This window comes from Bicyclus anynana, chromosome Z (genome assembly GCF_947172395.1).
Source record: "Bicyclus anynana chromosome Z, ilBicAnyn1.1, whole genome shotgun sequence".
Classification (NCBI taxonomy): Eukaryota; Metazoa; Arthropoda; class Insecta; order Lepidoptera; family Nymphalidae; genus Bicyclus; species Bicyclus anynana.
In genome coordinates this window covers 8,572,971-8,717,149 of record NC_069110.1, presented here as the reverse complement: position 1 = coordinate 8,717,149, position 144,179 = coordinate 8,572,971, and the positions used below count along the sequence as shown (strand labels likewise).

Here is a 144,179-nt window from a genome sequence, read left to right as displayed (position 1 = left end):
GTAGTTACGAGTTTATAATAGAATCCTGTAATATTAATGTTGGTATAAAGTCCATGTTAATAATTATATTTCTCAATCTCTGAAAACAAAAGTCTTCGAAGTGCATAGTGCCAATGATGACCTATGGTTCCGAGACTTGGTCAGAGACAAAGTCAGAGCTACTCGTATGCTCGAAGTATCTCTGTGTGGACGAAAAGCATCATTTTCAACAAAAACTCTCAGGTGATTTGTTTTTTTCCGATACAATTATCGTTTAATACAAAATTACACAGCTTGACAAAATGTAAACCTCAATCATCCAGATGAATCTTTTTATCCATTGGCCCTTAAGACATGGGCTTACCTACTCGTATTATTATTCTTATTGGTGAAAACCGCATAATTCATTTTCAACGACGTAGCGGTGGACAGATTATAATGTAACTAACAAGCGGACTTTTTCCTACCTCTTTAGGGTTCCGAATTCGTGTAAGTACGAAATTTTCCTTGAAAGGAGAGCCTTAAGACCTCCTTAATCCGGCCCTGTTGCGAAATCCGTTCTTAACGGACGTCTACTATCTATAAACTACTCCCTGACATTCGCTTTTGGATATTTCGTGATTATTGAACTTTCGCTTTTCAATCTGTAGTTCATTGATAAGAAGGAATTATATTTAAGAACACTTCAGTACCTTTAGCTTTCATCAACTCTTCATGGGTCCCTTGTTCTACTATCGCACCTTGGTCCATACAGACTATGCGATCAGCGTTTACTATAGTGGATAACCTAATAAAAGATATATTAAATTAAAATTAACATTATTTAATTCCTAACAATATTAAATTGACGGTATAATTAATTATACAAAATGGAAATAAACTATTGCATATTTCCATTTCGTATTATTGTAAAAAATTGTTAACATTCATTGTCTGAATAGCCCAGTGGACATGACCTCTGCCCTCGATTCCGGAGGGTGTGAGTTCGAATCCGGTCCGGGGCTTGCACCTCCAACTTTTCAGTTATGTGCATTTTAAGAAATATCACGTGTCTCAAACGGTGAAAGAAAAACATCGTGAGGAAACCTGCATACCAGATAATTTTCTTAATTCTTTGCGTGTGTGAAGTCTGCCAATCCAGATTGGGCCAGCGTGGTGGACTATTGGCCTAACCCTTCACATTCTGAGAGGAGACTCGAGCTCAGCAGTAAGCCGAACATGAGTTGATAACGAACGGACTTATAATGCATTGAATCCTCATGAAAATTTGAATTCTTATACTACCTTCTGGAATACGAGATGGGAGCTTAATCTAATGTTAAAACTAACCTGTGAGAAACCATTAAGGTCGTGCGTCCCACACTCGCTCTGTCTAAAGCAGCTTGCACTTGGCGCTCTGAGTGTGGGTCAAGAGCCGAGGTTGCCTCGTCTAACAAGAGAACTGCTGGTTCCCGTAGCAAGGAACGTGCAATAGCTATGCGCTGTTTTTGACCACCAGATAACGATGCTCCTCGCTCCCCTATCATTGTATCGTAGCCCTGTAATTGTTACATTGTATACAGTCAATTTGATAGCCCAATAGATATGACCTCTGCCTTCATTTGATAAGGTAACCTCGAACTTCATTTGCAAAAAATTATTAAAAAATATTGAATACTAACATTACGTAAATGCGTGATAAAATCATGTGCGTATGCCATATCGGCGACCCTTTGCACGTCCTCTCGGGTAGCTTCAGGGCTTCCAATAGCAATATTCTCGTGAATGGTTCCACGGAATAGCACTGGTTCTTGACCTACCACACCTAAAACAATATCACAATGCAAATAACATTTTTTTTACAATTTCATTATTTATCAAAGATAAATGAGAGTAGGCATAACTGAGATTTGGTAGCTGACTAAGGGCCTCATAAGAAGATTGAATGTCACTCAGTGGGCGATGAACTGAGCTATTTTGAGCGTTTCTCTGCGTGATCGAATCAGAAATCAGGAGATCCGCAAAATAACCAATATCACTGAGCTACAGTTAGTGATTTTGATTCTTCAGGTCTAGGCCCATGCCTGGGTACATAGTTCGAAGAGTCAATGGACGTTCGGGTCCCAAAGTGCTAGAGTGGCAATCCGCACTAGAGGTCCATCAAGTGCGGGACATCAAGCACATCAAGGGACATCAAACATCTGATGAGGACATCAAGCGGGTTGCAGAGAGCCGCTGGATGCTTGCGGTTCGAGACGTGGTGTTTGGAAGGCCAGCAGTAGACGTCTATCAGCAGTTAATGATGATGATGAAATGTGACAAGCAGGACTTACCTAAGGAAGATCTGAGCCAGCCCAAATTCAAATTCTTTACATTTCTACCATCCAACTTGACACTACCAGATAGAGGGTCATATAACCTTTGCAGTAACTGTAGTATAGTAGACTTGCCGCAACCGGACGCTCCTACTAGTGCGACACATTCTCCAGATTTGATGTGTATTGAAAATCCTTGCAACACCTGTAATAGTTCAATTTTTTTGTTGAGCTTATAATAATAATGAAGAACATTTGACTACCTCTTTTTTATACTTAACAAGTTAACCCTTGACTACAATCTCAACTGATGGATGGTAAGTGATGATGCAATCTAAGATGTAAATGTCCTAACTTGTTAGAAGGAGGATGAGAATCCACACTCCTTTAGGTTTCTACAGGACGTCGTACCGGAACGTCAAATCACTTCGCGGTATTTCTTTGTCGGTAGGGTGGTAACTAGCCACGGTGGAAGCCTCCCACCAACCAGACCTGGATCAATTAAGAAAACCTCAAACGACCCAGCCCAAAACCCAGGACCTCCGTCTTGTAAATCTATCGCGCACACCACTGCGCCACGGAGGCCGTTTCTGGTACAGTTAGAAGTGTTTGTGGTCACAGCACAGAGGTTTTGCTTCCCTTGTTCATTCGTTCGTCCTTGCTTCGTCTTGGTTCTTTTTCCAGCTCAGGCCAGTTTAAGATTTTATAATTTTCTAAATTGGCTCAGGTTTGATCTGGTGGTAGGTATCGCCTGTGACTTGTACGACCAAATAATAATATATGTATTATAATCATTTAATAATTATCTCGGAGACACGGTGACAACTATGACAACTTTATGTAATCGGGTATTTTTACGCGTAGGATCAGCCTGACTGTCTAACGCGGAAATATAGCCTGTAATCTTGCCTACATTTCACGTGAGTCTTATGCTTAGTATTGTATTTTTTGTGTTCTAGTCAATAATCAGCAACTTTTTTTAGAGAAAATTCATTATTACCTTCACATTAGGTCGCGAGGGATAACTGAAGTGAACGTCTTCTAATGCGATGTCCCCTAAGACTCTTCTTGGTGATACTCCAGTACGATTGAGCGAGTCGATAGTAGGCTCTCTGTCGAGCAGTTTGAATATACTCGCGGCAGCACCACGAGCCGTAGCAAATACTTCTGCGTGGGGCACGCAGAAAGTGATCGACTGGGTTGCCATATAAACGCTGAAAAGGATCTGAAAGAAATTTTATTAGTTTACCTAAAGTCCATAGAGTATTAAGTTTAAATTAAAATTAAGTTGTGGATTTGAAACATGCGGTCCTGGGGTCGAGTCAGGTCAGCCTTTGAAATATTGAGCTTTTCTTTCTTTCAAGAAATTCAATTTTTTATAATTTCAACGGTGTTACACTACAGTGCCTTAGATAATAATCAATTGATAGTGATCGTCACAGAGTCAAACATGATCTTCTAACCCCATCATTGCATTGAAGCTACGCTGTGGCTCCAAATCTCTCTTTTATAGAGCCTAGGCTTATTAAGCTGTTTTAAGAGGCTCGTAATGATGAGACAACATTGAAAAAATACTAACACTGAATAAAATTCCAACAAGGTATTTCTTTTCATCCGTAGGCTTATCCATATCGAGAAGGACAAGTCTCGTGCCGTATGTGAGACCAATTGCGTTGAGGGAATACGTCAACACCCAATTGAAACCAGTCCCTATACCGGTGTAGAGCCCGCGTTTCTTGCCGTAACGTTCTGCTGGCTCCAGAAGACGCCGATATCTATTCAGAAACAGAAATAGTTAATCATATCCTTTTTTAATAATTACATCGACAAGTAGTTTTTGTAGTTCCAAACTTCCGGCGAAAAATTGACAGTTGACTGTACTTATAGGATATATAATATACTAGCAGACGTCACGCGGTTTCACCCGCGTAGTTCCCGTTCCCATAGGAATAAGGAGATAAAATATATCCTTTAACACCCAGGGATAGTGTACCTGCCCAACAGTGAAATAATTCATCAAATCGGCTTATTTGTTTTGAAGCCTATTCAATGCAAACAAACAATCAAATCTTTGCTCTTTACCATAGATATCGTAGAGTGTGCTCAGGAGCTACGTCGTATTTGACGTCGTACCTACTTCCCTTTTTCTACCAAGGAAAGAAAACTACCGTGTGAGTATGCATTTTTTTATTGTCCGTACAAGACGCTTTGTGTATTTCCTCATGCGCACAGCTAGTTTCTGTGTTTCCTAATTCATATAACAAGGGTATCTATACTAATATATAAAGCTGAAGAGTTTGTTTGTTTGTTTGATTGAACGCGCTAATCTCAGGAACTACTGGTCCGATTTGAAAAATTCCTTCAGTGTTAGATAGCCCATTTACCGAGGAAGGTTAAAGGCTATATATTATCCTGTATTCCTACGGGAACGGGAACCACGCGGGTGAAACTGCGCGGCGTCAGCTAGTCATTAAATAAAAATAAATAGACATGTTCTAGGCAAGTGTGTCCTATCTTAGACCATATCCACACTTACCAACAAGTGAGATCACGGTTTAACGAGCCTATCTAGATTTCCTTGTTCATTGATTCGCTGATTGATAATAATTACATCACTCACTATCTTGCTAAAGTCGCTGTGCATGACGACAGTAAACGAGACTTATTTATAAGTATGTTTTTTTTTATTTGATTAACCCATAATCGGCTCACTGCTGAGCTTCAGTCTCCTCTCAGAATGAGAGGGGTTAGGCCAATAGTCTACCATGCTGGCCCAATGCAGATTGGCAGACTTCACACACGCAGAGAATTACGAAAATTTGTGGTATGCCGGTTTCCTCACGATGTTTTTCTTCACCCTTAGAGACACGTGATATTTAATTTCTTAAAATGCACACAACTGAAAAGTTGGAGGTGCATGCCCCGGACCGGATTCGAACCCACACCCTCCGGAACCGGAGGCAGAGATCGTATCCACTGGCTATCACGGCTACTACTGGGCTATCACGGCTACTTACGATCGAGCGAATACGAATCCAGCGGTGCACCTATGTGGTTTTGGATCATGCGGTGTTCGAATCCTGGGTTATGCTATATGAGAAACTGAAGTTTTCTTTCTTATAAGATATTTTCAGTTAATTTCCCTGAGGTGGGAAGCTGATGGTGTTACACCCTCGGAGAGCACGTTAAATCGTCGGCCCCGGTCACTATCATTAACATCTGATAGTGGTTGTTAATGAATCTAATATTATCACCCTAAAACCGTCAACCCACATTGGAGCAGCGTGATGGGTCTAAGCTCTATATCCCCTCTTCTATAAAGGGGGCCGTTGAAATATTGAAGAATTTGATAAAGTTTTTAGTAAAAATTACCAATATGAGTTCTGTCATGTCAACTAAAGCTCTACTACTACTTAGATGTACTTAAACGCCAAATCAAGTTGACTACATGTAGGGTAGTGGGGTTTCAGGTAGGTGTAGGGTTGGGTAGAGGTAGCTTGGGTAGGGTAGGGTAGGGTAGGTGTAGGGTGGGAGTAGAATAGAAAGCAGATTTATTTAAGTAATAAAAGATAAAATTCACCTGTCGACTTCTTTACTTTCGCCTCCAAAAGCAACTACAGTCTTTATTGATTTGAGAACTTCTTCTGCTTGCTTACCAGCTTGACTGTAAGACTCAAGCTCGCGTATAGATGACCTGGTTTGATACTGTAAAAGTAAATAGGTATACTATTATATAAAATATTATATTATACTAAATATAAATATTTTATTATAAATACTATATTATAATTTTAGCTGGTGGGAGGCTTCGGCCGTGGTTAGTTAGCACCCTACAGACAAAGACATACCTCCAAGCGATTTAGTGTCCCGGTACGATATCGTGTATAAAAACCGAAAGGGGTGTGAATTTTCATCCTCCTAACAAATTAGTCCGCTTCCATCTTAGATTGCATTATCACTTACCAGCAGGTGAAATTGTAAACAAGGGCTAAATTGTAAAGAATAGAAAAAAATATGTAGGTACTGTAAAAGTAAATAGGTATACTATGTTGTTTGGTCTAATAAGTAGACTCGATGTTTTCTTTGCTTCAATGTCATATTAATGTTGTGAATTGCGAGTAATCAAAATATATTAAAACTGTTCATGTATGAATAGAATGAGCACTTGCCATAGCCAGACAAATCTCTTTTTAACCGACTTCAAAAAAGGAGGAGGTTTTCAATTCATCTGTATGTTTTAAAAGGGCTCAATGTTTGTCAGCCATGCTCCTAGCTTAGTAAGGAAGCTACGAGTAGTTTTGAAGTTTGTGCCGTGGTGCATTTAACAGGTAAGAGATTTCGAATGTCTAGATTCTCAATTGTAAAACGTTTTTGGCATTCTCTACAGGATATCATCAGAAAATATCATGTCTCAATATAGACTCTTAGCTTCATGAGAACCTTTCGCCAGGCTTTTTCCTGTTTTGGTAAGTACCGTAGGCTCCTTAAAGGGACGTCAGCGGCCTCACTGGGGGGTTGGGGCGAGCGCAGATGCATGGTCTGATGGGGTCTAAAGGCAGAAAAAGAATGGATTGACAGGACGACTCTCTAAGGGCGCTCGCTCTACTCTTCTCACGATATTCTTAATGTTTGATCTAAAACGGTGTTTTTCGGAGGGTAGCCACGAAGCTCAATGAAAGGCGATTGACTAGGACTTGACGGTTCATATTATTCAAGTAAACATAATAGGCTTTATACTCGGACAATAAAGGGGTTGGACCCTTGAAAACTTCCAAAACTACATAGGTCCAAACTCCGTAATAGCTACCGTATTTACTTACAGTAGGAGTATAAGCTTCATGTCTGACACCGAAGAACGGGTGGAAAAAGGCGTTGTTGACTGTCTGACAAGTTTTTTGATAACACTCTCATGATATGCGAGTGACAGGGGGAAAGACTGCGCAGGTGTGAAATCGTGCGTGTGGGGAAGTGACGAGCGCGTCAGGATGTGAAAGTGCCTGTTTTTGCGATCGTTTCGCATCCCAAATAGGACGCAGAATATGGCTCCGAGTGACAGTGTTTTAGTAGGTATTCTGATCAGCCAGCGAGTTTTATTTTTTTTTTTTTTTCCTTTTCAAGTTAGTCCTTGACTACTATCTCACCTGATGGTAAGTGATGATGCGATCGAAGATGTAAGCAGGCTAACTTGTTAGGAGGACGATGACAATCCACACGCCTTTCGGTTTCTACACGACATCGTACCGGAACGCTAAATCGCTTGGTGGTACATCTTTGCTGGTAGGGTGGTAACTAGCCACGGCTGATGCCTCCCACCAGCCAGACCTGGACCAATTAAGAAAACCTCAATCGGCTCAGTCGGGGATCGAACCCAGGACCTCCAGCTTGTAAATCCACCGCGCCACAGAAGCCGTCAAAAAACAGTTCAAACATAAAAGCATTTCCCAGCGAATAAAAACGGAGCGCTTCTAAAAACTTGAAGAATGAAGAATGTCTGGCTACCGTAGGCTCCTAGTCCAGATTCTGTAGTGCGTGTCGTTCGCTTATTGAAATATACTCGTAATTGTGTTTCAGATTTTTTTGTAAATCGTTTTACGTGTATGTCTGCAGTAACGCTTCTAAACGAATGGACCAATTACGATGCATTTTTTTTATTTAAAAGCTAACGTGATCGAAATGGTTATTAACTATATAATATTATTATTATATTAAATATATATTTGTCTGATAAGCTAATCTATAGATATCAAATTAAGAATTTTTGACAAAAAAGTTCGTTATTCCATCTTAATGCGTTGCAAAATCGTAAAGGTATTACATAATTACCTTGTTGATTATTAAACAAACATAATGAATGATGTTATGTTTGTTAATAAAATCGCTAAAATCAAAATAACTGAAATACGTCTTTGAAATCGGTTCCATTTTTATGTTACAAAAATTATTTTATTAACCCTTCGTGTGTTAGGTCGGGTATAAATCTTCATACTCGTAACATATTATAGAAGATACTATAAAATGAATGACGCACTGAAAAATAGTACCACTTAACTAAGCTAAACAGTAAGAGATAATACAATAGGGCTTACCTTAGACAAAATAACGGACGCTGTAATGGAGAAGGGTACCACTGTGACGCAGGCAAGAGTGAGCTCCCATCCCATGGGGAACGCTTGGCATAAACATATGATCGCCGTGCCAATGAGGTTCGCCACTACGCTCAACTTTTCACCCATACCCTCTTTCAGCTTCACCATATTACTGTGTAATATACATAATAATGTGAATAGACAGTACAAAACAAACAAAATAGGGTTATTCTCAAGTGTATTTTATAAAACGAACGAATAATACGAATGAGTGACAAGAAATTTTAAAAACCAAACTTTATGTACTGTTTCATACTCAACTTTATGCAATAAACATCAAATAAAAAATAAAATAGTTATGCCAGGTATCTGAATTTTGAATTCGAAATCTTGCATAATGTCAGCCACTGATGATCAAGTAGTTTCACATGCCTGCAGCGCTAACGGCTTGAAAGCCATTAAAACTGATGTATGTTGGTCGCGATATGCATGACATCATGCCGATCGCAACCAATACTTATCAGTCAAATATAAAGTCAAATATATGGATATGCATTAAATACGTTTACGATGTAATAACTGGGCTTGGCTAAGCTACTCTGAAGCTATAAACTCTTGGGCTAACTTACTCGGTCATTTTGGTGGCCAAATTGAATTCTGAATCTGTGTCGAACCATGACATATCTTGCCGTAGAACCGCTTCGAGGAATATTATTCGGATTCTGGTGATCTAGAAATGACAAGGCAGTAAATTAGTAGTATTTGACTCATCTCAAATTTAATATAAACTAAAATACTAATAATTTTGAATGAATTTTCATTATGACGCGAGGCAGCCTAAAAAATCTTAATTCAAATTCTTGACCAAGATTTCCTATGTACATCCTAAGAAATGTGAAATCCTGAATTCAGTTATTTTAACTAATAACTCGGTTCTCCGTTGAGATACTAAAAATTTCACTCTATAGTTTTGTTATAATACTGAAGTAATATTTTAGAACTTCTATCGATAACATAATATTTTTAGTTGTAACGTCAATCCGAGGGACAATATGAGACAAGGTCGTCAATTAAGACAATTGCTTTTGTTTATACATTAATGTATAGCAATCTAAAGCTATTGCCGGATGTAATATTTGTAAATAAATGTAACACAAATATACAAACTATATATATATGTTTAATACCAATTGTCACTGCTATAGCTCTTAACATCTTATCTAAATATGATTTTTTGCTAATGTGGGCAATTATCATAAGCAAGTACAAGGTAAATACGGTCTAACAAGTCTACAATACTAGTTTCAATAGAAAAAATAACTCTGTATCATTTAATGACACAGACTTATGCTAAAATAGCGATTTTAGATAATTATTTAATTAACAATTAATTATTTATTGATCTTCAAAAATAGCTATTAAAATTTTGTTAAACATTAGCTTCATTTCAATAAAAACTCAAATATGTGTAGGAATTTAAGTAACTACTAATACACCTGCTTCGTTGTATCATTGGTCCAAGTAGTTAATATATGTGGATGCGGCTTTTTTTGCTAAAAATTTACCTAGCAAATTGGGAGCAAATAGCAAATAGCTGAGAGTTGGCTGAGAGTTAAGAATTTGCCGACATTACACGATTTGCTTCGGAGATCACGCTAATTCGTCGGTCCCAGTCATTGTTATTAACATTAGATATTTTTTTCATCATCATTAACATCCACTGGACATAGGCCTCTTGCATGGACTTCCAAACACAACGGTCTCGAGCCGCCTGCATCCAGCGGCTCCCTGTGACCTGATTGAAATGCTTAAACTCAGCTTAAAATCAGATAGTGATAGTTGAATAGTATCATCATATTATTATCATCAAACCCGTCAACCTGTATTGGAACAGTGTGGTGGGTCTAAGCTAATTATCCCTTCTACTATAAGGAGGGAGGCCTGACCCTGAAGTGAGTCGATACAATATGATGAGCTTGAGCTACTTATCTAACTTATCTAGGGTTGCCAACATTTCTTGAGAAAAATATAGTACTTTTAAGATTTAGCCATAAAAATATATAGCAGTAACAGAGCGATAAAACACGTTTGTTTTTCTAAAAATTAAATTTATTTACAGTATTTTTCAAGAATTTTTGTCTTAAGTAAATAAGAGATATTACATGCTTTTTCACATTTTTAAAGCAAATTTTTTAAATCGTTAATTTTAAGACCGGAATGCGATGTAATAGACAAGTTCAGATTAGATGATAATGTGCATAAAATTTAATGTTCATGTAATTAGTTGTTGAAAATGTAGGTACATTTTCAACAACTATTTTTGCATACCATATATTTCTTCAACAATAGTACGCAGACCCAAAATATAGTACAATAGGTTGCCAATTGTACTATGGTATATAGATATCATAGTACAGTTGGCAACCCTAAACATATCAAAAATTAAAGGCTAAAAATAGATTTCCAAAGTATTACCTGTCTTAATGCGCTCCAGCTGATGAGACCTACAGAAATCATGCATAGTACTAGAGACACAGCGATGCTGATGAACATTCCTATCGCCATGGAAGTTGCATCTTCCACCAGTGCCGCCATGTTTTCTTCATTTGAAGCGTTGCATCTGATGCGAGAAGTATGAATCAATACATCAATATGAATAAATTGAAGTGTCTGTCTGTCTGTCAAAATAACTGTGATATATCAAGTGCTCATTATTTACACGATACCAAAACACAATTCTTAAATTTTTTGTCTGTCTTTTTTTCAGATTGTCTGGGCTAATTTTTGAAATAGTTGTACGGATTGTATTGTAACTTTCAATGGAAGATAATGGAGGTTATTGAGCAATTCCGCATAATCGAATCGAAATCGCTTCAGCGAGCTTCTCTTAAAAGCCAAAATTCATATTTTGCAAAAAATATATATACCTAAGAGTACCAAGGAAGATCGACCTTCTCCCATTTGCCAGATGAACATGGATCATATCTATTAGGTTATACACCCTTATTACGGGAACGATAATTGTGACTAGGTTTAATTTTTAGAAAAAGCATTATAAGTTTGTGGTATTGTAGAGCGTAATCTCTGGAACTACTTAACCGATTTTGAAAATACTACTAAAAACCTACATTATTTGTGAGTGTCTTATGCTATATTTTATCCCTCTATACCCATGAGAGGGGACCTACACGAGTGAAGCAGTGAGGTGTCTGCTAGTTAAGGCGGCCAACTTGCTGAAAATTTAATGCCTGACTTTTTGTGAATAGATATGGTTGGGTGGGTTGGGGTGGAAAAATTTATTCGGTAATCAAAACAATCGCGCGCTTCTCCCGCTCTTACGCCTCATGTACTCTGTAGAGAGAAAGAGAGAACGAAATTACGCGCAATACGCTTGCCGCGCGCAACGCCTATATAGATGCAGCGCTATTGTTCGTGCGCATGTGGGTGTGTGTAGTGTGGTAGAAAATGCGGGACATGCGGGACGCATCTAACTTTTTACGGGACTATTTTAATAATTATTTCAAAGCGGTATTACATTTAACATTACGGGACGGTCCCGCAGAATACGGGACGGTTGGCCGCCTTACTGCTAGTTAGTTATATAGTCAGTTGTCCACATGTTTCTGCCTTCGTAATATCTACTTACAGCCGACGTCCACCTCCGAACAATGAGGTAAGGGGGAGTCTACTAGAGCATTGTTCCTGCTGAGCTGTTCTCTCCACAAATGCGGTGCTCAACTCTCCAAACTGCACCAGGTTGTAGCACACGCCGCCACCGCTCAGCAATCCAGCTATGATCCCGACGATCGTGGCCAGTACTTCCACACATTTCGCGTAACGGAACTATAATACAAATGAAAACCTTCGTTGACACGTTTATTGCCAAGCCAAAATCTAGGAATTACGTAAATGGCCGATGCTCTATAGCTCGTACAAGATTGTCAGGGACCACCACGCGATATCGCGTTAACGGCCACAGTTAAAATCCGCTTCACGCGACGTCGCGTGGTGTGGAATGTGTTAATAAAATATAAAGGATGAAAATTAACAAGCATGTCAAAATTTTAAAGTTTTTAAAGGTAACTTAAAAATAAAAGAATTATTAAAAAAATACACGTGACTGGTGGTCGTGAGTAAATTTTTAGTCCAGCTACACAAATCAAAAAATCAAATAACTATTCTACTAGGACCGACCGGGAATGATTATGATTGTAAGGATTGTGTCTATTGATGTGCGCCGTGCAATGATTGTTAATATTACTGTTTCACAGTAAATTAACGTAGAAAATTAAAAAAAAATCTCAGGTATACACGTTTCCTCACGTTATTTTTCCTTCACAGTTTGAGGCACGTTGTGTTTATATGCACAAGTCTCAAAAGTTGGAGGTGCATGCCCCGTACAGTTCGAACCTATGCCCTCCGAATTGAAGGCAGAGGTCATATAAACTGGACTAACACGGCCCTGCACATCAAGTAAATTAATACCTGTTTAGTCTTCAATAACCGAATCCAAAGGAATTGACTGTATCAAATTTAAGGTGAATTAGAAATAGAAATACCTACTTACTCCTACATATTTTCTGATAACAATCTATAGTAGTGTAATGAATACAATAGCAGAGTTTACATTGTATTAATTGAAATCTATATTATTTATTAACTACAATAAAGAACTGCCTGCCTAAGCCTATAAGCCTGTGATAGCCAGTCCTAGCTTATTTTATAAAGACTTTAAGTTTATTTCTACCAATAGGCAAGTAGGTAGGTAGGTAGTAGGGATCTTCGAACTATGTGCCCCGCCCATTGCCACTTCAGCTTTGCGACTCGTTGAGATATGTCGGTGACTTTGATTCTTCTGCGGATCTCCTCATTTCTGATTCGAACACGCAGAGACACTCCGAGCATAGCTCGTTCCTAGGATTTCTTAGAAATATTAATTAATTTTTTTTTTAATTTTTAAACGTCAAAAACACTTTCGTCCGTTTTGTGACGTCACGATGTTACCTAAAGGACTAAACGTCAAACGCATTATATAAAATAAAACGTGATAAAATCTTTAAAAGTATCAACTAGCGTATTGTAGAATTTCGATCGACGTGGCTAAAGAAGATGAAGAAGCTGATTTTAATGATCCTCTTCCTGAAGTGTCTTCTCATTAAGTGTTATAAAAAGTAGTTATTAAAATTAAAGTAATATTGATTAACAGTTATGATTAAAAGTCTCGAAACAATAATGCAGACAATGACTTACGATTTGGAAATATGAAACTCTGGGTTCCTCTATTTCTTCCGATTTTTTCCTGGAACAAATTACAAGTAAGCATTAATACGTATATTGAACTTTAAACAATTTATTGATGATACGATGATACTTTTACCTTACTCATATTTCATCAATAAGCAATTTTATTTATGTACTAGTATAACCTAAATAAGTTATTGAGGCGTGAGCCCAGTGGATATAACCTCTGCCTTCGATTCGGAGGGCGTAAGTTTGAATCTGGTCCGAAAGCATGTACCTTCAACTTTTCAATTATGTGCATTTTAAGATATTAAATATCACGTGTCTCAAACGGTGAAGGAATACCTGAGAATTTTCTTAATTCTCTAAGTCTGCTAATCCGCATTGGGCCAGCGTGGCGGACTATTAGCCTAACCCCTCACATTCTGAGAGAAGACTCGTGCTCGGTGAGCCGAAAATGGGTTGCTAATGATGATAATGATGATGAACTACCTAAGAATTAGCGCACATTAAGAAATTGTGTTGACAATAGAAATTCAATACATACAAAAAAAGTGAAGTGGCTGTCTATCTGTGATTTAAATTGACTTTTTTTCAAGTACTTAGGTATAGTTATTTACACAATACTGAACACACACGAACACACGGCTAATTTCTAGACCGGCTGAATCGAGTTTAATAGGATTTTCAAAGAAAGACAGAGGAGGTTATTGAGCAACATATTTACTACCTTTTAACCCGGAAATGTCTATGGTTCCAGTAAAAAACTGAGTTTTATGCGCTCACAATCGCGAACCTCCGCTAGTAGTAGATATATAACTATGATTTATTTTCGTAAGCACTTCACTGTCGGGCTTACTTTATACTATCAGTTACGGAAACTATAAGTACTCTTAGTATATTGATATATCTTTAAGAAATCATAACTATTTCGATAAGGAGCTATTTATTGTGCAACCATTTATTTTTCACATCATTCACTCATACTCTCTCATTCTCTAGTACAAAATTTCCACCATTCTCATAATACTCTCGAAATAATAATTTTCTTATATTTGCTAAAGATTGTGCAAGAAAATATCATCGTAATAGTCCATTATGCTCAATAGGGATTTATTCGAGCATCGCGAGGATCTATTTGATTTAACAGATTAGATGATAGGAAGAATAAATGTATCGCTATATATCGCTATTAGAATGTTGAGATTATTGAAATAAATTAGGAATGTGTTTAGACTTCTAAAAATTACAGATAGAACGTTTCGTCACAGAATTAACTATGATTTAGAAAATATAGTTAAATAAAAGACAAAAGTAGCTAGGACCAAAAGTGTTGGTAAAAAGCAGACCACAGGTAAAACGATTAAAAGGAAGAACTAAGAAAATATAGCTAGGATGTTTTCCAGAAGACTTGCAGATAATGGTGAAATAATCTGTGTGAAAAAAAAAGATGAAGTAATGAAATGAATGGAGCAAAGTGGTTGAGGAGGCCAAATTCCTCTTAGGGTTGTAGAGCCGAAAGACTAGACACTCGTAAGTCTTGCACTTTCAATTGTAGGGAGCGTCTTCAGTTATTTGCTATTTATAATACTTTGTTGCTCATATAAATTTTAGGGATAAAATATTCGAAGAATTTCAAATATATTAAGAACACCATAATATCATATTAAGAAGAAGTATCCATGAAAGAATATTAGAAACAGACGCGAATGACGTTATCCCATCATAATTGTTTTATTTATTTTCTCATTATTAAAATAAAAGGTCTTTATCAAGTTAAACCACACTGTAACCAAAAAAAAAACAATCCCCGCGTAATCCCCGTTCCCGTTAAAATACGGGAATAAAAGACACTCACAAATAACGCATAAATTTCTTTTGGTAAATGAATTTTCAAAATCGGCTTAGTAGATTCAGAGATTACCCGTACAATATCACAAATTTTACCTATTTATAATATTAGTATATTATAGTATACCTACCTAACATTTCCCTGTAAGGGATGAATACATGATGTTTGGTAATAATTTAAAATACATTTCGCATTTAAACATGTTCGTCTCAATACGATTCGCTTTAAAAAATCCGTCTTTAAATAGAATATAAAATTCGCATAGCAAACACATTATAGACAGTATTAAGAAATACATATAAATATATTGAACCCCCGAATACTGAAAAACAATTTGTAATTACAGGGTAACTTAATCGTACTTTCATCGTGTGTTTTGTTTTTTATGGACTATTATCAGTGGATGTGGAATGAAATAAATGAACTTAAATCGAACAATTAATTGATTTTCAGTATTCGGTAATATTTTTTTTTTTTATAATAAAATTAGTGATGTGAAACTTACTGCGACTTCTTCTTTTTTTGCACCATTTTAATTAAAATCTATAAACCATTCAGCGTTGTTCGCTTGGTGCGTTGCGACTTGCGGTTTGTGGAAGCTCAAGTTCTGAATGAGCCAACAAGACCCGGCCGCGTACTAGTACGTACGCGTGCCTACAGCGGTTTGTTTACAATTAAACATGTATATCACAATCCCCACGTAATATACCCTTGTACAGGTACACGCGATTCATCTGTGATACAAATATGTTATACTCATAGAGATAACGCATACGAGTATCTACATATTATAATTGCCAGTCTCGCTATGTTCGCTGTTGTTAGAGTAAATATTACTCAATAAATAGCAAGTTATTCCTAATTTAATTTAATTTTCAACCGACGAAATACATATATATATATATTTATAACTTTTTTGCACCGCTAATGGGATTACTTGAAAAATAAATGCCATCAAAAACATCACTTGTAGAACATAGCAATTCGAAAATTGTGAGATCCATGTAATACCAAGTCGATTACTTTATTCAGTCCGTAGTTAAGTGACCTTCTGTCATTTTAATTTCAGTTACAGTTCTTAAAGTACTCGTTCAAAATCATTGAAATTTAAAATTTAGCCTGCTTTCGTATTCAAAATTCAGGTATCTGGTTTCATCCACAACGAAATTATAGGGGGTTGAAAATGGCTTAAATTGCTTCGAGAAAAGTATAGTACGGCCGTGAAGCTTTATTTTGCTTTACTTTGTGCGGTTAGATACTTATTTTCGAATCCTTACCAACATATGACGCTAAATCTTAGGATTTACCAGTAGGTATATAGGCTATTTCTAATTATTTCGCTTCGCGAAGGATTGAAACGAGTTCAAGAAACTGACTGCCAACCTACGCTAGTTGGAGAGGCACCTTAAGAAGAAGAAGAATATAGGCTATTATATATTTCAAAATCATAGGTATATATTTTTATTGTTAGTTTCAGAATCGATAAGTATCTGTCGAGTCTTGAAGAAATATATAATCTTAAGTTTTTGTCTTGTATCTGTATATTTCGGGTAATCTCTGACGGGAAATTCACTATGTTATAAGGAGTGACATGGGCTATATTTTATCTTCGTATTCCCACGTGAACGGGAACTAGGCGGGTGAAGTCACGGGCGTCGGCAAGTCCTACTAATATATTATAAAGGCGAAATTTTGTGTGTAAGTGTGTAGGTTGTTGTTGTTGTTCATCTTTTACGCTGCGGCTACTGAAGCGATTTGGCTGAAATTTAAAATGGAAATAGATTTTACTCTGGATTAACACATAGGCTACTTTTCATCCCGGAAAAATCCACCGTTCCCGCGGGATTTGTGAAAACTGACGACGCCACGAAACCACGCGGACGAAGTCGCGAGCATCCGCTGGTTTATGTATAAAGTTGGATACGAGTACGTCACAAAATAATACCAATTGACAATACTCGACGGACTACAAACTCATAATTGTTATTGCTTTTGATCATTATTTGCAATAAAGATGTTGTTGTTATATAATGGAACCGACATAATGTTTTACTTTTTATGATAGTACTAGCAGACGCCCGCGACTTCGTCCGCATGAAATTCGATGTAAACTTTCAACTACCCCTACCCAACTCTACCCCTACTCTATCCCTACCCTATCCCTACCCTACCCCAACCTTTTTCTGAATTTTCTTTGCTATAAACCTGACGGAGCCCGAGACCTTTCCAACGAATGCAAAACCGTGGAAATCGGTTCGAGCATTCTGGATTTATAGCGTCAGGAAGGAAAACCCGACTTATTTTTATATAATAGAGAAGACTACAGACAGACATCTCACTAGTGGCGAAAATCTCATTATCGTCATGATTATCATCGGAGTCTGGTCTCTTCTTGCACTGTAGTGGGCCTTCACTTTGCTGCTCCGATACGGGTTGATGGGCTTAACTTAATAGATAATGTGATAGTGACCGGGACTGAAGACTTACGAGTTCAGTACACGGAATGATCAGAGGCAGAGGATTTTTGCTGAAATAAAGAAAATATCAGTTCTTCATTACCAGGACTCAAACTCAGGACCTCGTGAATTAAAAGTTAACCACTGGACCAACGACTTTCACCATCATCACTATTAACAGCCGATGGACCTCAACTGCTGGACATAGGCCTTTTGCATAACTGCCGAACATCACACTCCCTGCAACCCGCTCGATGTACTTGGCCCACTAAGTGAGGGGTCGACCAAAACCGCTCTTTCCGGTGCGGGGGCGCCATTCCAGCACCTTGGGACCCCAACGTCCATTGGCTCTTCGAACTATGTGGCCTGCTCACTTCAGCTTCGCGACTCGCTGAGCTATGTTAGTGACTCTGATTCGTCTGCGGATCTCCTCATTTCTAAACCGTTCACGCAGAGAAACTCCAAGCATAACTCGCTCCATCGCCCGATATGTGACTTGTGTGCATGGTTTTAAAGTTTATCCCGTCCCAGGAACGCTGTGATCAAGAGTCACAGTAAGTCATCAGTCACATACTGTGACTGTAGATCACGGCGTTCCTGGGACGGGTTATGAAATAGGTACATATTCAGGTTTTCTTCCAAGAACTTAGCCTAGACTTAGTCAGTTCAACCACCGTGTCTCATAGAGCACGTTAAGCTGACGTCAACAATATTATCATCAATAAACGCATATCGTTATCGGTAGGTATATTATGTCATCATAGCCAACTTGAAAAATAAGATCAAAGTCGCAGGCAAATATTAGAGTAGGTACATATTGGGTACACATAACAATGAAAAATGTCCATGTGTCATTTTGTGGAAGGTAAGTAAAAAACGCGTATACAGTGGGATTCGAATATTGCTGCTCTGACTATTGCGGCCAAAGTTCTTTGACCTATCGATACCTAATAATTTCGCAACGTTACACAAATTTATTTCCCTTGTAGGTAACTTCAAAATCACTATATCATCACTAACATTATTACGTAGCATTTCGTAACTGGAATATCGTCGTAAGCAATCCTAACACATTGTTTGTAAGACATGTTTATACGATATAGCCGACGCTACGTGGTTTCACGCGCGTAGTTCCCGTTCCCTTGAGAATACTATAGCCTATGACTCTCAAAAATAACGTGGCGTTTTAATGACAAAAGAATTTTCACAATCGGTTCTGTAGATCCAGATATTTCCTACAAACTTTATCTCTATAAAATTAGCTCGCTTTAATGTAGGTTTTTTTCAATCGTTCTTCTAAAAGTAATACGTCCACTCTTCACATTTTTTGTATCCATTTTTTACAATGTGTTGCATTTTAATCGTGTTTAGTTTAGATATCTAACAAACAAAAAACTTCTGTCGTCAGCCTATGTATTTGCTCATTAATTCATTATCAGTCGTTAAATACATAGGAATATACCATCATCTATTGTTATGTATCTCTAAGCCCCTAATCGCATGAGAGGTTTTTTAACTTTCGTTAGAAAAGCGTTCCAAAACAGTGTTGCATTTTCAATTTTGGGCGTTGGAAAAAGACCTTCATTAAATTTTATACTTTATTTGAACCCTTTTTTAACGTCTGATAAAAAAAACTCTCGTTCAAATGATGGCTTAGGGATTACGCAGCATTTTCCACGAAAACTTTTAGGCGGTTTGACTTTCTCCGATACTTATAACGATTACGAGTATTATGATATTTCAACCGATTTAAACAAAATTTCAACAATAAAGTCCAAGTCAAAGTCAAAATTCATTTGTTTCAATTAGGTTTGATTTACACGCAATGTATACTTAACTCAAACTTGAATCACTCACTGTACATATTGGTGAAAACCACATGAAAATCTGATCAGTAGTATTTTAGTTTATCAAGAACGCGGCGCCGGATTTTAATTTATAACATATATAGATGTATTACTTACACAAAATAATGTCTTGTCATTATGAAACATCTTTTAATTATTCGTTTCCTTATCACAAAACAAACACTAAGATCTGAATTATCTTTGAACGTTAGATAATCCTTTTACTCTTGTGTTGTTAATATATATCAACGTAATGAAGTTTTGAGATTTTGCAATTCAGAGTGACACAAATTTATCAGCAGGCCTATTTTGGTCTTTATTGACCTTAGAAAGGTGTTCAAAAAGTAATGAGAATGATTTATATACTTCTTGATAAGAAATAATATAAATACATAGTTCAGATATCTATACTAATATTAAAAAGCTGAAGAGTTTGTTTGTTTGTTTGGTTGAACGCACTAATCTCAGAAACTACTGGTTTGATTTAAAATTTCTTTCAGTGTTAGATAGACCATTTATTGATTAAAGGCTATATATTATCCCCGTATTCCTACGGGAACGGGAGGTACGCGGGTGAAACCGCGCGGCGTCAGCTAGTCTGTTATAATTGTAATAATAATAAAGCACAAAAGTTTCGATACTCTTTTGTTTTTTTCTGAATTTCGTCATTTGTTTGCTTCGAAAATGGAGAAAATTGAAGTTTACGCGGTATTTCACCTGTGCATGAAATATTTCAGTACGGAGCAGATAAATCAAGACTTGCGGGAAACATGAGGTGATAATGTTCCTCCATATTCTACAATTTCACGTTGATGTGCTGAGTTTAAGTGAGGAAGAACTTCCACCAATGACGGTCTTCGCTCGGGGCGCCCTACGACAGCAGTGACAACAAAATAGTAGTTAAAAAAAATATTTTATTCGATCGTCGTGTTACTGTTCGTCTTATAGATATATAGATAGATAGCGGATGCAATGCGGATTGGCAGACTTCACATACACAGAGAATTAAAAAAAAATTCTGGTATGCAGGTTTCCTCACGATGTTTTTCCTCCACTGTTTGAGACATGTGATATTTAATTTCTTAAAATGCACACAACTAAAAAGTTGGAGGTGCATGTCCCCGGGTCGGATTTGAATCCACATCCCCCGGAATCGGAAGCAGAGGTCATATCCACTGGGCTATCACAGCTCTCTACTACTACACTACTTATACATATATACCTATTTAAAGAAGTAGGTATGTATAAACAATTTGTTATCAATTGACTTGCGACAGCCTTAACACTTGTCCCATTTAACTAGCACGGAAGAGAACAGTGCATTGTTGATTTAAATAGTTTTACAAATTGATTGATATTTTGCGAATGCCATATAGACATAGACATACCTCTTTTTTATTAGACGCTTCACTTATAACTATGTATGTAAGAAAATCTTGGAATCTTAATTTGACCCACTTTCGGTCTTCGATTAGGATGAAATTTTGCACACGCTCTGAGTTCTGATGATAATACATGACTAGCTAAGAAACATTACAAATCCAATAGGGCGGCCTCTCCAATCATTCGTAACTATACAGGTAAGCAAATCTTAGAATCTTAATTTGACCCACTTCCCGCTCTTCGATTAAGATTTGAAGAAATTTTGCACACGCTCTGCGCTCTGATGATAATACATGAGTAGCTAAGAAACGTCATTATTTATTATAGATAATAAAATCTATTTCACCTGATGGTAATTGATGATGCAATCTAAGATGGATGCGGGCTAACTTGTTATCAGTAAGATGAAAATCCACACCCCTTTCGGTTTCAACACGACATCGTACCGGAATGCTTAATTGCTTGGCGGTATGTCTTTGCCGGTAGTGTGGTGGCTAACCACAGTCGAATCCTTCCACCAATTAAGAAAACCTCAATCAAAATTGGTACTACGAGAAGGAAGCATGGGCTCACAAACTATTATAAACTCAGAGGCACAATTATCTGCACTCTTAAAGATGACGTATATTAAAGTGGGCGGATAATTGTGCATCTGAGTATATTAACATTCTTAAAATGAGCTCTGGCTAGCGCAGGTTTTGGTCTAATAGGTAGGTTGGGTTTATAAAGATATTGTCACGCAAAGGCGTCCCAAGAACGTTATTATACTTTTAGTGGTAGAGGAGCGCACGATGCTAAATGGAAATCTATTCAAGCGTCGCGATTCAACCCATTAGATTTGGTTGTTGAATGATAATGATTTGTGTTTCTTCTATAAGAGGTGAAAGCGTTTTCAAGATGAATAATATAAGTAACTCCGATCGCCTCGGACGAACCGTATGCAAATCTGTTAATTTTTTTTTAATGTTACTTGAACAAACAAACAGACAAAAATTTTTAGGACAGTTGTTTTGAAGTCTGTGTTATATAGCATGTACGTATCGAGATAAGCGAAGCGTATCAACCTAATTCGGACGAATGCTAGCCAATAAACTATTTTTACTATGTATAAATATTAACGTATGCACGTCGCTTAAAATTTTGGTATTCCTAATATTCAAAACAGGTCAAACCCTGCTTATGTTTACGTCAGATTGCGGTGCACTGTCCAGAGGTCATAATTATCGTGAAGAACAAAAGTCCTTGAACACAGTTTAATGCAGACAATAGTATCAATGAGCTCTTGTTTATTTTTTAACAAGCGATCCGCGTCCCGTATTAGTGATTGAAATTGTGTGAAATACTAAAATGTTTTTGCTATAAGATCTACTGCCCTATCATATATCTCGGTGTACCATTCAAATAATAAGTCACTACATAAGTATTCGTCGTATTTTTATTTTTTGTGATCATATAGCATACTCATTTCAACGAAATGACCTCAAGTGGCAGTGATTTTTGGTTTATAGGATCATAAGACATGACTATTTCAACGAAATTACGTTAATAACGGTTTTTTGTTCAGATAACGTCACTACTTGCTACTATTACTACTATACCAATGTCGTATACTATAATTAAATTATTTCGTTGAAAACACAATATTGGATGATTGCAAAAACGAAAATACGGTGAAAAACCACGCAGTAACTCATTAAATATACCTTGCTGACCTGAATCAACTAATTTAACAAAAATATAAATCATAGAAATTTTGCTATAAATTTTATTAAGAAAGTATTATCTACATAACTTAACTTACAACTAAACTAAATTTATAATATAAGAGTAACAATAATCGTTCAGTTTGCATACAAAACATTTCCTTGTTAAAATACTACATCTACGTAATTTTATCTTTACGACATAACTCTCTACGGAATTATCTAAAATCCATCTATAAATGATCGCATTTGCTATTCGTATTATCTGCGTTGTATCGTTTACAACTGAATGCTCATTATGAAGTGTACAATATACAGGGTGTTCCTGTCCCGTCGTATATTTAACAAAAATCAAATCCTTAAACTATCAATTACGGCAACTACAGCGTTAAAAAAACTGATTAAAAATGAAAAAAAATTAATATCCGAAAAAAAAGTATAACTTGGTCACCCTACCAATATTTTCAAAATTAACCTAATTTGTTTTAAATGGTAGTTTATCTCCCACTTGTGTTTTATCCGTTAATTACGGAGCAACCTGTATAAAAGTAACTGATAGATTAACACCGTAGCTTATTTACTGATTTGATTTACTGGATCCAGAAAAGTAAGATTTTAACAAAGGTTCTCCTTATAATCCGAATATAAGACGACATTCACTTACCTGTCTTCCGGATGAAAAGGTTTATATAAAAATCTTTTTTTTTACAAAAACAATTAATATATTGCGAATGAATTGCCTAAAACAATTCAGTCCAGGATATGAAATGGTATCCGGAATCCTCTAATTTTTCGCAGAGAACCCTATACCATTTTTTTTGGTAATTAATTTGTTTTTGAAAAGTTGAAAAGTCATATATAATAATATTATCATTATGCATTACAAAAAGAAAGTTAAAATTGCAAGAGGAGAGGAAGGTCAAAGAAGATATAGTTGGAGGGTGTTTATGCTGAATAGATTGCATTAAGCGGACTCCACATAAGTAGGATAAGGACAAGTCAATGGTGATGAGGATTAGTATAGATTAGTAAAGTTGAGTCAGTATTAGGCTGAAAGATATTCGTAGTAATAAATTTTAATAACTTTGAAAATATAGTTTGTTATAGTGAGTGAGTTGCGCAATTACTCTTTTATAATAAAGTTTATTTTTAAAAATAGTTTTATTTTGGAATTAACTATAAAACATTTAACTTCTTGAATAGTTTAATAAATGTTGGGTTGAGTAAATCGATCGAAGAACTAGTACCTATTTCTTTTAGAAATGCAATAAGTGTTATTATTGTAGCAAGATACCTATTTTATATTATATATAGGTATATATAGATGGAGATTAGCACACTGTACTCGTATATAGTTATAAAATTACAAGACTTTTCATTGTGCACAGTCACAGTTCCACAGATTAATAGATACTACAGTTCTTTGTAAAGGACACTTAGTTTTTTAAATGAAACGGAACTTTTATTAAGTACCTCAGACCAATTACCTAGGGAAACGTCCCACTAGAAGTTACCCCTCAGTCAAAGATCGAGAATCTAATATATCTATAAAAACTGTTTCTATTGTTGTAATCGTTTTTGTCGTGTAAAGATCTCCATAAAATGCCAGTTTGTGTAGTGAAATGTCATACAAAGCGGTTAACAACTTGACGAAATTATTAATATAGATGTAAAAAAAAAAGAATTTACGAGTAAATTGTTGTGATATTGCATAATTTTAATAGCTTAGGTCGAGTTTTCTTTGCATGCTGAATATGTATTTTGCAATGCTATCGACATGCAAAATATTATGTAAATCATTTTAATCCATCTTATCGTTCAAGTGCTTGCATGAAGAGAGAATTATTATGTTTTTGTATCAGTGGATAGGTATCTATGACGAATGTAGCGTGTTAGAAATACCTACGTAGTATCAGTAACTATATAGTAGCTTACTGTATAGTTCGGCTAGTTTACTAAATAAATAAAAACAATTTGACTTCAATTTATGTCAGACTAGCGTACCCGGCCAAGCTTCGCTTTAACTTATGTGCGCTTCTTCCCTACTCTACACTACTCTACCCCTACCCTACCCTACCCTAACCCTAACATACCCTATCCTACCCCTACCCTACCCCTAGTATACTCCAACTCTACTCCATAAGCATCAGGTGAGATTGTAATCGAGGGTTAACTTGTGTAGAATAATAAAAAGAAAGTCTTACCTTCATAATCTTTAAGAAGGAAGGAAAATAGTATGATAGTGATAAGAATCAAGACTAGATGTTTCCGTATGTTGTGAGTAGTATGTTCGTACGTCAGAACTATAACAGCGGCGCTTTATTTATCGCCTTAATTGACGATAGATTGGTAGGCACTTGTGTAAATCAAACACCTTTGGTCAGAGAGCCTGTGGTACCCACATTTGTCATTTTACAAAAACTTGAAACTTGTCACTCCATACATCATATTCATAAATACATCAATCTGTACAAATATTATAAGTATCTTTGTTTGTTTGAACCTGCTAATTTCGGGAGTTACTGGTCCGATTTGAAAATATATTTCAGTGTTAGATAGGCTTATCGAGAAAGGCTATAAGCTATATTTTATCCCCGTATTCCTACGGGAACGGGAACCACGCGGGTGAAACCGCGCGGCGTCTGCTAGTACAATATGATCGTCAATACATATAAAATTAAAGTTTCTGTCTATGATTTCCAGTTAATTATAAGTTTTATAAGTTGTAGTCATTTATACGATACCAACACGTAGTCAAGTTTTTTTAAAATTCATGTCTGTCTGTCTGTCGGTTTGTCCGGGCTAATTGCTGAAGCGGTTGAACGGATTTTAATGACACATATGTTTTCTGTGCCGACACTCTTTTCTCCGAAAAATACATGGTTCCCGCGGGATTTGTGAAAAACTGAGTTTTGAGCCCGCGACGATAGTGATAAAATGTGGCATGTCTGGCCACTGTAGGCTCTCGATTTAATATCTATTTTAATCAAATGAAAATATATAATAATGCATTGTTTTTGTTTTATCAGTTATAATGAGATTACGTGTAGCTTTGTCTGCGTATTATTTCTGTATTCCACTTAAGAGTTTGAGTGCTTTTTAATGAGCTCCAACAAGCGAATTCACTAACTTTGTCGTATATATTAGTTGACATAGGTATATGAAACTGAGATTCTATGTAAGAAAATCTCATCCGGTGCCCACTGACGATCCTTCTTGAATGTCATAGAGTAGGTAGATGGCTTTTCTCAGTTGATGTGATGTTTATTCTAATAGTTTGTTAATAAAGACTAAATTAGTGAATAGGCCCGTTGCTTACTAATAAATTCTCCATAGCATAAATATAGCGCCTGTCTCTCATCACCATTGTCAGCCTACATTAACGGCCAGGCATCGCTATTTCGTGTTAGCCCAGTGGATATGACCTCTGCTTTCGAATCGGATGGCATAGGTTTCAATCCGGCCCGGTTCATGCACCCCAACTTTTCAGTTATCTGAATTTTAAGAAATTAAACGTCACGTGCCTCAAACGGTGAAGGAAAAACATCGTGAGGAAACCTGCAAACCTGAGAATTTTATCAAATCTCTATGTGTGTGAAGACTGCCAATGGTCAGCGAGGCCCAACCCCTCTCAATCTGAGAGGAGACGCGTGGTCAGCAGTGAGCTGAATACGGGTTGTTAATGATGATGATGATCTCTCTTTATAGTAAAGAGGATATGGAACTTAGATCCACTATATCAGTCCAACGCAGGACGGCGAGCTTAGGATGTTAATGTTAAACTCAAGGACCTGCAAGGGCAGGTTTGTCTTCTTATAGAAAAGAGTATTTGGAGCCCACCACGCTCCGACAATGAAGGCTGGCGGGCTCAGAGATAATAGATAAATCTAGAACTATCAGAAGTTAATTACATCGACATATGATTTCACAGTGGCTATGTTAGTTCTACGCCTCGCCTAAATAGAGGAGCAATGTTGCTGCAGATGAAATTTAGTATAAGAATATTACTAGGCTCAATGGTGCGATCGGTTGGTTGTCCGATTGAAGTGATATGCGTATATAGCGGGGAGGGGGCGGCGGGGGCTGTATAAATATATACGCTGTATATTTATTAATTATAAATATATATGCTAAAATCCGCTATCTTAGTACCTACCCATAACACAGGCTTACTTTGGAGCTAAGTAGGGATGTCTGTATTTTAGTAAGTATATTTATTCATTAAAAAAAAAAGAAAATACAGTCGGATACAGAAGGCAGTGATTCTTGAGACAGCGAGTATTGTGAGGAGGTTTCTCACTCTGGAGTCCTGACCGGTTGCTTAGGCACTCAAATAGTCCGCAAAGGGAGGACTGATTTTTTTAGTGTCAGTAGTAAGTATATATTACACCTATTGTTATCAGATTCATCAAAGTTTGGAAGATGGCTTGGAAGAAAAACGTCCCACCACCATGTTGCCTCGCTCGTTAATGCTTTTGCCTGCCTCGCCATGAATATTATAATGAATTAATCAATATTTTGTTCCAGGGTCCAAGTAACTGCAGTCAAACTTTAACAAGTTGTTATGGGGACAAGCTAGAAGGCTTTCACATAGAAAATAAAAAGAGGAAAGCGGTGCATGTTTGAAATACTGATCGCGCGATTAATTAATTGCTTGTTATAAATTTACTGTATCGGCATTTTCACGATAATTCTCGTCTGGTAAAGACATTAGTGGATATAATAATGATTTCAAACAAAGTTTGAATTATCAAAAGAACGAAAAAAGTTAAAGTAAAGTTACTCGAATTTCGTGCGTACGGAATCACTGATAATAAGAACAGAAAACGCTAAAAGCTAACGCTTTTGTCTACGGAATCCTAAAAATGTTATAGTTGGAGTGCAACAAATGTAATAGCAGTATCAATAAACCTAGATTATAAGTAACTCGTCTTATTAGTAGGGGAGCCCGCTAAAATAAATTTGGAGTTACTAAAGCGTCGTGGGGATTGATTAGATTTGGTAGGTTAAAAGCACAAACGGTTATAGTTGTATATACTTCTTCGATTTTAGCGGTGGGAAAAAATTACAGACTTTAAAGTCAATTCTCATAATTTCGCCTTACAGAAATCGTCACAAAATATTAGCGGTTATACTTTAAAATAATAAAAAAATAACCGCGCAGAAATATGAGGGTTTTATATTATAATTTTGAACTCTCCCATTTCTTTACGTTACGCTCAAATAGTTTTATTTTGGAAATTCACACCACTCAGCTATTAATTAACCTACTGAATCATGCCCATATCATCTACCCAACCTGACTTACTGGCTTAATTTCTAAAGTTAGTTATTTTTCGTTACCTAAAAAGTACCCACCAATAATATGGGCTAATACTTGGTAGAGGTACTCAACAACGTGCAAGGTATAGTCCTATATGTTTATCTGCCGCGCTCGAGTAACTGCAAAAATCCCCTCTTCGGCTCCTCTACTATTTGTAGAGAGTGTGTGTAGGGCATTATGGGCGGTGAAAAACGGCCGGTCCGTTCGGTGCGACGAGAGGCGAATAGTGAAAGCAGAAATGAGGAGACATACAGATATTATACGAGTGTAGGTAAATCCATTATGCAGGTACTTAACAAACGGGTCCGTTCTGATAAGAAACTCACCGTTCTTATAACTGATAGAGAATGCGAGTCTAGTTCTTGTAGTTTCACTCGTGTGTGCAATTAGTGTATTTTCATTTATGTTAATACTAGCTGTGCACCGCGGTGATACCGCGAAAATAAGTACAAGTATGTATGTATTTTTCGCTAGTAAAATATAATAGTAATATCACAAATCCCTTGAGAATCATGATTTTTTCCGGGATCAAAAGTAGCCTAAGATTTGTTAATCCAGGCTATAATCTACCTCCATTTAAGCTAATTCGGTTTAGTAATCGCGGTGTGAAAGAGTAACAAACATTCATACATATGCAATAATTGTTTAGTATGTGGAAAAGAGTTGTTTCCTGCTTCCGATTCCGGAGGGCGTGGGTTCGAATCCGGTCCGGGGCAAGCACCTCCAACTTTTCAGTTGTGTGCATTTTAAGATATTAGATATCACAAGTCTCAAACGGTGAAGGAAAACATCGTGAGGAACCATACCAAAGAATATTTTTAATTCTTTGCGTGTGTGAAGTCTGCCAATCCACATGGGGCCAGCGTGGTGGACTATTGGATAAACCTCTCTCATTTTGAGAGGAGACCCGAGCTCAGCAGTGAGCCGAATATGGGTTCCAAACGATATGGAAAATTAGAGGACATGCATCATTTATTAATGGAATGTGTACAATGTAGTGATTTGAGACAAGAAACTTTAGCTATATCAAAATTTTAATTTTCTTGATGTTGGGTTCATAAATAGCATTTTAGATAAACCGAATTTTGGTTTAGCTAAAATGCTATTTAAGTTATACATAAGTTGTATTAAAGCCCCAGACTGCCATGAATTTAACTACTCCACTAATCTTTAATATGCACGCACAACTATAATTCCCTATCAAGATATATCCAGAGATTTTTCACAGATGACATATGTAACGGGAGGAAGAATAACCCTTGAGATAAGATGACTGCCAATGACAATCGACAGTGGCGGATTTACAAACTTGCCGCCAGTAGGCTGTTAAATTTTTGCCTCCTACTGACCTCGGAAATTCATCCATATTTTATATACATATAGAGGGATGAGAGTATTCAGGTTACAACAGTTTAGTACAGCTGATGATAAAGTGTCTCGCTAATTTTAGTATTTTTCTAGAATATTAATTAAATTTTCAATACTCAGTTTTTCTATGTATCTATATTTATAGGTGGTTTTCTTAATTTCTGTTAGACATGAAGTTTCTGTTAAAAATGGTTAGGGCCAAATTTGCCGCCCCAGGCTCCAGCCTATTCAGCCTACTGGTAAAACCGGTACTGGCAATCGATTTAAATTCCTTAAGGTTGTCCTTAACCCATATTGCTTGCTCCAAACATAATTTTAAATACAGGCGTCCCAAAACGTCCTTTACGATCCAGACGATGACATGACATGACAATGCTTCCCGGGCAACACAATCACAAGCTACACAGCGTCTTCACCGGCGAAGACGAGGTCCTCGATGTCTAACGTCACCCGGACGTGGGTTTTCTAACTCACGATCTTGGGGGCGTCCGAACTGATTCACTCAGGTCACGGTTACCCCCTCCTGAATGGCCCTCTAAGCCGAGGACCGAATCTCATAGGAGACGCCCTTAGGGAGTCGTTTCGTCCTCTATCTTTATTTCAGCCTTCGGGTCTCATCAGGCGATGCTTCTGCGCTCGCCAAAACCCCCCGCTGTCGCCATAGTGGTCCTAAATGGAGCCATCAGCACTTACACAACACGAAAAAAAAAACTCAAGAGTTGAGCCTTGAGGATACTATACATTTGAATAACATGTACTATGTGTTAGTATAGGAAGTTCACTTTGCTTCTGTTATTACACCTTGGTAGAGTTTAAGCAGCTAATTAATTACTAAAGATAAAGTTACTTAAGTTAAAAATAATGCTCTAAACAATGAATTTTATTGCAGCACATAGTGTAGATGCGGTAGGTACGGTACATAGGCCTCCCATGTTTGTTTTAAATATACAATAGGAAGTGTAAAATTATTGGTACAATAACAAAACTAAATAATAAAAAAATTAATTTATACAATAAGAAGTTAAAATTACAATAAGTCTTTGAAATGAATACATTGAACTCTAAATAAACGGGAATAGACAGTTTTTTTTAAATAAAAAAAAAGAAACTGTTTATTTTTACCAAGTTCCAGGCTTGAAATAGTTTGACGGCATTGGGATACCGCTGCCATTTTAGTTTATGTTTCATTATTGATTATTAGCCGTGACAGCCCAGTGGATATGACCTCTGCCTCCGATTCCGGAGGGTGTGGGCTCGAATCCGGCCCGGCGCATGTACCTCCAACTTTTCAGTTGTGTGCATTTTAAGAAATTAAATATCACGTGTCTCAAACGGTGAAGGAAAAAGATCGAGAGGAAACCTGCATACCTGACAATTTTCATATTTCTCAGCGTGTGCGAAGTCTGCCAATCCGCATTGGGCCAGACTATTGGCCTAACCTCTCTCACTCTGAGAGGAGACTCGAGCACAGCAGTGAGCCGAGGGTTGATAATGTTGTTGTTGTTGTTCATTGTTGAGCTGAGTCCAAAGTCATCAGTCAGTCAGGATGCGAGGTTAAGACTGTAGGAAACAGTACTTAAGCAGAATCAGACCAGAGTAATTTAAACAATATTGTACAATGAAGTCGCTAAGTGCCAATGCGCGTGATTTAGCAGGTATAGTCTTCTGTTTATAAAGACATCTGCTATTAATTTTATCCCTTTTGCCAAAGGTCTTCGTGGCAACTATCTTTTCACGGATTGAGACAGTTTAAGAGTGTTCAGCGATTGCTCATCTTCAAATACCCAATCGGATTTAGATTTTACATCTTCATCAGGCTAGTCACCTTGTCTGGTTGGTCAAATAATCTTCAAAGTAGAAATGCAGGCAGTGTTTTTGCCACCTTTGCACGTGGGCATGGTTTGTGTAGCTATACCTAAGCTTTAGTTTTATAATATTACTAGCGGACGCCCGCGACTTCGTCCGCGTCTACCCCTACCCTGCCCCTACCTTACCTTACCCTACCCCTACCCTACCCCTATCATACCCCTACCCTACCCTTACCCTACCCTACCCCTACCCTACGTTGTAATTTTTCCTGAATTTTCTTTGCTATAAACCTCACGGAGCCCGAGACCTTTTCAACAAATGCAAAATCATGGAATGGATGGTCGTGCGTTATATATTATATATTCTGGAGTTATAGCGTCAGGAAGAAAAACCCGACTTTTATTTTATTGTTATTTTTTTTTTTTATAAAAAGTATCCTATGTCCTTCTCCTGGCTTAAAACTTTTCTTTGCCAATTTTCAGCTAAATCGGTTCAGCCGTTCTTGAGTTATATAAGTGGAATAACTAACACGACTTTCTTTTATATATATATATATATATATATATATATATATATATATATAGATTTTATATTGAGAAAGGTCACAATGGTAACTAAAGCTAACTTATCCTAATAACCAAACAAATAATGCCCATGTAGAATGGTGGCAAGAAAACTGGCCGTATTTCCGCGTTGGACGGCCAGGTTGATCTTTTGCGCACAAAATGGGCCAGCCTTTCATTAACTTTTTCATTTCAGTGTCTTATTGTATTCCTTCTCAATTAAAGTTAATTATAATTGTATTTTTGTATTCTTATTGCCAGAAGTTAATTATATCTAAATTAAATACCAGATCTCAATGCAGTTACTGAAACTTCTCTGCGCACAATAAATTGATACCGTATATTAGTGGCAATCTGCAATACGTACTCACCCGAGCAAGCGGCTTGTAGGTACAAGCACGAGTAAGGTGGCAGCGTAGGCCGGCGAGGCGGCGAGCCCTCGTTATCAGTCGCACAAGAGCCTAATCACTTTCATTGCAACCCCGCGAAGCAGGTCGCTGGCTATCACGCACGCGGCGGCGGGCCGGCGCGACACGGCACGCAGTCCGTCCCGCGCAGTGGGTGCGCGCAGGCGTGCGCCGACACCGCGCACCTTCGCCGTGACACCCGCGCCGTGAAGACACCCGGCCGCAGCCGGGAATGGAGGCCTGCTGCGCGATCACACCTGCCGAGGACCTCGTGGGTGACCAGGTACGACCACCAGCCGAACAGGAGTGCACTCCCAAAAATACAAGCCCAACAAAAGTGTGCCCGTGTTTTCTATAGTGACTAGTTCGTTTGGTGCGTTTTGTATTTTGCGTATAAAATTGTTAATTCCAAACACGTGAAACCGAATAGTGCCAAGAATATTAGTGCTAAGTTTATCACTGCTGTCCCGTTTAAATTGCTCGCCAATAAACATAGCTATTTCAAAAATTACACTGACTTAAAAGCACAATAAGGCGTATAAATCAAAATACGTTTAATTAAAGAAAACTTTTGTAACAAATTTTAAATACTCGCAAAAAATATTCAACAGTTTGCATAATTAATATTGTATATCGGAAGTGCAACGTAATTGCTTTGTAGTGTTCAAAGCCCAACGCTGAAAGTGATTTTCCGGCGGCGTTAGTTTTTTTCGCAGTAACTGATAAGAAGTAAGGCACGTTATAGTAACAACAGGCACGTTATAATTATGGTTAATACCAATATTTTTAGAAAATAATATAACCAAATAAGAAAATGATGGATTATATAAATCGGTAAACGATTTACAGGTGAATGTTGTATAATTTCCGCACTTAGCGGTTGCACATTATTTTCAGAAAAATAATAATGTAAGTTTTTATTAAATGTAGTTCTATAATTTAAAATTTATAAATTAAGGTTTTTAAATAAAAGTTTTTACAAGTTATCAATATATAAACATACACTAAAATAATTTTTTCCCGGTTTTCTCGCGAGTAATCTAATTGGGTTATAAAATTTTAACATAAAAGATAAAAAACTTTTGCTTGTTACGATTTAAGCTTTAGTATCAATGACTATACAAACTAATTATAAATTGAATGAAATACATTATTAAATTATTGAAAAAGATTACCCCGAGAACTATGTTCATAGAAAAGACATCAACGCCTGCCGTCGTTAAACAAACTAAAAGAGAAAGGGCGTTTCTGCCTTTGGTGCTGCATAATTTTACAATCGACACTAAGTATATAAATAATATGACAAACATTGACGATTACAACCTTATCAGTTACAAACAATTTTATTAATTACACACATAAATACATTTGTGGACTTAATATACTTAAAATGAAGTTTTTTGAATAGAAAGTTCACCGTAGTATAGCCAAGAGGTGATATTTCCTTTTCGATAATAATTACTAAATTGTTACAAGATAACTTAAATCTTCTTATTGCTTTATTATATAATTATTAACATTTCAAACATTAATAACTATTTATTACTGAAGAATAAACTATTATAAATTTTAACGGTTATAAGTCACGAAACGCTGAAAATTATAATAACAAATTGAATATTTATTAAAAATATATATATTTATAATTGATTTCAAACTTATAACATTTTCATTTATCTGAAATCTCTAATACAACATTATTTATTACTGCAATCACGATGTTTCACTACAACACGTCTGTAACTTTTTCTTTTATTCAGTCCAAAAATATTTGCAGTTTTCAAAACAATTTAAATATACAACAAACAAACAATAAATCTATTTCTGTATAACATACCCTACAACTAGACATGACTATTTCTAGCCCATTTTTGCTAATAACATGTAAGGAAGGTATAATGTACATAATTTTATAGAAAAATTAGAAAAATCTGACTTCACTAAAACATACTCAATCACAAAAAGTACTTGCTGGTATATATATCATCTACCTAAATACGAAAAACAAACTAATTTATACTTATAATATTTGTAATATTAATAAAAATATTTTTTCTGTGGGTTTTTAGTGACCGAATTTTTAAAATATCTTTTAGTATAATAATTTAATTTTTTAAGTTTATCTCTAATTATAATAATTCTTGAGTTATAAATGTAGTAACTTACCCAACATTGTTCTACTCATACCTACAAATATACATATATGTAGAAGTAGAATACCAATCGAGAGACGTATGCCCAAAATTCTCGTTTTGGGAATATAAATAATAAAACTACAGTTAGACGCGGCTCAAGATAATCGTTTGTTTTCTACAATATACATCCGAGGCTTTCCTATTCTTCAAATTAGCATATTGGCTGAGAGATTCCGAATGTATTACATGTCAGATAACCGGTGATGTGCTATGACTATGAGGTAGTGTCAAGTGTATTCGAATAAGTTTATGACATTTTTGATTGTTATCGTTGAAATTTCAAACATTTTCATCGGATTGATTAACGGACGTCCCACGGTTTTACCTACATATTTCCCGTTTCTGTAGAAATATTTGGTTAACATATAGCTTATTACTAGCTAATAATTTGGCGTTTACTTTTAATATCGGTTAAGCGGCTTAGCTGTAAAAGCGTAACAAACAAATGAACTAATTTTCCAATTATAATTCTAAATATTAATAATAATACTCGTATTACCCAATGAGTTAGAAATATAAAAGATCTATGTGTTTATGATGCAATTATTATTTGGTTTACAGGCTTTGTATACACTATTTGAATTTCTTTTTCTGCAATATTGCTGCATATTGAATGAATATCATAAATTGTGTTAGCATTTTTATTTCGTTGACAATTAGTATAAATACAAAATTATAAATTATTAAATGAAAATAATATAAACTTTTATGGGCATATTTTCATTATTATTTACTTGAAAAGTTAGCTTTAGAACTACGTATTTTCTTACAAAATAAATGAGAAATTATTTCTAAACTCTGTAATAATTTAGTTCAAAGTTATAGCAATGTTAATTTTTATTTTATCACATTGTGTTTTTTATAAATATGTATATGTATAGCATGATTACATAAAAAATTGATCGAAAAAGATAAGAGATTGTTGTTAGCTATGGACCTATTTCACGCAACAATATAATCTAGTAAGGCGTACAACATTTCTAAAGTTGAAACTCAAGTCGATGGAATTTCTATTCTGAAATATTTGACCTTTTATATTGGATATAATAATGTTATCTTGTAGTTACTTTTATTGTACATTTGCAAAACTTAATCTACGAACAATAATTATTACATACTTTAAAAGGACAAAGAGCTTAATATTTAGCAATCATCAAATTTTTAATAAGCAAATTTATTTTAATGGATACTGTTGTATGTATCATGTTAGAATAATCTCAACTCTCTTTTAAAATAATCTCAAATTATAACTTTTTACAAACGCTCAACAATCCGTTTCTTACGAATAAAGAATGTTTCAAAAACTTTATCCCACGCAAAAATTCGATTTTGAAAATTGCGTATATAACAAGTTTTATATTGCATATCCATACGCATAAAAATATTCTTTTTAGATTTTTACTTAGATCTTAGCATCTTGACATGGTAGGTAGAAAAACGAAGCTTCCTCCGTTTGTACTATCAAATCTTAAAAACTACGCAACAGATTTTAATGTTGTTTTCAGCAATAGATAGAGTGATTCAAGGGTTGTACGTATAGTTTAACATTGTTTTCCACGCGTATGTAAGTCGCGGGCTAGTTGCTAGTATTCACTATATTTTAACGAACTACTGCAGAGCTCAGACCTCCTCAGATAAGTGCGAGCTTAAAGCTTAGATCCATGATGTTGCTGCTCTAAATCACTAGTTTACATGTTTCATCCCGACACCGAATTTAAGGTGATCACTGGGTAGTAATGAACAAAAAAGCGAAAAATAACATCGTGTGTGCTGCCTTCTAATCGCTTTCAAGGCGGTGCCAACACAGTGATGCATTAACTCAGACAGTTCTTACCCATGGTTCTTTCAGAAACGGCTATAATTAATACGCCACTGTCTTGGCACCGCCTTCAATGTGATCAGAAGGTGGCTCATACGATGTTATTCTTCGCTTTTTAGTTTGTTTTTGTGATTTAAAAGTCCGTTGATATTTTTTGTTAAAAATATTATAAGTTTACGTTTTTAAATATAAGTTTGCCGTCGACTGCAAACTAACCTGATGTTAAGTAACGACGCATTCTAAGATAGGAGTGAGCTTAAGAAAAGATACAACTTTATTGTACTTTACTGACGGTTGCAACACGGCACCATACCGGAAGTATGTTGTCAGACGATGTCAACCTGACCAGACCTAAGCCAAATTAGAAAATTTAAAATCTTAAATTGACCCGAACTGGGAATCAAACCCTGGTCCTTCTGAAAACCAAATATGATGAAAAACGTCCTTCGCTGGTGAAACAATTTATATATAATCGGTTCAGTGTTTTAGCCGTGAAAGCGTAACAAACTCACTTGCGCTATTATATTGTTAAGATACTTTGAGTTCTGTCTCTCTTCAAAGTCGCATTCTTCATTGCTTAATGTGGTGTCCGCACTGCAGTCCCTTCGATGCGTTGTTTACAATTCCCATCCACGCAGTCTGTTCCTCAGCTTTTCACTTGGCTGCTGTTACAGGGAGCACAGTGACTTAACTTGGTCAGACCAACGGGTATATGATCGGCTGCGTGGTCGTTTCCCCTCAATTTTGCCCACCACTATTAGTTTATCCAGGTTAACGGAAAGGCGACGGGCTTTGTGACAGGGGCGTAGCTACCACCGTATCAGCCGTATCAATGATTACAGGGGCCCCTTACGTGTGAAAGAAAAAATTTGTAGAATGTAGGTAATCTACAATCTCTTTTTTCCCTGGTTAAACGTGCGCCCAAAATTTGGAAACATCCAACGTAGGTTAAGTTACTAACATACGAGTATTTCTCATAAGAAAGCATTTTTGTTTCTTTTTCGAGATATCTTTACCCTTCATTTGGGCCCCCAACTAATTATGATCCAGGGCCCCTCCAGGGCACGCTACGCCACTGCTATGTGACCAAAGTAACTCAAATCCCTCTGGTAACATACAGTTGAAAGTCTAGTAAAAATGCGAAGCTGTTGAGTAATGTAATACATCAAATTTCAGATAGTCCCGGGAGGCGGTCGCTGGGGTACTCCACACGCCGTCAGCCTCCTCGACTCCTGGTTTCAGATGCAGGTTAGTAGCTGCAAATGCTTGTCTTTATTCTTTACAAGTTAGTTCTTGACTACAAGCTCATCTGATGTTAAATGATGATGCATTCTAAAATGGACGCTGGCTTACCTGTACTACTAGCCACGGTCGAAGCATCCCACCAGCCAGACCTGGACCAATTAAGAGAACCTCAATCGGCCCAACCGGGGATCGAACCCAGGATCTCCGTCTTGTGAATCCACCACGCAAACCACTGCATCACGGAGGCCGTCAAAAAAAGTGTTTATATTTATTTATATGTTTCAAAGTTTAAACTAAAACACAAAAAACCAATACACTAACAGGGCTAGTTACCACCCTACCGACAAAGATGTACCGCCAAGTGATTTAGCGTTCCGGTACGATATCGTGTAGAAACCAAAAGGAGTGTGGATTTCATTCGCCTCCTAACAAGTTAGCCCGCTTCCATCTTAGATTGAATCGTCACTTACCATCAGGTGAGATTGTAGTCAAGGTCTAACATGTAGAAAAAAAAGGAAAAAAATTAAAGATGTCACTAAAATCATACACTGTAAAATGATAATAAGAATTAGCTTATTTTTAAAGCCTTTCTATGGCGTGTACGTAAAAGAGTTGAGCTCATAAATCCATAAGCTTTAAAAATATTCAATACCCGACGTGGTTTAGACGTACAGAATGAAAATATCTTCATACATGAGCTTTGAGCCACGTGTATTGGAAAATTTGAGTCTTGTCACAGAGGTATAAAGACCAAAAGTCATGTAAAGCAATGTTTGTTCTTATTTGTATGCTGCAGGCAATAATGACATTGTCACGTATAAGTGACATGCCTACATTCTTAATATGTGGTGCGAGTATATTCACATCTGATATAACGTAAATACTTAATAACCTGTTTTAATATATATTGTTTAAAGTTTGGCTACTTAAAAAATCGTTGATAAGTTTTTAAATGGAAGTTAGGAGTGAAAATACGCAGCTTTTAAAAGGAACTACACTAAACTTTGATAAACTCGTACACACAGTACACACTCACATATAGAGGGCCTAGTGGCAGTTTGATACTGTTACTATTGCGTTAACGTAAACGCGAATTTCTAAGGAATTGAAACAGCGCCATCTCGTGGCACTACTGCATGCTGTTTCAATTCCATATAAATTCGCGTTTATGTCAACGCGATAGTAACAGTATGAAAATATTGAAAATTTCCACTAGGCACACAGTTTCTTCCTAGAGACTTAACGTCAGGGTCCGATAAAAATCGATTTCCGGAAAAACGGGGTGGAATAAATACTTCGCTACTTACTTAGTACTTATTAAAAGAAAGTTTAAAATGTACGGTGTTTTTTTTTACAAAAAGCAGGTATTCAATCACATTTTTCTTTCTTACCATTAAAACAATGGTCACGTTTAATAAAACTTAGAATCAGAATCATTTATTTGCAAGAAACATTACATTTAGTTGTACAAAGATGTTCTTATGTATTAGATAACAATGTTTCACCAACTAATACGAATATTTGTATACCTATTAGTTGGTGAAATATTGTTTAATTAATATCGATTCTCGCAGACGAAGGCACAGCCAGGGGCGTAGCTACCGCCGTATCAGCTGTATCAATTATACGGGGCCCCCGGACTACAGGGGGCCCTTACGTATGTGTGCAGGTAATACACAATCTAAGTAAGATTGTTTATCAGGTGCTTCCCGGAAAAAAATATAAAAACTGTAGTTTTCACTTCTACACACACACTACTAATTAGTCTGGTCTTATAGCAAAAAGCTTCGACCAACACCTTAAGAAGCTTTCACTTAACTGTTGGATCAAGAGTCGGATACACAAGGCAGTGTTTCTTGAGACGGCATATATTGTGATGAGGTTCCTCACTCTGGAGCCCTGACCACCGGTAGCTTGGGCACTCAAACTTCCCGGAGCGGGAAGGTTGATTTTTGTTTTTTACTTTATTTTTATATCAACTTTGTTAAAAAATAAAAAAATGACTAATAAATAAATGAAGGATAATAAAAAAGTAATAAAACCCGTTTTTTGTGAGAATTCTTTTCCTTTCATTTGGGCCCCCCAACTAATTTTGATACAGGGCCCCTCCAAGGCGCGCTACGCCACTGGTCACAGCCGACCGCTAGTTATACTAAACGTTTGTTTGTTGGAACAATTTACACGGTACATAACGTGCGCGGTGACCAATGTCAAAGTGCATGCACCGTGACGTGCATGGGAATTGATATTGATGGGGTAAGATGTATTTACAAAATTATATCATTATTGGGAAGTCAATTTCGATAAACGTTTCTTATAAAGCTGAATATGTTTAAGTTCACGGACCACTTTTGAAGAAAATGCATCTGAGGTCAATGCCTAACAATGTTTCTTTTGACACACACTTTTTCTTGAAGCGTATCATCGTATATTCGCACTTAATCGGAAGGTCCTAAATGGAGAAATACAAAAATGATATAAAATATCTTTATTTACAAAAATGATTACAAATTTTAACCCATACTTATATTTTAGGGTCAAAAAGTACCCTATGTTTTGCTCCAAGGTATCCATATACCAAAATTCATCTTAATCGGTTCAGCCGTTAAGCTATACAAAGGTAACAGACAGAAAAATAGACTGACAGTCAGACAGACTTACTTTTGCTTTTAGAATATTAGTACAGATATATGAGGATTAAATGTTTTTTTTTTATATTCAATGAAAAGGTATACGAGTATCTCTTGACTACAATCTCGTCTGATGTTAAATGATAATGAAGTCTAAGAAAAGGTGTCATACTTAAATTTCTTACTCCCTGATAATATAGCTTTTCATTGGTGTAAGACTTTTTCAAACCGGTCCAGTAGTATTTGAGTATTCGTTACACACAAAATACAAATCTTTATAAATATATGAGGATTAAATGTTTTTTTTTTATATTCAATGAAAAGGTATACGAGTATCTCTTGACTACAATCTCAACTGATGATAAGTGATAAAGAAGTCTAAGAAAAGGTGTCTTACTTATGTCTTACTGCCTGATAATATAATATTAATTAATATAATATATATAAATATATGAGGTTTAAATGTTTTTTAGTTTATTAGTGTATATAAATAAGTGCGAATACAATGCAATATACTCATATGGTAAATTACAGATATACTTTGTTTTTGCAATCAAACAAAAACTGCACTAAACCGCCTGTTAGAAACGATTGATTTCCAGTACGTGTAAATTCCGATGGACTGTTTGATAAAGCAAGAAGACCTTGTACGTAATGCGTTAGTGAATGCTTTCTGTTATCAACACACACGCAAGGGGTGCGTACACGCATGAGCGAATGCTCGATCAAGCATTTTTTATAAATCCGTTTCCCACTTTATAATTATGTACAATTATTGCCGATTAGTATTATTTATTTAGTTACTAATATGTAGTTATCAGTTATCTACAAGTAAATTTATTGTTTATTACGTTTAATTAATTGTGTTACCGCTTTATGAAATGAATTTGAATGTAGAGTTTTGTTTTTTATATTGGCACAAAGTTTAATTTTCTCATTAACACTTTACATATTTCCAATGTAACCACATTGGAAATCTCTAAAGTGAAGTCTGTATGGAGAATTCTGCGTTTTATTTGTTTATTCTTACTCAATTTTTTTCCATTTCTTTTTTGTTTGGTTGGAGAGAATACTAATAATATTTTACTAAAATAATAAGATATTATCGAAAAAACATAGTTTCCTTATTAAAGTAAATATAATGCCATCCCAGTATGTGTAAGTTCTTTATTTTGTGTAAATTAGTTGAAATATGATCGTAATTTAAAAAAATAGTCGGATGTAGATATCATCAGAAACGCTGCGTAATTCCTTATCACAAAGCAATGCTTGTTTTAAATCCTCTTTTATAGGTCTTTAAAAATCCGCTATGGGATACATCTATCTTTTAAGCATTCATTTTATTTTCTAAAACAAATTGGTCACGTACGAAATATAAATAGCTGTACAATTAAACATCAATATATCAACGGTAAAGAGGCTGAAACGTACCCACTCCTAACAGTCTTTTCCGACTAGTCGGAGGAGCGAAATTAAAAAAAAAATACAAAACAAAGATGTTCTCGCGACTGAAGTCGCAGGCGTTCGCTAGTATTTAAATTGTATTCTCGATTAGCGATGTGGCAATACGTAGCGCTTTCCGGGCCCAGGTCGATGCTGCGTGTAAAATAATATTAAACGCACCATTAGACCCGCGTACACTGTGACATGCTGCATTGTTCTGGTCTCTAGTTCCATCATTCTTTTACTGATTCCATCATGCCTGCCAAAAGGTAATACCTACGAGTATTTAAAGTTTGAGGCTAGTATGGGAGATAGAGATATAGTACTTTAGAGATAAGGCCGTCGTTACACCATACCTGTTGCTTGTTTTTCTAATTAATTTGTTTTGTAAAATTTTGTTTTTTTTTGGTGTAATAAAGTGTTTTGTTATATTACTAGCGTAGTTATATAACTAGAAAATCCACACCCATTTCGGTTTCTACACGACATCGAATGTGATCCGAACTCAGTTAATCTAACCAATAGAAAAACGAAGTAGTTATGATTTGAGTACTTAATGACAAACAAAGCACTCTCGTAAGCATAAGATACCAGTTTATGATAATTTAAATAATTATTATATATTATTAACTGCAATGATATTGTAATCCTATCTTGCGGCTAATTTTATGCACTCTATCGGATTTGAATATGATTGTAAGTAATCAGCTGATAATATCTTGTTTGTCATACACGTATAATCCATACTTCTATACTTATTAATATTATAAATGTGAAAGTAAGTCTGTCTGTTATCTCTTCACGACTAAACGGCTGATCCAATCAAGATGAATTTTGGTATTCTAATAAATGGGACCTAGGAGCAGATCATAGACTACTTGTTGTCCCTCAAATAAAATAAAAAATCGTGAAATACAGGTTGAAAGTTGGTATGGAAAGTCCTACACATTTAGAGTTACAGTTATAAAAATCATGAAAGAAATATAAAATGTAATAACATTTCGTATGTCGTATTGATTCGGGATTTTTTTAAAATTCAACCCCAAAAGGATTGAAATGGGATAATGAAAGCTTACACTAATTGTTCGCAGACGAAGTTACGTTACGTCCTCCACCGCATCTGTCTATCTGTCTGTTTGCAATTAAATCATTAATTTATGAACATATTTTTATGCGGTTTAGATCAATAGATAGAGTGATAAACGTTGGGGGGATGATTTTAAGAAGGTCCCGAATGGATGAGAACGGCGAAAAGAGTAGATCGATAGGGGAGGCCTATTTCGAAAGACAAGCTGCTAATTAAATATGAACTATGTATATATAAATAAATATGAATGTAACTAACCAGCAGTAGTAAATCTCGTTTTATTTTATTTTTTTATCTCCTGTTATTTTATTTTTTTATTTATATAATTGTCCGCGATTTGTGTAATTTAATTAAAATATGACGATAATTATTGGAAGAGTCGGAATTAGTAAAACTATCTGGGAGATTTCATCATCATCGTCATCATCATCATCATCATTAACAGCCATCATTACACATATCCTTTTACACACATGACATGGACCCATGTCCATCCATCCTGCATCCATCGGCTACCTGCAACGCACTTGATGGCCTCATTCCTAGTGGGGGGTCGACCAACACTACGCTATCGGTGTGGAGTCCCCATTCCAGCACCTTGGAACCTCAACGTCCATCGGATCTTCGAACTATGTCCTCTGCCCATTGTCACTTCAGCTTTCAGTCATAATTCTGTCTAATCCCTTCGATATATTATAACAAAACAATGCCTGGCGGGATATTTCTCTTTTACAAATCCACAAAAAATTCCGTAATGGCATACAAGTAAATCTTAGAGATAGTTCACCAATTTTCTTACGGAAGAAGTCGCGTGCGTCTACGAGTATCTTTATACATATTTTTTTTTATTATGAAACAAGATTTGCCGTGTTCCTAGAACCAGCTCATGACTAAGGGTCCCGAATGGGTTCAAAACTAGTCGGGCATATTCCGACGTTGTATAACGTGAGTTTTAGTCATGTGTCATAATAAATTAATATGAATATGATAGAGAGATATATTTTTATACAATAGAAAATGTTTTTAGAAATACATAACGTTAATAAAAATAAATCTTTACACCAATACTCAAAGAATACCTTCAGTGTTAATTGTATCAAGTTCAAAGGACAACTTTTCTTTGTCCTTTGAACTTGATACAATTAACTGAATTGAACATGACTTTTACTTAAACCACGTGTTCCTTTGAATAACAAGTACTCGTACCAATTTTAAAAAAAGATCCCCTAATTTGTTAGAAAAAGATACGAAAGTTATGTAGTCTCGGTAAAGTCAGTGTTTTAAAGGTGTTATCTTTAACTGTCTACATTGTACTTAGATAAATATAACTTATTTACTTACTATTTCTATTGAAATAGACTGAAATTAAAACCAATTTAGTTGAATACTTTATTTAGTTTTCCTTAAAAGACAGATATATTATATATATTCTGGTAAACTTTTTTGTAGATATAGAGTTGGCACCATGGCATGTTTTATTATATCTTGAAGGGATAAGGCAACGTATTCGATGAGAAACCAATGGCAGCTTGAATTTTTCCGACCTTCCCAACAATATTTGACATATTTTAATGGATTTAAACAAAATCTTGACAAATTTTACCCTTAACCAGTAAGGTTTAAGAATATAAATGATTGGTGAATCCGTTCAGTAGTTTTTGAGATTATCACGAGCAGACCGACAGACGCGATAGAGGATTTTGTTATAACACGATATTTTTTATAAAATTATAATACGAGTATGTAATAAATGAATATAGATTAATATTTTCGGCATTCTTACACATTAAACACCATATTCATAAACATGGACTAAGATTTTAACCTCAATTTTCTTCTAAGTACAGTGAACCTAATCATTACTTACATTATTTAAAGTTCACTTTACTTTAAATAAATTTAATCTTAAATCCTAATCCTTGTTTATAAATACGGTCAGTGTAAAACACAATGACACTGTTTCAATCTTAACCGGTTAAGTAATTTTATTAAAAAGTGAAGACTTTGCTATTCGTATTAATAATATTGCGCCTCAGTGACGAATTGATGTTCACCCTTAATATCAATTAACATTACACACTCCAACGACTTTACTAAGTTGCGTAAGCGCAAACGTAAATGAGATTCATATAAAGAAGAGGGTCGAAGAGGAGGAGGAGGGGGGGAATAGTGACAGGATTCACGGTCCAACTGACGAATACAATGATCGCACTCAATACTTGATCGATTATGGGTCTGTAGTTATGTGTCTACATATACACATATGTATATTGTATACGTTTCATTATTTGAGTACGTTGATATGCATATCCGTGACGATAGTAAAGGGAACTGTATGTGATTTTATTTTATGTGCGTATAAATTAATCGGGTAGTAGACCATTACTTTGGGGTCGAAAATCTACGAAACTCTAGGTTCGAGTAATCGTTTATTTAGATAAATCGCTAGGCGATTAATCGACGCCTCCCGTGACCAGAAAGCTGGCCTATCACATATTTAAGTCAGAGAATAAGTACGGCCATTCAACGTGGTAATACTGCCAGGCTTCTGGTCTGGGCACTTTACTTGACATCGATTTGGAGGAATATTACTACTGCTACTATATACTATGACGCCTAAGTATTTAGTTTTAGGTTTAAATTTCAAATTAGTATTATAATTTATATTTTATAGTTTAAAAGTTCTTGTATTTTTAACACCTTTCCATAGTTTAAATATACATATAGAGCATTACAGAAAAAAATAGATTATTAACTATCAATTTTAAAATATTACTAATATTCCCCTTACTCTTCTTCTCTAATCAACGAAATCTACGGAAAAGTTAGTGCTGGCAGTAAATACAAATTGTATTTATAGGTCATCTGTCCAATGAAAGTGTGGTACCCAATGGCAGGCGTCCAATACGTAGGACGCGGATATACGGACGCCTTCGTTTAATCGAAGTCTTACTGAGATATTTAATTTAATTATATATATAAATCTGGCTTAGATATTTAGATCAGCTGTTCTAAATGTTTAAGCCAGAACTTCCATGCTTTTCTTTTCCTTCTGGACCTTTGTTGCTTAGAGCCAAAATAAATCAATCTCCATGGATGAACATAGTTATGGTACGTACTTTTGGTAAAAGCATAGTCTGGTAGTAAATAATAAAAAAATACTTTTAACGAAACTTTTATCTTCTATTAATAGTTAAATATTTAGGCTATTATCTACGATAATAATAGCCTAAAATATTTGTCAATTATTATAGTCTAATTAATGCAAAAATGATTTTTGCTTTCAAGTCGTGTTCTTTTCACGACTAACAAAGGCCTACGAGTATTTATAGCTCTATTCAGATCCAGTAAAACAAAACAATGAAAAGAAATTTCATTTGTATGAACTTTGAAATGAAACACGTTGTTTTGTATTTTTAGAGGTAATTACGAAAAAGAAGAATTTTATTTGTATAAACTTCGAAACGAAACATTGTTTTGTTCAAAGTTGATACAATTGAAAAGAAATACCCTATTTCGGTACAAAGCCATATGTATCGCTTTTAAAAAGTGAGCTCAATTTCGGATACCTCCTTTTCTTTTTTATAATTGTATATAAATAAATAAAAATTATTTATTAATCACACAGTAACAAATTTCTAATACAATAAAAGAGTAGATCCCTGGCTCCCAAACTAGCTGTAACTGTATCTTGGGAGAGTATATGGGTATAAAAGACATGTACGCAGCGTATAAGAATGGGGTAGTTGACCAATGTCAAATTTAATCTTAAACAATATTAATTTCGTGTAGTACATGGAATAAGGGTCCGAAATATATCGATATCAATTAATAAAAGTTAAACACGTATTTTTTCGAATTTTCCAAACGTCAAAAACGCTGTCATCCATTCTGTGACGACACTAACACCCTTGATGTACTAAACGTCGAACTAATTGTTAACTAATATTGTTGTCAAACGCTCCATTTGTATGGGATTTCTTGTAGTGACGTCATGAAACAGTTGACATATAGACTGTCATGACTGACAGGCGTTTTGGCTCATATTGTCAAAAACATATCTAAAAACTAAAATTTTCATGTAATCTCGTTTCAAAAATTATGTCAATTTTTTTAGTCTAGTAGAACGGTAATGAGCTATTTAAGACCATTTCAAAAAAGTGTCAACTGGCCTGTTCATTATCAGATTACAGTCAGTTATATAAGCTAATATTTAAAAAACATTACCCTACGAGTATTTTCCTCTAAAAGATTTTAAAAAATCCGCTAGGGGACCACCGAGGGCGATAAAATGTGTTGAATTTCCTATTGAAATCACCACCAATAGCCGTGTTTTACAATAAACTATAATACAAACAAGGGTAATTAGACTTTCGTTTAATATGAAACAACGCTTTCAAATCTCTATCACATTTAATTTGCTTATGCATTTAGCATACCTAAGTAATGTTACGTTCATAAATGCTTGCAATTTCATAACGCGACGCATACCATCACCATAATGATAAAATCCGCGATCGCACTGTATCAGTTGTGGTGTTCAAATACCGATTTACTTGTGTACTTGTATTAGAACGAGGGCCTGTGATGGCCGCACATTCCTCATTTTCAGAAGATTGAAAGTTTATGAGCTCATGCTTATAGCATTGTAAAGTACGGTAGCAAATTATAGAGTATTTTGGCTTTGGTTGGTATCAGATTTCAATATTGTTGCCGAATATTTTCTTGATATTTCTATGTGATATCATCTTCTGTCGCCAGATGGTTATTTTTGTGACAACCCCTAAAACCCAGTGAAAGTTTGTTTTTAACGATGTTTTTCGAAGACTTACCACGAAACTATGTCTTTGGCGGCTGTTCTCCGGTGACTGATTAATGTTATGGTATAGTAGGTAAGTATTTTGTGTGTGTGTGTGTTGTCATTTATAACATGTACTGTGTACTAGCTGTAGGTGTTTCAATAAATAAATAAATAAAGTGTGTCAGCTCCGACGCACGAATGGAGTTTACTCTTTCAGATCGACTGTCTAAATAGGACGGTGTATGTTGTCCCGCAGCATACACTATGTACGTCTCAATACCTACGCCTGAAAAGTGAAAGGTGCGCCGAATAGGTTGCGCACAAAAACGTAACGATGTCACTCGTTCATCGAATTTTACTGCCCATATCTTTTTCATACCGGGGGCTATTTATGAAAAATCGATTCTTAAGGAGTAAACTCCAATAAATAGTAAAAAATACGTTTTATACTCGAATGTGAGGGGTTTTGAACCCTTAAAACCCACTACTTCACAAAGCTACAATTGCACAAACTCTATAAATGGCTAAAGTTCTCACTCATGATGGAGCATAGCTGACAAACATTCAGCCTTCATAAAATGAAGCATATCTAACTATTGCAGGCTCTTAGTCCATATGAGTCGCACTTATGTGTGTCACTGGAAACTTATCACGGTATCAATAAGTAAACTGAAGGAAACGTCGTTACTTAGAATATCGGTTTTGTAAGCTTAGTATATGTATGTTTGCTCTTTTTTAGTCAGCTACGACACTGACATGACTGACTAAAAAAAGCATTTCTTTTAGTTTAGCGTTGCTAGTACATATGTTTTCTTTGACGTTGACAAAATTTCTATGTTTTTTTTTAGATGTTGTTGATTCTAATATACATTTATATAGGCGCGTTGTTGGCATTTTTGAGATGAGTTTAAAATAATTGAATTTGCGACAATGTTACTTTTCAACCGACGAAAACGGAGAGAAGATTATAAATTCGATGTGTATATTTCTCATGTACCTTTTTACTAAATGGTTCGATTTTGATAACTTTTTTTTTATTTGGAAAGGGTAGACTTTGAATTTGGTCCCAAATAAATTTCGAAAAAATATTTCAATCCTAAGTATAGGAAAATAGGGGATGATTGATTGTATACCCATAAATTGTAAAGTAAAACCTCGCAAAGCTTTTTAAAGAGTAAACAGAACCTTTTTTTATTAGATAAAGCCTCAAAGTTAACCCCATATGAACCTACGACACCACAAACTATACCTCTATAATATATACGAGTACATTTTTTTTGGTATTATATATACAAATATTCATATTTAAAAATTTGAATATTTGATAATTCCAGTAGTGTCCAGGCTTTAAAATATCTATTAATAAGCATTAATTCGAAAGGAATTTTGAGTCCGTTCTTCTTCTTATTTTTTTGGTAAGTTGAAATAGCACCTACATGTATTTCACGAGACATATTTAAGAGACAAAAGAAAATAAAAACGTTTAACGTCGCTCATAATTTAGTTTAACTGCCTCCTAACAAGATGCCTCCACTACTTCAACAAATAAATGCTGGAATAATATTTTTGTGAATGACTCATTCCAAGAACATTAATTTTTATCACCGTTTAAAAAACTCGACGTGCTTTGCTAGAAACAATATCATTTGATACGTTATAACTATCCTTCTTCTAAACAGTTTAAATAAGTGATTTCATTAGTTATTTTATATACTTGTGTCTTGTATGATATAATCAGCCTGTTTTACTAGCTTGTTGCTTGCTGAGGTAGGGGCTTTTTATTTATATCTAGTAGAGGAGCTTTAAAACTTAGACGCAGTTCCTATTAGGATTGGAGGGCTAAAAGCAACGATATTTTATCTATACTAATATTATAAAGCTGAAGAGTTTGTTTGTTTGTTTGATTGATTGAACGCGCTAATCTCAGGAACTACTGGCCTGATTTGAAAAAATCTTTCAATGTTAGATAGCCCATTTATTGAGGAAGGCTAGAGGCTATATATTATTCTCGTATTCCTACGGGAACGGGAACCACGCGGGTAAAACCGCGCGGCGTCAGCTTGTACGTTATATGTTACGTGCCTACAAAATTTTCAACGACAAAAAATCAATAGTGGCCAATCTTCTTTTCCTACACACTACGTAGGGTACATTATAATGCACAAGTACTATTAGCTTGCAAACCAAGCAATCTACAATATCAGCGATTAGCATACTACATTGAGTCCTCGTAGGCACGGAAAATTTGGATTGGAAAAAAATTGATTAAAGATTCCCCACGGCTTTACCCGCATAGCGTCTGCAATCCAATGTACAGTACTGAAACTCTACATTTTATTTTATATTAATAGTTGAAAATGTAATAACACAGGTATTAAAAAAAAAATAAGAAAATAACACAGGTATTTTTTAACAGAACAGTATCCTAAGACTTTCAACTATCCTAATCGAAAAAAACATTATGATCGAATAGAGTATAGACGAACAAGCCAGACTCTAGGAAAACGCAATTAGCATTAGTTTTAGTTACCTAGGGTGATAGGGTGCAGAGGCGACGTGCTCGAAGGTATCACAATTTGTCTTATGATGAACGAGGCTTGCATGGAACAAACACATTATAGTAATTATTTATTGATCTCTAGCAAACGATGCAATATAAAATGCACGTGTTGCGCTTGTGAAGGTTCAATATCCTATTAAACGCAAGCTTTTAGTAAAGTCTTTTTATAGTGTTAATGAGTATATAAATGATAAAAAAGCTTGGTGTTAAAATGTATTATACAACTGTGTGCTTAGTTTTAAATAAGTTGATCGAATGATTGAATGACATCTTGTGTTGCTCGTCTCATGAGCATTTTAAATAGGTTAGTAGGGTTTATGAATTACAATATTATAGTGCTAAAATTATTCTATATTCAATTATTATGTAAAGAGTACTTTTTCAGTGTCTTGTAAGCATATTAATATTTTGAAATCATAATACATTTATGCAAATCCCAATATACAGGATGCTGCAGAGTATTTCCCATAACTCTAGGGATTATTTATTTTAATTAATTTTCCTCATTCATTAAGGAAAATTAATTAAAAGAATTAAAATTAAATTAAAATCCAAGGATGTGTTCTAAAATGAATATTTTCAGAGTAATTAATACTTCTTTTGAGAATAGATCATAAAATGTGTAACTTCTACACATCTTTATAATAATTACGTATTTATATTTTAAAATGCGACATTCTAACTTTGTTATCTAAAAAGGCGTGTGTTACATGTATAGTCGGTATTATTTGAATCTCTTTGTATGAAAACAATTTTTATTTTTTTTATTTTTTACAAGTTAGCCCTTGACTACAATCTCACCTAACGGTAAGTAATGATGCAATCTAAGATGAAAGCGGGCTAACTTGTTAGAAGTAGGATGAAAATCCACACCCCTTTCGGTTTCTACACTACATCATACCGGAACACTAAGTAGCTTGGCGGTACGTCTTTGTCGGTAGGGTGGTAACCACCCACAGCCAAAGCCACCCACCAGTCTGACCAATTAAGAAAATCTCAATCGGCCCAGCTGGCGATCGAACTCAGGACCTCCGTCTTGTGAATCCACCGCGCATACCACTGCGCCACGGAGGCCGTCAAAAAGTTAGTTGAAGTTAGTAAAATATTAGTTATGCATTATTCTTATGTGGTCTCGTTAATACCTTGAAGATATTAGAAATACTGCCGAGCACTCTGAATATAGATAGATATGTCCATAGCCCATACATAAATAGGTAACCGAAAGCATTTACTGAAATACGGAGTTGATCCGGTCAGTACAAAATCTGCCAAGTTACAATCTGGGTTAGGGCGCCGCGACCCCAAAACTTTGTCGTACACCGATGTGTGAGCGAGACAACGCTAGCTGACCTAGAGTAGCAGGTTGGGAATCCGGAAGATATGAAGAAACCGGCTTCACGATGCATTTTTTCATTCAATGGAAAGCTTTGCCTTTACTTTGCGAACTGTTGAGACGTTTTTTTTTTTCGTGGAGGTATTTATGGTTTTCATTTTGTATTATAATAAATAAATGCTTACACAATTCATACATCACTTAGCCTATGTTATGGTACTAAGATAGCGGATTTCATCACACATAATTATACTACTTATAAATATAAGAACATAATCTATGTAAAATATTAATTTGTACAAACGAAAAGGAGATTTGAACCCACGTTCAAGACACGGACATAAGTCTCCAAAGAGTAAAAAAATCATTTGTAGGTTTGGGTGTACTCTTCTATAACAAGATCCCAAGACTGTCATGAATAGCTTTAAGCAATGTGTCAAAAAAACATTTACTTAATCGAGGTTACTACACCATTGATGAGTTCTTTAATGATAAAGATGGATCAGTTTCCACCTTCACACAGGAAGTAAAATATAAGAAATTATAACTAACTATAAGAAATTGTAATGTTGTTATCAATTGTAAATTATAATATTATATGATTATTTTAAAAGAGCAACTGTTGAGTTTCTTGCCGGTTTCTTCTCAGCAGAACCTGCCTTCCGAACCGGTGGTAGAATCTTTACAAATAGTCAATTGACGTATCAAAAAAAAGTGCTTGTAAATTGAGCCTACTTGAAATAAATGAATTTTGAATTTTAAATACTTATATAATGTATAAATACACCGATGCTCATCACACAAATATTTTCCAGTCGTGGGAATCGAACCCACGGCAGTGGATGCAGGAAGCAGGGTCACTAGCCACTGCGCCACGCGGCTAAATTTTTATTTAACTTACAGTGTATGTAGGTATGTCTGTATGTATATTTGTACAATTTATGAGATTAGTTCTATGAGTTCCCTATTAAGGTCGTATCATAAAAAGGGAACCTGACCTTACCTTGAAAACTTATAAAACTATATTGTTATTTTAATTTGATAAGATTAGTTTTAGGTAATGAAAATTGAATAAATTAAAAAAAAAAGAAACAAATAAATGATGAATAAATTAAAAAAAATCAAATTAATTAAAAAGGGTAAATGATTCTCTATGCCGACTATGAAGGTCCGACGAAGACTAAATATTGGCAAGTTCCATAAAATTAGATATTTGATAATCTTTGAATATACTGATTTTTATGCGACTTTCTTTAAAATGAAATCAACATTATAAATAAATAAGGTTCTAAAATTTCAAAACCCAACAAATATCAAAAAAATATTTGTAAATTTGTTTCAACTACCACACTATTGTGTGACACGTTGTGACGTCATAATTGTGCCATATATTATTTAAAAGTTAAAACACTCGAATATAATATTTTTTGTATGAAAGATTATTTCAACTTTACCCCCTAAAATCGCTAGTTAATGAATTTTAGCACACCCAAAGAAACACACACATTAAAACATTTGTAATATAAAAAGACAAATGCCTATTAATCTATCATACATATATCATACTCATAGTACGTCGATAATGCCGTCCATAGGGCTGGACTGATCGTGTTCCGTACGAGGAATCTCGGAAACGGTGGCTTTCTACCCTGCGGCTACATCACACATTCCATCCATTTGTATCGGCGCAAGTCATTGACTACCGCGGGAATATTGCAAACAGTGCCTACAGCCGTGTGGCACGTCGATTCTCTATCTACAAACGCTAACGCTTCGAAAAATAAAAATGCACGAGAATGACAGATCCGATCGATAACTTGATGACGTGATCTGTCGATAGCAAATGTCATTTCCACATATATTTTTTAATTTTCGAAGCGATTGCAATTATAGAAATAGAAGCGACATACCACATGGCTACATGCCCTGAAGCAGCAGCAACTCCCGCTTCAGCTATGTTGAGAGGTCAGACTCAAATACGTGAGGGCGAGCTAGAGTTTAGTACCTAGCCGTTGGAATATTATCGTTCATATATGAACATATTGTGTTAGGAAACACAGTATTTCACAAATGTGAACATCGTCACTTAATATCAGCTGGCTTATTCACTAATTTGACCTTTATTAACAACCTATTTAAATAAACATCAAGTTAACTAAGAAATGTCATCTACCTTCTGTATGATATCCACTAAAGGTTATCAGTAAGCACCAGTGGTTCTCTTCATAGCACGCTGAGCGACTTGGAGTTTGTGGACTAGCCTCGCTGTCAGTGTCCACGTTCGTAACTAACATTTTCCAGTTTAAAATATACCTTATGGCCTACAAAATAGAGCAAATAGGCTTGGAGTTCTGATAGATATATCCACCATGGGCCCAATGCGGATTGGCAGACTTCACACACGCAGAGAAATAAGAAAATTCTCTGTATCCTCACGATATTTCCGTTTGAGACACGTTATATTTTATTTATTAAAATTAAAATACACACAATTGAAAAGTTGGAGGTGCATGCCCGGAACGGATTCGAACCCACCACCCTTCGGAATCGGAAGCAGAGAATCGTATCTCTCAAATGCAACTTAATACAGTTATAATTAACATGAAATGTGCTTTTATTTGATATATATCTAGCAACCCCTATTGCAGCAGTGAAAGCAGACAATCTGTACATTTTCAGTTCTATTGAGTATATTGTTTTATAAAGTATACGTGTTTTTTTTTAATTAATTATTAATTAATGAGAGAAGTAAAATTAATAAAAAAAATAATTTGTTAATATTGTCCGGTCCAGGTTAATTAACGAGGTTTTGATTCACGTTGAATCAAAACAAAAGAAAACCACGTTTCTTCCCATGAAAGCCTTTTCTTGTCGTTGACGTCGTCATCGTCGTCACAATGCGCGTTATACAAAGTTTCTCAATAAGTACAATAACAGAATTTACAAACTTCCAAAGGTTTCGGGCGAAAACTTTAAGAACAACAAATCGTTCATTAAAAGCTTGCGTGAGAAAAACTCATTTTTTTTTAAAGAAAAGCAAAGTCTTTTTAAAGGAAGCCACGAACAGACCAAAACAATAATTTCTTTCAAACCTAAATGTGAAAGAGATTTTTATTTTGGTCTCTTTTGAAATTTTCTTCTTCATTATTCTTTTGTCAGAGATTTGTCAAAAGGTTACCCTTTTGAATTTGGGCACGTGCGGAGTTTTGACGTCAGCTAGTTAGATCAGGCGCTCTGAAGAATCGAGTATGCATGATATGAGAACCGGATTTGATTCACGGTTTTGAACTCAGAAAAGCATGCAGATTCATAATCCTGGCAACAAAGGAGGCAAATTTTAATAAAACAACCAATAACGCTTTTTTACGCAGGTTAGCTCTTGACTACAATCTCCCCTGATGGTATGTCATGATGCAATCTAAGATAGGAGCGGCCTAACTTGTGTCGGTACGTTTTTGTCAGTAGGGTGGTAACTAGCCAGGGCCGAAAGCCTCCCGCCAGCCGAAAACACACAAAGGCTTCGTATCAGTATTTTTCAGTCCATATTCTCGATATCAAAAAGGGTGGGTATAACAAAAGAATGGACCAACAAACCTCCTGGCAACACGCACATCATCAATCATCAATCGCCTGCATACTTTTCTTAGTTCAAAACTGTAAACGGTATGTTGTCCTCATACTCGTATTATGTACACTCAATTCTTCATACAATTGGCCTATTAGATAACAGTAGCGCTATTCTATAACGATGTTTTTATAACTCGATAGTGTGAGTTTCGTATTCATCTCTATCTATTATTTATAAAATCGGGTTAGACAGGGAGAGATAGAGACGAATCCGAAACTCGACTGTCGCGTCACAGAATGAAACTAAAGGTCGTCCTAGAAGATAAATCCGTAGTTATTGGATACATATACAATTTTAACAGAGTGCGGAATCGTGCGAGTGTCGTGTTACGGTGTATTTTTTTTATTGTTGGCGTTTAGTGGCCGGTGCGGGCCACAAGAAGCGATCAGCGACAATTGTAGCGCGTGGCGGCCACCGGCGTCAACCGCGTGCGGGGAGTCCATACAAAATGTATGAAAACTATAGGAAATAAGCCGGTAGCGGCGTTTTGTGGCTGTGACCGGTGGCCCGTGTGCGGGACCCTAATAGATTTGTATTAATAAAATAAAGTTCTCTGCCGCTGTCTTTCTGTTCGCGATAAACTACTGAATTAATTTTCACGCATATTTATATTTATGCATATTTATATATTATAATTCGATTTGTAATTTGTCAACGTATTATTTTTAGTGAATAAAAATGTGAATTATTGGAAGTATTAGAAAATGTCAAGGCACCTGGGAACTTTCATGGATAACGCTGTTGAATCGCTACGATATATAACAAAACAAAGCATGAAATGAATATACCATTCATCTATACTATAATTTTTTATAGAGAAAGATTTGATTGTTTGTTTATTTGCATTGAATAGGGTCCGAAACTGCTAAACCGATTTCAACAATCTTTCACCGTTTGGAAGCTACACTATCCCCGGGTCACATAGGCTATATTTTATCCGCGTATTCCAATGGGAACGAAAAATACACGAGTGAAACCACGTGACGTCTGCTAGTATATAATATATCATATAAAAGAACTGACAAACTGACTATTTTTAACAGATGTTCAAGGCTTTGAAGTTTTTAACTACATGAACTACTTGTCAGGACAACATACAATTACTATATCTATATCATCTAAAATTGGTCACATATGTACAATGAAAGTTTATAATTTTTATTTCGCGGGGATTAAATCACGGTGATCCTCTTGTTAATAATATTTTGATAAATTAATTACACATTTTGTTACCTTTATCGCGTAAGTAAATAATATGTATTAAAATTAATATAAAATGTTATTTTTATATTAAACTAGCTGACGCCGCGCGGTTTCACTCGCGTGGTTACCGTTTCCGTAGGAATACGGGCATAATATATAGCCTATAGCCTTCCTCGATAAATGGGTTATCTAACACTGAACGATTTTTTTTAATCGGACCAGTAGTCCCTGAGATTGGCGCGTTCAATCAAACAAACAAATAAACTCTTCAGCTTTATAATGTTAGTATAGATTATAATGAAAAGTTACATATTTCCCAGAACATACGTTTAGTGGATATTTAGCCTGGAAAAAATTTATATCTTCACTGGTCCACAGACGCTCTAATTATATTTAGAAGCAACAAATTCGTGTTAGAATATCGTGTTGGTGTCCAGTGACTCGATGCCCTCACGTTTTCTTCCTTGTCCCAGTTAAACGTGTCATCGACATTATACCTTTGCTATATTTGCATTGCTTATCTCTTATTGACACATTCAAACAATTTATCGGTCGACAAGTCTCAAAAATGTTGCTCGCAGTGAACCTAAAATTCAGAGAAATATTTTAAAATATTTATACTTCATACACTATTATACTAAAGAAGAATAGATTTTGTTTGACGCAATAATGTCAGGAACTTCTTTTTGAATTGAAAAAGTAATTTTCGTGTTCATTCAACGTGGAACATCAATGAAACATGTGACTAAAACGTGAAAACTGATTCCTTTTGAGAGCTTTAGTCACGTGCGCTTCGTTAACCCGCTAACAGTGAGGTCGGGTATCTCATACCCCTCGATTTGAAAACACTAAATATTTCGGAAATTTCCGATCTTAGAACTCGACTGTCTCAGTAGCTGAGAGGTTGCAGAGTGGTTATGAGTGATATTAACGTCTGCATTGTGACAGTTACGAAGGTAGAGGAGTAAACTACACGTAAAACCCCGTAAATTAATGGAACAAAACTTAGAATGTTTTATGTTTTGTCAAATGTGATGCTTACTTTATTAGCTAATTTATGTAAGAGAAAATTATTATTTAATTTTGTGTGCACAATTTATTTAATTATCCTAAATATTTGAATATTAAACTATAATATTAAATAATAAACCCTCCTTGGGGAATTCTCAGTCTGGTGGGTTTTTTGATCTGCCACTTTTCAGTTCTATGGGCACCTCATTGGTAGTAGGTCCCTTGTCGGAATATGGGTAACAATGTGTTATATTGTTACCCACTTGCGACGTTTTCCCTTAATCGCCTTTTACGACATCCACGGGAAGATAAGGAGTGGTCCTATTCTTACATCGGGAACCGCACAGTGCGATATTTTGACATTTATAGAATTTTTATTTTTACATAACTATGTTGGGGTATCCCATACCCACCTCACAGTTAGTGTAACCACACGGGTTAAGGGTTAGTTACGCAAAAATCATAAATAAATTTTAAAGGAACAATTGCGTTCCTTTAAAAGTTAATCTACGTGGAAACCTTAAAGAAGGTTTCCACGTGGATGAAGGACGTACATGAACGAAATCTACCTGCTGGTCTATTCACTAATTTGATATTTATACCTATATCTATTAAAATAAATACCAAATGAACTGAGAAATATCATCTACGTACTGTATGATATCCACGAAGGGTTGTCAATTTGTTGATTTTTGTTATATTGAATCTCAATTTCGTATTAAATCAAGTAACTTACGTCAATGTTAGTGAATTAGCCTGCTTTTTATATATCTCGCGATTCGGTGACCAGGGATGTGAGTCCGCTATTTTATACCCTTCGGTATAATATTCGCCACTTTCCAAGTTTTATTAGAATTTGAAGTTTAATTCTATGGGCGTTGTCATCATCACATCGTTGTAACTTTTCAGAATGCAGGGGCAGTTGTAATAATAGGCAATTTACAATATATCGAATGCGTAAAGTAATATATTTAGTTTCGTTTTTGCTTCACTTTATGACGACGGAAGTAAGCTTATGTTGGGTTTAATTTTTTTTAGATGGTTAGATATTGTCTGGTTGACCACTAGTATATACTAAATATACTATCATGCGGATTGACAGACATCACACACGTAGAGAATTAAAAAATTCTCAGGTATACAGGTTTCCTCATGATGTTTTTCCTTCACCGTTTGAGACACGTAATATTTAATTTTTTAAAATGCACACAACTGAAAAGTTGAAGATGCATGTCCCGGAACGGATTCGAACCTACGCCCTCCGGAATCGGAGGTAAATCCACTGGGCTATCACTGACTCTGACTACTAGAGAGAGGGGATAGAGAGTGCACATGTGCTTGCGCTCACACTGGTGCACTATGATATCTCCTGCGTATAGGTATATGGTGAAAATCAGCATGATATTGGCCGCCATGGTCGAAAATTTTGGGAGCATATTAATACGAGTATTACCCATTCTTCAATTGTCTCGTTGTTTCAGTGGTTAGCTTGTGTCTTCAGATTACGGATCGTAGGTTTGAGTCGGACTTTGATATTGACCTTGTCTTCTTTCCAAGTATAATAATAATCCTGAGTCCGTAGTAGGAAAGGAAGTCTTAATGTACATAGAAGAATGTCAGTTCCGGTCACAATCGTTACAGAATCAAATATTATCCACAATTATGCTGCATTAGAGCAGCGTGGTGGAATTAAGTCCCATAAAAGTAAACTCCATATCCCCTCCCTTAAAAGTATACCACCCTGCAGTGTGCTGGTGATGATAATGATAGACCCCATTCTCATTTGTTCAAGGTATCTTATGTCAGTTGGTGGACTATTAGGACTCTTGGCCCAATCCTTCTTATTCTTTGAAGAGACTCATGCTCAACAGTGAGCCGAATATGAGTTGTAGATGATGACCATTATGTCAGTCGACAGGGTCATACTCAGGCATAATAGCGAAGCGGTTCATGCGCTACCACGAGGCACCTTTAGCCTTTATACGCGTATTTAGTTTTGTTTAACAAAACGCACCGTTAGCGGCGCGCGACGCAGTGATTGGGGCAAAGAGCGGGGCGGGCACTTGCGCGCGCGCCGACAAAAGTGATCGGCGCGGTGTAGACTACACTGTTTACAGAAACGACACTGGACACACATGTTTTGTTATAACAAACAAACATCGACACCTTTTTCATTAAAAAAATAATTAACAGTTATTTAATCGTTACGATGGATGGATTACGATTAAACATTCATATCATCAAAATCATCAGTTTTCGCAAATCTCGGAAAACAATGGATTTTTTCGGGATAAAATGTAAAGTAGTAAAGTAAAATCTATTTCCAATCCAAATTTCAGCTAGATCGTTTCAGTAGCGGCGTTATAGAGTAACAAACATCCAAACATCCATACAAACTTTCGCATTTATAATATTAGTAGGAAGTAGGATAGTAGAATTATATTCATTCACAAATAAAAAAAATTCGTATAGACGTACTTCGCAATATGTACAAAGTGCCACATCTGCGTCTGAATCGTCTGCGGCGTGGATTGAATGTTGGTCAGGTGGACTGCGGAACAAGACAGGTTAACGTGCCCGATAAACATACCATCGTAACTCCATTCAACTCTTTTAAAGCCTTTTTAGACACTACAACAAATAACTTAAGCGGTATCGCTTCAAGTTGTGGGCTTGGTTTTTTGTTGAAATCTACATCGGCTCGAACTCCGCTAAGTGTTTGTGTATCAGTGACAATTTTGATAGCGACAAATATATGAGTGTGCTGATGGTGTTTGAGTATCTTTTATATAACTAAAACTAATTTTGGATTTAGTAATATTATGTGAAAAACCCATTAATGTATTTACATTTTCTCCGCTACCTACATTTATTTTGATTAAGATAACAAACACTCAAATGTTTTAATACTAATTTTCTACAAACATATTTATTTATTTAAAAAACCTAATATTTTCCGGATGAGCCTAGACCTGTACCTGATACCTACTAAACTTAGGATAAGTTTTAATTAAGTAGTAGCAATTAGCTTACAAACTAAATTTATTTTTACCATAATAAAGAAAGTGTACCGCTGTATTTTAAAAGTTATAAGATATATATAAATATATAAAGTTATAACATATATTTTTCTTCATTCTTTACAAGTTAGCCCTTGATCACAATCTCACCAGATAATAAGTAATGATGCAATCTAAAATGAAAGAGATCTAACTTGTTAGGAGGAGGATGAAAGTCCACTTCACACACATTCGGTTTCTACACGACATCGTAACAGAACGCTAAATCGCTCGGCCGAAACTTCCCACCAGACCTGGCCCAATAAAGAAAACCTCAATCGGCCCAGCCGGGTATCAATCCCAGGACCTCCGTCTTGCAAATCCACCGCGCATACCATTGCGCCACGGCCAAAACTTGTTTTAACTGACAGATGGACAGACATACTTACAACAAAGTTCCTATAATGGTTCTGTTTCTTTTGAGGTACAGAACCTTTCAAAACCATATCTTAATATATACGCGTGAATGTATCAGCTAATCAAATAGTTTGGAGTTTACAACTAAATGATTCAGTCGTGGCTTTATACGTACTCGTAATACTACAGTCACATACAAATAGTACGAGATCCGGCATAAATAATATATACTCTCATCTGTTATTTATTTGGGATAAGAAACATTGCCAATTGCCTAGGTTGTCCATTTCAGGTCCACTCTTGTACCCCGTATCATTGAAATTTAAAAAAATACGAGGATCCTATTAAAATCTGAATAACTGAATAGATCTAACAAAATAAAAAGAAATAAATAAAATTAAAACCCAAGGTATTGAATTATATAAAGATGGCGCCCATAAAGCAACTATGACATGACAATTGATTTATGATCGTATTTGGAATCCTCGTAACTTTAATTTTAAGTTTTTGACTTTTATTATCACCATCACGACATTTTGACATCATAATCATGAAATGGCGTTTCAAAAGTGCTTGTAAACTAAGCCTAATTGAAATGAATGTAGTTTTAGTGTTGAGTTTTTCGGTATATGTTTCTAACGCCGGATCTTAGACCAATAGAAGCTTTGGTTTTGTAAGCTCAGTAGCGGTAAGCGGCAGAGTTGTCGTGACAATGGTTGGAATTCTGAGACGACGCGGTCGGCCACAAGTCGCGCTTAGTGCGGGTCAAACATTCTAAAGTATGACGCAATGCTTCACGGACCGGGTTTGCACTCGTCTCACTGATTCTGTATAATCGACCTTAGATATAATTATCTATACAATTATACATACTCGTACCATAAAACAAAGTCCTCTGCCGCGTTCTGTTGTCTCCTCTCAGAATGAGAGGGGTAAGGCCGCAGAGAATTAAGAAAATTCTCTGGTATGCAGGTTTTCTCACGATGATTTTCCTTCACCGTTTAAAACACGTGATATTTAATTTCTTAAAATGCACACAACTGAAAAGTTGGGGATGCATGCCCCGGACCGGAACCCACACCCTCCAGAATCGGAAGCAGAGGTCATATCCACTGGGCTATTACGGCAAATTAATTACGGTAGGTACATAGAATTCATATATACGAATTACATCGGAACTAGTCGGGCATACTCCGACCTAATATCACGTGAGTTTTAGCCGTGTTTCATAATCAATTAATATGAATAACACTCACGATACTTTAAATTCCAAAATACGTAGAATTCGTTGGGTGACTTCGTCCGCGTGGAAATCGATGTAAACTTTCAACCCCTATTTCACCCCCTTCTATTTATATTTTCACATATTTTATTTATTTAACAAACTAGCCGACGCCCACAACTTCGTCCGCGTGGAAATCCTGTTCGTACTTACAAATTTATCTCTTTAAAATATTAGTATAGATTTGTTTGTCAATGTGTTGTTTTTTTTACTATTTAGAAGTTAGCCCTTGATTACGATATTATCTGATGGTAAGTGATGAAGTAATGATGCAATCTAAGATAAAAGCGGGCTAACTTTTAAGAAGTTTGATGAAATCCACACCCCTTTCGGTTTCAACACGACATCGCACTGGAACGCTAAATCGCTTGGTGGTACAGTATCTCGTAGCTACAGCTTAAGCCTCCCACCAGCCAAATCTGGACCAATTAAGAAAACTTCAATTGGCCCAGCCCGGGATCGGACCCGGGACCTCCGTCTTCTACGTCCACTGCGCATACTACTGCGCCACGGACACGGAGGCCATCAAAAATGTTGAAAGTATCTGATAAAGCTAAGTTCTCTAGGAGCTTTATAGGATTTCTATTGATTGTAGGACCTATAGAAAACGCCAGATACGTAATGCATCATGGACAGGACAATCCTTTTTTAAAAGACCACCATTAAGTGTACAATCTATGTTTTAAGGGTAGTTTCATGTAACCCTTCTAACGTCTAAAAGTACTCAATAAAAAGTTACGAGAATTCATACATAAAAAAAATATACATGTCGAATTGTTAACATTCTCTCTGTCTTTCGTTAGTTGACGTGCGTACTTCTGAGACAAATAGACATAAAAACAAAACTGAACTAGTACGAATAAAACTAGCTAGCGGAACATTTTTAGGCAATATATCGAGCTTTCGGTTTATTGGCCTTGACAGCGCGCTTTAGCGAACGCAAAGGCTTTTATTGAGTAAACTACAAGTAATAAAAAATATAGGTACTTACTTAATTTTTCTATATTTTACTTAATATTTGTAAAGAGAGGGTAAAAATCGAAAAATTTCAAATGAGAAAGTATAGGCTATTATACTATTCTAATATCTTATCTTAGAGAGGTAAAGTTTATGGTATTGTATGATCTACTGAACCGCTTTTGAAAATTCTCTTATTACTAGTAAGCCATGTTATTAGTAATTATCATAGGCCATATTATATACCAGTATTTGTATTGTTGGCTTCGGCTAGTTACTAATAAATTTGAGTGTATAAAGTTAATACTAGTGGTTCAAATGTTTAATTAAATGTAAAGTATTCTTTATTATTTTAACAAAGTAATTACTTATTAACTATTTATAAACGCCAAAATTTGTGTGGGTAGATTTATTCTTTATAAATAATTAAATGAATTTAGACTGTTACTGATATTTAGAATTTGCTCAATTTCAGCAAATCTATCAACCAAAAGTAAAATCTATATTAAACACTGGTTTAATGTATATTATAACTTGAATTAACACATAGGCTACTATTTCTTTGAAAAACTGAACTTCCATTGAACTAAATTGCGGGAATCCTCTATTACGAGTATAATACAAATGCGAAAGTGAGTTTATTTGTTTGTTACGCTTTCAAGGCCTCACAACTCAATCGAATTTTAAAATGTTTAGCTAATGGAAAACTATATTATCAGCGAGTAACATAGGCTATATTTTATCCTCGTATTTACACGGAAACGCGGATTGTTAAGGTAAAACTGCAAGGCGTCCTCTAGTAATATAATATAATTGACGATTATTCAAAAGATACAGTTTCACAGAATTTATAAGAAAAAGAGGAATGGGTATTAAATTCAACTTTATTGATTCAAATTGCAGTTGATATAACGTAAACAAACTCTCAGTGGATACTTTATATCATGTGCATTGTAATTACTGAGTGTGTTTAATGCAATTATCTTGAGTTTTCCGAAATTTCGTTAAATAAGTGGGTATGTAAAGCGTTTCTGCCAAGTAATTACTTTGCTCTTTCGGTGTATGTACAGTGTATTTACACAATTCAGATTTACCTACTTACACGGAAAGATATATTTTAAGATCCGTATTAGAAATGCTTCGATTCTGAGTCCGTAGGTTTGAATCCGGTCCGGGGCATGAACTGCCAACTTTTCAGATAAGTGCATTTTAAGCAATTAAAATATACGTGTCTCAAACGGTGAAGGAAAAAAACGAGAGGAAACCAGTATACTTCAGAATTTTCTAAATTCTCTGCGTGTGTGAAGTCTGCCAAACTGAGTGAAATCTGAGAGAAATCTCGTGCTCAACAGTGAGCCGAATATAGGTTGTCAATGATGATTAGAAACGACAGATATAATAGACGAAAAGTGGATTTTATATCAGATTGTTTAGGTAAGTGCCGTAGGTACCTAAAAGGGACCTCAGCAGCGTTCTGGGGGGTTCGAATGCGCGTAGAAGTATCATAGATGCGCGTAGAAGTATGACAGAAGCAGAATAGATGGGCGTAACGACTCTCTAACCCTGAGACTCGGACCTCGGCTTAGAGGGCCGTTCTGGAAGGCCTGAAAGTATCATTACGGGTGGCCCCGAGATCTAAAGTTAAAAAGCCTAGGTCTGGGTGACGTCAGATGTCGGGGGCCACGTCTTCGCCGGCGGTGAAGCAGTGTAGCTTGTGTTTGTGTTGCTTAGGAAGCATTGTCAATCGTTTATGAACGCCAGAATCGTACAGGACGTTTTTGGGAGTCTAGATATACAATAGGCATTGCAATCGCGGGTGTAGTTGCAAGCATCAACCACTAGTTCGTTGAGGTTGGTGGTGGCTCTTTCAAATAAGTTTTCGTGAGCTGTTTCTTATTGAATATGAGAATTTTAAAAAATCAGCTTAGTAGAACTAGAAATTATGCCTAGAATACCACCAACTTTTTGCAGGGCAAACGGTAGCAAAAACATGTCATATTTCGAGCCGTCATGCAAGCAGTGACCAATACACGATCAGTTATAGTCGTGGTTGCAGCAGAAACGTGAGAATAATTGATCGTCAATGGCGTGCATAAGCTAAGCCTAAGTATGTACTAGAAATATATGAACTTTTAATTTGAATTCAGGTTTCGTTATAGATTTAAGAAAACAAAAGAAACGACAACAGAAGACTTTTATATTTCATACATAATATAGCTTAACTTTTATTTATTGGCCAAAATCAAATGACAGACCCTATACAAAAACCAGTTACGCGAGAAAGTAGGTATGTGCCGCTCTTGCGTTCCGTTAATTTATTATCGTTTAGCCGTTTTGTACAACCGCCCACGCACGCATAAAAATACCTCTAAAAATTACTAATGGAGGCATTTTGCTGTTCAAGTTATAAAATATGCTATTATGAAATAAATAGAAGTCTCGTTTGTTACATAATGAAGCACACAAATACTATACGGTTCATAACTTCGGATGACTGATTACAAACTGTAACAAATTAAATATCACATGTCTCAAACGGTGAAGGAAAAACATCGTTAGGATGCCTGCAAACCCGAGAATTTTCTTAATTCTCTACGTGTGTGAAGTCTGTCGATCCGCATTGGGCCAGCGTGGTGGACTATTAGCCTAACCTTTCTCACTCTGAAAGAAAACTCGTGCTCAACAGTGAGCTGAATATGAGTTATTAATGATGACGATAATATGATATCATGCTAAATATATTATATTTAAAGTAAATAAATAGAGAATGAAAATTTTAATAAAATCTAACATGTTAGATGAGAAGTATCTTATTCATCATCATTTTCACCCTATTTTAATGACCCACTACAACAGGCATATATAGAGTTACAACCCACCACGCTAATCCATCGCGGGTTGGCAGGCTATCTAATTGATTAAATTGAAATAGATTAATAGGAATTATTGTGATGATCATCATTATCAGTTAATAAATAAGCAAGTTTATCGCAATCTTTATATTGTTTAATATACATTGATGCGTTAGCAGAGGGAGATCTCTCATCTGCTAGCATAATGAGTCAGGCGATGCGTCACATATCAATGTAGTCGCGTGAGGCATAACTTTTTGTTTGTGTGGAATGAGCAGACAGCTTGGCGCGCCACTTTTTTTATAAACGTACCTATTTATTTTCATCTCAGTGCCAAGTAGGCGGTTGTTGAGGCGGAAACTGTTGACTTTCTTTTTTATATGCTTCAAGAATGTAATATAATAAGATATTTTATACCCATGCCTTGTTCTTATTTTAATCTAACGGTTTAGATAGAAATATTATTATCCAAGTTGAATTATGTTCTCATTTCAATCCTTACTTAATATAAACTAATATTAGAGTTAAAGTTTTGTGGTATTGCCGGGGGTCTACTCAGCCGATTTTGAAAATTTTTTCACCACTAGAACGTTGTGAAAAAATTTTCAAAATTTATAAACGAGGCGTTAGGCTAATAGTCCACCACGCTGGACCAATGCGGATTGACAGACTTCACACACGTAGATAACTAAGAAAATTATCAGGTATGTAGATTTCCTCACGATATTTTACCTTCACCGTTTGAGACACGTGATATTTAATTTCGCAAAAACACAACACTGAAAAGTGTGTATTGCATTCACCGGACCAGATTTGAACCTATACGCCATCCGAATCGAAGTCGGAGGGCATATCCATCAAAATATATTTTACCTAGAACCGGTTCCACGTGCTTTTAATAGCAGAGCAAATAATATTGAAAAGCGCGCGCTTGAATTACGTTTGACAAGTATGGAAGTTATGTATACCTAGGTACTCGGAGATATTCAAAACTATTATGAATTAGACTAGTAAACTCGACAAACGACCACTGCTGACTTAAAATTAATATACTAATAAAATAATATACTAGCTGACGCCCGGCGACTTCGTTCGCGTGGAATTTAGTTGTTCACAGTTCCCGCGGGAACCATGGAGTTTTCCGGGATAAAAAAGTGGATATGACCTCTCCCTCCGATTCCAGAAAGTGTGGGTTAGGATCCGGTCCGGGGCATGCACCTCCAACTTTTTAGCTGTGTACCCATACTAGTCTGCTCTCAGCATGAGAGGGGTTAGGCCTATAATCCACCACGCTGGCCCAATGCGAATTGGCAGACTTCACACACACAGAGAATTAAGAAAATTCTTGGGTATGCAGGTTTCCTCAATATGTTTCTCCTTCACCGTTTGAGACACGTGATATTTAATTTTTTAAAATGCACATAACTGAAACGTTGGATATGCATGCCCCGGATCGGATTCGAACCTACGCCCTCCGGAATCGGAGGCAGAGGTCATATCCACTTGGCTACCACGGCTCAAATTAAATATAACCAATGTAAATTACTTAAACTAGTCTACGAATATTAAAAGCCAAAAGTATTGTCATGTTTTGGATGGTGACTCATATTCATAAGTTACGTAATAGCTAATACAGGTATATTTTAATACATATGGGCAGAATAAATGTATTATAATAGGATGACTCACGAATAATCTACTACTAATAATATTATCTACTGGTGGAATACTGCAAGTATTAGAAATCACTTATTTTCACAATTGTTCTATCTCAATGAAACGAAGCTTGCATTTCTGTAAGTTTAGGATATCGCGTGGAAATCCATCCGGTAATTTAGAAGATAATTAATATATAGCTAATAATTAATAATTATACTTCAAATAATTAAGTTTAACACTATTTAAAAAGAATCTCATGTGTTGATGTCTTGACATGCAAAGCATACGACCATGTAGGAAAAAGTTCTATAGTTATTCGTCCGTCATCAACCCATATTCGGCAAACTGCTGAGCTCGAGTCCACCACACTGGCCCAATGCGGATTGGCAGACTTCACACATGCAGAGAATTAAGATAATTCTCTGGTATGCAGGTTTCCTCACGATGTTTTCCTTCACCGTTTGAGACACGTGATATTTAATTTCTTAAAATGCACACAACTGAAAAGTTGGAAGTGCATGCCCCGGACCGGATTCGAACCCGCACCCTCCGGAATTGGAGGCAGAGGTCATATCCACTGGGCTTTCACGGCTCATACTCTATAGTTATAATTAGTAAGATATTAAAAGGTCTTGCTAATCGGCGATACTAAATCAAAAATATCAACCAGATAAAAAGTCAGAGTGTGTTATAAAATCTAGGTGTGAAAATTGAGTTAACTAAATATTAATATAGATATGGTGCATTATATTATCGCTGCTTAATCTACATCCGTTTTTAACACTAATTTTATACCTAGATAAGGTCAAATTTTGGAATTAGTTATGGAGTTTTGGGTTCAACACCGATGATGTCCATGGGTTAGACCTTCGTCCTATGAACTATTTGTCGTGGACTAAGACGGTCTTTACGGTTAATTGGAAATAAAGTGGGAACGACTACACATTTAAAATATGCATACGAATATTCCTAAAAAAACGTTTAAAATATGCATTTTGCATGATAAAATATTTTTTTAAGAACCCCGCTAAATCTCTCATAATATAAAGTAAACGCGTTGTATGTTAGTATAAAGAATTCAAATATGATAAAGAAGTATTGAATACCACGGACATAAACTGAAGTGTGTATCTGTTAGATACCAAGGGAACTAAATTAATGATACTGTGAACTAAATTAAAGTACTAGAGGTTTTTAAATGGCAATGAAATCACATGATACTTAAAAACTTTTTTAAATATATTTGTCTATAATATATCTGTGTTGAATGTATTTAGCGATAGCATATCGTCTTGTTGGCTCTCCTTTGCCGTGCCATAATTCCAGCTTGAAGATGGTATTGCCGGTATATATATTCCTTGGTCATAGCTTGAGCTGAAAACATCGCACGGCTTCTTTGTAGCACATCATTACTTGGCCCCCATGTAGGGTCTAATGAAATACACCTGTGGAAACTTTTCCTACAGGTGGCTACTAGTAATCTTATCACAAACACTGCTGTTATGAGAATGAGAAAACATATCAGCGTATAAGTACCATACGCATAACCAGTCAAACTTATCAATTGGTTATACAATTCATTGCATAACGCATATCCTAATAAAATGACGGAGAAAATCCATGTCACTTTCATAATTTTTTTCGGTTTTATACCCAGCATAAAATGAATATCTTCAGAAAATCTGTTTACGCCATACCAAATTATAAACACTGCCCCCTCTACTAGGCTTAAGAACGTCGATAACAAAGTTATATATAATCGAAAACTTAGAGACAAATTGATGCCATTGTAACTTAAAAATGGTATTGTCATGAAAAACAGCAACAATACAGCACAGAATGTTGTCAAACCCGGATACTTTGCCAAAATAGGATATTTCTTAAAGATTACCTCGAGAATGCAAAATAAATATACCACCATAGTACTTAGCCCCAAAATGGCTTCACAACTGTAGATCACTATTAAATAAAACATTTTATGTTCATAGCGATTGATTAATCTTGGAATTTTTTCAAAGTTAAGGCTCATGGGTGTGCGCATTATTGCTCCAGGTTTAATTCCGTACTCAAATGAGTAAGGGCACGTCATCATAGCGGTCGTCAAAATGAAGATTACAGTAAATAAAGTGCAGATAACTACAGATATTACAATGTCTGAAAAACAAGGAGACCTAAACGATAAAGTTGACGATAGGGTGAACATCGTTCCAGAACCTATATTCAAATTATACGTTAATTGCTGTATGAGATGTGTTAGTCGAAAATTCTTGAAGAATTCATCGCAGTTTAAATCTAAAGACTCTTCATACTTGGCCACTATTCCTTTCTGTCTCATGGAGCCCGCCAACAGCATCGTCATTGCCAATATTGAATAAATTGGAAAACAGATGGCGAACCATTTCAGTGACCTTGATCTCTTGAAGTTGCTGAGGTATAAAACAAAGCATAGTAGCCCTGAAGCGACGCAGACTCTCCATGCTACATTAAATCCTTTATTTCCTGCATTACTCACTAAATAGAATCTCCAATATTGGTATTCGGGAAAGGTTTGGTACAGATTTTTACAATATGGAAACATATTCTGGTATTTTATGCAGTCCTGATTGACCGTGTAATTTGTTGCCAAACTGTTGCAATAAACTGAGCTCCACGCACCACAAGTATAAAACGGTATCGGGTTTTCGAAACTTATTAAAAAATAATGTACCAAATATGACGTCACAATTTGGTTGTACAATAAGATTACGGTTTGCCATATTAAAAGCACATAACCCATGAAAGAGAAGCATGGACGGATTTTCCAAACACCTATACAGTCTCTTCTCGTAAACTGGCCTACAACGGCTTCCATATAAAGTAGAGGTATTCCCAAGAATATATAAAAGAATATAAGGATTATTGTATAACCCGTTGCACCCTGCATGAAAGCATTGTTAGGTATACTATTAACGTTAGATATTCCAATTAATTTGCACATGAGGATCATAATATACACGATTCTTGAACCCCATATATTGTCCTCTTCAGGAAACATAGTGTAGTAACAAGTAATATTGTGTTTCACTTAACACTTGATACTAAAATCTTAGACTATCCTAATTTGTAAAAAATCCTAGCCAACTAGTTTACCTTATTTGAAGTTGCCAAATACAAATTGTAATACTTAATGAATTTACCTATAAACCTTTTTAAAGACAAAAAAAAAAAAAAATAATTTAATAAATCGAAAACCCAACTGCACTAAAAGATCGAAACAAGATTGATAATTATAATAGGAAACAATATGAAATGGTTTTTTTAACTAAAGAGGTAACAGCAAGTAATTTTTAACGTTAACTTTTATATTTTATACTTCTATTTCGTACCGTAAAAATTTTATCTACGCTTATCTAAAAACACTTTTATTTTTAAGACGAGTATGATGAGAAAAGCTTTACTAATATTATAATGAAAAGTTTGTAGTTTCGTTGGGTGTAATTTCTAGATCTACTGAACCTATTTTGAAAATTCTTTTACCACTAGTACCTAAGCCTCATTATTTGTGAGTGTCATGAGCTATGGGTTATCTTCGTATTTTTAAGGGAATAAAAACTACGGGTGAAACCGCGTCGGCAAGTACAGTATAAAAGGGTAAAAACACAATTATGAAACATCTACTCGTAAAGTTAAGTGAGGATAGTTACTGCAAATCAGCAGGCAAACCGGGCAGGTGCCTGCCGTGTAATGAAATAGCAATTGATAATCGGTTCGTAGTTTCACTTACTACACTTTATACGACCAGGACCCGTTCTTGTTATATTTCCACAAGGCTTTCTTGTTTCTCACTCGTCGCGTCGTGTGCTCCGGCCACCACTAAACACTTATATTATTAAGCAAAATAAACAATCATCATTAGGGTTCCCTATCGCTAAATGAAAAAAACTAAACCATTTTCGATAGGTCACTTTTTAGACGGTCCATCTGACAGTCAAGACCCTTTATCTCGGGAACGCGTAGAGGTATCGAGTTGATATCAAAACCATCATCATCATCATCATCATCATCATCATCAGCCGATAGACGACCACTGCTGTACATAGACCTCTAAGCACAACGGTCTCGAGGCGCCATAATCCAGCGGCTCCCTGCAACCCGCTTTACGAGTATGTCCTCGGTCCACCTAGTCGGTCGACCAACACTTCGCTTTCCGGTGCGGGGTCGTCTTTTCAGCACCTTGGGACTCCAACGTCCATCGGCTCTTCAATCTTTGTGGCCTGCCCATTGCCACTTCAGCTTTGCTACTCGCTGAGCTATGCCAGTGACTTTGGTTCGCCTGCTGTATCAAAACCATAATATTCACGTAGTAGACTCTTGAATATGCTATAGCTATGAAAAAATCAAACTTTATAATATAAAAAAATGCAGCAAAAACGTATGTTCGACGTTATAAAGAAAATAAATTATGGTACTTTTCTTTGACCCGGAACTATAAAAACGGCAAGTAATACCGGCAACTTTATGAGCACGGAAAAATCTAGAAGCTATTCATTTGTATTAAATAATAAAAATTATAGTGTTCATATAAAGTACTAGTCACAAATCTTTACGGAACCACTGGTGGGCGATTTCCACTTGCACTTATCCTGTCCTTTTATTAAATATTATATTCAACCATAGAGTGTGCTCGTATATTAATCCACAGAGGGCCAGCGCAGTTCAGATGACCGTAAACTTTAATATAGATAGACTTTGAATTAGTTCTAAAACGTATAGTTCTCCAATGTAGTTCTCTCTTCCGCATTCTACGGGGTCTGATAATATCAGATCGATAACACCTTATTTATGGTACCTCGAATATTACAGACAGAACTTTAAAGTTTCGGTTCAGTTTACTTACTTATCAACCACATTTTTTTTTTTTACATTTTACATTTAGAGAGAATACAATAGGAAACTTAAGCTAACTTATACTAATAACTGTACAAATAATGCCCTCGTGGAATGGTGGTAAGTATGAATGCATTGAAGCTGCATTTCCGCGTTGGACCATCAGGTTATATTAAATTTACGTATATATACCTAATAACTTTTATAAGTCACGGCGATAGAGTAGCAAATATGCATACCATCAAAACCTTCAGTTTTTCGCAAATCTCGGGAAATGTTCGGGACTAAACCCATGTGTTAATCCAGGGTATCAGGTATATAATTTCGTTTAAAATTCCAGCCAAATCGGATCCGTACAAACGTTTACTAACTCGTAATATTAAAAGGATTATATTAAATTTACTGCACTGTTTTGTACTGCAGAACTTTTCTCCCAACTCAATAAAAATGATTGTTAGAGTTAGTCTTGGCCGGGTCAAAATCACAGTTAATCGTACTCCATGTTTTTTTTTTGAAATATATGTAGTATGTATGTAAATGTATAAACATGGAATACGATTATATAAAAATGGAATTTCTTGCAGATGACGCGACGTCACGGGCTAGTTGTATATATTTTGAACTGCTTTATTGGTCCCGTGGTAAGATGGTTCAGCTACGGACAATGAGATTCCTGGATTCGAATCCCGGGTCTTAACAAAAAAAATACGTTACGTCTCAATAGCAGCCTGGAGTTGGGAAATTGGCGGTATTGGTACACCTTCTTGTCTCGGAAAGCACGTAATGCCGTCGGTCCTGCGCATGATCTTTGACCGGTCATGTAGGTCTACCGTCCCATCGTACTATGAGAGTGAGGGAATTGAGAGTGCACCTGTGCTTGCGCAAACAATTGTGCACTATAATATTTCCTACTGTACGTAGAAAATATAATCTCAACATGAGATTGGTCGCCGGTTGGCCGTGGCCTAAAATTAAGACTTTTGGAACTACATTATTATTATTATTATTATATTTAGAAATTTTCTAACCACCTAATTAGTGTACCCATTTCATAAACATGAAGAATTCCCAAACGGTATAGTTAGAGCTATCAGCAAAAAATGTGCATCTTCTATTTACTTTAACGACTTTATCTGTTTGTATTATCTAATCAACATTTCTGTTTCGTATAAAAGATAAAGCAAAAAAATATACTATTTCGCCAACCCCACCTTTATTTGTTGACCCAAATTTGAGTTAACTGTGCCTATTAATTATTTCGCAGTTATGATATTTGCTACCATTCGCGTTTTTTAAATATTAATCAACAGTTAGTAAAAAATATGTTATGACGTTAAACTTACCTTTAACTAAATGCGTAATAATGAAAAATATTTTCCGGTTAATCTATAAAATGGCTAGGCCAATTTTTAACGGATTTTCACTGGCAATTAATGTTATTGTTAAAAGGAATAACTTGGGTTACCTTTTAATCTCAGGGGGAACGCAAATATACATTACTATTGATTGCTTTGGAAAAATTAGGCTATCTATCTATTTCATGACTCAAAAAGTAATCATATTGAATGTATACCCACCATGCTGGTTCAATGTGAGTTAGTCACATAGTCTTACTAACTTCCTTTTTCTAAATGACCCATTGTAGAAGATTGGTAGAGTAAACACGAAAATTTGTGTAAATGAATTAAATATTTAGAACATATTTTTATCTATAATTATATTATAAAGAGGTGAAGTTTGTGTGCTAGTGAGTTTATGATGTTGGAAGGGGTAATCTCTGGATTTCATCATCTCTTTTCCCTTATTCCACTTAAGTGGGGTGAGCACAATATGTCAATCTCCTCCATTCGTCTCTATTACTTGTCAACTCACCATCCACTCCCTTTACATACATGTCCCCTGTCACACACTCCTTTCATCTCTTCTTTGACCTTTGCAACATGAAAATTTTACTGACATTGGCGCCACTTTCAGACTTCCTCTTATATACTCATTCGTTATTATATCCATTGTTGTCATGCCACCATGCCACACATCCATCTCAACATACACATTTCATTTGCATGCATTTTTTTACTATCCGTTGCGTTTACCGCCCAAAATTCTACCCTTATAGTACGACAGTTCTTACAACCGTTTTGTAAATTTTACCCTTAAGAGCCGTGATAGCCCAGTGGATATGACCTCTGCCTCCGATTCCGGAGGGTGTAGGTTCAAATCCGGTCCGAGACATGCACCTCCAACATTTCAGTTATGTGCATTTTAAGAAATTAAATAACACGTGTCTCAAACGGTGAAGGAAAAACATCGTGAGGAAACCCATACCTGAGAATTTTCTTAATTCTCTACGTGTGTGAAGTCTGCCGAATATTGGTTAATTATTATTAAGTCTGGATCTACTAAATCGTTATTAGTTAGTGTGATGGGCTTTATCATATTGCTACGTGGGAACAGGAACTACGCGAGTGAAACCGTGTGGTTCTACTAGTATTTTATAAAACAAATAGACATGTGCGGAAGATAACCGATAAATATTATGAGTGACACCGTTGGCAAACACACTTTGTTATGTATTTTATATAAATGCAACATTTATCGGGTTATCGAGACAGACTTGTGACGATATTCGCAAGATTACGAGTCCGATATTCACATAATTGCGTACTAAAATATGGCTGCCTTTGTCTGAATAGTTTATTGTACGATATAGGTTGTATTAACAGACCTTCGTCCAATCAAAATCAAAAATCAATCAGATCACTCATCCAATCACTTTAACTATGTAGGAAAGACAAATCTTGCAATCTCAATTTGACCCACCTTCCGGTCTTGGTGTAGGATGAAATTTTGCACACCCTCTGAGTTCGGATGACAATATATGACTAGCTAAGAAACGTCATTACAAATCGAATATGGTGGCCTCCCCAAGGTGGCGGACTGGCTGTTTGAAACTCACTCCTATGATATGGATATCAAATTAAAGGGTTTGCTGTCAGAAATACGAAAATTATAGTCATGTGACGTAAATTCAATATTTGTAATTTTTAGTGCGTGCTAAATGCCTGTTTTTTAGTTTTTTTAACTATTTCAAGTTATTAAAGACGTAGAGTCTGTCAAATAGTCAAAATTGACGTTCCAAAAGTGCTGGACAACTGGTGGTTGGGAAGGCAGATTTTGCTGAAAGAAGCAGGCAACGATCTTAACAATTGTTCTTTTATAATCATCATTCGTCTTCTTCATACAATAATATAATATAAATAATAGTAACTATAATAAAGAAATCATGTTATATTATTTTTTACACCTGAAAGTCCATCTATTAAGTAAAAACAAGAAACGTATTCTAATCAAAAATATGACTTTTTTTAAATATATCTAGCAAAGCCCAGTCGCTAGTCTAGTCGCCCAGATATTCTTCCAAAACAATGTAAGGGTCATTCAGAATGGGTATTTCAATTAAGGAACTGAATTTGTACCTTCAAATGACCGTTAAGTATTCTATAATTTCTGTGTAATGGTAATATGTTCTTAGCAAACGAAGTCGAAGTGTTATCACACGGTGTATCTTAAACAAACCGTCCGCTTGGCCCATGGCGGCGTACTATTGATTTTGACTGATTAGAGGCCACAAGTGCCCGTTAGTTTAGGTTAGGTTAGTTAGGTTTAAATTCAAAATATTTAAAAGACTTGGTTGCTATGACTACTATGAGCCTCATAAGCAGGCTCGTAGTGACTCAGCGTGCGATGGAGCGAGCTATTCTCGGAGTATCTCTGCGTGATCGGATCAGAAATGAGGAGCAAAGTTGCCGCCATAGCTCAAGTGCGCTCATGACGAGAGTCACAAAACTGAAGTGGCGAGGGACATAGTTCGAAGAGCCGATGGACGTTGTGATCCCGAGGTGCTGGAATGTTGACCCTGCACCAGCGGGTGCCTCGGTTGAACCATCACTATCGGTTGGTAGAATGATGACATCGAGCGGGTTACAGGAGCCGCTTAATGCACGCCATTGACGATCAATTATTCTCACGTTTCTGCAGCACCCACGACTATAACTGATCGTGTATTAGTCACTGCATGCATGACGGCTCGACTTATGAAACGTCTTTGCTGCCGTTTGCGCTGCAGAAACGTAAGAATATTGGACCGTCAATGGCTGACTTAATGCAAGCGGCTCAGAGCCGTGATGTTTGAAAGTCTTTACAAGACGCTTATATCCATCAATTGGCGCCCATTGCCTGATGATGATTTAACATAACATTATAGAGGGTAAGTAACGTTAAAAATATATTTCTATTTTTATTAAAAGAGTCCGTGGACAATTATGAGGCGCACGTGTTTGAATTTTATCCTTTTTGTTCTACCTTTGTATTACATGATCTTGAATTAGGAGTGGGACGAATGTTTTCACCGATTTCAAAGAAAGGAGATTATATTTCTGATAATGTTTTTATAGCATCAGTAAGTGCAACATTTATTTATTATTATTTGAAAATGGAACAATAAGCTTTACTAATATTTATTTTAATAATTATATTAAGTAATAATTTATATGACTAACAACAACGAAATGAAATACCGACAACTAAATACTATACCGAAATCGTGACCGTTGCGTGACCTGTCTAAAATAAACTTTAAGTAAAATTATTATAGTCTCATTTGCATTATCCGTTTATCTTGCCAACTTTGCACTGTCGATAGCGCTATCCCGCTCTAGTCTCTGCTATTGGAGGCGTGATTCGTCATTACAAATGGAATTACGTAGTGTAGCGTTGTGAACTATATCCGTCCTGGTCTTTCATTGTAGCGACCCTTGACCTAATGGATCGATTTAGTGAATGTGGCTTGTTGGTTATTCGAGTGTATTAGTAGTTCGGAGTAGCAAGATTGCTAATGCCCGGCACAAGTCGTTCTTCGACCAAGAGCTTGGCATCTGCTACCCGTGACTTGTCGATGACGCAAACGTTAAATAAAATTATAGCTAGCTACTTTACTTTCAACATTCTTTTGGTACAAAATTAATTCGACTACAGAAATTCAAATATGATAAATGACTCTGTGGTCCAGTGCTTAGCTTAGACGGCTTTTGCCTTCGGCCCACTAGATTGGGCGTTAGCATAATGTTTTTCTTCCTTTCAATAAATTCTCTTTCGCACGGAGTTGGAGACATGGCGTTACAATACCTTGCCTCGAATGCACGTTAAACTATTGGTATCGGTCAATATCATTAAATTGGCTGATAATGATATGATTTTGCAACAGATAAAAAATATTATTTTAAGCCCACCAACCCGCATTGGGGCAGCATGGTGGTACCAAACTCCAATCGCATGACGTCATCTTTTATATATATGTAGAATATTTATAAATAGTCAACAGACGTTTCAAAAGTGCTTGTTAACTGGTCCTACTTGAATTAATTGAATTTTGATTTTTTTTCGATTGTGCAGTCGGCTTCATCGAATTATAAGAGGTTGCCACGTCAAAAAATATATAATTGCGCCCTAAAACCTTTAAGTGAACCTATTTCCTCACAAGTGAACGGAAGCCGAGGTAGAGCTATAAATCACGAGGGACACGCACGGCTTATCGCATCATGCCTCCGCGTTCCGGCCACATCACGGCATCTGATCAACCATCAATGCTAGGATTAAGAACTTGTTTCTTTTGTAAGCTTTGTTGATTTTTTACCTCATACATATTCCTATTTTGATTTTTTAACAATGTTTATAAAGTACAATATTCTTAAAATGCCTTTCCATTACTGAAGGTCTGCGGTCACCTTCATAAACGTCTCCTTGTCCATGAGTAGGAAGAACAGTTCTCCGACTGTCTTTATGCCAGTCCAGTTCCTTTTAATACGTAGCCAGAACTTGTTCCTTCTTTCTACTCCTTTTTTGCCTGCAATGTTACCAAATAATATTTAAAAAAAATACAATGTACAACACAAAACACTTTAAAATGCAGTAAAAATAAGTAACTACTGACCTTCCGTTGCGGGGCTTTTTCCATAGTGAGGAATCACCTCACAATACGCGCGTCTCAAGCATTGAGCCAATATTCAAGCGAAAGCTTCTTTGGGTGTTGGTCGAAGCTTTCCGCTATAAGACCATTGAAATTACTATTGGAACAATAATGGTTGACTCAACATTCCACATGGCGATAATCTCGTGAGCAAGGTCCAAGTATTTTGATACTTTTCCTTGCACGATTTAATAATTGTTGATATTACCGTTTAAAGCTTTGTTTATTTTTACTCCTTGTATGTATCTTCAAATTTTCATACGATTTTCACCAATAGATAATGAAAAAGGTTTACATAATTATATTATTTGACAAGATTTTAATAATACGATACGATAATTTTTGGAAGTATCGAAATGAGACGAGTCGCTTGGGAACTTTACGAAAACGCTGCCTATTTCCTATTTTGGTTTTTATTATCAACTCATCAAAGTAAAAAACAATTCAATTGGCAAAATGTCATCCACACACTATGATACAAATTACAAACGTCATCCTGTACTTACGGTGTACATTATATAGTATGTTGATGACACTTTGTTGTCCACTTCAATCAGTTGATAATAAAGACCAAAATAGTGAATTAGGCCACTGATCATTTGTAGATATAACAAAACAATACGTTGAGGGATATTCCTCTTTTATAAATCTAAAACGTCCGTTCTATCTTTTAAGAGTAGCTTAGTATTCATGTAGCTAAAAATTGGTCATTTAATAAATTTTATGCAAACGAGATTGCGGTTTTCCACTAGCCTCACATTGTAGAAGAAGTATACAACAATATGCAGTATTTGAATTAATATGCAGGATAATGATATCCCATGGTTTTCAGAGAGCTCGAAACATTTTTGGAATCACGCTGTAACATCCGCTATTGATTCGATCAAACTGTAGGTAGTTGTATGTAGGTAAGTGATCCATTTTATGGCTCTGAACACAGGTAGCCACTGTGCTTTTATGCTCCATTACAATGACATATGGTTATTGCGTATCATTGAGCGGTTTAAATCGATCCACTCAAATGACAGGTAAATCGTTATGGAAACAATTCTTTTTTTTTTTGTTTACTGTTTTGATCCTCATAATTTATTAGATTTATTACATTAATGAAATCAATTGTATTTTTGTTTATCACGTTATAATTCTTACTGTATATTTTGTTATTATATTATTGTTTATAGTTTATTTGTTAGCACTACTATTATTACTATGTTTTACTATTTCTTGTACGCTCAAACTGAAATATACAAGCCTGTAAGTTTCACATAAGTGAATGAGTTAATTCTTAGTGAAATAATAAATATTTTTTAAACCCAGAAGTGGAGGAAAAGGATGGAATCCACACCCCTTTCGTTTTCTACACGACATCGTACCAGAACGTTAAATCGCTTGGCGGTACGTCTTTGCCGGTAGGCCGACGCCTCCCACCAGCCATTTATTAGGTTTAACGAGACGAAATAAAGAATGTAAACAAAAAACTGACTTACCATTTATTTTTATTTTTTTATTTTGAACACGCTTGAATAGGAATAACTTTCTCCGTTTCATTCAACCGTCCGAAGGATTTATTGTTTCTCTACTTCAATCGGAATCATTTTACTTTCTAACAGATTTTTTGTAACCGAAAAGTGTTTGATATTTCTATGTTCAACAAAATATGACCCATTGTGGATTCAACGAACGTTGACTGTTATCTCGTCGGTGACAAATGAGCTCCAACGTCTGCGTATCACCGGGACAACAATAACACAACAGGTTTATACGGGGTCAAGAAATGATTGAGTATACATTGCTGCTTTAATAATGTACTATAAAGCAAATGTAAATGTGCGCAGGCATTGTTCGACGATCAAACAATATTCACGTTATATGCACCATCACACAAAGCGTTAAGCCGATTTAGGTAGAACTGATTGAAAAAGCATGGTAAATAAGATACGCATCATAAATGTAACTATCCTAAATATATTTATGGAACAGACTAAATTCCACTTCTGATAACGGAGAAGCCTTAGCCTCAGAGCAGGTACTAAGCTTTACGTGTCAAGGATGGCACTATACACAAAGTAGCACTATCGATCATTACCGGAACGACCGCTCCACTTACTAATACAGTTCTACCCTCTAACTACACTATTGATCAAGTATAGCGCTAATACTATCAGATGAAAACCAGGATTAAAAATCGTATAGCAGAGATTCAAGCACGAGCGAAATCACGGACTGGCAACCGCTAGTAGCAGAGTTAAAGACGTCTTTTACGGTTTCCCCTTCCCCGCTCGTCCTGCCTCCTAGCCAAGAAACTAACAATGCATTGGCTGGACTATATGGATAACTCACCCACTAGCTTCTATATCATTATAACTATTTAACTATCACTTTTTAACTATCACTATTTAATTATCACCATTTAACAGACAGAACTTAAACCTATGACAAATTAAGTGGGTTTGTCAATCAGTCTGGCTATAGTTTAAAGTTCAAGTTGGATATATTACGCTTCTGAATGAGCTCAAATTTTAACTCATTTACAACAAAAATACCGCCTGATATGTTGTTTCAATTGATATATATCTATATGTATTTTTCAAACCACATCACAGGTTACAGATTTGTATTGTATGTAGCTCTTAATTTATTGTAAATAGCATAGAATTAATAATATAATAGTGAAATAATTTACCACAAACTAAGCAAAGACCTAAATGATTTCTATTCTATTCTATTCTATTCAAAGCTTTTGTTGTTATTACCATCTCACAATTTATTTGAAACAAAGCATGGTTAGTATGTCTTATGATTATTCTATAGTAAAGAAGACATGAATAATAATTGGTTAAGTGTTTACAATCAATCAGTCGCCTCAAATTCAAGTGTTTATTTAAGCAGTTGAGTGTCCGATATCGGGTCAATGGGATATAAATATATTACTTTTGTAATTGGAGAAATTAAATGATACGAGGAGATCGATTGTGGCCGGTCGTCGAGCGACGGGCGGCATAGAAAGTGGCGCGGCCTACGGCTCTAGCCTGCGGGCAAGTCATCTGGGCTCACCATTGCCTATGCTCACGTAGGTATCTACACCTAATCGCGTTTGCAGCTATTGATCATCTCCTAAAGGCTTTTATTCAAAACTGTATTTGCTACCTACCTACCTGCTGAATATGATCGTAGTTTTGCATCGTAGGACCAGGGGCCGATACCAAAAATACTTATTTTTAAGGTTCCGAACGTACGTATTACAAAAACGGAACCAAATGGGCAAATTGCTTGCCCCCTTTGGATCGGGGCCTGCGTAGGACTGAATTGTTATACGAATAATGAAAAGTGCTTCATTCTAGCTTGAATTTGAAATATATATATCTATATTTGTCTGTTGGTACTTTCAGATTAGTAAATATCTTAAATAGTTTTTGAGTTATAAGTTAAAAACCGAACCACTTTCGGTTTTTTTATTTTTAGTTAATTGTTTATGACTTTTGCAATTTTTGCGAGCGGGCCTCCAATATTTTCAAAAACTATGTACATTCAATTCCGAATCGAGTGACACCTTAACCATTTTTATAGGAGACGTAGAACTTTTTTTGACCTGAATGGCATATGTGAACAAGACTATAAGTAGACCACGTTCATTCATAACGAAGCGTAACAATTATAGTAAAATCATTAACGATATGATTCATATAGCGTAAAGACAGCATTCTTGACCTACAGGCACTTTACTTTTATTAAGTGCTCTTTATTTATTATATATACATGTATGTTTCTTTTTTACTTTCTCTCATTTATACATACATACTTTCTTTCAATGATGGTCAATTTGGAAATAATATAAAAACAATATTAAAAAATTTTACATTTTGCTCGTAGTTAGGCATTAGGGCCCTAGCAACCGGGGGATTCCAAAATCAATCGCATTCACAATTCACAACAAATCAATCCATAATACAGCCACAAAGAATTCCTTAAAAAAACAAATTACCTATATTCGTAAATAAATTTATTTTTAATATTTATTGTGAAATTGTGATTTGCTATTTAAATATAATACGTAATAGTAGGTATAAGACCTACAATAATAAACGGGGTCAACAACCTAATAACACTTCATATGTGTTTATAGAAACCTTGAATTAGCAAAAATATAAATTTCTATAAATAAATAAATAATAAAAATAAATAAATATTTCAATAGTACATAATAAAAGTATAATGTAATTCATTAGTTTGTTTTCATAATCTTCTAAGTTTATATCTGACTACACAGTGATCGAAACGGAACATTCTATTAAAACGAGTTACGTTTTGCATTTAATGAAGACTTCTCTTTTACTACTTATTAAGTGGACCGCCATTGATTGTCTGACGAACCGTTCCAAACTAAAAGTAAGGAAAGTCAAACATCAATCTCTTAACCGCGGCTATCGGGCGAGCGCTGTCGCGGAACTCTAAAAGCCATCAAAGCTCTGATCAATAGAGCCACGTTATCATCCAATCAATCTACCCACCTGCACAGTCCAGTAGTAAATCTTCATTATTGTTGGTTTTTACGAATTTACTGTTATGCTGATCATTCAACGTCGGATCGCTGCGCGCTTTAACAATTGTGCTTCAAGACGTTAATGGAGAATCGAAATGCTATAAACATCAAGCTGAAACTTAACCTCAACTTAACAACTACAAAAATTTGAGTATTTCTAATACAAACGCTACGCATATTTACTGCTTATTTTTCATATGAAATTTTAGTTACTCGAAGCTATTCCAATTGTTCAACCTTCATAAATTGAACTGTTTTCGACTTCGTTCGCGTGGAATTCAGTTTTTCACAAATCCCGCGGGAACCATGGATTTTTCCTAAATAAAAAGTAGCCCATGTGTTAATCTAGAGTAAAAGTATCTATTTCCATTCAAATTCTCAACCAAATAGCTTCTGTAGCCGCAGCGTAAAGAAGGAACAAATATACACACTTACACACAAACTTTCGCATTTTTATAGAAATGGAAAATAAAGATAAAATAAAAAAAGACTTTGAATTTCAGCAATATTAAAAAGCTTGTATATTAGGCAAAAAATATTCTAACTATAACCATAAAATTATATACAACGTGATGTACAGGGAGTGAGCTTTATAATATTTTGAAAATTAAAAAATAATATTTTTATAAGGTTTCAGTCTTTCTTTAGAATTTAAACTGTCGTGAGTGTTATTCGTATTAATTAAATAATATAAAACATGGCTAAAACTCACGTGATACAACGTCCGGACTAGTTTCGAACCCAAACGGGGCCCTTAGTCATGAGCTTGTTCTCGCAAAGCGGATCAATTTGGATTGTGCCGCGTATCAATATCAATTAATATGATTTCAGTCTTAGTAGCACTAACTTTGTGTCACAGTTATTAATCCCGAACAAGAACACCTTTTTTACACCCTCAGTGATAAAAATCTCCAAACCCAGAAACCCTGGTCAAACACATTGCCGCGTCTCATGTATCTACAAAAACAAACTCAGTTTCCAAAACTAGAAACACGCTTAGAAACTTGAATTCTAACACACTTACGTAAGAATAAGCACAACAATTTTTTTAATTAATGAGTTTATTTAAGAATTTCTCTTAGTTTCGATTGGTCCGAGCTATAGAATCTGATACGAGACATCAAGTTGCTATCCATCAAACTGGTTACGAGGTAAGATTGACTCAGTACGTCATTAAATGTGACCAAAAAGGATTTAGACTAGTCTTAATAAGGAAGCCTTTGGCTAACTGAGTCTAATGTACCCATTGCAGTGAGCTTTTGCTTTGTGACGCAGTATTGCCTAGCGTCACGTTTTCGGATTCAGATTCTATGAAACATATAAAGCCTGAACTTTCTACGCTCAAATGCTTAAATTGACTATACTACAACGAGTAAGTGTTGGTAGCGAAAAGCAGGTAAGAAGGCTTATTATTAATTGTCTCACATTATGGTAAGTTATGATGCAATTTAAGTACACGACATCGTAACGCTAAATCGCTTGGTGGTACGTCTTTGCCGATACGTGGTAACTAGCGCGGTCAAAGCCCACTAGCCAGATCTGGACTAATTAAGAAAATCGGCCTAGCCGAGATCTAACCCAGGACCTCCGTCTTGTAAATACATCGCGCATGCCACAAGCTATAATATGGATGCCCTTTCTTGTCTAGCACAAGATAACTGTTGTAAACCGTTAAAGAGTTCCCTCGTGTGTGTTTCGACTCCATCATCAGATCTACTCCCGACCTTCATTAAGTTGTAGTGCTATAAAAAGGTTAATGGAAAAATATAAAACGCTATAGTTGTCCTTACAGTTTTTGAAAGTATCCCTCGATTTCTCCAGGATCCCATCATCAGGGACCACTTATAGACAGTAGGAGTATACACATTCAAACAAAAAACAAAATTGGTTAAGAAATGACGAAGTTCTGAGGTAACGAAGTTCTGAGGTACGCGTCGAATTGCGAACCTCCTCCTTTTTTTTGAAGTTGGTTAACAGCTGTTTTTTTAAATATCATTTATGTATACATTTATACATAGTATATACATTACATATAAAAATATATCATAGATAAATGTATAAAAATGTAGAAAACTAGATTCATAATTTGCACCCTCATACAGGATGATGTCATGTAGGTACGAGTATACTCGCCGTCATAATTCATTGAGTGAAAGCTTTTTATGTATCCATTCTCTCTTTCTGTCTCTTTATTTGTTGCTTCATCCATAAAGACAGTGGTATTGTTAAGATTCAAGCATTGTTCGAGCGCAAGTGAAGAATTATAATTATACATTACTAGCGGACGCCCGCGTCTTTGCCCGCCTTTAGACCTTTATCCGAGCCTCTTGCAAAATCCGTTCTTAGCGGACGTTTAATAGTCGTATAAACTCATAGCGAAATATCATATTAGTACGTCATTCGGTTTTTCATATTTCTTTTCTTTAATACTTTATACCTTTCGTTTTAATATAACTGAAAATAATTAACTTATGATGATATGATTGTTATATTTAACTCGTATTTAATATAACTTTTTTAGCTCCATAACTCCTACTATAGTGTTATTCAGATAGCATGTGTACCTACTGTGACAGTCGCCTGTATGACGTTCACAACACATAATATTATCGTTAATCGCGGTAAACTTTCAAGAGTGAAAAGAACTGTTAGCCGCACCATCCTACACTAAACGTACTGTAAATGTTGTGCAATAAACAAGATCTCTTCTGGTAACATTAAGAGAAAAACCAGAAACCTGACTCTGCGACACGGGATTATAAGTAATTTTTCTTATAGTTATATGTTTAAAAATACGAAAGCTTAGGCAGCTCTACAAAGGGCTATAAATAAATAAATAGTAAAAGCGCTTGTGTATGTGAGTATCCCTAAGGCGCTCTACTGACGGATCTTTTTAACTTCGAGTTGCTACAACCTACTAGACGTTACAACTATTAAAACTTTTAAAAGCTTGTGATAGCCAAATTTTCGTCATGCGATCAAAGAGGAAAAATGTCAGCTCATTTTCGTATCAATAAGTAAATTCGTCAGTCATACATCTAGATTAGATCATAAATTTTTTGGGAGGCGGTAGTAGTCATGTAATATATTATAGCTTCGTGGTTACCCTTCGGTTTCACTTGATACGTTATAGTTTAAGGAGGTCCTGCGTAGTGTAACCTAAGCTACATATCAGGCCATTGAAGGTCTGGCCTTTATACTTGCTACCTCATAAATCCACTACGATTCAAATTCCATAATTTGTCTATAAAAGATCATCTAAAGTTTCAGTTTTTGTAAGAAGACGAAGGTATGGTTTTTGGTTTTCTACCGTTTCTGACTTTTCTATTCGCAACAAAAACATCATAGCACCCAAACTACGTGCAATTTAATCTTAACCTTGTGATTTCTATGATTAACTAAACCTTGAGATTTCTACCTTTTTCTTTTTCTTCTTCTTGTAGCGGTTTGCAGGTTTTGTAGCGGTACCTGTAACGTTTTGACTTGCTTCCGATCTATCGTGTTCGCCATTTACTGCATTTCCCCTGCAATACTGTTTGCCAGGTAACTTTCATTTGAGATTTCAATGGTTAACTAAATTAAGATTTCTATGGTTTTGTACGTCTGCGGGGTGCCTAAAATTCCATGGAACGAGTGAGCGCGCGTGGGCGGGCACGTCTTTACGCGAGTCGCGACCCCGACAGTTATATCAATATGTTGACTGGCTCGTGGTGATGCTATACTCAATTATGCGCATAATTTACGCACAGCTGATTATCACACTCTCAACAACTAACGACTCTTTGTAACAGTCGTACCGAAAATACCTTTATTTGAAAGCTCTTTGCCTTATGAAACCATGGGCATGTCTCTTTAAAGACTCAAGGCTTTGTTACCATTAAGCTGCATGCTTCTCATAGATTATCACTGACAAAATTTGAAAAGCTCGTAATATCCACTTGCACAGCAAAAAGTGATGTATTAATATAAGCCTTCATTTATCTCATTGCGTTGGTAGACACATGAGTACCTAATGTGCTTCTTTGCTAAAGGATTTAAATATTTAACTCTTGCAAGTTTGTTTGTCCAGCTATACCGAATTTGTTCTATCATAGGCAAAGAATAAAAGTAGGTTATAAGCTAAGAGATTTAACACCACTAAAACACACCTACGGGATTTAGCTATGAATTTAGTGACAAAGCTTGGATTTATTTCTCCAGGCTCGAAACGCCATCATCCACTGATCTCATCTAACAATATCCAAAGCGAATAGAATAATTATTATTAGAAAAACTTGTCAGTATTTTTATAAAACCATGTTTCTAACATTATTAATTTATAGGTCGCCCGAATCGAGACAGTCCGTTACCACTTGAGGTGATATCATCGAAAAATAATTCTAATACTGAAATATCGATTCGCGACTAAAACTACCTTTTACGTATGAATAAGAATACCTACTGAATTAAATATTTACATATATAATTTTATTGTCTTGAAAACTTCTTTTCGAATCGATTATGTCTTAGCTTTTATTCGGTACGGTGAGATATAGCGTGTTCTCTATTTATTTTTTACACAACCTATAATGAATTTAAATATTTCTTTACCAATTATTGTTTATTCTAACTAATAATATAAATTTGTATGTGAGTTTGCTTATTTGTTTGATACCATTCCACCGCTAAATCGTTAAACCTATTTTTAAAGATATTTCACTAGGTAATGGATAGCTACATTATTAGCAACTTTATCAGTATGGCCATAGCCACATAGGATAATTTTATTTTATATATACTAACTGCGCCCTGCGGTTTTACCCACGTAAAAAAAGTATGCCCGTAATTTAGTTTTTCCGGGATAAAAAGTAGTATGTGTTAATCCTGGTTAAAATCTATCTTCATTCAATATAGCTATTCGGTTCAGTAGATGTGGGTTAAAAGAGTAACAAACATTCATACTGTCATGTCATATCCATCAGTTTTTCGCAAATTTCGGGAAAAAATTTTTTTTTTCGGGAAAAAGAGTAGTCTTTGTGATAATCCAGGGTACTATCTATTTTCATTTTTAAATTTCATCCAAATCGGTTGAGTAGTTGCGGTGTTAAGGAGTAACAAACATCCATACGAACTTTCGCGTTTATAATATTAAGTAGGATTCTCGCTGGAAAGACTACTACACAAGTGAAACCGCAGGCCGTTCGCTATTATTATAATAAAAGTGCAACAAAAGTGTATTAAATAATTTTATCAGTAAATCCAAGTAAGTTGCAAAATTACAAACCAAAAATATAATGAACCTACTTACAAATATCTATCTAAATTCTAAATAATTTACGATCGAATCTAATAAAGTATCGATAGCAAAGTTCCGTTATCATTTATTCAGATTATAGCAATCGGCTTCATTCATAAAAATACTCGTGGCCGACTCGAGCTAAAAAATACGTGACCGCCATTCACATACAATTTGTGCTAAAGTCAATAATTAATCTATATGAATAAAAATTTACGTTTGAATGAATTAATAAATGAATGATACTTATTTATTAAAAATTGAACGTTTATTCTGTTAACTTTTGTCACTATTCATCTGATTTTTATGAAACTGTGGTGAGTATAGGTAAATCGTTTATATACAGGGACTTTAGCCATATGGCATGTCGATTCTCTTTTTACGCAAACGCTTTGAAAATTGAATAATGTAATGGAATGTCATTCGTTACGTGATCAAGTTATCGATCGGATATGTCATTCCCATGCGTTTTTAGTTTTCGAAGCGTTAGCGTTTGTAGAGAGAATTGACGAGTCATGTGGCTACTGGTCTAAGTACCTACATAAAAATTGATTATTAAGTATGTACATTGTACATGCATCACTCGAACTTCAGATTTTACAATATGAATTTGGCTTGAATTATTCTTTTAGCCTCAATAGCTCAACGGTAAGAGCAGTCCGACTCATCACCGAGGGGTGGTGGTTCGATCCCCGCCGTGTTGGTCAATTGTCGTACCTACTCCTAGCACAGTCTGTCCCGACCAGTTGGAGGGGAATGGGAATATTGATCATATTATAAAATATATGGCAAATATTCTTTTATAAAAAAAAGAAAAAGAATATATTTTACAAATAAGTTAGAATATTTTAGCCGCCCGTGTGTTTTCAATCAAAATTAGATAAGCATAAATTTTTATAACCAGTTACTGTGATGGCTTCGTAAACATCGCATTTTTCCCGTGACATAAATTGGATTCATTATCTGTGTAAAAATTAAACTTGATTAGTTTAAGAGTTTGAATATCAATACTTGTAAATATGAATGAGTTGGTTTTGACGTAATTAATACTTGCACTGTTATTAAACGGTTTTATTGGTAGGTAGATAAATCTTGAAATGGGTTTATTTACCTAATCCAATAATGTTTGAAGAAAGCGCTTGGTGAAAGGTGCGCAGATAGGTTAATAGATTTTACTACCCAAATTTTTTAACTTACCGGGGGCTGTATATGAAAAATCGATTCTTAAGGAGTAAACTCCAATAACTGAATTTTGATTTTATTTAAAGAGCGAAAGTTTGTGAGGTTGTAAGATTAATCTCTGAATTGACTGAACAGGTTTTTAAAATTCTTTCAGCAATAGAAAGCTAAATCTTCACCAAGTAACTAAATCTATATTATTATATATTTATTTTCCGAATTCTAAAGGAAACTAGACCTAGGAGAGTGAAACCGCGGGGCGCCTACTAGTTTTACATAAAATGATTATATCAACGTCGTGATAAAGCGATTAGCTGTGTGACAGGCCGACTTATGGTTCAAGAGTGGTAAGTAGCCACAAAACATTAATTAAGTTAGTCGAGCAAGAGAGCTTGTGGTGACCAGACCTGCCTAATTTTACAAATTTTACAAACTCTGGCTAATTTTACAAACTAAGGTTTTCTGGCGGAGGGTCTCTATTAAGCTAAGTCTTTGGAATCTGTGGACATGGTTTCTCATATTACTTTGAAGTAAATATAAAAAATACCATTTTACTGTACTTGGATGACTAAGAGTAAGCCTATTAATTAAATATCAGATGTCTCAAACGGTGAAGAAAGATAATCGCGAAGAAACCTACATAACTGAGAATTTTCTTAATTATCTACGTTTGTGAAGTCTGGCAATCCGCATTTGGCCAGCGTGGCAGACTAGGTTTCTTTCTCTATTATGTAAGTGCTGTAAGCTCCTTATTGGCACTTCAGGGGCGTCATCGGGAGGCTTGAGCGGGCGCTGAAGCATCGCCTGATGGGGCCCGAAGGCAGAAGCAGAGTAGATGTAGAGCTGATGACTCTAGGGCGTTTCTTCTGCTTAGAGGGCCGTTCGGGAAGTGTGTTTTGGCCTGAGTGTATCAGTCCTCCGAAATCGTGAATTAAATGACTCGACCGGAGAACTCATCTTCTCTGGTGAAGACGCTGTGGCTTAACCCCTCTCATTCTTACAGTGAGCATAGTGTGACTCTTGTAAGAATGAGAGGGGTTAGGCCATGAGAGCAATATGGATATTGGATAGAACCAGGCGTTACTTTGCGGAAGTTCATCATGATTATTTAATGATTTGCAAATTGCAATTGCAAAGTCGTTTGCACGTTGTAGAGTCAACATCTCCTGAGGATGCGCCGGTTTCGAGGTGAAACGTACGTAGAGAGTATTCTGTCGAACCGGGTGACGTTGTCGCATGGGTTCGCCGGCTTTCCGCGGAGGATAGCAAAATAAATAAATCAATATATAACCGAATATGGATTGTTAACGATGCCTTTATTCACTGCTACGTGCCAAAGTCAACATCTATTCTTAGTGCTTACTTTTGGTGGGAGGAAAACCTTACAAACTTTTTATAAAATAGCCATACCAAAGGACAATAACCGATAATAACCATAGTGATACCACCAACTGTATGATAATAATTTCTTGAGAAATTAAAATATTTTATTAGAGAGATAAGTGAATAATTAGGCACATCACTGATTTGATAGCGTATCAACGTTAATAGTTAAATTCCTTTTTTGTGGTGCATAAAAATGCTCAATTCCTCCTAATGACGAATTCGTGAGCAACATGCCAACATAAAGCTCCGATAGCATCTGTACGATATTTCCGGCAGCCGCACACACTCGTGTTACGTGGGCGTTGCGGCCAGGAAACCAGTTTCCCGAACAGAAAACTTTTCAAAAACGCAACTTCGCACACTCTACTTCCTATCTGTTTATCTCCACGAAAATTTGCTTCACAAGTGAGTCACAATACTTCTTTTTATTTACAACCTAATTGTATTTTAGAAAAGGTTCATATTAAATTTTAGAGATGTACACAAATGATCTCGGATAGTTGAGGCACATGGCACAGCGTTCATTGAGACAATAACGGACAAATAGTAATCTTGCGTCTCAGCGACGCCGTTCAAGAGCTTTGTACAGTCGACCACTTAAGTGGTTTACAATTTCAGTTTCATTTAAATAAAATTAAACTTATATATTTGTATGTTTGTGCTCTATGCATCTACCTAAACCATTCAGCTTTTTTTCGTCCCGCTAAGGCCAAAAAATTAAACAAAAGAAAATCAGTGACTTTCCAACGAATCTCGGCTTTATTTAGTTTTATGTAAAAGCTACGAGTATAAGTAATGTATATAGTGGGGTCCTCTAAATAAGCTTAAATGTATGCGCGCGCACTTATTGACCCTCTAACCTGCCCTTCCGCCCGCCCTAAGCCGTGATTGGGCGACTGCATGGAAAAGCAACAACCGCTTTGAATAACAAATTCACGAGCTTTTACTACCAGTATGGGGAAAATTTAAGATATGGTTCAACGTATCTACAGTCATGTAGTTGACACAAAGTAACATATCAATGTAATAAAGGAGAGTCATGAAACATTTATGTTAAATATTAAAGTATTATTTGTATATAAAGCAATAATTTACTATTTATATACTTTAATTATCTACTATGCATATATATAGATACACTTCATAGAAAATTTCTTAATCTATATCTACTAATATTAAAAAGATGTAAAGTTTGTGGTACTATAGGGGGTAATCTCTGGATCTTTTGAAAATTATTTTACTAATTGAAAGCCACGTTATTTGTGAGTGCCTTAAGCTATACTTTATTCCCGTATGTTTACGGGAAAGGGGACTACGTGGGTGAAATCGCGGGGCGTCGGCTAGTTACAAATAAGAGTGAAAGTCAATAGAGACTACAATAATACGTTTTATTGTACCATCAATTTATTTTCGGGTACAAATAACTAAGAAGTTGTTCAACATAGAAATACTATTGCTACAGACAGCATGACGTCTATTAAAAATCGATCAGAGCTCTCAATTTACCAATACATCTTCGGGTTAGAAAACACAATAGCCTCGTGCGCTCAGCAATGTTGTCGGCCAAAAGGTTACTACTCTTGTACGGTGGCTAAAGGTCATAGAATAAAATATGTTCGGAACGCTACAATAAACAGCAGAACATTCCTCTGAATTTCAAAATGAACTACTTTAAGCCCCGATTCACAAAGAACTGTCCTGTACTTTCTTTAACGTAGGTATAGTGTCTTAACGAATATAGTGACACTAGATGAAAACCCGGCTTCGCTCGGGTGAAATGTACATATAGGTAAGTATATTTCTGTAGTTATCAGTTCTCAAGGAATATTAAAGACAAAGGAAGGCACAGCACAGATTTTTAAAGCACATCTGTTGTGTTTAATAAGTTTTTTTTAGACGTATACGCTTAAACGAATGTCATTTTATTGGAAGATAGATAAAACATCGTTTATTTTTGGAAATTTTATATATTCCAATACCTTCATACATATTTCATCACAACATGAACAATAAAGGCGTATAATGGAGAAGCTATCATAATAATTTTCTCCATTTCCTAACCATATTTAATCCCTATATCGCTTTAAGAGCTCGCGCGGTGCCAAGCTGAAATGGATCGCATTATTACGAACCAAAGATCCACGTCTCGTGAGCCGTGTTTGCCCCCACAACCCCCCGCCTGAACCATTCAATTTACGCCCGAACAAGTTATGCGTTTTTTATTGCAGTCCTCTATAAAACTGACGCCTGTTCGATTATTGAGAAAAACTGTTCAGTACAATATTTATTAATACACTAGAGTTCGTCCGAAATAAAAAATTTGTCTGATACATGTTCTATTTTTTTAAGGAAAAATAAGTAAATTATAAAAGGAAAAATTATGGTTTAAAAAAAAGCTAATTTCTACTATTACTAGTAAAGGCTGCAATTAAAAAAAGATTATTTTTTTTGTTTAAATCTTTAATAATATTTGAGAAGCAAGCGATGCCCCCCTGAAGTGCGGTGGAAAACTATTGACTATAACAGACCAACAAGGCATTCAAGGAAGACATCTTACAGCATACTGCCCTGACCTGACTCGTGCTTGATAGTGGCATGTGGTAACGCTTCCCCTGATTAGCTGACAAGAATCAGGAAAAGAGCGGATTGCCATTTGGGCCAAATAAGAAAAACGAAAATCTTAGCATTCCATAGATAAATCACCAGGTTAGGCAGTGATAGATGAATCATCTGGGTTGTCAGTGCATTTTTAGTGAACTAAGGTGTAGTAAGCCTACACCTGAGTTCCTTTATGAGATATTCCCTTGTCTATTCTTATTTTACCAGGTAGGATCATACCATATTTGGCTTGGAAGAGAAATTCGCCCGCCCGTTCTTATTCGTATCTAGAACTTGCGGCAGTTCTAGCGAGGTCAAAGTCTTTAAGCAGGTTGTGGTGAGATTTTGTTTATATTCCTTTTCTAAACTTCTCGCTTCCAGTTAGATATTCTCTTCTCCTTCTCCTATTAGAATCCTACTCGTGCCCATATTCAAAACCCCAAGTCCTTTCAACTAGAACTGCAAAACCGCTTTGATTGGCTAGCAAATTGCGAAACTGTGGACGATCTGAACAACAGGTTCGTGGAAACTGTCCATTCCGTTGGGTCTAAGTTCTATAAGATCCACCGTACGAAAAGAACCAAAAAGTTCTCAGACCATACACTTAAACTCGTGCAAGAGAGGCAAGAAATGAACCGTCGTCGTCGTCGATTTGGTAGACTTCACACACGCAGAGAATTAAGATAATTCTCTGGTATGCAGGTTTACTCACGATGTTTTCCTTCACCGATTGAGACACACATATTTAATTTCTTAAGATGCACACAACTGAAAAAGTTGGAGGTTCATGCTCCGGTCCGGATTCAAACCCACACCCTCCGGAATCGGAGGCAGAGGTCATATCCACTGGGTCATATCACGAACTGTATGTACTGAATGAACTGTAACCAGCGTAAAAAATATTTAAAAGTTTCCAATGATACAAGAACGAAATCCGAGATGTCCCGACGCGAGCGTGCCACAATCCATTACCACGATTCGGCCGCGGAGCGGAGGGTGGCTTCCATTAGCTAATTAGCGCTACCAGAACCCCCTTCTTGCCAGATTGTTAACGCGCCGTGTCTTTGGTTGCTAATTGATTTTAGTAATATTATTCTACGAGCTCTTAACGAGGGCAGTAAATTCAAAAAAATCGTTTTCCAACAAGCAAAATACTACTTTACGTGGAGATAGTAGTTTCGTGAATTTTATGTGTAAATGTTAATGATAAAAATTGCTTAAGCTTATAAAAATATCAATAAAATTAATCATGAGAAGTCCAATAAATGTAAAGATGGCAGGAATGTTTATTCAGTCAATAATCTACGATTAATCTGTAACTTCATTTAAAAATCTTTTAAAAAATACCAATATATTTACGAAAGTACATAAGCAAAAACTTAAGGAATACTTTTTGGGAGAGCCTGTGTAGCGTCGCAGCCGCGGCCACTCACACTATAATTATGATATTTTTTTGACTACCCTCTAATGATTGTACTTTGTTTTTCTTTTTGTTTGTAATTTTTTTTTCTTAAATATTGTATTATGTAATAATAACCAGTGTACAGTAAAACAAACTGTGGTTTGTGTTGCACTATGGTTAGGCTTAATGTAAATATGTTTTTTTTATATATTAATAATAAATAAATAAAATGGAGATCAGCAGAACGGGCATTGCATAGATTTTAATATTTTGTATAACTAAAATTAAATGAAAAAAATTAACATGATAAAGTTTCAAGTCATGGATTACTGGTCTTTATTTCTTTCACAATATTTTCAGTAGTACCCTTGAGTTGAGAAATTGAAAACATTATAAATACGTGCCTCAAAATTAACCTTAAATTCTTCGGCTCGGTCATATGCATTGCATTCTGATAATCATCATTCTACATTATTTACCCTACGACCACTAATATACAAGATAGACCTTAATTCCAAATGCTCCTACGTGTTTGGTGGTCAGCTTATCTATAAGATACAAGTACTTTGAGTTCTCTAAGCTATGTATAACTCGTAACAGACATACTATATATTTTTGTTGTACTCTGTTAAGTGTATTGTATCCCTCTAAATTCTCTAAAAAACTCAGATCTCTTTACTTAAGTACGTTCTTAGATATTAAATAAATATATGTATGTATAATTTTTTTTTTTAATTTAACCTCCGCTCTTTGCGGGGCGGCTATTGAGTGCTCAAGCAAGGTTGTTTGGGCTTCAGAGTGAGGAACTTTCAATACAGTATGTGCCGCTTAAACGATTACTGCTTTATGACCCTTGATACAACAAGCAAGCGAAAGTTTAAATTATTATAAAAAAATTCAAAGTGAGGCCAGGGAGTGAATGTAAAAAAATTTGAGCTCTTAACTAGTTTTTTGGTAAACTTCGTTCTCTTAAAGTTCCTCAATTCCTATTCGGTGCAATAACAACCCATATTCGGTGCACTATTGAGCACAAGTCTTCTCTCAGTCATTCTGAAAGGAGACTTCTAGTTCATATCACAAATGGCTTTATCTGTATTTATAATGATTTGATATACATTTTTCTAATATAACCAATATTCCCATTCCCCTCCAACTAGTCGGAAAAGACTGTGTTATAAGTGGGTACGACAATAGACCAACAGGGCGGGGATCGAACCACCACCCCTCGGTGATGAGTCCAACAGCTCTTACCATTGAGCTATTGAGGCTCAAATTAAAAAGCAATTTAGCATACAAATGGTGTATGAATGTAAAATCTATCCCTCTTCAATCACTCCCTCATACAATGTTACGTTGCACGTATTTCACCGCAGCGACGCCACCAAATTAAAAAGTTAAACTTTCCCCAGTAAGGGTTTGTATCATCACTATCTAATGAGGTAATGGACGTAGGGGGTACAAACGGCCACGTGGCGCGCACGCGACCGGGCTCCTCAAATAATTTCATTATTATAATAAAATTGAGCCAGAAGAGTACAATAACACGTGATAATTATTGTGACCTCGTGTCATGGAGTCAATTCGATTTCACCCTACTTCCGTGTAAAATAATAATTATTAGTAACACGGAAACGTATGATATTTTTTTATAAAACAAATCTGTCGTTATACATTACAAAATGTGTAAATCCGTTAATGGAACTCTTATACTCTAGTTTTTTTATTATTATTCTTTACAAGTCAGCCCTTGACTACAATCTCATCTGATGGTAAGTACTGATGCAGCCTAAGATATAAGGTGGCTAACTTGTTAGAGAGAGGATGACAATCCACACACCTTTTGGTGTCTACATTAAAGGCTAAATTACTTGGCGGTACGTCTTTGCCGGTAGGGTTGTAACTAGCCACGGCCGATGGCTCCCACCAGCCAAAAGCTATACTATAATAAATCATAAGCTAAAATAGCTATACTAGTAATATGAAAAGGAAAGTTATTATGTATGTTTGCTTAAGAAAATTAATCTCTGGAACTATCAGCCTGATCATAAAAAATCTTTATGTACGTGATAGGCAAGGTTGTCTAACATTATGGTCCTTTTAAACATAATTCCATATGTCATCACATCACATTAGCCTTTGCAGGACAGAGGCCTTTGTAGATACCTACTTCCAAACACTACGGTCCTGATCCGTCGGCATTTAGAGACTCCCTGCGATTCATCCACCTAGTGGGAGGTTGACCAATATGACCTTCCGGTGCGTGGTCACTATTCAACACCTTCCAGTACAACTTTATATCAACGGTGATTTCGATCAAATTTTTCGTGAGTAAAACAATAACCTCTGCCTCCGATTCCGGAGGGTGTGGGTTCCAACTTTTCAGTTGTGTGCATTTTAAGAAATTAAATATCTCATGTCTCAAACGGTAAAGGAAAAACATCGTGAGGAAACCTGCATACCAGAGAATTGAAACGTGTGTTAAGTCTGCCAATCCGCATTGGGCCAGCGTGGTGGACTATTGGCCTAACCCCTCTCATTCTGAGACGACTCGAGCTCAACAGTGAGCCGAATATGGGTTGATACTGATTACTGACTAAAAGCAACGTATAAGATGATTTATAATGTAGCTACGTTATGCATTTAATAAATAATCGTTTCTAATCAGTAATTTTAGTAGATGTAAGAAACAACAAGCTTAATTTACGAGTATATTCAACGATTTCATAGAAAAGCATGTGTAGTTTGCTTTACCCGACTACGACAAAGTCATAAGCTATCGACAAAAAGACAAACAGTGCATGAAAGGGTTATGATGTTAGCAGTGTATGTTTGTATTTAAGTATGTTCCTTAGTGTCGCCTAAATTATTCATCCGACTTTGATTATTATGGTCCTAGTAAAATTGGTCACATACGTGTATTAGCCGAAAATTACCTTTTTCTTAATTTAGTGTTTTATTCAGATACAGTTTTTGAACTTTTTTGTTTATTAATATAACCTTTCCATACTCAAAACAGTGCATGTAAAACGAAAAGCAACAAAATATATCTTATCTCACCAACTAATACCGGAATGTCATGCCAGTTAATTTATAAAACGATGAGTTACAATGCCCGAAACTGCTCAGCGGGCTTAATAAACATGGGAACATTCATTAATAGGTGACCGCTGACAAACGGCGCTTTTGCCCCCTACTGCCCCCTCTTTACCCTATTATCCCTATAAACCCCGGTCACCCTGCCCCCTACTTGGGGCCACCCATCTCCCCATTCGGCCAGGTGTAAAACTGCCCGGTCACGGAAAGATAGACATGCAATGCGGCTAATATGTTTTTATTATTAAAGCTACGTATACTGTATTACGTATTGCATCCCTCGCGACGCAGGGGGATGATCTATGAATATTCATGCGGTGATTTGTTTATTGCGCTAAATATTTCCTTTGGTTTTATAGTTGCACCTACATGCAAGTATTGTAAAAATGGAAATGAATACATTTTATTTATTTAACTGCCTCGTTGGTTCAGTGATTTGTCTATGTGGTTTCGAATCACGTGGTCCGTGTTCAAATCCTGGATTAAGCTAAGATGAGGGCTGAGTTCTTCTTTCTTCTTGTGTTATACCGCCCTGTATCGTGCTTAGCCATTAGTCCCGGTCATCATCATTATCATCTGATGGTGGTAATTATCATTATCATCATAAGCCCACCAACCCGCATTGGAGCAAGCAGCGTGGTGGTCAATAACCCCTCTCCTACAGAGTTGTCTAGAGTCAAGAAATTCCGTAACGAAAATAAACCTAACACCCTGACCATGCCCACATTTCGACGTTATCATATCATATTAATAACGACTCAACTGGACAAGTGGTGTGAAACTAAGGGGCAAAACTTATTAAACCCTAGTTCGATTCCAGCTTAACGTAAACACATTTTTAACCGACTTCAAAAAAAGAGGAGGTTCTCAATTCGACGCGTATGTTTTTTTTAATGTTACAAAAAGTACTGCATAAATAAAATAAATAAATAATTATAACTTAAATTTATTGATAAAAAATAGCTTTACCGCGGCAGACCTCGAGTGCCCCACGTATTTCTTTTACAAAATTTGTGCATTTTATGTTATACAGTTATATCATTGTCAGTGAGTCAGGTGTTTTCTTAAAGAAATCGTCTTTGTAATATGTTGAAAGCTGATGAGTAATCGGCGTGTGAGTTATGTCGGGTTTAGTACCAAGTTATCTTTATGCTTCTATCGGCAAAGTCCCGCTTCCTCCTTTACGACAGGATCTGATTGAGGATATGATAAAGCTTGCGAGCGTTAGGTATACCCTTCTATTAGTATATTACTAGCTGACGCACGCGACTTCGTACGCGTGGAATTCTGTTTTTCACAAATCCCGCGGTAACAATGGATTTCTCCGGGATGGAAAGTAGCCTATGTGCTAATCCAGAGTAAAATCTACACACACACACACACACACACACACTTCTTGATTCTAGTAGCTAACTGGGTTACCATGTAATGAAAATTTCTGAGCGTCGGAACGAGATAATGTACCACTCAATTTGTAGGACATTGTAGCTGTTAAGTTGTATTAGATGGGTGAAGGTCGCTTCTAATTCGGATCTTCTACTATCATCATCATCATCATATCAGCCGATGGTCGTCCACTGCAGGATATAGGCCTTTTGTATGGGCTTTCAAACATTACGATACTGAGCCACCTGCATCCAGCGAATCCCTGCGACTCGCTTGATGTCGTCAGTCCACCTGGTGGGGAGTCGACCAACACTGCGCTTAGTAGTGCGGGGTCGCCATTCCTGCACTTTGGGACCCCAACTTCTTTCTTCTACGATACTCGTACTCGTTTTAATAATACATCATATTTTTTTACAAAAGAGTATTTGACACTTCTTTTATATATTAATGGCCATTAAAGGGAATGTTGGTCATTCCTCTCCAATTAGTCGGAAAAGGTTGAGTTAGGAGTAGGTACGACAATAACCCAGCGGGCGAGGACCAAATCACGACCTCTTGGTGATAAGTCCAGCCTCCATTGAGTTGTTTAAGATATTTTGGGAATTGGTTTTTTGCAATGAACGGCTAATGCTGAGCTGTAAACCCTTTCTTTTTGGTGTCACAGACTGTCATATAGTATCGAAGATAGGAGGTCCTGTTTGTGACACTAAAAATTAATAAACTTATGTTCTTTTATTATTTTTTTTTCTATACTAACCGCCAAGATCAACGTTCACAAAAGATTGTGTGGAAATCGGCTGAAATATGTGAAAGTCCACTTAAGCGTTATCAAAGAGAAACGTACCACTGCTTGTATCGGTTGAGAACTCTGCAAGAAATAAAAGATAACAAACACTAGTGTATAAATCTTCTAACACTTGCGATGGAAGTATCTACTTAATGGACTGACTGTGATGTATGAAGTTGATATACTCTACCTACTTCATTGTATGAAGTTTGCCAGCCTATGCTTCTACTATCGGTAAGTACGGACTTTGGTGGCTTTGAATGCGCTATAGTTTTATGGGGCATAACTAGACAAATAATTTTTTTTTATTCTTTTACAAGTTAGCCCTTGACTACAATCTCACCTGATGGTAAGTGATGATGAAATCTATCATTCACATGTAATACGTAATTAAGCAATAAAGTCATTTACTTCTGATGAATTTCTTATTATATTGTAGAATACCTAAAACCTTTTGTTACCTTCACATTAAAGTAAATTCAATGGCATGTATAATTTTATATAAATTCCATTGTATAAAATACAGCCAGCTGTAAAATATTTGAGCTTTTGGCCTCTACAAACCATAAATCGAGAAGCATAAAGGACTTAACGAAACATGTGTGACCTATATTAGTAGACAAAAGGTCAAAAACATCAAACGACACATGTCAAACTAGTAAAGCACTCGATAACAGGTGCTACTCTAGATGATTTAGCGATAATGTTCATAAAGTAGATGTAAAGGTTTCTAGCATGTGGAATCGAATGGAATATTGTGTCGTAATTGGAGGCGTGCTTTGTGATCTAACTGACGCGTTGGGAGCACTAGTACATTCCATGAACTGTGTGCCTAGTGGGAGTTTTCAATATTTTCATACTGTTACTATCACGTTGACGTTTTCGCAAGTTTTATATGGAATTGAAACAGTTGTGCAGTAGTACCACTAGATGGCGCTGTTTCAATTCCTTAGAAATTCGCGTTTACGTTACGTGACGGTAACAGTATCAAACTGCCACTAGGCACTCTGTGTGACACGACAGGTGCTATTAGTAAGAGATCCGGCAAAAGTATAAATATACCCTCATCTGTTATTTATTTGTGATAAGAAATAAATGATAGAAAATATTTTTAACACACAGGTTGCCTAATTAAATTGCGGCCGAAGAGTATGCTATTTATTTTTTTTATTAATTCTACCTCATTCATCATCATCATATCAGCCGATGGACGTCCACTGGAAATAGGCCTTTCGTAGGGATTTCCAAACATCACGATACTGAGCCACCTGCATCCAGCGAATCCCTGCGACTAGCTTGATGTCGTCAGTCCACCTGGTGGGGGGTCGGCCAACACTGCGCTTACTAATGCGGGGTCGCCATTCCAGCAATTTGAGACCCCAACGTCATTAGCCCATTACCTAATTACCTCATTAGTTAATTTAAAAACATACATTATTTGACAGAATATACTCAAAAGAATTAAAACGGTAACTGAAAGTAAAGGTTGAAAGCTTTTACACTGCCACTGTGGGGTTGCCAGATAATCTATCGTCTAATATGTCATGTTAAAGCTCATTTTAGGCTTAATTTAACTGTATTAGGTTGTCTTTGATCTAGTACATGATTTCGTAGATTTTGTAAGAAAAATATCTTTGGCCGCAATTTAACTAGGCAACCTATTTGCAAGGTGTTACTGCAAATATTATCATTTAGTTTTTATCACTAATAAGTAACAGATAAGGTTATATATGTCTAATGCTCTAATGCCGCATCTTAGACCATATAATATAATATATACTTCTTCAGTTTTAGTATCTTCTATATACTTGTAAACTTGGTTGTATATATGTAGATTGTAGATACACTATAAGAAAATGTGAACGTAAAAACTTTATATTCAAGTTATACGTGAGCCTTACTAAATTATAAAAGCGTTGTAAATGATAGTTATTTTTTATTTTAATTGTTGACGAAACAAACATTTTATCTTATCATATTAGAAAACCATTGCCTTTAACAATTTGCCTTTTGCAGTTTTAGAGTCATCATCATTATCATATTATCAGAAGATAAACGTCAACTGCAGGACTTAGGCTCTTTGTAGACTTTCTAACGCCACGATCCTGAGCCCTCTGAATCCAGCGACTCCCTGCGACTCGCTTAATGTCAGTCTACCTGGTCCATTAACACTGCGCCTTTTAGTGCGGGGTCACAATTCCTGGACCTTGGAACCCGTTCCCATTCGTTTGAGAATACGTGAATAAAATATAGCCTATGACACACTCTTCACATATTAATCCTAGGCCTGACCTAGGAATATATGAAATCTCGTCTGACCTTCAAGCAAAAAAAATATACTTTGAATTGATATAGAGGTTGAATTGATACTTACCTACCGTAAACCATTTACATTTTCATACAGGAATTTAGTATACACACGTTCATGATAAACTCAAAACAACAATACAACTACAATACTCGAAATTATAAGTATTCCACTTAATTATATATTACTTTTTCAGTTCAGGTAAAACCAAAAAATATAGCAAACTATTAGAAAAAGTGCGCTTAAAAGCTTTTTCTGATATCAATCTCAATATAAGCATATACCTATATGTGAATATTGTAAGTTTCAGTTTATTTTATGAAGCACAATATTTTCTCGCCACCCTACGTCGTTTACCAAAAAATTATGGGAAAAGCAAACAGTACTCAAATTACATAGCCAATGCTCCTTTATTTAGCGGCGCCGTGGGACTCCACGTGGAAATTATTTTATTACTTTGACATGTTTGCATTCCGCTTCATTAAGCTATTTTATTTTTTATTTTCCTTCCTTTTAATCTTTCACATTATTGTTACGGGTGACTCTGTGTAACAGTAAACTACAAATCCAGAATTCATTTATGTATATCTTTGGAGATTTATTCTGATAAATATGTATCGTTCTTGGATATAAACACGATTTGCATCGGATAATGGACCTTGAGAGAACTATGCGAACATGTTGAAAAGTTTTGAAAACCGATTACGGCCCTCATAAATTTAGTATGTATAGTTACAATACGGCAAAATAGACAGACGGTCACAACACAAAGAATATTCCATGAATGCATAACATGGTCTGCGTATAATAAGGTGAACCTATTCCATTTTCATTTTCAGTCTTCGCACTGAATGGTGAAATCGTGTTGATAGAAAAAAAAAACAATTTTTGTAACTTATTTGACTTTTTTAACTAAAACTTTTTGAACAATTAATGAACGTCGTAGTGAATACTTAAAATTTTTTCTATATAAAAATAGTCGCAGTAAATCAATCACCATGGAACACTTATTTATACAAATTCAAAAATTTTTGTTAGCATCGGTAAGTGCATTTTGTAATTTCGGTGTTTAACAAATTGGAAAATCTTTTCTAAGATTTAATAAAAATAATAAGATAAGGATAAGCGCACGTAAAATTCAATGTAAACTATCATCCCCTATCTATTTCACACACTTTTGATTTTATTTCCGCGACAAAAAGTAACCTATAACCGTCATATTATGTCCCTGCATTCTGTAAAGTTGAGAGCCGTGATAGCCCAGTGGATTACCTCTGCCTCCGATTCCGGAGGGCGTAGGTTCGAATCCGGTCCAAGGCATGCACCTCCACCATTTTTGAGTTGTGTGCATTTTAATAAATTAAATATCACGTGTCTCAAAACGGTGAAAGAAAAATATCTTGAGGAAACCTGCATACTAGAGAATTTTCTTAATTCTCTGCGTGTGTGAAGTCTGCCGATCCGCATTGGGCCCGCGTGGCGGACTATTGGCCTAACTCCTCTCTATTTGAGAGAAGACTCAAGCTCAGCAGTGTGCCGAATACATATGATAATGTTGAAGCACTGGACAGCCAGACTGATACTTTGCGCAAAAACTGAGCCAGCCCTTCTGTCACCGTTCGAAGCAACTAGCCGTGGTAAAATTGCAAGAAACCGGTAAATGGCACAAGTACGCCTCTCTGACTGAGAGTTATATATTTGTTCCTTTTGCCGTTGAGACCATTGGGCCATGGAGTCGAACTACCAAAAAATCCGCGTCCTTCACTGGTGACAGAAGGGCTGGCTCTTTTTCTACGCAAAGGATCTGCCTGACTGTCCAGCACGGAAATGCAGACAGTATTCTTGCCACCATTCCACGTGGGCATGATTTGTATAGATATTAGGATAACTTAGCTTAAGTTCCTTATTGTATTATCTCTCAATAGTAACATTTATTTAATAGAAATATCACGGTTAAAATTGTACATACACCCGTGTTACAGTTTGCTTATTTATATGCGGTGTGGTCGTAGCCCCACTACTGCTTGTGGGCGGCGTTTCATATCGATCGCCGCCCGCCCAACCGCCCTGCCTCGCCGCCGTAGTACCCCGCACTGTATACTTTTTGACTGTAAAATTTTATTGCTATTACAATACTTTAGGACCACCGCAGCCACATTATAGTAATTACTTATTCAGATTCATTATTATAATTCGGTTATGTCAAGTTTACAACGTCAAAAATTAAAAAAAAAAAAGTTTAGTAAGGCTTAGTTAAAAATGTCATGATTTAATGGTGGTAAGTAAAGTCAAAACCTTAAAATTAAAGTTACTAGGGTTCCAAACGCGCTTTGGCCCGAGAAAAGGCCATAACAAACTCAACCAATGTTGATTTCTTTTGTTTACCACCATTTTACAAACTTATCTAGAACTAAGTACACAATCGTACTTAGTTCTAGATAAGTTTGTAGTTTAAAGTTAAAAAAAATCAAGGGCGGCATCATTACATCTTCAATCGGTCAGTGATTATTATCGTCATGAACTGAATACGAGTAACATATCTATTTAAACTGCCTCACTGGTCATGTGGTAAGCTGGTTAGGCTACGGGGAATGAGCTGGGTACGACTCTCGGGTCAGGCCAACAAAAAAAGAAATATCTTAATAGCAGCCTGGGTTTGGCTATAGTTTGGGTAGGCATACCCTTATTCTTCTATAGATCCGTATTCAAATTTGTATAATTATTACATAAAAACCAATGCACGCCAATGCATAGACTGCTAGAACCCTTCCTTGCCTCAGTCGGATAAAAACAGGGAATTATGCGAATACCTCCCTCGTCGTACGTATGACGGGTACAATTTTTCTCAATCAACAAAATGAACTCTATGCCCTTGTTTTAGGGTTTATTTATTTACAAATCTAGATAATGTCGGTGATGTATGCTGAAGAATGAGTTAGCGTGGGTGTCCGGTTGAGTTATGGAAATAGAGCGTCGGCACGAGTCAACGCGACGTGCTCCTCAAACAATGCCATAACGGGACACCGTGGCTTTAATTCCTTTTGAGAATGTGATCGCAAAGATGGAGGCAATAAGGATTGTAAAGCTCTTTTTTTTATTTCTTTACAAGTTAACCCTTGATCTACAATCTAACCTGATGGTAAGTGATGATGGAATCTAAGATGGAAGTGGGCTAACTTGTTAGGAGGAGGATGAAATCTACATCCCTTTCGGTTTCTACACGACCGGAACGCTAAATCGCTTAGCGGAACGTCTGTAGGGTGGTGACTAACGACGGCCGAAGCCTCCCACCAGCCAGACCTGGACAACTTAGGATAAACCTCAATCGGTCCAACCGGGGATCGAACTCCTCCTCCTCCTCCGTGGCTCAGTGGTATGCGCGGTGGTTTTACAAGACGGAGGTCCTGGGGTTGATCCCCGGGTGGGCCGATTGAAGTGTCTTAATTGGTCCAGATCTGGCTGGTGGGAGGCTTCGACCGGTGTACGCCAAGCGATTTAGCGTTCCGGTACGATGTCGTGTAGAAACCGAAATGGGTGTGGATTTTCTTCCTACGCCTAACAAGTTAGCCTGATTCCATGTTAGATTGCATCATCACTTATCATCAGGTGAGATTGTAAAGTAAAGTAAAAAAAGATACACTAACTTGTAAAGAATAAAAAAAACATATAATGTTTTTTAGATTTTTTCTTTTTTTAAAGAATATTTGTCATCTCTTTTTTCTTTATAAATATTCCCATTCCCCTTCAACTAGTCGGGAAAGACTGTTTAAGGGCTAGCCACACCTAGTCTTAATACAGTCTTTCCCGTACGCACTTAAATAGTACGGGAAGACCAGCGGGGGGAAACAAACCACCACCCTTCGGAGATTAGTCCGACCGTTTCACCGTTGAGCTATTGAAGCGTCCGATACTTACGATGCGGATATGTGGACGGCTACCATTATCGAGTATTTTACCAGTTTGACATGTGTCATTTGATGTTTTGACCTTTTGTCTATTATTATAGGTCACACATGTTTCGTTAATTCCTTAATGCTTCTCGATTTATAGCTTGTAGAGGCCAAATGCTCTAGTGTTTTACATGCTCTTGTGTATGTAATAATTAATATAAAATTATACAAACCCTTGTATTTACCACAGAACAGATAACGATAAAAACTAACGCTTGTGGTATGTGGTGGTTGAAAAACATTCATATTTTTTTACCTTTAAATGGATTTGCATTTTATCGTTGTGCATTTATGTTTAATCATTGTAATATTTGTACGTCTGTTGGTATAAAAAATAAAGAGAAAAAAATGGGTTTTTCATTCATCGCTACCCGCACCCCGGCCCGCTTTGATCATCGGGAGTATTACGAAGGAAGTTGCCAAGCTATAATCTGAGGAGTTATTACGAATTTATTAGAATAGGAATTTCCCATTAGTAACTGTTCTGCTCAAAAGTCCAATTTACCTGTATATTAAGATTAATCAAAATCAAAATCTCTTCAGCTTTATAACCGTGAAACCGTTCGCATTTTTAATATTAAAATAGAAGTATGGATGCAAAAGTGAGTTCTTTTTTGTTACGCTTTCACAGCTAAACCACTAAACCGATTTTTAAAAATAATTCATCAAAAGAAAGCTTCTTTACAATCGAGTAAAATAAGTTATATTTTATTCCCATATTGTACCCAGAACATTCACTTCCCAGAACGGGAACAACGCGAGTAAAACCTCGAGGCGTCCGCTAGTATTTTTATAAGGCGGATAAGAATGAATTGTCCATAAAACGTTTATCGTGAACAAAAAGCTTTCCAAGTTTCCGTAGATATTTCTACGTTTGCTCACCAATCACGACGCCGGTGGCTTGCGTGATACCCCGCAATATATGAAAGCAATTTTCTCTTTCCTTTAGTAATGCCTGCTCTTGCTGATCTATCTAAAGCTATATACTGGTACTAGACTGATTATAATGAGAGTATAAGAAACTAATATCAATTAATGTGGAGTATTACTTTTATTTTTTAGTTTCACAAAGTGGCCCATGTTGTGTTTATTAGAAGAAAAAATATTATAATAATAATTTGACTAGCTAAATTTCTCGATGACATACAGGCTGGTTCATTTCAAGGATAAGAATTTTGTGATAGCTTTGAGTAATTGTTAAGAAAAAACGTTAATTTTAATACCTCTGTTATAGAAGAGCGAGGCCTTCTAACACGGGTAATTATATACCTTCAAGGAGGTTTCGGCCCCTATTTGTGTACTAATACAGTTTAATAGTAATAATAATCATTATAATTATTATTAAAAAAAAGTATCCTCTGACTGTCAAACGTGGAAATGCAGCCAGTTTGATATCATTCCCCGTGCGCATAATTTATAAAGCTATTAAGAGTAAAGTATCACTTACTTAAGTAACTATTCACATTTTATATAAGCTATAAAAATGATATGTAAGCTATACAAGTTAGCTAAAGTTTATCTATTGTATTATTTTTCAATAAAAAAATTATATAAATTTCAATATCAGCTTTATGTTATTCACAAATATTTTAAGAGATGATAAAATTGCACGTTTTATCTACTATATAATATGTTATACATATATTATATAAATACCTACACATCGATAGTAAATAAAGCATACCGCCACACAATCTTATCGTTTCTATTGGACGATGTAGAGAGGCGTCAAATTAGTATCGGCACATTGTTGCGTTGTTTATAAACATTTGTAATACGTCAACCAGGTTATTATCACTCAAGCGACCAATAGTGTGAGAGACCACAGGACATGGAAAACGATAATGCTAACGCTTTAGCAATAGAAATAGCAAGAGGTCGGGGTCCGCGTAACCTCATTGTGGACATACACTAATGTGTTTGTATTATTAGAAAATAGACTATAATAAGTAGAGTACACTTTAGTTACAGTACTATATCACTGTTGCTATCCACTAATCCAAATATGTACCAACTAAAGTTCTCGGCGAAGCCGAGACCCAGAGCTGGTAAATTATTATAAATCGACGCTTTACGTTGAATATCGTACATTTTATTTAGAAAGCCTTTTTTCAATATTATTACAATTGGCTTTAGTGATTAGATGTAATACAATGTATATATTACAGCTAATCATTTATTACCTTAACCCAAGGATTTACTTTATCGTATTCTAATGCAAATAGTTTCGTGTGAACTGGTAATCCGACAACCGCGAGGACCGAATGCTATTGGCTATATTCAACGTTAATACTACACAAAATTACTATAACACTAAACTTGATTTAGCTTTATTAATTCAGTATTTTGTCACAACTTCATAACATATACAGTGTACGCATTCCTTGTATATTCACAAGTACATATAATTTGCGGTAAGTAAGAATAATGGGATTGAATGGGACACTTGTATATTGAAGGGATGAAAATATTATATACGATATCGTACGAATAACTTTTAGAAAACATTACAAAAATGTTTTATTTTTTAAAGCTTAGTAAACTATATATATGGTATATACATATATGGTACGGTATGGTAAAATAACAAAAATGGGATGAAATCAGTTTTCTAAAGCTAAAACTGAGGGGCGATCAGATTGGAAAGGTTAGGCAACACTGCTAATAGCACTGTTTGCAACGATTAGAAAACATCGAAACAATAAATATTGAATCAATGCGGATATACGTAAATACATATACATATAGCAACTACAAAAAATATACACGCAAGTGCAACCACGCCACTATCAGTAATGTTGTAACTCGTAGCTAAATTTTGTTAGCTAGCAATTGTCTATACTAATATTATAAAGAGGAAAGATTACATGATTTTGTGTTTGAATTACATCGAAACTACTGGACCGTTTTGAAAAATTCTTTCACAAATCCTACATTCCTACATTCATCACATAGACTTCGCGCCACGAAACAAGTCCCGTAGAAGTGGCGCTAATGTCTTAATGGCGCTCATAGTCATTTGGTAATGGCGTTCTTAGTATCATTTGTGTAAGGCGCTGTCCATTTTAGTTCAGGTTTTAGCCGTGGAACTTCTTTCGTGGCGCAGAGTCTAGGCTATATTTTCTTGTCGTATTTTGACCGAAACGAAAACAATGCGGGTGGGGTTCGGCTAATTGACAGGGCGTCTGATTTACACGGACCAAAACGAACTCTTCTTGACTTTGAAATCAGCACGGAAATTTACCATTTCTTCGTACCAATCATCTATATCTTTTCCTCATCTCTTTTTTCTCTGCCCTCGCCATTACCTGTCCATATCTGTGCTAATCGTGCTCACTGGTTAGCACATTTAGCACGAGATTAGGCTGCTAGAGAGTCGCTAGTCTTTGGTTGGCGTTTTTGAAAATACCATAACTCAATAAAAATAAGATTTAAGGAAACAAAAGCAGAAGCAGTACTGCGTACAGTTTAGGTTTTATTGAACTAGACAATAATAATAATCAACGACCATACATTTCACAATCACAAACATTGAAATACTAAAGTTTCTACCTACTAAGACGGGAATAATAAATTCTTTTCATGAAACCAGCGCAAGGTGCATAGTACTGTGAAGAACTACTAATTATTACAATTAAAATATTTTGTTAATCAATTACCTATACTTTAGGGAGTTAGCAATGCATAACTTAATTCCACGTAGATTATTATCCGTCTGACATACTTTATCTTTTCAATGTAAATTTAAATTGCCTACAAAAAAAAAGTAAATGAAGCTAATTCAATTGGTTAGTATTATTTATTCATTACGAAGCAATGTTGAACGTCGACTGTTCCGATGATTTGTTTTAACTGAATAAATTTGTAATGAATAACTGGAAAATTATTGTAATTCTTACCACTTTGATTATTTATCAATTATTATCGATTAACTATTATTATTTGATAGATCCCCGCATATTTATAGTAAATAATAAAAATAATAGGATCAGGTAGCGTAAAGTCGTATTACCTGTAAAGTCGTATCGTGAGCATTTGTATGAGATTATGAGAGTTTTAGCGAGAACAACTCGAGCAACTTTATGCTACATTATTGACAATATTATATAATTTAAAAATTTGCGTTGAATTTGTATATAACACGAAATAGATACAGCTAGAGTATTCAGAATAACTAAGTTCGAATATCTACGTCCGTCAAGAAAAAAAATTAAAATTAAAGCAACTTATTTTTACGAGTATATACGTATCTGTTTTTCATTGTAAAGTTTTGATTCTTCGATACCCGAAAGATAAATTTCATACTTACCTTTGTACCACTTTTTAATATATACTATTATACACCAGAGTAGACTTAGTACAGACACAGTAGACTTAGGTCTGTAAGTTATACAGCACGCGAAAAGCGTTAGCTTTTAGCGTTGCCTGTTCTGTGTACAGCGCAGTAATTCTAAAACTGCTGTATTTAATTTCAACTTTCACCAAGTAACAATTTTGTATTTTCAGCAGACTTTTTGAGAAGTGTACTGACCTGACCTCCTCGCTCGCTATTGCCTGCTTCTTTGCTTGCTTACCTTTTTTGTTATCTATTGAGACATGAAGTAGGTAATATTACTTTTTTTTATAATTATGTAAATATGTAACATTATGATCCAAAATTAATAAAAGTTGGTGGCGAATCGAATAAAGTGATTTTGTCTTTAACTGTGACTTTGACTATGTTGAGTAGCAAAACGTGAAGACTTAACAAGTAAACAACTTTTATATAGAAAATAAACAACCAAATAAAGCATTCGGGACTATCTGTATTATATCTATTCTGTGGCGCTAATTTAGAGTGCCATATATTTTATCCCCGTATTTTTATACGAATAAGAACGGGAACTACAAAGGTAAATCACGGCACAGTAGATGTAAATAAACAATCAAATAATACAAAAAGTGTTGTTACCTATAAAACAGGCGTTACAAACGCCCTGGGCGATCTGTAACACATCTAATCTATGGCGCAATTACCTAAACTCATAATCTGCACTATTCGTAATATAATATTATAAAGAGGTAAAGTTTGCAAGTTAGAGAGGTTGTAGGGGGTAAACTCTAGATCTTCTAAGCCGATTTTGAAAATTCATTCTCCAATAAAATGTCACAATATTTGTGAGTATCAGTGGCTAAATTTTATCACCGTATTCTCATGAGAACGCGAACTACAAAGGTAAATCACGGCACAGCAGATGTAAAATAAACTATCAAATAATACAAGAAGTGTAGTTGCGTATAAAGCAGGCGTTACAAACGCCCTGGGCGATCTGTAACACATCTAATCTGTGGCGCAATTGCCTAAGCTCGTCTAGTCGTGGTGGAGGAGACTGTGGTGCAATCGTTTCGATCCGCAAAGGTCAAAGAAGGAATTTGCGCGGTCCGGCTCGCTTGCGACACTGTACGAAGGAGGTTCCGCGCAAAGGGTTACCGATCTCAGCTGCACCGGAGCAGGTTGATCTTGATATTTGCTCAATAATCGTTTCAAATTTAACGCTGTTTTACGATACTTTGCTTACGGGGAGTACTGATACTTCAATGTATTTGAAGAAGATTATGCAATATAGAATGGAACTAAATTCTCAAATGAAAAAAGTGTAATTTCTAAAGTGTAAGATCATAACTTTTTATAGTTACGTATAACAAAAATAATTATATTGCTTAAAATTAATTAGTAAAAAATATAAAGAATTTAAAGTTTGACTTTAAGGAAACTGACATTCGCATTTGAAAACTGTCTAGTACTTGAAGGTATTACTTTGTAGGATCAGAGTATGATAATGGTTGTACTAGGTTTTTTTAAAATCAAATATTATCTAAATTAATTCAAAAATCTCTCAGAAAACGAAACGTCTCGTCCTACGTTTTGACGTTTCGTATAATTTTATACAACATCGGCGCAGATGTATATTCCTTTGTTATGTTTTATGCAAATAGATCGTACATTGCTGCATATATAAAATTTTGAAGTGATCTAATATTCGAAGATAGTAGTTTATAAAGTCAATGCGTAAAGCGCGTCACCTGCGTCGCTACGTGGGCACGCTGAGCTCTCTATTGTATGCTAATAGTTATAGTATGAGATCCGGCATAAGAAATGTATGCCCTCATCTGTTACTTTCGGGATAAGAAATAAATGATAGAAAATATTCACATTGACATATTGCAAACAGGTTGCCTAATTAAATTGCGAGTAAATAGTTAAATTGTGGTTTTTTTATTAAATTTTTTAAATCTACTACTTCCCTCGTTGATTAATTTAAAAAATTGTACACTAATCAAAAGAATACACCCAAAAAATGTAAAATGTAAAGTTTACCTGTCTTCACACTGCAACTGTGGGATCGATCGATTTTTTATATACCCTCATTAGTGATTTAGTCGTCTAATATTTCAAATGAAAATTTATTTTATACTTAATTTACCTAACTGAGTTAAGTTGCCATTCATGCTTAAATAAATGTTGTATGAAAAATGTGCCTAGCTACAATTAACCTATCATTTATTTCTTATCCCAAACAAAATAACAGATGAGGGTATACATTTCATATGCCGGATCTCATACTATCTCAGACCCATGTACAAGATATATTGGAAACAGGACATACCAAGTCCTCTTATCTTATCTTTTCATTACATTTACCCAAACATCTTATCCTGTTGCTAACTAAAACCATGTTGGTCCACAGTTCTAATTTTAAACATATGTATTTTTTAGATTTAAGAAAGAAATTGAAGACTTACATCTAATTATTTACATCTAATTATTCATCATCATCATCATCTAAGTAATTACATCTAATTATTCATCATCATCATCATTATCAACCCATACGGCTCACTGCTGAGCTCCAGTCTCCTCTCAGAATGAGAGGGGTTAGGCCAATAGTCTACCACGCCGGCCCAATGCGGATTCGCAAATTCACATACGCAAAGAATTAAGAAAATTCTTTGGTATGCAGGTTTCCTCACGATGTTTTTCCTTCACTGTTTGAGACATATGATATTTAATCTCTTAAAATGCACACAAAAGTTGGAGGTGCATACAAATACGAAAATCTCGAGACTAAAGTTTTTTTAATTATTTTTTTTTTGTTCTTTTGAGACTTGACAGTAAAATATTGGTTGCCTTTTTATTTTTTTATAATAATATTTTCGTGGAATTATAGTAAAAATTTCACTTAAATATTATTATTAAATATGTCTGTGTGTTATTTAAGTAAAATTCTATTATGAATTTATATTATGAATAAATACGAATATAAGTAAGCAGATAATCCTAATGAAGTTTACAGTTCTCGAAGACTTACGACAGATTTCCAATCAGAACAATATCTTTGTTAACAATCTCTGCATCGGGATCTTACTTAAAAGCCGAAGTTGTCCGTTTAGACTGCCTCTTGGGATTGGTCTTAGTGATCAATGGATTTGCATAATAAATTTCTCGGAGAATTTCTTGGAATGAATCACAACGATCATGTATTCATATTTGAATTTGAATGAGATTTTCATTGTACACATTAGGTGACACCTGAATGTACCTATGAAAGCAAAATGATATTATTGTGCGAAAAATTATGCACATTTGTATTTTCATTCATTATTAACCCCTATTCGGCTCACTGCTGAGCTCGAGTCTACTCTTAGAATGAGAGGGGTTAGGCTAATAGTCCACCACGCTGGCCCAATGCGGATTGGCAGACTTTGTATTTGGAATGGCTGCTTCTCTGTCATGTTCCTGTTCCTCTATCTGCCTATTATTCTTTAATATTTTATGAATTTCATGTCTATGTCAAGAAAATAAGCAGACAAACTTATTAAGCTTTTATAAAATCGCGAAAGTCTGGCTATAACAGACTCTTTAAAGCTTTCTCATTAATTAAATACCTACCTCTGTTTCCGCAGACATCTGAGCTGGAGTCACTGCTGTGCAAGCAAGAGGGCGCATCACTCGCGCCCGCCCACATGGACCTTTTCGATGGCGGAACGACTTCGCGTGACGATGCCTTCCTCCGCCCCGCCCTCTGGGAGGACATCGCCTCATCCATCAGGAACATCGACCCTGAGAATGCGAACATGCTCGCCCCACTCGGAGCCACCCACGTTAAACTGGAAGCTGAGGAGGTGCTTCTCGAGGAATGTGCCACACCGTTACTCAGCCCTCTGGAGATCAAGACGGAGAGACTCTGTGCACCACCGACATATGCTCATCCCCAACCCCCCCAACACCAGCTGCACCAGCAGCCGGCCACTTCCTTCTCGAAATACCCCCCCTCGAGGCTAGTCTACATGTCGCCGCTGACGCCGCCAGGATCTGATCAGGGTAGCCCAGGAAACTCAATGCAGGTAATCCTAAAAGCCGATCGACATCGCATTGCGACTGTTACTTAATATGCGTCAGATGGTACCATCGCTTGCTCGCGACTGTACTTTTTTATTTTGCGAATTAATCAAACGTTTTAGCATTGTCATCGAAAGTACGAGAGGGACTGGATTTAAGTCGGTAAGCATGTACAACTGTTAAGAATTATTTATTTAAAGTAATAATTCTGATGAACACATGTAGGTGCTATATAAATAAAATACTTAAAATAGATTATAATAAAATAAATGTACTGTTCACATTTATACATAATATAATATTACAAAATAGCAAAGTTGTTAATTCGTCGAAGTTTTTGACAACTAAACAGCGCACTTAGAAATGAATATCATCAAAATGAGAATAATAATGATAATTTTAATTGATTGACGATATACGGCAGGCGTCCACAGATCCGCATCGTACGTATAGAAAGTTATACAAGTGCATCCACTGATTCAGATCGTACGGATTTTATCTAAAATAAAATTAAAAATCCGTTTGATGCAATGCGTCCGATACGTACGATGCGGATCAGTGGACACCAATAGTGACGTGATTGCTAATGTTATAGGGCAGGGTTTCTCAAAGTGGGGTACCGCGAACCCAGGGATTCGCCATTTGACGGCAGCGGGTTCGCGACTAAATTTACGTAATGGTGGCTTGATAACTGATACCGAGTTAGAATTAAGGTTAAAATTGTCCAAAATTACTCCTATCATTGAATCTATTTGCGACAAGAAACAAGCACACCCATCACAGTATTATTGCGAAGACAATTGTTTTAAAGCTTGACCGTATCGTGTTACCTTTTATTCAAATTTTCAACCTTATTTTCTTTACCAGTCAAATTATTTTTTTTTCTCTGGGGGGTCAGTAATTAGTAAGGGTCAGTATTCGTTGTCACTTGGAAATTTTAATAGGGGTTCGTGGAGCCGAAAGTTTGAGAAACCCTGTTATAGGGCAATATGTACTGATCGTTGCAGGGCGGACCGCGACGTACGCCGCCTCCGCCGTATCATCCGCCGCCGCTGCTGCGAGCACCGCATATGCCACCACATCCAGTACCACAAAGTCATCATCATCCTCAGGTATCTACCACACTTCAAAATGTACAATCGATGCCTTATTCAAACTGGGAATTGTAATCTGGTCTCTGCGGGTCTTATCTACTTACGCTAAGAATTGAAATTCCCGTCAGGCCACAACTATTTTTATAAATGACGTACCAAACATGATGATAAATCACCAGAGTACAACACTTGAACGTAACACAAGCTACGTTATCTTTAGGGCTAGATGCAGTGGCAGATTTACGATTTCGCCGTCCTTACTGGCTTCTGAAATCGATAACTTAGCACGCAATTTTTTTTGTCAATGTTAATTTTTCGATGCTCATTTTCTTTATTTCTATAAGACAAATCTTTTGGGACAAATTTTCCACCATCAAAAATCTGCCACCCTAGCTTACTTAGCCTAATGGTAAATCCGCCTCTGGATGAATGGTAGAGTTCTCTCTGTTTATTTTGATCAACATTGTGACCAGGCTATGTCACAACCGCTACACATGGGTCAGCAACCCGCGCCAGTGCAGCATCCACATCAGGCGCCGCCTCACTCGCGTCTCGCGCCACCGCCCGTCAAGTACAATCGCCGGAATAACCCGGAGTTAGAGAAGAGGAGAGTTCACCACTGTGACTTTCTAGGTGACTAATATTGCTATTCACTAAAAACTATTCCTCTACCCACGCGCCAACGTTGCATTGAAGAATACTCTCGGATTTTTAAGGTACCATTAGCTATAAGGTGAAACAATCTCTCTCTTAGACGAATCTGTTCTTCACTGGAGTCATGCAGTTTTACACTTGAAGGTGTCATGGATTGGAGGTCGTCATTATTTAGGTAGGTTATTTATCTAGCACCAATGCGTACCACATCCGCATGCAACTGCTATTTACATGAACTCAATCGTTTCCCAGCCTGTGGAGTAACGTCGTGGCGATCACAGGTAAATATTTTTGTATGCGCGCCTCCCGCAATCAATTCCCAGCCTGTGAAGAGTGCGTGTTAGCGAATTTATAGGTGACTATTGTTTATGTGCTAGCAGAAACCTGCGCAACACCTGTACGCGCCAGCTCTTCACTCGCGCCTCGCGCCACCTACCACGCCGAACAAATCCATGTGCAAAACAACCCCGGCATTGAGAAGAGAAGAGTGCACCATTGCGAATTTATAGGTAACTTCTTTATGGGTACCTATAAATACATACATACCCCCTATGCATGTACCTACATAAAATTACGCGATAGTGGATTATTTAAACGAAAATAACATCGTAGAAAAATAAATTTATCTATCAATGATTATGTTAAATGCTAATTTAATACTTAATTTATTATAGTTATTAAATACAATTTATTGATGACTAATTAATATTTCAGGGTGCTCCAAAGTATACACAAAAAGTTCGCATCTGAAGGCTCATCAGCGAATACATACAGGTAATAGACAACTTTACTAATACATATCTTATCATATGATGTAACAAGCACTGCGAATGTAAATACTGCACAGGCGAAGTAATAAGCGGTTAGAAATACAACAGCATTGAGGTTTTGCCCTTCTTAAAGCGAATGTGCGTTTGACCAGTTAGAATTTACATGCTTCAACAGCCATTTTTGTTCACAGGAGAGAAACCTTACACTTGTCAATGGCCGGAGTGCGAATGGAGATTTGCGCGGTCGGACGAGTTAACCCGTCACTACCGCAAGCACACTGGCGCTAAACCCTTCAAATGTGCGGTTTGCGAGCGGTCGTTTGCGCGCTCCGACCACCTCGCGTTGCACATGAAGCGTCACCTGCCCAAAACATCAAAATGACACCTGAGGAGAGGCGGGGACCAGCTTTCCGTGCCTCAACCTACTCAAGTGCGTATTGTTACATTTTTCGTCAATGTTAATCTTCTTCTTTAGTTTTATATAAATACATATAAATTCTTTTCATTTAAAAATATTTCAAACTATTGCTTTTCATTAATCTCACTGAAACTAGATAATTAGTTGTTCATTTCACTTATTTTTTGCTTCATTCTCTATATATTTATATAATTATTATATAAAAGTAGTGTTTTTGTCCACTTATCGTATTTAACATTAGTACCTACTATAGTCCTTGGTCCAGCAGGCTAATTCACTAACTTCGACTTATGTTAATTAACAGAAACGAAATTGAGATCCAATGTAGGTACCTTCGCGGGTATCTTAAATAATAATCTTGTTAATAAAGACCACATTAGTGAATAGACCAGCTGAAAGTTCCACATTTATTATACACTTGATTTACTACATATTGCAAAAGAAAACCAATAAGTTTGTGAATTTGAGTGATATTTTCGTTAAATGAATATACAGTAAAATATAGTATCTTTTTTCAGGAAGAATGCAGCGAGAGCCCCTTTTTAGAGTGCGACCTGGAAGCTAGTCTGATGGAGACATTCTACAGTGTGTTGTAAATCCATAGACACGACAAACGATAACAAATTGCATGTAAAAGCGGGTGTGCTAGAAACCAACACGACTTATCTCAATTTCCTCAAATTTCTTAGGGAAAAATTAACTTAACTTAATTAAATTACACGTTTTCATAATTGTTATCATAAGAGAATGTGTGAAATTAGTATTTAGTATTTTAAAATGTGCATTACAGCAAAAAATGCCTATTCACAGTCGGATGCAAATCAATAGATAATGGTATTGTAAATTTATTAGAAAACGTATCAAAATCACAACAGTTACAATCATTACCAAGGAATCGCTTTACATAATGTACTTACATACTTATTAATTATATTATTGTAAATTGTTAGCACAGAGTCATCTATTGATCAACCCAAAATAATATGTTATTGATAAGTATTTTATAAATATTTATGTACATTAAAAATGACAATTATCTCTAGTGAGACGCAGTGTTTTGTGACGCCTTGCTATCGACATAATACTTTTTATATCTAGATACAATAATATTACGAAAGTAATTTATAGCTAAGAAATATTGCATCTATTTCTGCATCTGAAAATCAAAATTGTCGTGATTTTACTTCAAATATGTATGTAACTATAGTAATTTATTTTTAATGAATAGTAAGTAATACTCGTAGTAAAAGAGTAACAAGAGCTCCTTGTGGATATATTTTATCTTGTGTTCAGTCGCTGATCGTTTGCCGGAATTACTTGTAACTACTGAAGTATTTAACAAAATATATCTAATCGAGTATGGCGGGCTACAGACCTGCAGTTTTAACTTTACAGTCATACTGTTAAGTTAAATCGTCCGTGCGTAAAAATCAGGAAAAACGGAGAACTGTGCAGTTTTAGTTGTTCAGTTTCTCTTTTGATTAAATAAAACTGTACAGTTAAAACTGACGGTCTGTAGCCTGCATAACCCACAGATGTGCAGTTTCAACTGAGCAGTCGAACGGTTCAGTTAAATCGTACGTGTGTTGTGTCCGTCAGTTTAACTACAGCTTTTTCTAATGATTTTGATTCCATTAGATACTTCTGTACATTTAAAACTGAACATCTTAGCGCGGTCTAGATAAAATATTCGAATTTGAGTAGGAGTTATTGTGAGAAATATTTAAAACATATCACTGTTATTTGTCACAAAGTTCTTTTTATTGTTGTAATACTCATAATAAAGGATAAAAAAGCTTGCCTTAACGAAAAAGACACATTCATATTTTAGAATCGAAGCTATTTTAAATGTATTTAAATTAGAATATAAATAATACTTTAGTATCAATCAAATGCGTAAATATTGTATTAATGTAATAATCAATGCTTTTCACTTGAAAATTAGTAAACATCCAAGCATATTGAAATTTGCTCACCGACGTGGTAAAGGAGTCACAAACGCGTCTAGTTGTAAAAGTTCTAAGTATTCATTAGATATGATTAATTTATTATAAGTGTAATTAAAATTAAGAATATAAGGAATATCCAAGATATTATAGATATTGTATGTTAATGATTTCAAATATTAATAGGATTAGATAGGTAGCAACTAGATATAAATTAGAAAGCGTTTTCGAATCACACGGCCTGGGAATTTGGTGAAATGCCTTAATCAATGAGCACCTTTATACCTTAGGGTACCTTTATTAATAACGTTAAGCGTTGTGAAGATTTTTAACCCCCCTCCCTCACCTGGTAGAGCAACGTAATGAATTCTGTCTCAATCCCCTTCTCCTGCCTCTAACCTCTCATAATATCTTGGAATATGAATCATAATTAATCAAAATATAGAATAAATGTGCCAGATTTCAGAAAAAATTTAGTCGAGTTACATACGTACGTACGTTACGTACTTTGAATTTATCTGATTTTTTTTCAAAGTTTACGGTGTTTTTTATTTAAGTGTTATTTGATGAAACCTCCTTCCTCCCTCATGTGAGATTGAGTGAGATTAGGCTTGACTCCTCTCCCTCTCCAGTCACGATGTTAATGGATATCATCTTAAATTAGTAGTTCTCTAACATCATCGCAAAATGTACGGCAGTTAATATTGTATTGAACTAATATAAAACCAAAGTGCATAGCAGTTTATAATCCATTAAGAGATTTTGAGATATTTTTCGGACGTTATGTCTCCTAGGTCCAGTGGCGTAGCGTGCCTTGGAGGGGCTCTGTATCAAAATTAGTTGCGGGGGGCCCAAATGAAGGGTAAAGAATTCTCAAAAAAAAAACGCTCGCTTAAAATAAATGTGACTTAATGTATGATGTTTCCAACTTTTGGGTGCACGCTTAATCCAGGAAAAAAACTGCTTTTTTGACGTGACAACGTCTTATAATTCGATGGACCCGGCTGCACTCTCGAAAAAAGATGACATCATGCGTCGTTCCCTCGCACTATGGTTGATAACTGCCAACTTTTTTTACAAGAAATAAAAATAAAGTGTACTGAAGATTATTAAACAGTATTTTAGAAAAACGAACATTTTCTTTTGAAAAATGCAACCATTCCATCATCAGTATTTTCTTATGACGTTGTCGCGTTCAACAATCGTCAGGTAACCGACTTTACAGACAAGCGATTTTTTTTTAGTTTTGGAACTACAGTTTGTTATGGTTTTTCCCGGGGAGCACCAGATTATTGATACGTATGCCTTGGCCGTATAATTCGAATTCGCAGCTATCCACCTTCTAGTCTCGATTTATAACGGTTTATATTGTTTAATAGGCACATTTCACTCATATCTTTCATACACTGAAACTTACTCAATTGCAACACTTTTATTTTTGTAACGACTATCACCTATAGTGTCAGCCATTGACGATCAAGTAAGCTCACATGCCTGCAGTAGATAAAACTGATCGTGTATTGGTCGCGATGTGCATGACATCATTCCGATTGCGACCAACACACGATCAGTTTTATGGACAAACTCGTATGTATTGAAAATTATAGCACGATATGCAGCTCCGGGTTGTCATTGTCAAAAAACACATTTGACTATAGTCTAGCAAAAATACGATTGCATATAAGTATCTTTTACACGACTATTATGTCAATTTATTCACTTTAGTAATTTTTGATAAAATCCCTTTGTTGTTTTTTGTTTTAACTGTGTATAGGAATCTGCAGACTAATTCGCTAACTTTGAAGTACCTTAGTTGACAAAAACGAAATTGAGATTCTATGTAACAAAATGTTATCCGATGCCTACTGACAACACTTTGTGGATATCATACAGTAGTAAATGACATTTCTCAGTAGATTGACGTTTATTTTAATATGTTGTTAAGAAAGACCAAATTAGCGAATAGGCCAGCTGGCCGGAGATATATAATCTTCTTTATGTATTTTAGATTTTGACTCTGATACCGTAATTGCAAATGAAATCAGCGGAAAATAAATAGTCGATCGCATATTTATATTACTTAAACTACTTGCGTGTTCCCTTTAGGGGTTTATAACAACTTCACTTCAGTCTGCGACAAACTAATTTTAAAAAAATATAATAAAATTAAAATCTTAGCGTACTTTAACTAAGCTAATATTAATTACATGTAAAACGCTTTCATGATATTTATGAGTGAATATTATAGAATGAGAGCCTGTAATTGTCATACCTCCCTCATGTCATGGTACTTACGTACTTTTAGCTTTTATATTATGACGAAGATATGACCATTACACGCGACTCCATTACAGCTAGCCTTATTGCCTCCGTCCATTATGTCAAATCTATCATCATTCATGATATCTGTACTACTATGAGATACCACGTAAACGTTTCTTTCCATGATTCTATCCAAAAACGCAATATACTTCGCGCCACGAAACAACTCCTGTAGACGCGGCACTAATGTCTTACAGTGGCATTCATAGACGTTGTAGGACAACCTAGGGGATCATTCACCCGCTGAGTGTCAAATTCTCAAACAAATAGAGGCTAAATTCGACACTCTGTAGCTGAATGATCCCCTGGGGGTGCCCCTACTATGTCTATGAATTCCACTGTTAGTGCCGCTCATTGTCATTTGGGAATTATTATTTGGGCAGCCTTATTATTATTTTCTATAAGGCGCTATCAATTTTAGTTCAGTATTTAACCGCGGGACTTCATCGGTGGCGCGGAGTCTAGTTTAATACTGACATTGTGACTGTATATTATTGTGATTTTCATTTCACAAAGTAAATAACTGTAACGAAACTATATATAACTCGCAAACGCGATTCATTTCTGTCTTTCTCATTCTAGATTTGTAAGAACATCGTTACATATACGAGCATGAGCACTGTTTACTCGTTTACACCTTCAAAGCCTGATGGAAAGCATTAATTAGACCGCATCAATGCTTTCCATCAGGCTTAATTGTAGTCAAGCGCAAACCTATATTGTATAAAAAAAATAGCTTCGAACAAGATGTATTAGACGAAGAAATCCTTATCATAACAGAAACAGATGGTTCGTTATATTAAAAATCAACGTCAATTACGTGGTGTACCCGTACTTTGGTACCTGCATAATCTTTTGGTACGGATACCTTGGGGATGTTGCATGAGTGCCTTCAAATTAAGTAGGTAATATTGACAACAATTGTATTTTATAAATATATTAAATAATCATATCTTATAATATCATGTATAAAATAAGATATTTTGCCATCAATTAGTCACTAATTTTGTGCTAATGTAAGTTGGGTAATATTAAAAGAAACAGCACAATTCACGCGGTGATTTAATGTATTAAATTCGACATTTCAAATCGTCCAAAGAAAATCTATTATAATCAACAGATTTATCAGGTACGAATTTTGTATATACTCGTATAATAGAGGATACGAATTAGAAACGACCTTCACCGTCTGTTTATTGGATGAACAGTGTTTTATATTAAATTTTGTATGTTAAATATATATTACAAGGAGGTTGCCTAAAAATCTCTTGGCTAAACTAAATAAACTTATGATTGTTTGGCCAGGAGTCTTCTAGGTAACCTACTCGAGATATATTTTTTAACTTACTAAATTTAAAATATTCATTTAAATCGTATGCGTGTGTCAGTTTTAACTGTACATTTTTTCCTATACTAATAGCATTAACAACTGAGTCTTAGGGCCATAAATCATTTCTCTATATCTATCTCGCTTGCACTTATGGGTCTTATGGAGCCGTCTAGTGAAGGGTGTAACAATGAAAGACATATTATCGATAAGTAAAGTTTATTATCGTATCTTGTTCACAAAATTAAAAAAATTAACAATATTTGATTTAATATAATACATATTTCATATTATATAATTATTAACTAAATAAAATTAATCTTCATCTGAGTCTTCATCATCAGAATCTTCGTCTTCTGCCAAATTTATTATATATTAGTATCCATAGTGCGCAACGAGTAACACATGAATGTATTTATTTAATTGCAGTAAACACATTTATAGCAAAAAAAATACGCAATGCAATTACATTAGAAACCGACCAATCAGAATCGTCCAAATCATTATTGACTCATCATTAGCACGTGCGCAGGTAGCCGTTTATCGATAATTAGGGTGCGCAGGTAGGCGCGCTGCACATTCCTATCTTTTTTGACTTTTATGACCGGACGACTCAGATGATAATGCGCATACTATAGTGTCTTTGATAACTGTACAGTTAAAATTGAACGTCTAGTACTAATATTGTGGTAGTGAAGTACCATTCCAAGCTATCGACATTAGCATGGGTACCATTTTCATCGCCTACTTTAGACAAGAAGAATTTAAAGTGCCTCCAAAAATATATTCTTAATAAATTAAGAATTGTTTTTCATATTTTCTGCCATGTTTTAATTATAGTTTAGATTACCTATAAAATAATTATTTTCTCATTTTTTTTTCAAGATTTCAATGATTATTTTAATGTTTTTAAGCCTATGTACCTATATCAATACCTAACAATATCTTGTTTCGATTTAGTAACGACATAATCATTTTTAGTCTTGCCACTTATTCTTTGCATTTAGTATGTTGTGAATTCCTATACTTACTTATTAAATAACTAATTAATCTAATTATAATGAATTTTATTGTAAGATGTATTTAATAAAATGATCTACGTGAACAAAAATGCCATAAAATATAAATTGTGGTATGCAAGTATTTTATTTAAGTAGGCACGTACTAATATTTAATTTTAATAGTAAAAGATGAAATACACCCTCTCAAATTTTATGGCTATAGATGAATAAGATGTTATTGCTTCTGAGGGATAAGTTCTATATTCCTTTCACGAGGCACCAACCCAACCAAAATAAAGGGCAAATTGTTTGAATTGTTCTGAGTAATGTATAAAATAATTTTATTATCTGGATTTGTGAGCAATAAAAATTAAATTAATTAAAACCTATTGCTAATATAGTAATATACTTAGCTAAAACCTATTGTTGCATATATGTTACAAAAATACGTTCAATAGTTACTCATAAACTGCATCTAAAAACTTTTACAATATTCCTTTTTTCTATTAATGTTAATTTATAAATATTTACAATTCTAAGAGCATTCATCACAGTACTGGCCTATTTTCTATTTTGTTTTGGTCTTTATTATCAAATAAAAAAAAACAAATCAATTGAATGTCATCCACATACTACGATACAAATTACAAATGTCATCCGGTGCTTACGGTTGATATCATATATTATGTAAATGACACTTTGTTGTCCACTTAAATAGGTTGATAATAAAGACCAAAATAGTGAATATGCCAGCTGATCAACTAAACTCACAAATGAACATGAATACTAAGTAAATATATCTGCATTATCCATATAACGGCTCACATAATACTTATATTTTAATCATGAGGGTAATAAGGTATGGAAGTTTAAAAACAGATACCTAATACCTATATATGTGTAGGAGTTTTCCCAGAATATCGGTTTTGATTTTGTATTCCCAATCTCGAATTAGGTACTCGTACATCTCTAGTTTTAAACTCTGTTATATTTTATAAAACACACAACAGTATTTATAATTTGCGTACCAATTTTAAGTTCAGTTTTCGCAGTTTTCATTTACACCTACATACGTACTTAAAATTTTATTTTTATACTACAATAAATATTTTCTCCCATAGGTATTGTAAGCATAATCTGTTTCGATTTTAGATTATAGGGAAAATACTAGAAGAAAATAAGCTTAAGTACTAAATGTGAAGAGTTTATGTACGCGATATTTTTTTTAAAGTTTTGCCATAAATGTCCGGAGATGCCATACTTTAGGTATTTAGTTAATGTATAATTTGATAATCTTAAGTTTATTTTATTTCCTTAAGAAGATTTGTACCTCACTTATGTTCTGTACCTATTTACTTATGTACCTACTAAATATTTTCAATTTGCCTTAAAAATTATTATGATTGTTAGTTATATATTTTCGCGTTATTTTTAATTAAAGATATTTAGTTGTATATGTTGACTAAGTCACGATATAATTTATTACCAATGACATGTTTTCATTTCTTTTATACTATATAATGTAAGAATATAATGTATTTTTTTGTATAGAGGCGTGTATACAGAATGATGTATTGGGATGAAATAAGTATCTACACATTTACCTAAAGGTGTTTTATAGTACCGTAAGAGTTGCCAGATGTGTGATTTACTAACTTTTTATGTTATAATAAAGTACCTATACAAAATAAAGCGTTTTATTTTATGATACACTAAAATGGTGTTTTTAATAAGTATCTACCTGTAAATGGACATAAGATACTTTTTATCACCTTACCTATTCACACGACGTTTTTTTTTTGAGCAGTGTTGAATTTTAAATTTTGGGCGTTGGAAATAGACCTTCATTTAACTTCATACTATATTTGAACGATTTTTAACGCCCGTTAAAAAATCTTAGGAAAAAAAACGCGAATGGAGGCTAAACCTTCATTTGCATGAGAGCTCGAATAAAGACGTTGCGTTTTTGAAACGCTGGCGTATGAACATATACTTGGTAACGCATTTGATCTATTTGAACACTTTTTTAACATCCGTTACTTTATTAACAACCTATTACTTATAATAAACATCAAATCAACTGAGAAATCTGCCTTTTGTATGATAAACACGAAGGGTTCATAGGTACCAGATGACATTTGTTATATAGAATTAGAACTTCGTCTATGTCATATCAATCTAAAATTCGTGTATAACATAGTCAAAGTCATAATAACCTGCAATACGATATTTTTCAAGTGTAAGTTCAAGTTCAGAATAAGAATTTAAATAGAATCTCAGAAAACCAAAACAAAAAAGCGAGGTCAATTATCTTTACCTACTTAATAATAAATCTGTAGAGTCTTTTACCACTAGAAAGCCAAGTTAGTTTTAGTGCCATACGTCATATCTTATCCCCGTATTCTCACGGAAACGAGAACTACGCGGGTGAACCCGAAGAGATCAGTATGAAAATAATGAAATCAGCTTATTTTCCTTATTGTTCAATATTATTTCGAATAAAATTTGAATAAAGTAATCCAAAAATCTTAGAGTTTTAGTACATTTTTAATTTCTGTATCATTCTGAAAGATTTCTAAAATTGGGCCCAATTTCAAACTTCTCCTTTAAGAGTCGGAAAGTTTTGAAAGAGTAATTTTAACATAGCTGAGCTCAGATAGCCCAGTGGATATGACCTCTGCCTCCGATTCCGGAGGGTGTGGGTTTAAATCCGGTCGGGGGCATACACCTCCAACTTTTTCAGTTGTGTGCATTTTAAGAAATTAAATATCACGTGTCAAAACGGTGAAGGAAAAACATCGTGAGGAAACCTGCATACCAGAGAATTTTCATAATTCTCTGCGTGTGTGAAGTCTGCCTATCCGTGCCATTGGGCCAGCGTGGTGGACTATTAGACTAACCCCTCTCACTCTAAGAGGAGACTCGAACTCAGCAGTGAGCCGAATATGGGTTGATAATGATGAATTTAACATATAGTATTAAACTTTTAAACTCAATCTTTAACTTTTTGACGACAAGTAAATATAGTGTCTCAAGAACTTATAGGGGCGCGCGTGTAGTGTATGATTAAATCCCCAATATTTAATTATAAAGTATAGATATTTCATCACTAAACCACGTAAATAATATAACAATGCATCATTTTCAATACAGTGGTAAGGTTAAAAATATTACATTTAAGTTATGAATACGATCGTAAAATAATTACATCGCCACCTCCTTCTTCAAAATAGTTCATTACCTCTTGGACTATAACGTCCTAAGTCACCTGAAGCGCTAAATGGTAAACGGTAATATACCAACAACTTGCACAAATATATAACCGTTATCGCCTACTTTATATAACGTGAAGTAAAACTCGGCTATTCTCATATCGTGACCGATATTTCTATGTTATAGTCTAAAATTACCACTTACATAGGTGTTTATTTGACCTATTTTCGTGAACTAATAACTAATTTCTTTATTTTACTTTAATACAACCGCGCATAAGATTAAAGTAAAGGGAGATTATGAGTATAAACAATATGAAACACAAGCTAATTTGGTGGTCTATAGCCGCTTTTCTAGTAACTGTTGCTGCGTTTACAGCTCACGACGACAATTTTAATGATCTGGATGATGAGGAAACAAGTTATGGAGAAAGAAAAGGAAAAATCTGTGAGTATTTCCATTTACAGTTTCCCCAGCAATATTATAAAAAGAAATTTAACCCCTGTCGTAAAAAAGGGGAGTGTTTTAAGTTACATGTATGGTATCAAAGCTTTTATATTAATGGATCGATACTGATGCGGTTTTTCGTTTGAAAGCTTACGTGATTCAAGTAGTTTTTAGATGAAGATACGATAACCTAATCCGGAGATATCGATGTTTTTCTATTACGTGTGATGGAAAAAAATCATCTATTGTTTAGGCAGGTATTTATTTGCGAATTGGAGTGTTACGATCTTGGGCCCCCGTAATTTTATAGTTTTCAACTATAAATAGCAGCTGCATTTTGTGATCCTAACATGTAGGAACATCATCTTTTTTGGTATATATGTAGGTAACATATCTACCCAAAAAAATCAATGTACCTATATGTGTTACGGTATTCTTCACCATTAACTATTGTATGATAGTATCATATAAGGCTAAGAAACATTTTTTTCTTCATGTTTTATATTATAATACCTACCTCAGAATATAAAATATTATCTACAAAAATACAAAATCATGAATCTAAAAATACATTAATTTAATATTAGATTATGCTGCTGCCCTGCAAAGCGAAATATTTCTGTCCTGCCTCCCTAGCCAAGTGACACATCGATTCTTTTTCTACGATCGCAAACGCTTCGAAAACTACGTCACGTGATCAAGATCTGTCATTCCTATACATTTCTCTAGTTTTCGAAGCGTTTGCGATCGTAGAAAGAGAATCAACGTACGACTTGGCTACAGGGGCTGTATACGTGTCCATTTGTTCCAGTATTCCCGTTTATCAGTATAGTACGATTCGCGAATGTGGACTGCGCCAGTACCAACACTATGAACGGCACATGCCTAGCTCGACGCGAGTGTCACAATTTGAATGGTACCATCACTGGCATGTGTGCTTCTAGGAGAGGACGATGTTGTATTGGTAGGTTTTAAAATTATTATCATTATAATGATATCAGCTGATGGACATAGCATCATAATAGTGCGAGATCCGGCATAAAAAATATATACCCTCATCTGTTAATTATTTGGGATAAGAAATAAATGACAGAAAATATTCACATTGACATGTTCACTAACAGGTGAGGATTTATATTTGTAACTAGCAGACGCCTGCGACTCCGTTCGAGTGATATTCATTTTCTTATAAATCCTGCTGGAACCGCCTATTTTTGCGGTATAAAATATAGCCTATGTTCAGCTCCAAGCCAGTTTATCTGTATACCAAATTTTATCCAAATCGGGTTCTGTGGTTTAGCCGTGAAAAGGTAAGAGACTGACTTACTTTCGCATATAAAACATTAGTATAGATGCCTAATCTTAGACCGTAGGTAGGGATTTACAAAAACAAGATGTCTTTTCCTCCTTTAAGCTGCGGCTTGCAAACAGATTTGGCTGAAATTTGGAACTGGAAATCGATTTTACTCTGACTTATTTATGTATAGATTTTACTTTTCATCCCGGAAAATATCAGTTCCCGTGGGATTTGTGATGAACTGAATTTCACGTGACCGGAGTTGCGGGCGTCCGCTAGTAGGTATAATATAAGATCCTATGCCGTAAATTCCTGCCCAAATGTCGCCAAACACACCATGGCATTCCTCCAAGTTCCTCCATTTCAAAATCCTTACTGAATAACACTAGTGTAAGCTTACCTTAATATTATACCTTAAAAGTTACGGTGTCATCATCGTCCTCATCATTATGCCTCTTGTGTGGTGAAGGGTGGTATTTGACTAGTTAAGACTTTGGCGATTCTGCGGATCTCTTCATTATTGATTCGATCACGCAATAACACGTTCCATCGCCCGCCGAATGATTTTGAATCATCATAATATGCAGCCCATTGTTATCGACCAAGTTGGATCTCTAGATAGATCATCTCAACATGCACAATACGGTGTAGTATTCTCCAAGTTAAAATGTTGTTCAGTTAGTATGGGTACGGTGACAGTCGCCTGTATGACGTTTATAATACGTAGGTACCCGCGAATCGCGGCAAACTTTCAATAGTGAAACCAACTGTCACCCGCACCATCCTACATGCAACAAAATGTAGACGCCATTATTCAATGTTAAGCCTAAATATCTCGTACATAGCTATTTTAGTTTGAAGGAACATTAATAACAAATTGCTTGTTATTAATGTTCCTTCCAACAAAACAAAAAAAATATAATTTAATCGTCTAATTTTAAACTTTCTGTTTAGTATCACGTGGGTGCGGCACTTCGACGAACGTAAATAACACTTACTTTACAAGTCCGGGATACCCAGCAGCTTATGGAGGTGGTCAGTCTTGTGGCATAATTGTCAATAGATGCAACAACAATATCTGCCAGGTAATCAAGTAGAACTTCGTATTTTTAACAGACTTAAAAAAAGGCAGGAGGTACTGTTTTAGGGTTCCGAAACTCAAAAGGAAAAAACGGAATCCTTATAGATACCACCATACTTCGTGGTCCGTCCGTCTGTCTATCAAGATCCATTTTCTCAAGAACGCATGGAGGTATCAAGCTGAAATTAATATCAAATTCTCAGGTTGTCTTAGAACTTAGAACTTTCAAAAATCAAACTTCTAAGCCAACACAATCTAAAGATTTTTGACATTCGCAAAATGATTAAAGCCTACAGGGTAGTACCCGTAAACTCAGAATCTTAAAAATTGCAAAAAGAATAATTTTATAGTTACGCCATATAACTTTTTTTTTTAAATAATTTTAAACCATACTTTTTTTCTCGTGTTGAGGTGTTAAATTGAAATTCATAATTCTATAATTCCTTTCTGTAATAAAGTTAAACTTCTATGCCAACGAAATCAAAAGAAACGGTTATCGAAACCTACAGTACTTCCCGTGAACTAAGAGAATTAGCGAGTTGTACAAAACATCGTTACAGATTAGTCGCCCAGGCGTTGGACCGACTCGCACTTGACCGGTTTTTTTATCTTTGTTTACCGTCACCGATAACTCGAAGACGCCTGAACCGATTTGGATATATATTTTTTGTTTAAAAGAGTATCCAGGTGGTTCCATGGTGATTTTGTCAGAATCTGATGATGGGATCCTAGAGAAATTGAGGGTAGGTGCGTTGTAGAATATGATGTATTATTTAGGTAGGTATGCAAATTTTAAGAAATTAAATACCACGGTGAAAAGCATCGTCATGTCTTTAATTTTCTACGTGGGTAAAGTCTGCTAATCCGCATTGGGTCCGTGCGGTTGACTATTTGACTATTGCCCTAACACCTCTCATTCTGAGAGGAGACTTTTGCTCAATAGTGAGTCTAATATGGTTAATCGATGTAGGTACTAACGCAAAAATGTTTCGTTTTGATTGTTATTAGGTTAATTACAATACCTTCTGGCCCTATATTTTTTATATATTTATATAAAACATTTTCAGCTTCGCATTGATTTATTAGACATGGTATTAGCTCAGCCTAACGGGGACGGCGTTTGCAACACAGATTCACTTATAATAACCGGAGGCAACACCATTGTGCCTGTACTCTGTGGGGACAACACAGGGCAAACTCTATTCGTGGACTTTAACGGAAACGCAGCCATAACTATTGCGGTCACCGCAACTCTCGCTACTACATTTACGAGGAGGTGGAACATTAGGCTCACCCAACTGGGCTGCGATTGTCCAGGAATAGGTACGTGCTATTAATTTTTTAATGTTAAGTAAATAAATAACTATAATATATACCTAAGCGTAGGAGTTTGTGTTGCATGCACTTCCAACTTTTCAGTCGTGTGCATTTTAAGAAATTAAGTATCACGTGTCTCAAACGGTGAAGGATCAAACATCGTGAGGAAACCTATCATAATATATAATCAACCCATATACGGCTCACTGCTGAGCTCGAGTCTCCTCTCAGAATGAGAGGGGTTAGGCCAATAGTCCACCACGCTGGCCTAATGCGGATTGGCCGACTTCACACACGCAGAGAATTAAGAAATTCTCTGGTATGCAGGTTTCCTCACGATGTTTCCCTTCACCGTTTAAGACACGTGATATTTAATTTCTTAAAATGCACACAACTGAAAAGTTGATGGTGCATGCCCCGGACAGGTTTCGATCCCACACCCTCCGGAATCGGAGGCAGAGGTCATATCCACTGGGCTATCACGGCACTATAAGAGGAAACCTATATACCAAGGAATTTTCTTAATTCTCTGCGTGTGTGAAGTCTGCCAACCCGCATTGGGTCAGTGTGGTGGACAGCAATGGCGAGCTCAGCAGTGAGCCGAATACGGGTTGGTAACGATGGATAACATTGTCACCCTAAGCCCGTCAACGAACATTGGAGCAGCGTCGTAAGCTCCATATCCTGTAAGGAGACATGACCCTGTAGTGAGCCGTTAAACTAGGCTGGTAATGATGATAAATTTCGTAAAAGACTTAGTTATCTACTTTTTCTTTCAGCTCCAAACGGTTGCTTGCAATATTATACTGGGACTACAGGAAATATCATAGGTTTTAACTACGGGAGTGCAGCAAACACCGCTCTCAGTGCCTCGCTTGTAACAGGGACTCGTCAACTTGCTAACTTGAACTATGGTATATGCATTCGAATGGAAGCTGGATTCTGCCAAATACAATACTCACAAGTAAATAAGTATTTTAATAGATGCCTCGGCAAATATTGCCCTGTCATATAAATTTCTTTCATATACAAATTCTATATAGATACCTAATACACACATAAATATTTCATAAAAATAGGTCAACTTGTTACCTAACTGTGACCCTCACAAGAAAGCTGCTGTATATGTTATGCTTGGAGTTTATCTGCGAGATCAAATCAGAAATGAGGAGATTCACAGAGGAACCAAAGTCAGTGAGTCGTGAAGCTGAAGTGGCAATGAGCAGGGCACAAAGTTCGAAGAGCCGATGGACTTTGGGATCTCAAAGTTCTGGAATGGCGACCCCGCACAGGAAAGCGCAGTATTGGTCGACGGCCCACTAAGTGGTCCGAGGAAATCCAGCAGGTTGCAGGGAGCCGCTGGATGTTGGCGACTCGACTGTTTTGTTTGGAAGGCTACGAAAAAGGCCTATGTCCAGCAGAGTACGTCCATCAGTTCTTAATGATGATGAGGTGAAATCATTAAAAACTTGGTTACAAATACGAAAATGTTATAAAGGTGGTTAAGTAATATTTTCTACTATTCTTTACCTACCTAGGTACATAGAAAATTTTATACGCCTGTTGGTTTGAAGTGATCTACGGTAGTGTTCGACATATTCTTTTTGACCTTGTATGGTAGAATCCTAAACGTTCACTATAGTAAAAATTACTATGTGTCTAACTGCCTACTAATCTTTCTTACAGACTGGCAATGACCCCTTTTCCTTCACTCTTACTGGAGACGTAGATGGGGCTGATAACACGGTTCTGGGCACCGCCGTGGGTGCGGTCAACGGAGCCGCCTGCACCACAGACTTTGTAGTAATACCCAACCCAGTCCTGCCTGGAACACTCACTCCTGTCAATACTGACCGATTCTGCGGGCTGGGCTTCGTTCCAGTACAATGTAAGAAATATTAATCGCGCTAACTTCTAGTCCGCTCTATGCATACACCTCTACATAAAGCCATTAATAAAGTTACATAAATTAAAAAGTTAAGTATAAAACGATGTATAACTCGGTATTTTTAAAACTCGATTTGATTTTTATAATAGTTTCAACCGAGAGTTTCATTCCAATATTGCCTGGAACACTGACTCTTGTCAATACTGACCGATTCTGCGAGTTGGGCTTCGTCCCAATACAAAGTAACATATTTTAATTTATTATGAAACAGCTAAAACTCACGTGACACAACATCCCATACGGTCAGCCCTTAGTCATGAGTTGGTTCTTGCAACACGGCACGATCCAAACTGAAAAGGAAGCGGCGCAAGCTGCCGCTCGCAGCGCGCGTTGAGAAAGGGATTCAGGGGTGGGAAGTGAAGATTCCGTTACACTTTCCGGCGGTTCCGGAACGTCATCTTGATCGAAATGAACTAACACTACCTTACTCCTAAGTTGGTTATTTGTGACATCAAATGAAAAAGCGACCGAATCGAATCGATCGAATAAAAGCAGCACCCACCCATGATCCCGATTAAAATTCGGGTGACGACTAATTTCTATTGCTGCACGTATCTTACAAGGTACCTATTAGAAACTTTTCCCTTATCCAATACCGAAGCCTTATCGAAACGGATCAATAAGGGCTCCGTATGGGTACTAGTTGGACATACTCCGAAGTTGTACCACTCGATTTTAGCCGTGTTTCACAATAAATTAATGTATTTTACTACATTACCTGTCATTTCAAAAGTAAACTAACCTAATTGAAATAAATGAATTATGACTTTGACTTTTGACTTTGATATGTTTGTAGCCGGAGCCAAGCCATTCGTGCTGTACGTCGTGACCGACGGCAATGAGGGAGCAACGGCTCTTACACCTCCTGACGTCGCCAACCGAGGATTCTCACTTGCCTATACGCAAATCGCTTGTTAGACTGTTCATTCAATAAACTGGTATTTCATAAAGTTGTAACATTGCTTTTCATTTTCAAAAGGCGTGGTGTTAATAATAATAATACTTATATTTATTTCAGGCTATTGGTCTAAAATAATAAAATATATATTTCCTGTTATTTATTTGTGATAAGAAAATATATAATATTCACAGAGACACATTGCTAATAGGTTCTCTAGTGAAATTGCAGCCAGTCACATTTATTATACAAAATCAAGGAAACCATATATATGGTTATTTAATATTAATTGCTCATACATACTGGAAGGTTCCTCACTTAAGCTTTTCTAATACGCTAAGGTGATTATAAAATATTACATGGAAATTATAAAATCTGTCTTTTTTCTGGGTTATAAATATAACGAAAATGAATTGAAATGAAACCAATGGTAAATTGGATTCAATTTTTATTATAAATGTATATTAATGTTGCTACAGCTAATTGAATATATTAGGTATATTTCAAAATAAGTGAATGCTTTGTAAGCTTTAAAATGTTTTGTTTTTCAACTTCTTTTAAAATCATACATTGATTAGTAAGCTAATATCACCAATCAAGGAAATAGGAATTTCATCACTTATTTTGACCTTACATGAGTAATTAAAATATGTTAATCAATGTCAATGAAAATTATATGTTGATTGAGTAATTTCATTACATCAACAAATTAATATTTTCACACATTTAAACATCGCAGTAATTTCTAATATACAGTATATTTATTTTTGTCTTTGGATTGTGATACTCGTAATATATTAAATTGTACCCATATGTATTATTGTATGCAAAAAGACATAATTATATGTATGTAATCAGATACCTTATTATTATCTTATAAAAATAGATATTAAAGTTTAATAAATAGACACAAAGTTTGCATAAATACTTTTAACATTATGAAAAAATCCGTTTATTCAAGTATGTCACACATCACTTTTTTTATAGTATAGTTTATAGTGACTACAGGTTACTTACCTACTACATGTTTGAATAAATATGATAAATATGTTAAGGGGATAAAATGTTTTAATGTAATTTCTATTGAGCATTTGCATTTCATCTTTGCATTTCATCTTTGCATTTAATGTCAGGTACTTTTGATATTTACTGTTAATTAAACATCAAACAAATAATTTAAATTTCACATACAACCGCATAAAATATTAAGCATAATTATTTAATACCTGTTTCTTTTTTGTCAGCAGACATTAAAAAAGAAAAAAATAAAGTAATTTAATTCAACTGGATAATTATTGCTTGCTTCAAGCATTTATCACATTGACGGTTTGTAGATAAAACAACTCATTTCATGATTGCAAATAAAATCCAGAACTACAGGTATCCATGTACGCTTCTCTACATGTTAAAATAAATATTACATTTAAATTAAAATATTACATGCAAGACAAAATGGGATACATTATTATGCATAGTCTAAATTACAACCACATTAGAAAAATATATGGGTGCTTGGGAGTATTTCCCATAACTCTGGGGTTATATTCTTTACCGAAAATTAACTAAATATGTTCAAGGAACTTATGTACTAAAATTAATATTTTCGGGGTAAATAATATTTCTTTTGTTTTTTAAATTTTTATTTTTTAGTTAAAAAAATATTACTTATGCAGTTTGTCTCCTATAAGTGGACTCGTCAACACCTTGAAGTTATGGGAAATACTCTCCAGTACCCTGTATATTCCTAAAGGTTGAATCTTTTACAGTGCCACTAATTTACCACGACTTTCATTCATACTTGCCTTCATGTCGTCAAACCATTTGCCGATGTCTGTATTGTCTCTCAGGTCTTGGAACGCTTGGCAACCTTCAATACTGCTCAATATGCCATACACAGAAATGTCGGCTAGATTTGGTTTCTTGCCACCGAGAAATTGTGTTCCTTTCTTATTTATAACATTCACCCAGTCATTAGCTGCATCATATAATGACTGTCTGACATCATCTTTTATGTTGTGTCTGAAATTAATGTTTTGATTGAATATCTTAAAAAGATAAGAGAGGTTTCACCTTGTTACAGCAGGACAGATTTTTTAAATCAAATTCAGTAACTTCTAATAACAAATAAGTATTTTTCAATATCAAGCTGCTGGATGCTGGCGGTTCAAGACCGATGTGCTTGGAGGTCAATGCATGAGGACTATGTCCAGCAGTGGACATCTAACGGCTGATAAGGTAAGGTTGACATCAAGTATGTGCAGTAAGACTTGTGTACTAGCCAATACAAACATTTATAAAGATTCCCTACCGTCCAATACAATCAGGATTGTTTATAACCAGATTATAACCATATTGAAAACTAGCAGATGCCCATTGGTTTCACCAGCATAGTTCCTGTTCCTGTGGGTGTACCGGGATAAAATATAGTATATTCTATCTAAATGCTTTGCAAATGACTCCCAAATCAGAATAAATTAGTATGATGGGGGCAAACCAATAAAAAAGCAATAGGAACAGCAAGTAAGGTGCTCACTCACAAATTCTGCACTTTATATATATATGATAAATATTATAAAATCCCAGTGGATGTCGCAATTTTGAGATCAATACCAGAAATTTTCCTTTTTGCCAAACAAACCATGCACTTGTACTACTTGTAGAGCTTACTGTGCCATGTGGGGACATATTTACTCCAGAGAGGGATTGCAGGGAGAACAACACGAGCGGAAGTGGAGTGTTAACCTCAGAGATTTTCTCTCTGCCAAGCGTTGGCACCCGCACGGTGAATCCGTAGACAGCTAAGATATTCATCTCATCAGGGATAATATATAGGATTCTAAAGGTGAAAGAGTTTCCAAATGGTTCAAATAGTTTCAGAGCTTATTTGATTCAAATAAACAATTTTTCATCTTTATAATATGTGTAAGTAAAGTTAGAGAATAAGGCTTACCTTTTCTTTAACCTCTTTCCTATAACCCACATGGCTGCAGCGCCCACATACACCATCACAGCACATTCCCAAGCAGGGAACGATCGTTTCCACCCTCCAGCTTCCTCAAACCACTTGAAAGTTTCCAATGATTCAGTTGGTGTTCTGTAGACATTTGGCGATAGTGTGTGCACGAGAACACGATCTGCCCATTGACGCCATTGACGTTCTTCACTGAAAACAACACAATATTGACTATAAAATCTTAATATATAAATGTTAAAAGTCATTTACTGAAATTTCAAAAACCGCTTGACATACAAAGATGAAATTTGGCACACAGGTAGTTCATATTTAGTGGGTATCTGCTAACAACAGATTGTGCAATAAGGCCAGATTAAATTGTATGAAACTTCTACTAATTTCTGTTAGTATGCATAATTCTATTACATATTCTTTGACGTAATTCTCTACTGCTATGGCTTAAAGATGGACTAATTGTAGAGATTTTATTTTAATAAATAATATGTAATTTATTATGGTTATGATGGTTATGATATTATGTATGTTTGTTACGCTTTCACGTCGCAACTACTGAACTGAATTAGCTGAAATTTGGAATTGAGATAAATTATAGCCTGGATGTGTCAAACATAGGCTATATTTATCCCGGAAAAGTTATATTACGTGTAGGTACAAACTTACATTTCGCGGTTTACACCGCGGGGCGCAGCTAAATATGACATAAAATTAGGTCCAAAACACTTACGCTTCAATGATGCGTTGTTTTTCATCAGGTACAGCACTGTTGTGCATGATAAAATATTTATTTGTCACGTCACTTGTAATTTTTCCAGTGTCATCCACAAAACGAGTCATCGGATAAAACTTTATTAAATCTCGTAATTGATATGACTTATCCATCATATATGTTTCCAGCACTGATATAATGGCTGTGCTGTCAAGTAGTTGCTATAAAATACAGGTCTAATATGATATGACGCAAAATATGAACACATTAAAAAATTTTTACTTAATATAAATGAATTAACTAAAAGTTTTGTGATTGTTAACTCCTATTATTGAGGTGAAGTAATCTATACAATATGTATTACATTGATCTTGATGAAACTTTGGTAATACGGTTTTTGTAGCTCATAAAAAGGAAATTAAATTAATTTTAGTAGTATTTTATAGCTAAATAAATATCTTCACTGTATATATAGATTTGATTTTCATTAAGATAGGAACCAAGGGATTCTTTCTTGTTGTAAAAGATTAACTCGAATTTGTTTTTTTATGTGACTGTGAATTAAATTAATTACAATAGTGACTGTATACCTGATATCCACCATCTACTTTGGCTAACAATATAGGTACTTTCTTGTAAGCCGACCATTTCACTGCTTGGCGTAGGACTGCATCAACTTCAACAATTTCATAGCTTATACCACGAGCATCAAGATATGCACGAACCTTGCAGCAAAACGGGCAAGTTTGATATTGGAACAGTACTAGCTGTAAGTTGCTTGTGTCTGATTCTTTAATCACCTAAAAATAAGATGAATTTTTACTTTTCTTCTTTCTTAACAATGAATTTAAAATTTTGCAAACCCTGCTCTTGTCTCGAAAAGGTCTTGAATTTAATTAGAATAACAGCTTTTATGTCAGAAACTGAAAACTGATTCTATAAAATGATCCAATTATTTATCATTCATTCCATTGCAAATTCCAATTCCAAATTTTATATAAACTAGCAGCCCCAGTCAAGCTTCACTATGACTTATGTGCACTTCTTCCCTATCCCTATTCTACATCCCCTTAACTCTTAAGGCTTGGCTAGTTGCCTCGACTGGTGATAGACGGTGGGCTGGCTCATTTTTAGCGCAAAGGATTAGCCTGACTGTCCATTGCGGAAATGCAGCCAGTATCCACCATTTCATGTGGGCATGATTTGTATAGTTATTAGGATAAGTTATCTTAAGTTCCTTATTCATAAAAAAAAACAGTTAAAAAATAAACGTTAATTGAATAATTCTGTGTATATATATATATATATATTATATATATATATATATATATATTTATGTGCATATGTATAGTTCCGTGCTCGACAGTGATGAAGTGTGAACAGTGCTTAGAATTTGCACATTAAAAAATTGCGGCGTCGGTGCGAGTACGGTGCGGCGCTGATGCATTTTTAGCCTGTGTACAGGTATTTGCAGCGCGAGTGCGGCGTCGTGTACACGGTCAATATTTTTAAGAACTTTTTGGGTTAGTCCATTGAAAAGTTACATATGGGGTTGTTTTTTAGAGGACGCAATTTTATTTTTTTGATGTGTAGGGGGGTCAGTGGAAAGCTAAAACCAAGTTTGTGGGGTCGCCACCCTTGTCCCACGGCCGCCATTTTGAAAATAGGGGTTGAACTGGTTTTTACGATTTTCTTAACACTAGGAATTTGTCTGTTATAAAAAAATTGTTAACATTTGATTGCTTTCAAGTACGTTAAAGGAATAAAAGGAAAATAGATAATATTACGTAAAATGTACCTTATAGTGAGCTTCATATTTTGGGGCATCTTTTAAAACGCATATTCCTCGTTCTCAACAGAGGGAGATGCCTTTTTCATATTTATTTTATAATGTGTATATCCTCCATAGCCAGCTCCAATCAAAACACCAACACTAGCACTGATTAAGGTTAACTTTGCAGTCGACCTGGGCAAGCGGCTTTTGTCGAGTAAAACAATTTTGTCAAACTTGTATTTTCCTTAATTGAGGGAAACACAACCTTGCGCAGGATAGTAAAAGTTGGTCGCCACATTTTCACCTTTTGTTTTTTTAGATTACATTAATTAATAAAATAATACTGAACGAACAAAATATCACAAACGGTTCTATTGCAAGTTGCAACAAATTGTATTGTCTGTCTAAACTCTAAAGTAATCTGTGAACAAATTATTACAAATCATAGACTGTCATAGAGTCATAGACCATAAAGTGACATAATCTTAGATACACAGGACATAATTATTGTATTATCTATGTCATAGACAAACAAATTACAAACGAGCAGTGTGACCATCTTCAATTTACCGATTCTGCTAAGGCCGGCCACATAATGCTAATGTACATTGTACACTCGTTTTCGTTATTACTATTCATATTGCGTAATTTCGGTTTGTAATTCCGTGGGACTACTGCAAACTCTTATGTTTTTCTTCATTCGAAAAACAAGGTCAAGGTCATGTACGGGCGGAAATTATTCCGTTCGGAAAAAACGTACATGTGCAAAAATCAGATTTTGTTGTAGTGTAATATCATTCAATGTATTTTCACAGATTAATCAATAATATTCAGATAGAGCGTACGGAACACGAAGGTGTCGTTGCCGCTCCAAATATGAAATTCCAAAAGTAATACGTTTTCGAGTCAGTAGGCACGACACGTCACATCAGTAATTTTCATTATTATTCATCTTATATTTTCAAATACTTTAAAAACTGTTCAATAAAACTAAAGAAATAAGATGAATTATTTTTTATTGGTAATTTGAAACATGAATCTGTATGTACTCACAACTGTCATCAAACTGTCATACCTTAAGGGTGGCCACTCACTGGCAATTTTTAGTTGGCTGACTATCGAACAACTAAGTTGCCAACGCTTACAAATTAGTTGCGCAACTTTATAATTTGTATGGGTAGTGGCACCAAAAGTTGAACGGACCTTAATAGATAAAAACGGTTGTGCTAAAATCCCGAATATAAAATAATACGCTACTTACACTTACTCAATATTTTTACCCAGACATAGCAATGTTTTCACTATACGTGTAATTAGAATAGAAGAATATAATAGAATAGAAATCATTTATTTGTTAGCACAACACATAACTAAATAATAACTTAAAACTAATACATTTATATCGTAATAATAACCTAAAACTAATACATTTATATCGTAATAATAACTTAAAATATCAAAATACTTGGATCCTTCTCACGAGATTACCACCATGTGGAATGTTGAGTCAACTATTATTGTTCCGATAGTTGTTTCAGTCAATGGTCTTATAGCGAAAAGCTTCGACCAACACCTTAAGAAGCTTTCGCTTAACTGTTGGATCAAGAGTCGGATACAAAAGGTAGTTATTCTTGAGACGGGTTGTATTATGAGGAGGTTTCTCACTCTGGAGCCCTGACCACCGGTTGCTTGGGCACTCAAATATCCCGCAGCGGGAGAGTGAATTTTTTTTCTTATAAATTTTTAATAATGTTTTGTTTTTTATACTTATATTTTTAAAAATTAAAAAAAGAAGTACTAATTAATTGGGAGATCAGTAACTTAAAACTAATACATAATATATATATATATATATATATATATATATATATATATATATATATAGAAAATATGTTGTGCCAAAAAATAGACCTGACTCAGTTAACATTTGTTGCGAGTACATCAGTACAATTATAAACTTATGCACATTATTTTTTAACTTGGAAGCGGATAAAAACTAAAATTTCTACTTTTTATCTTTAGTTTTTTCGGTTAATAATCATAGGACATAGTTTAAAGACTAGTATATAAATGATAAAATTATAAGTTCAACTATAGAGTACAAAACGTTCATAATTAGGGCTCAGTGTTCAATTACTGTGGTAAATCCCCAAAGGCAATCAAATTACTTTTTTTTATAACTTATCGGGAACAAGGACTTTTCCATTTCATTTGGTCAAATCTTGATTATATATGGAATTATGTAGCTAACTCAATAAACGTCGTTGACATGAAATATTAGTTTTACATGCATTTAATTTAAAGTTGACCAAAACGCATAAACGTTCATCTTTTGGTGCCACTACCCTAATCAAAAGTGAATCCCTACTCTGATACGATCGGTGTCCAATTTATTAGTTGCGGGCTGTCATAAATCGCTTTAAATCTGTTACTATACTCGGCGACTTAGTCGGCCAACTAAAAGTTGCCAGTGAGTGGGGGTTCTTATTACGATATGACAGTTCAAATCAAATCAATCTTGTTAGGATAAATATTAAATATCTGTGGCTATCGATGGCCGGCGCCCGGCATTTTAAGATCAATGTGATCAATGATGGCCATTTCGTATCCTAATGTCAACGTCGAAGAATTTTTGGAGTAATAATTTTAATAAATGGTGTTAGATTGTGTACTGGCACTTTAATATCATCCAAAGTGAGGTGTGTCGTGAAATGCATAGAAAACCCGTCAGCAATAATAAAGGGGAGTTCTGTTTGTCCGTCTTTTTTATCGTGTTAATGAAATATCTGTTTGCACGTCGTAATGTAAAACGATAAACGATTTGATGCTGTGTGACCCTTTTGTGAAGCACCATTATAATAATAACTCAACGGACAATGTAATTAGTTTTGAGAGTAAATGTTTATAGTCATCGTGGAACTCGTAGGAAGTCGTTTCATACGTTAACAGTTAACAGCGGACAGCCAACATGTTGTGGTAATACCAAAATTAATACGTTCCATTTGCGATGGAATCAAAATTCAAATACCTACGACCTACTTACTAATTGCGCTTTAGAAAATAATTTTCAACATAATGCGAGTGTGAAATACCCTATTTCATCGAAATTCACAACTCTTTCAATTGAATGCTGCCTTAGAACATATGGATTGTTTTAATGTGAAGAGAACCTAGCTTTTATTGATTGTAATTATATGCATCAGTCAGTATAAGAATTTCAATTTATATAGTGCACATGGTACTTGGTGGATGATTTACATTACATGAATAATGTATAGGGATTTACGTGAGGTAGTAAAATGTATTCTAACTTAGTATACTATTTAAGTCATTTGCGGTATAATATGGCACTTGGTGCATATTTTTCTACAACTTAGATTGTCTTGCATTTAAAGGTGTTACTTATAAAAGAATTGCTTAGAAAAAGACACATTATACTAATTTACAATGTTATATTTGCTTATGGAACAAGAAGTACAACAGTTTATAGCAATATTTTTGTAAAGACAACTCTATAAAAGAGCAATATATTACATAACTCTTATACTTTTTTTTTTGTGTTGAGTAAGTGCCAATGGCTCCATGGCGTGTGACCACAGAAGCATCATCTGATGAGACCCGAAGGGCGTCTCCTATGAGACTCAGACCTCGGCTTAGAGGGCCATTCAGAAGGGCCTAACCGTGACCTGAGTGAATCAGTCTGGATGCCCCCAAAATCGTAGAAAACTCACGTCCGGGTGGCGTTAGATATAGGGGATGTCGTCTTTGCCGGCTAAGACGCTGTGTAGCTTGTGATTGTGTTGCCCGGGAAGCATTGTTGGTCGTCATGTCATCCTCTGGATCGTAAAGGACGTTTTTGGGACACCTCTGCTTGAAGTTAGCGTTAAGGTTGGGAGTGTAGTTGCAGGCCCCAACCACTAGTTGGTTGGGATGGATGGCAGCTCTGTCGAAATAGTTTCGAGAGAGCTGTTTCATGTAACTAGCTATTGAAGGTAAATCTAAGTCCCTATGGAGGTTGTTATTGCGTACACACCACGGTGCGCTTGTGATTTGTCTCAGAAACCGTTTTTGGAATGTTTAGAGCGGCTTAAGGGTTGTTTTGGGACGGTGGGCTAACACTACACCACCATAAGTTAAGTTCGGACAGATTGTGGTGGGACAATTTGCTTTTTTTGTTAATCGTGGTGTAAAGGCAGTGCATTATGTATGCAGTCTTTTTCCTCGCTTTCTTCTTCTTCTCCCTTTTCCTGGGCCTTTTCCGCACTTGGCCATTAGGGTTGGCCATCGTGCATAGGTCTTTTTGGTGCTGGTCCCTGCTGAAGTAATTCCAGTCAACCGAGCTCGCTCCAGAAGCCTAGCAGGCCGCCCAGGTTGCCGAATGCCTC

The 144,179-nt window shown here is 35.6% G+C and overlaps 5 protein-coding genes across 7 annotated transcripts in view; 3 read left to right on the top strand and 2 right to left on the bottom strand.

Moving 5' to 3' along the window:
- LOC112053293 (multidrug resistance protein homolog 49-like) overlaps nt 1-16,111 on the bottom strand; it is a 30,332-nt gene extending 14,221 nt beyond the window's left edge. The window contains exons 1-14 of the mRNA XM_024092710.2: nt 15,958-16,111; nt 13,610-13,658; nt 12,006-12,202; nt 10,835-10,979; nt 8,989-9,089; nt 8,360-8,531; nt 5,854-5,978; nt 3,853-4,048; nt 3,274-3,498; nt 2,292-2,478; nt 1,641-1,783; nt 1,309-1,517; nt 672-766; nt 1-25 (exon numbers count right to left, since the gene is read on the bottom strand). The exon at nt 1-25 is cut by the window's left edge and continues 152 nt beyond it. Of these exons, the coding sequence (XP_023948478.2) occupies nt 1-25; nt 672-766; nt 1,309-1,517; nt 1,641-1,783; nt 2,292-2,478; nt 3,274-3,498; nt 3,853-4,048; nt 5,854-5,978; nt 8,360-8,531; nt 8,989-9,089; nt 10,835-10,979; nt 12,006-12,202; nt 13,610-13,658; nt 15,958-15,983 (1,895 nt within the window). The 5' untranslated portion in view covers nt 15,984-16,111. The remainder of the gene's footprint in view (nt 26-671; nt 767-1,308; nt 1,518-1,640; nt 1,784-2,291; nt 2,479-3,273; nt 3,499-3,852; nt 4,049-5,853; nt 5,979-8,359; nt 8,532-8,988; nt 9,090-10,834; nt 10,980-12,005; nt 12,203-13,609; nt 13,659-15,957) is intronic.
- Nucleotides 16,112-32,382: 16,271 nt separating this feature from the next.
- On the top strand, nt 32,383-125,731 carry LOC112053215 (dendritic arbor reduction protein 1). Of its 2 annotated transcripts, XM_024092601.2 has the most exons (9): nt 32,384-32,594; nt 37,502-37,573; nt 114,172-114,612; nt 115,615-115,719; nt 116,175-116,334; nt 116,736-116,864; nt 117,070-117,129; nt 117,317-117,555; nt 118,062-125,731. In XM_024092601.2, exons 1-8 carry the CDS (start codon nt 32,544-32,546, stop codon nt 117,505-117,507), a joined length of 1,209 nt encoding a protein of 402 aa, XP_023948369.1. In that variant the 5' UTR covers nt 32,384-32,543; the 3' UTR covers nt 117,508-117,555; nt 118,062-125,731. The 2 variants fall into 2 exon arrangements, with proteins under 2 accessions (XP_052746457.1, XP_023948369.1); XM_052890497.1 differs by lacking the exon at nt 116,736-116,864 and having other exon boundaries at nt 32,383-32,594.
- A 1,866-nt stretch (nt 125,732-127,597) lies between these two features.
- Nucleotides 127,598-134,733, top strand: LOC112057826 (uncharacterized). The gene is made up of 7 exons (XM_024098380.2): nt 127,598-127,799; nt 128,611-128,763; nt 130,051-130,181; nt 131,245-131,500; nt 132,274-132,458; nt 133,181-133,382; nt 134,239-134,733. The coding sequence occupies exons 1-7, from the start codon at nt 127,652-127,654 to the stop codon at nt 134,358-134,360; spliced, it is 1,197 nt and encodes a 398-aa protein (XP_023954148.2). The 5' UTR covers nt 127,598-127,651; the 3' UTR covers nt 134,361-134,733.
- A 38-nt stretch (nt 134,734-134,771) lies between these two features.
- LOC112057818 (prostaglandin E synthase 2) lies at nt 134,772-140,242 on the bottom strand. Its single transcript, XM_024098368.2, is given in 7 exon segments — nt 134,772-136,359; nt 137,291-137,503; nt 138,039-138,241; nt 138,611-138,820; nt 139,819-139,853; nt 139,856-139,991; nt 139,994-140,242. Coding segments are annotated over 7 exon segments (1,155 nt in total). The 5' UTR covers nt 140,093-140,242; the 3' UTR covers nt 134,772-136,100.
- Nucleotides 140,243-142,320: 2,078 nt separating this feature from the next.
- The window catches only part of LOC128199701 (uncharacterized), a 7,913-nt gene continuing 6,054 nt past the window's right edge, over nt 142,321-144,179 (top strand). The window contains exon 1 of one of the 2 annotated variants that reach the window (XM_052890495.1): nt 142,321-142,537. In XM_052890495.1, the coding sequence (XP_052746455.1) occupies nt 142,506-142,537 (32 nt within the window). In that variant the 5' untranslated portion in view covers nt 142,321-142,505. Of the gene's footprint in view, nt 142,538-142,626; nt 142,771-144,179 lie in introns of those variants that run through there. The other variant, XM_052890496.1, reaches the window with a different exon arrangement.

Bases quoted from the DNA above. Each gene is read 5' to 3' on its own strand.
- LOC112057826 (XM_024098380.2), top strand. From the start codon at position 127,652: ATGAGTATAAACAATATGAAACACAAGCTAATTTGGTGGTCTATAGCC. The intron at 130,182-131,244 runs GTAATCAAGTAG...AAACATTTTCAG, and splicing joins GCAACAACAATATCTGCCAG to CTTCGCATTGATTTATTAGA. The intron at 133,383-134,238 runs GTAAGAAATATT...ATATGTTTGTAG, and splicing joins GGGCTTCGTTCCAGTACAAT to CCGGAGCCAAGCCATTCGTG.
- LOC112053215 (XM_024092601.2), top strand. From the start codon at position 32,544: ATGGAGGCCTGCTGCGCGATCACACCTGCCGAGGACCTCGTGGGTGAC. The intron at 32,595-37,501 runs GTACGACCACCA...ATCAAATTTCAG, and splicing joins AGGACCTCGTGGGTGACCAG to ATAGTCCCGGGAGGCGGTCG. The intron at 114,613-115,614 runs GTAATCCTAAAA...TGATCGTTGCAG, and splicing joins GCCCAGGAAACTCAATGCAG to GGCGGACCGCGACGTACGCC.